The sequence below is a fragment of the Macrobrachium nipponense genome, chromosome 18 (genome assembly GCF_015104395.2).
Source record: "Macrobrachium nipponense isolate FS-2020 chromosome 18, ASM1510439v2, whole genome shotgun sequence".
Lineage (NCBI taxonomy): Eukaryota > Metazoa > Arthropoda > Malacostraca > Decapoda > Palaemonidae > Macrobrachium > Macrobrachium nipponense.
Genome location: NC_087211.1, coordinates 18,645,552 through 18,774,624, shown reverse-complemented (window position 1 = coordinate 18,774,624; position 129,073 = coordinate 18,645,552). Strand labels below are relative to the sequence as shown.

The 129,073-nt window shown below is 43.2% G+C and overlaps 2 protein-coding genes across 3 annotated transcripts in view; one reads left to right on the top strand and one right to left on the bottom strand.

Annotated features, from left to right (window-relative positions):
• LOC135196527 (zinc finger C3HC-type protein 1-like) overlaps positions 1-20,045 on the bottom strand; it is a 200,191-nt gene extending 180,146 nt beyond the window's left edge. Inside the window, 1 exon segment of the mRNA XM_064223375.1 lies at positions 19,673-20,045. Coding sequence (XP_064079445.1) covers positions 19,673-19,821 — 149 coding nt within the window. The 5' untranslated portion in view covers positions 19,822-20,045.
• Positions 20,046-42,603: 22,558 nt separating this feature from the next.
• Positions 42,604-122,698, top strand: LOC135196904 (glucosidase 2 subunit beta-like). 2 transcript variants are annotated; one of them, XM_064223714.1, is made up of 11 exons: positions 42,604-42,805; positions 62,140-62,277; positions 90,445-90,695; positions 96,271-96,573; positions 96,802-96,963; positions 98,747-98,812; positions 102,325-102,369; positions 112,970-113,099; positions 113,652-113,842; positions 114,018-114,161; positions 121,836-122,698. In XM_064223714.1, exons 1-11 carry the CDS (start codon positions 42,709-42,711, stop codon positions 121,989-121,991), a joined length of 1,683 nt encoding a protein of 560 aa, XP_064079784.1. In that variant the 5' UTR covers positions 42,604-42,708; the 3' UTR covers positions 121,992-122,698. The 2 variants fall into 2 exon arrangements, with proteins under 2 accessions (XP_064079784.1, XP_064079785.1); XM_064223715.1 differs by lacking the exon at positions 102,325-102,369 and having other exon boundaries at positions 42,605-42,805.
• The last annotated feature ends 6,375 nt before the right edge of the window (positions 122,699-129,073 follow it).

The window sequence follows — 129,073 nt, the reverse complement described above, 5'->3', positions numbered from 1 at the left end:
AGGTACTTTCTGGAGGACTGATGGATGGGTATTTGAAAATACGCGTCCTTCAAGTCCACTGAAAGCATGAAATCGTTCCCCCTGATCGAGTCGAGCACTGAGCGTGCCGACTCCATCGTGAACCGCGTCGTGCGAACGAAGCGGTTCGCAGGGAGAGTCTATCACCGGACGCCAGCCCCCCGATGCCTTCTCCACTAGGAAGAGGCGGCTGTAAAAGCCCGGTGACTGGTCCTCCACGATTTCTACAGCTCGTTTTTCGCCAGCATGGTCTTGATCTCCTGTTGAAGAGCGTTGTCCTTGCTGATCCCCGGACATAGGTCTGTAGATGGACCGGTTTGGAGATGAGGGGGGGCCGAGACTCGAAGGGTAGCAGATATCCCTCCCGAAGGACGTCTACTATCCAGTTTCTCGGCGCCGTAGCGCTGCCAAGTCGCCCAATGGCTCGCTAGGCACCCCCCACTTCCGGCAGCAGGTGAGGGGGAACGCCGTCCCTAGCGTTTCCCTCCTCGTTTCGACTTCTTTCCAGCACCTCCTCGGGAAAGGAGGCTGGGAGGAGGGCTGGTTTGCGGCCTCCTCTAGCAGAAGTTGAAACAACAGGAGTCTTCACACGGGGTTTGGACGGTGCAACCGTCTTCGCCGCCGGGTGGAAGCGCTAGCCAAGCTCTTTGGTTTGGCCGCAGTTACTCGAGATTGCCAGAAAAACCTTCGAGACTGCCTGGTGGACTAAGCGGTCACTCTCGTCAGTGCGCCGCCGTTCCACCGCAGCGTCCACCATCTCTCCAGGAAAGAGAGCTGGAAGGAACTCCTAAGAGGTCCATTTCGTAGCCCGAGTGCCGCCTCACGCCCGGCCCCCTTGGTCACTCGGGTAAGGAACTGCGTCCCTACGTCGAAGAAACCAAGTTGGCCCACAGGTTAGCAGTCTGATGGGCGAGTAAGAGATTGCTCTTCCTCCAGACTGGCACAGTCTCCTGAAAGAAGCGTCGTCTTCGAGAGCAGAACTCCCAGAGCCGGCCGCTACTTTGGATATTGTGAGGGACACAAATCCAACCAGGAAACTGCCTGGAATGCTGCCATAGCGGTAGATTTCCAGGGCAAGTGCCTCCTGCTGCGAGAACCATAGGTTCTCCGACAGGAGCTGCTGCAGGGACACACCTGGAGTCAGCCTCGCTAACTCCGGGTTAACCTGTTTCGGCAGTATCGGGTCTTCCGAAGGCACGTAAAATCGCCTCTGTCGCTGTAGAGGAGGAGGAAGCAGCTTAGAGGACCGTCCGGATTTTTAGCGAGTCCTCCCAGTCCGGAGACGAGATTCTCCACCTGATCCAGGACCGAGTCCGCAAGCTCCGATCGTGGCAACCCCACATCATTTTGCTCCTCCCTCTTGGGACCCCAAAATGATTCGAGCCGGGACGTGGGCTCTGCCGGGACGTGGGCTCTGCCGTGGTAGCGGCGATCCTTCCGCAAGGTCATTATGCAGACGCATCAGCTTAATGACCTCTGCGAAGTTCCTCTGTATCGTCAGGAGTTACAGCGTCTTGTGGAGTAGGACCGTCCAGTCCCTCCAGCAAGAGCATATCCCTCGATACCTCCTTCCTTCAGAAGGAAGGAACAGCGACAGACCCCTGACGGTCGCCTCCAACTACTTGCGCGTACGTTCTGGTCGGTCCTAAGACCGTGCCTGAGCCGTACGGCGTCATAGCTGGGTCACGAGCGGCGCACCTCTCGTGATCGCTCCTCGGTACCATCGCTCCTGCCCCGGTATAAGCCCGAGGAGGTTGAAGGTACGGGAGAGGCAGACCTGACGCTCCCCCCTCGCTCGCTGGCCGGACCAGCGTGCGTGGAGGGCTGCTGCTGATCGTCAACCCGCGGTGACGGTCGGGCAGCAGGCCTAGCCTTGCCGCTCGCCTGGGGTGGGGCGATTGGCTCGGCTGAGAACGTCGAGACCGATCTCTAGCGTCAGGCGAGCTGCCGCTGGTCACCGTCTCCGCCCGGTCCCATCGGGAGCGGCGGACGGGTGACCTGCTAGGCTCTCTGTCGCGTCGAGACCGGCCAGCGTCCTCTCGGCGCGTCAAAACCGCTGGTACCAGCCGTGGGGACTCCTTCCTCGCCTCAACCCGTGGCCGGTCAGCGACCGTCACGTCAGCCCGAGCAGCCAGTTGATCGCTGCGAGAGCGTCCACTGGCCTGGCGAGAGTCGTGTGCACGACTCTCGCCAGTCTTCTGCTCCGCGCCGCTGTCTTGACGGCGAGCGAGCTCGGGCGTCAAAAACTTTGGCTGGACGGTCCTCTTTGGAAAGAGCGTCCACCTCGGTGCTTCTCGCGAACGAGAAGCGGCCGAGACGGAACCTGGTTTAGCGGCAGAACCGCTAGCACCAGGTTGAGGACGCACCAGCCGAGGCTGGTGCAACCTCTGGTCCCCGTCGACTTCTTCTTTGCAGAAGAAGCGACGGGCCCCGTTCCCGAAGGAACAGGAGGACCAGCAGAAGAGCTCCCCAGCTTCGCCTGAGCGAGCCGGGCCCTTAGAACGATCCCGAAGGAGTCTTCTTAGGGGGGGGAGGAGGCAACCTTCTTCTTCTTCGGCTGTTTAGCTTTAGAAGTCGAAGGGGAAGGAGAGGCAGCAGACGACGAAGAAGACGACGAAGACGACGACGACACTTCCTCTTCCTTCCTCTTCTTCTTCGCCAGGCTCCGCAGAACAGACGTCAGGTCTTCCATCCAGGAGGGAGCCGGGGCAGTTGCCGAAGCAACAGGGCCCGACTGCACCTGTCCGGAAAGACCTGAGACTGTGACAGCACCACCAACAGCAGGAACAACAGGAACAGGTCCGGGAACAGCAGGAACGGCAGGAACATCTGAAAGAGAATGTGCAGGCCCCTGATCTGAAAAGGAATGAGCGGCTGGGACAGCAACAGGTACGGCAGGCACGGCAGGTACCACAGGAGAGCCAGGCGTCCTGTCGGCAGTTACCGTCATCCTCGGCACTGGCGGCAGGTCCAGGGGGGTACTTTTTGGGCAGCGGAAGTCCGGGGTCGGCAATACAAAGAATCCAGGTGGTGGTGGCACCGTCCTCTTTGGCACGGCAGTAATGGGTTTTTGTATAGCAGCCGTGGGTGTCACCGACATTATATGTGGCGTATACACCAGATGCGGTGGCATCTCATATGCTGGTGTCGTTACTGTGGATGTAGTAGTGGTCACCGCACCATGAGTGACCACTGCCGACCCCGCCAACCGCTGAATCAACCCTTGGATGCTGGGCACTCCCTGCAGTCCCAGCGACTCCCACACCTGTTCCAGGTCATCCTTCGCTGATGGCACACCTGCGGAGCAAGAGTCGGGTTAGTTAGAGGGTTCCTCACGCCTGGGGGGAGAAGCACCCCCCCCCAGAGCGGACGGAAGACCCCGAGTACAGCTGTACGTCCGGGTAGCGGGCGCCCTCATCCACACTCGACGGATCGAGAGAGGAGAAGGACTCCGCTACCCCCCCCCGCAGGGGAAGGCGCGAAACGTGGGGGCTGGCCGGGGGGCAGGAAAGAGGACGAAGTGTCCGTTACCAAAGGAGTCACTGGACTTTCCGATGACTTCTTGGGCGGCCTAAGTCTCTTCCTGCCCTCGTACAGCACCCACTGCGCCTCGGACCCAATTCATACATATGACACAGGGCTCGTTGCGGGAGCACTCTCGCCCCCGACAACGAGTACAAACCTCGTGAGGGTCCACATCAACAAATGATCTAAAACCTCCACATCTACGCCCCTCCAGCCCGGGACACACTCTACGGGCGACTGGAGGGCGCGGTGATATCTCCATTTCTTCCTCACTCATTGCAAGATCAATAAAGAAATGTACAAGTACTTACAGTCACTCTGATTTATACAGAAAGAGAGGGCAAATACTCAAACTCAAAGCAAACGACAAAGCTGGCAGAGCGATGACAGAACACGTCCTTCCCACACACGGCCGAAAGCAAAAGTGATTTGTTTACCTCCCAGTCGCGCGGCGCAGCGACGATCGGACAAGCAGTTAACTTAACTTACCGTTCTCCCCTTGTTCGAAGCTTACGACCGTTCCAGCTGCCGCTACCTACTTCCTATTGTTAAAGGACCGAGGGTTTGTATTAACGTGGGGCATCGCTTATTCACGGATCAGTATTCACGGATCCAGTTAATCACGGGTGTTTTTTTCTTGGACGTTTCTCATGTTACATCACTGGTATGAATCGCTGCATCACGGGTTTGTTGTGTTGCGTATGCGATGTTTTTCGGTAGGCTAACCCTCGGCCATGGTCCGATAACTACCAACATTCATTTAAAGACTCATATAATGATATTAACTGACATAAAGGTAATAAAACCATTCTCACCTAATATATTATTGTCCTATCTTCGAAATAAATAGCCTATTCAAGGTTTATGTACGACGTTCATTGTAGGCTAAGCGTAGTTGCAGTGCGATAACCACCAACGTACACAAACATTCACATTATGATATTAATTGACTATAAAGGTAATAAAACCATTCTTACCATATATATTATAGTCATATCTTCATAATAAATAGCCTATTCGAAGAATAATTCCACATCATTGCACTCAACTTATCGTCGGAGTGGCCAGCCACAAAATGTAAGCATATACCTTTAAGTACGAAAATGGTTTATGTATACGGTTGCGTTCAAAGCGACATTTTTTTGTTTTGATAAACTTTTAGAAATTTTAATAGTGTGGTAGTGTAATTACAGTAGTAATAACATTAAGGCTAAAATTAATTCGAACTTCATTATTATTTTTGGCAGTATTCGTATATAACTTCTCTGAACAATGAAGTCATACAACGCTATTTGTCATAGATTATCGTAAGTATTGCTGTTTGTTATTGGCGACGAAGCGTAAACGAAATACATAAAAGCATTTTTTACTTATATATTATCGTCATATCTTCATAATAAAAAGGCTATTCGTGGAGTAATTCCATATCAGTGAAATCAATTTTATCTATGCGAGGCCAGCCAGCTGACAAAATGTACGTACGTATATGAAAATCAAATTATGGTAGCGTTCACAGCAAGATTATCTTTCGAAATTTTTATAGTACTATTCATGCTACGTAGTAATAATGTTTTTGGAATATACGTAACATTAATTTTCAATACAAAATATCATCGTTATTTTGGTAGTGAATAATAGTTTAGAATTATCATACATACACTGCATTGTTATGGGTTTGTGCCAGTGATAAACAACCAAAATAACGTTCTCCTTTAACCTGTTAAGCGTCCTCCCCGGATGAGCTCGCTGCTAACGTACCGTCACGCTTTTTTTTGTAATCAGCGATCATAGCACTGATGAATAGTTTTTTCAAAGTTAATATTGATTTTTATGTTTATTATTCTTACTGTAATTAAGTGTAGGAAATTCTCTCTCTCTCTCTCTCTCTCTCTCTCTCTCTCTCTCTCTCTCTCTCTCTCTCTCTCTCTCTCTCGGAGTCCAGTCACTCGGCAAAGAAAAATTCATCTTCACTCCAGCTATTGGAAGAAAAGTTTGTATCATCACTGGAGGATTCAGAACTAGAGCTCTCATCATCAAATAGGTTATCAATATCAGACTCCTCATCTAGTATTTGAATGATCTCACCTGAAGAAATACGCCTCCTCTTTGGGACATTCATTGTGAACGACGCGAAATCCAATTTGTCTCGATAAACGCCCGAAGCGTATTGAAAGAAAACCAACAGGGACAGGCAGTTTTTTAGCATAAGCGACCACCAGGAAAGAGTTGCCAGGCTGGAAATAAGTTCCCCTTCCCCTGGTGCTGAGAGTGTTACCAAATGATGTTCCTACACTTTCTATACGAGTAAACGTATTATTACGGGGCTGACGGCTTGACAAGCACAGTCAAAGTTTTGAACGTAATATCCCGTTGAAGGCGCTACCGAGTAGATCGCGGTAAACGTATTATTACGTGGGTGACGCTTAACAGGTTAAGTCAACGCGTTTAGGAAAAACATGACATAGAATCGACTTTGCGACTTCGTTCACTTTGATATTTTTAACGATACAATAACTATCATTTGTACTACTAAAACCATCTTCACGTAAGTAATTTTTTCGTAAGATATGTGTTGTTACAAAAGCTAGCTTATACATAAAAGGCTTTTATAATTTAAGTCACCATATACATATGTACCCAAACTCATTGTGGGGAAATTTACTACTGTTTCCTCGGATATTGAAATACTTTGGCATCATTCAAACACTTTAATAATATAATGCATAAATACTAGGCTATACATATTTACATCGTATACAAATGCTACTATACAGTTTATATACATAATTTTATATACAAAGTTAACAGTTATATACACATACTTTTATATACAAAATTAATCATATGAGTAGTGATCAGACGACAGCTGTGCACTGGACTACGTACGTACTATGTACTTGGAAGATAAAACAAACAAAAATTTTGTTGTTGTTAGTCGCCGGGATAGATTAACATTTTTCCAGAGATTAAAGAGCTGAATTTTGTTTTGAAGGTATGTCAACCGCGTTAGTAAATAGATATCATCTTCTAAGGAATTTTTTTCTCTTCTTTTTGAGGAAGAATCTTCAAGCCATTTTGCATTCAAGTAATGAGAAGGAATCATTCTATTCTTCATGAAATCAGTAAAAATACTTACACTAATAATAAAAACTAAAACTACGTACTGTATGCAAAACACATACATCATCGTTAGCTTCGTGTGTGTAAACGTTCATTCTAAGAAATTACAGAGTAGTATAACTAACACCTGATTGGTTGGTTGGTAGCCATGGAGATCTGTTATCCAATGACTGCCCTCTGCTTCTGTTCTATTTATAGACATACGCCATGGATGGCACTAGGTTTGAACGTTAACCATGTTCGTGATTTTCTGACTGCTGACGGCAAAAATAACTCAATAATTTTCTTTATATAATTATTCCCTTCGTGAAAACAATAATATAATATCGCGGTTGACATACCTTCAAAACAAAATTCAGCTTTTTAATCTCTGGAAAATGTAATCTATCCCGGCGACTAACAACAACAAAATTTGTGTTCGTTTTATCTTCCAAGTAGTACGTACGTAGTCCAGTGCAACAGCTGTCGTCTGATCACTATTCATATTATTAACTTTGTATATAAAAGTATGTGTATATAACTGTTAACTTTGTATAGTAAAAGTATGTGTATATAACTGTATGTAGTATTTGTATACGATGTAAATATGTATAGCCTAGTATTTATGCATTATATTATTAAAGTGTTTGAATGATGCTAAAGTATTTCAATATCCGAGGAAACAGTAGTAAAATTTCCCCACAATGAGTTTGGGTGCATATGTATATCTAAGATGACTTAAATTATAAAAGCCTTTTATGTATAAGCTAGCTTTTTGCAACAACACATATCTTACGAAAAATTACTTATGTGAAGATGGTTTTAGTAGTTCAAATGATAGTTATTGTATCGTTAAAAATATCAAAGTGAACGAAGTCGCAAAGTCGATTCTATGTCATGTTTTTTAAGCTTTAATTTAACGTATAGTGGTATGAAAAAACACCAGTGTGTCGTAGCGATGCGTCATCAATATAGTGGTATGAAAATACCACATGGTGTTGTAGCGATACGTAATCACAAAGTACAAATCCTTTTCCCGGACCATCCTCAGAATTTTACGACTCTTCAACTTCAAGATCGATATGGTAAAATATATTATATAGTCATACTTATTGTTAAAATTCACAAGTTGAACTGCAAAACATTATTATATTTTGATTGTTATGTACATATATTTTTTGTGTGTTTTACGGAATGTTTGTTTTGAAAATAATACCTATTAGTGAACATATGGTATTAATTGTCCACTATTTTATATAGGTGATCTTAATTATCTCACATTCATTTAAACAGTATTATATTAATATTTATTTAAATAAACTGTAATTAATAAATAACAATAATGAAAAACATAAAGGGAAAAAATGTTTTTGCTGCAGTAGTGGTGTTTGTTTGACCTCACATTTCCGAAATCTGAAAAATTCCAAAAACCGAAACATCGGAATGTGTGTGTACTGCACATTTTTTAAAACACGCACACAATGTCTACACATTTACTGCAAATTACAGTACGTACGTATTTATTCCTGAGAGAGAGAGAGAGAGAGAGAGAGAGAGAGAGAGAGAGAGAGAGAGAGGAGAGAGAGAGAGAGAGAGAGAATGATTAAGGACTCCAAGGCGTGTTATTTTTACAATTATTTTATTATCTTGGGATTTTTTTTTAATCTTGAGATTTTCTATTCAATTCTCGAGATTAATAAGAAAATTACCGTAAATTGACTAGCATCAGCACACATCTGAATGACTCGGCCATTAGCAGGCTAAACCACCAACCTTATGAACTTGCATGATACATGAGATACATGACAAAACACAAAACCACTGTTTATTTGTGAAAATTAGGGGGTTGCACGCGATAGGGAGATTGCACGTTATTCGAGTATATACGGTATGTGATTTTTTTTAGCCTTTTATGGAACAAAATCTAGCAAGAAATTGACATTCCAGTTGGCAACACTGGCCTACAAACGTTTGTTTGGTGTTGTTATGAAATGTGGTGTGGCGGCGCGTTCTTTAAATTGTACCCATATAAACGAGTTAATTATGTGGCATCCAAAAGCCCTGATTCTTTTACTCTTATGGGAAAGACGCCTAAAGGTCAGATGAAGGTTTTTACGTGGAATATACTAGTATTAACGTGTTGTGACGAAGGGAAGAGATGTTTCGCTGCATACTGTTGGTAGCATTATCGTTATTATATTACTGGATTGCACTGCAAAATCGTCGCCATCTTTTATCAACATAGATTGTTGGTGAGTACCCATATGATTTACATATTTTGATAGTTCTCTTACCACTCATCCTCTCTTCCTTGTCAAAAAAAAAAAGAGGCCCACCATGCGTATGTAGGCTTCTAGCTGTAATCCCTAGGCTAGTAGGCCTACATACCTATGTACAGTAGTACATATACTACATTTATTTTTAAGGCTAATTTTGTACAATAACTTTTAAAACTGTCTTGAATTTAGTTTTAGGTGATAGTTGAAAACATATTTGGTGTTTGAAACTAAAGTAGGCAGTTATAAACATTGGAATAGTGGTCTTGGGTGGGTTAACTATTAAAGTAGGCAGTTTTAAGCAATTTTTGAGGGGGTATCAGGATAACACGGGTATTTACTTATCACGGGGGGGTTCTAGGCCCTATCCCCCGTGGATAAACAAGGCCCCACTGTACGTATCGAACAAATTACAGATATTTCTAACGTAAGATAAAATCAAATGTTTCTAACGTTTTCGTACATCTGGCTGCCGAAAACCATAGAGGAACGAATACGGAAAAGTGCATAGAGGAACGACTACGTTTTTTTTTTTTTTTTTTGCTTTTTTGTTTTTGCTAGCACTTTTCATTAATTTCAGTCTTTATTTAGTATTTTTTGAATTCTTAAATAATCGTATGCCAGAAATAAATGTAACCTTAATGTTTTGCATGCTTTAATGTTTGCATGCTAAGAATGGCAAAATCATCGTTGCCACATTAGAGGAGGCTTCACACATACGCCGTTCCATTATTATAAACTGTTTTCCATGAATTCTAGTTGTCATAGTAATGCAATAATGGAATAAAATTGCTTTAATATTTATGTATATATACTTCCAATACATAGCCTAATTTCACCATTTCAACGTTTTGTTTTATAGTCTTATACCCAGTTTGGAGGGTCAATGTTCGTTACTAAAGAATCTGTAACCTCCTTAAGTCGTTCAGTTGACATAGTAAACCTGAGCCATATTTTTCACTCGCTGAAATGACGATATCCGGGTGAGGGGCAAGTGGGCCTATCCCTTTGCCCTACGTGATGTACCCATGTTCGTTATTACTAACTAATATAATATTATTTACCTGCAATATAAACTGTTGTGCATGAAAATTTTTTTAATATTTTTAAACTAAAATTAGAGCATACATAAACCACACAAATTGTCATAAAAATGAAACATAAATCAAGTGGCTATTATTGTTTAAACATGTCTTCGTGATGAAAATTAGCGCACGCACGGATTCCTTCCCAACCTCTCTCCAAAATATTTACCCAACACAAAACCAGCATTCACAAAGGGTCCCCCAACCATGTAGGGTATATAGGAGGTTAATAATTAACAATAAACAACACAACCTCATTCATCAGCAACACTATACGCTATGAGGAGACATGTCTGCCAAATTTTCAAAACAACTTTACACTTGTGTGACAGACCTTTGAATGGTTTTCGAGACAAACCCTGAGGCTATAATTATTGGATTATAGGGATTTTCATTTCCAGGTATTTTAATGTCCCTTCCTATTTCGTCTCTCGTTTTTTAAATTTTACATACCTATGTCCTGCTTAACTATTTTTCGAGCACTAGTAGATGCACCTACATTCATCATTACGACTGAATTAAAAACTTGAAAGTATTTAATTAATGCTATACAAGTATGAAATATATTTTCTTGTTCATTTTTCGAATTACGATAAAAGAAACAGAGAGAGAGAGAGAGAGAGAGAGAGAGAGAGAGAGAGTTGAGTGGATCAGTGTATAAATATATCGGTCAATGGGCAGGTAACAACCGAGTGAATCGTTAGATATATCCACCAATGTAAACTACTATTATTAGATAGATAGATGGAAAAATCATAGAAAATAAGTTTAAACTGCAACAACTTTCAGAGAGAGAAGGGAAGGTGAAGGAAGGAAGAAGGACAGGGGTGGCGGTGGAGGTGGGGGGAGAGGGTAGGTGGAGCTGTTTACTGGTGTGTTCCTATCCATTTCTGGATAATGGAGTTTTGGTCTATTAGTACAAGGACAAGTGTAGTTATTCTTTACGATTAGTGATTCACGATACCCTTATAAATTACGGCACTGGGGGTAATGCACTAAAGAAAAATCTCGTTCTGTACGAGTGTTCGTTACAGAAATAGGTATTGCCCAAAAACGTGCTTGCACTGTCTCTGAAACCCATAGTAGACATGCTGCTTAGTTGTCAATCAGTTTTTATAACCAAGTATTTTTTACAACCTAGCTATTGAATAAATTTTTTTCTCAGTCAAAACATATGCCCCTCAATGCTAACTTTCCTCTTTTAACGACTTTCTGGTCATTGCAAATTCGGCCCCATAATTTCTTATGGTGCGAAAACAGACAGAGGCCCATGGACCGAAAACGATTGCGTCACACTACGGCGATAATCCAGCATTAAAATGACAATTTGTCTAAAATTGCATTTTTCCTAACTATACAACCTGAGGTCCTTTTTACAATAGGAAGGTACTAGCGGCAGCTGGATAGGTCGTAAGCTTTCGAACAAGGGGTTCGGTAGTTAACTGCTTGTCCGACAGGCGCGCTCGCAAGCGCGACTGGGAGGTAAACAAATCACTTTTGCTTTTGGCCCAAGCAAAAACTGCAGAGTGAGGGGTGGCATGAGGTGGGGCTATGTGTAAAAGGACCTCAGGTTTGTATAGTTAGGAAAAATGCAATTTTAGACAAATTGTCATTTGTTCCGACACGGCATACAAACCTTCGGTCCGCTTTTACAATAGGAAGACTCACTTCTTTGGGTGGGTTGGAAATCCTGAGTCTTTGTGAACAGACTGGTGTTCGCCCAACCTTGGAAGCCTCCCTGGTCGTAAGAGCGAGGGAGGGATCCAAGCCTCTGTCCGATTGATCGGGGTGTGCACCGCAGGATCAATGGTCAGACCTCTGGACCGAGTACTAAGAGAGAGGCAAGCGTATCTCTTCGTACCAGCAATGTAAGAACTTGTTCCTGTACAGGAGCAAAGTTAAAGTCATGGTTTTGACTCTTGTAGGCATCCACTTCCCCCCCCCGTAGAAGGAAGTGGTGGATATTCTGCTCCCATCCCTCGTGAAAGGGATAGGATGGGGCTCTGTCATATAGCTCACCGGCATCTCGTCCTTATCCAGCAGGGTGATGACCGTATCCCTCTACCCACAGGTAGAGGGGAAGAAAAAGATAGAAAGAGAAGCCAGTCACTTTCTCATCACTATCTATTCATACAGTCACACCAGGACTCGATGCTGTTCAGCCTGCTAGGGTCTGGGTTAGCTAGACGACGTGTTGAGCAGCCACCACGGGTCCTAAGGAAACCGATCCAAGGACCTATGGGCAATATCCAAGAGGTATAAGGAAGTTGCCGGTGGTCTGGTTGTACCAGACCCCCGCCTTCCATACCTGCGCCACGGAGAAGTTCTTACGAAACGCCAACGAGGGGCCAATACTTCTGACTTCGTGAGTTTCTCGGACGGGGACGTTACGGGATGTCGTCACTACCATCAGCCTCCTACGCCCTCCTGAAGACCTCACGCAGCCAGGACGAAAGAGTGTTCTTGATACTTCTTTCTTGTTGACCCCTTTGCTAACGGAGAGGCGTCGACACTCAGGCCCGAGGTGTCGAGTTCTCTTCAGATAGCGCCGTAGCGTCCTCCCAGGACAAAGCAGCATCTCATCCACATCATTATCTGCATGACGCTCCCGTACTCTCTTCGCCGATGCCAGGTCCAGCAAGACGAGGGTCATTTGAGTTCCCTGGGTTGGCAAGACCTTTGGAAGCTGCTCCTAAGCAAGGAGATCTCGAACGAGTTCGAGATGTCCAATCCCGTCAGTTTCAGGAGGAGCGACAAGGCGGCTCTGTATCCTTGACTGTGGGAACTTAGAGGAGCTTCCTCGGCGAAGAAAAAACGAGGAAATCCGCTACCTCCTGCTGAAGATTGGCTCTGAGAAGAGATAGGCCCCGTCTACAACACCAACCACCGAAGACGGCCGACTTCCCCTGGTACACAGCTGCAGAGGACTGACGGACGTTTCCAGCCATCTCTGTTGCTGCGCTACGAAAAAAGCTTCTCGTACGCAGAGAACAGGGTGGATAACAGCCAGCCGTTGAAGACGTAGGGACTGGACTGCTCGGTGGTACCGCTCGACGTGTGGCTGGCCGAGAAGGTTGTGCCAATGGGGAACTCTCTCGGTTCTCTTGCGAGAAGAGCCAGCAGGTCCGGATACCAAATGGCCTGTGGCCATTTGGAAGCCATCAGTATCATCCTGAGATTCGGGATGACCAGTGCTCGACTGATCACCTTGCGAATCAGGCTGAACGGGGGAAAGGCATAGGCGAAGAGGTTGTCCCACGGGTGTTGAAGAGCGTCCTTCGCTTGCAGCTGCCCATGGATCCGGCACGGCCGAGAAGAACACCTGGAGCTTCCTGATGTGCCGGATGGCGAACAGATCCTCGACTGGTCGCCCCCACAGGTCGAAGAGCCTTTCCGCCACGTCCTGGTGTAGAGACCATTCGGTCCTTATCACCTGATCCCGACGGCTGAGCGTGTCTGCTACTACATTCCTTCCCTGGAATGTAGCGTGCCGACAGCTCTATTGAGTGTGCCTCGGCCCACTCGTGCACCTGCCGAGTCAACTGATACAACGGGAGAGACACTAGGCCCCCCCACCCCCCCCTGTTTGTTGACGTAAGCCACCACCGTGGTGTTGTCGTACATCAACACCACTGAGTGTCCCATCAAGCGGTCCTGGAACTCTTGGAGAGCAAGGAACGCTGCCTTTAGTTCCAGTACATTGATGTGAAGGTGCTTGTCGTTCTCGTACCACACTCCTGAAGTCCGCAACTCTTCCAGGTGTGCACCCCATCCCTCGGTCGATGCGTCTGAGAGCAGCTGCATGTCCGGGGGGAGAGTGCCCGGAGGCACTCCTCTTAAGGGGTTCCTGTCGTCCAGTCACCTGGCTAGGTCCTGCCTCACCTCCTGTGTCAGTGACCATGGAAGGCTTGGGGGATCCGTCGCCTGTGACCAACTCTCCTTTGGTCTCCCTGAAGAGACCGCAGGTGAAGACGCCCGTTAGGGACTGGCTTCCCGAGTGACGACAGGTGTCCGATCACGACTTGCCATTGCTGAGCTACCTGTTCCTGCCGAGACAGGAACTGGTTGGCTGCCTCCCTGAATCTGCTACCGTGTCGATCAGCATACCCAGGTACTTCATCCTCTGCTTGTGCTCGAGATCGGACTTTTCGAAGTTCAGAACGATCCCCAGATCGCGACAGAACTCGAGCAGTCGTCCCTGTCCTGTAGCAACTGCGAGCGGGAGCTCGCCAGGACTAACCAATCGTCGAGATACCTCATCAGACGTATCCCGTGCGAATGGGCCCAAGCAGACACCAGAGTGAACACTCGCGTGAACACCTGTGGGGCGGTTGAGAGACCGAAGCAACGTGGCCTGAACTGGTACACCGTCCCGTCGAGGATGAAGCGGAGGTACTTTCTGGAGGACTGATGAATGGGTATTTGTAGATCCGCATCCTTCAAGTCCACTGAAAGCATGAAATCGTTCTCCCTGATAGAGTCGAGCACTGAGCGTGCCGTCTCCATCGTGAACCGGGTCTGGCGAACCAACCGGTTCGGGGAAGAGAGATCTATCACTGGGCGCCAGCCTGTTGTAGACTTTTCCACCAGGAAGAGTCGGCTGTAAAGCCCGGTGACTGATCCGTACCGATTTCTACAGTTCTCTTGCTCAGCATGGTCTTGATCTCCTGTCTCAATGCTACGTCCTTCGATGCCCTGGAACGTACGCCTGCTGTTGGACCGGGTCCCAATGGCTGGCCAGGCACTCCCCCACTTCCGGCAGCAGGTGAGGGGGAATGCCGTCCTTCCATTGTGAACGTCGTCTGGTTGGGGCTGATCGAGACCTGACAGGAGAGAGCGATACCGCTACCCGACTCATTCCAGTCCTCGTCGAGGTCGAAACCTCAGAGGACCGAAGGGATATATAAATACGATGTCCGAAGACACTAGAAACGCCTCTGTCGCAGTAGAGGAGGTGAAGGAGCTTGTTCGACCGTCCAGAACCGAGAGAGCCTCCTTGTCCGGAGACGAGAGACTACCTGGCTCAACCCAGTCGGCAAGCTCCGATCGCGGCAGACCCACCGTCGATTTGGATTCCCTCTCGGGCCCCAAAACGACTCGAGCCGAGACGTGGCTCTGCTGGTGGGAGCGGCGATCCTTCCCCGAGGTCATTGTGCTGACGAATCAGCGCCGTAACCTCGGCAAAGTTCCTCTGGATCTCGGAAGTCACAGCATCTTGCAGAGTGGGGACCGTTAAGCCCTTCGAACAAGAGCATATTCCGAGAACCTTCCTCCTAAGAAGGGGGAACAGCGACAGCCCTCTCGGTCTTCCCCATCCACTTGCGCATACGTCCTGGCCGGTCCAAGAACCGTGCCTGGCACGTAGGGCGTCGTGGTGGGATCATGAGGGGCGCACCCCTCACGATCACTCCTCAATACCTCGCTCCTCCCGGTGTAACCCGAGGAGGTTGAAGGTACGGGAGAGGCAGACCTGACGCTCCCTCGTCGCTCGCTGGCAGGACCAGCAGGCTTGGAGGGCTGCAGGCGATCGTCAACCGCGGTGACGATCGAGCTGCAGGCCTGGTCGAACCGTCTCGCTGTGGAGAACGGCTGGACTGAGCACAGCGGCACTGATCTCGAGTGTCAGAAGAGCTGGTGCTGGTTGCCGTACCCGATCGCTCTCTGTGAGAGCGACGGTCAGGCGACCTGCAGGCTCCACTGTCGCAGTGAGACCGGAGGTGCTTGTCCTCACGGCACGTCACGTCGCTGGTTCCAGCCGTGGCTGGCACCGCGAACGGGAGGACCTCTTCCCAGCCTCAGCCCGTGTCGGTCGTGACCGTCACGTCCCCGTGGGTAGCCAGCTGTTCACCGCCGCGAAAGTGAGAGCTGGTCTGGTGAGAGTCGCATGAGCGGCTGTCACCAGTCTTCCGCCCCGTGCCGTGAACCTGACGCTGAGCGGACTCAGAGGTCTGGTTCCTGGCTGCACGGTCGCTGGTAGGCGACCGTACACTCAGTACCTCCCGCGAACGGGAGGCCGAGACGGACCCTGATGCAGTGGCAGAACCACTGACACCAGGCGAGGAAGTACCGGTGTTAGCCGGTACCCTCTGGTCCCCGTAGTCTTCCTCCTTGCGGAAGAAGAGACGGGCCCCCGCTCCCGAAGGAGCAGGAGGACCAGCGGAAGGAACCCTCCCGTCCCACCGAGGTGAGACGGGTCCCGAGAAGCTCCCGAGGAAGCTTCTTAGGAGGGAGGAGGCGACCTTCTTCTTCTCGGCTGTAAAGCCTTAGAAGTCGAAGGGGAAGAGGCGGGGCGGCCGACGACGATGAAGAAGATGAAGACGACGACCACGACACCTTCCTCCTCTTCTTCGTCAGCTTCCTCAGGACAGACGTAAGATCTGCTATCCAGGGCGGAGCCGGGGCTGCTGTAGCCGAAGCCACAGGGCCCGGACGCACCTGTACAGACAGACCAAAGTCTGGGGTAGTACCACCACGAACAGGGACGACATCAGCAGGTATGGGCATCTCAGGAACAGCAGGCACGGCCAGCACATGATCGGTAGGACAGCCAGCGCAGCAACGGCAGGAACAGCCAGCGCAGCAACGGCAGGGACAGCCAGCGCAGTAACTGCATGGACAGTCAGCCCAGAATCGGCAGGAAGGTACGGCAGGCAGCACCGGAAAACACAGAAGTGGAGCAGCAGCCAGCAACATCCTGGTACCGGCGGCAGGTCCAGGGGCGAGTTCTAGGGCAGCGGAAGTGTGGTCGCTGCAGCGCGGCAACCACGAGCGGGCGGCGGCACGCCCCCCTCTCGGTACGGCGAACGGCACTTCACAGCGGCTGTAGGCAAGACTGTTACCACGTGAGGCGAGTACACCAGGTGAGGAGGGACGTCGTCACCTGGTTGCGTGGTCACCACTCCATGGGTGACCGCAGTAGGCCCAGACATAGAACCGCAGCCCCTGGACACCAGCACGCTCTGCAATTGGAAGGACGCCCATACCTCACCAAGGTCCACTCTCGTGGCAGTAGCACCTGCGGAAATAATAGTAGTAGCGATTAATGGGGGGAAATCCCCTCGTGCGGGGGTTTGATCCCTCCCGAACGAGTGGAAGAGAACCCCTAATAAATTGTAAACATCGGGCACCGAGCGCCCTCGCGCTCGACGGATCGGGCGAGGAGAAGAACGCCGATAACCTCCCCCCCCCCCTAAGGGGAAGAGCCATCTGTGGGAACTGAGCGGGGGGGGGGAGGGGGGGGGGGGGGGGGTCTCGTTCCCCACCCCCGCACAGTACCCATGTACCCAACAACAAAATAAGAGCCCTAGAGCAATCGTGCCATCGGCACGAATACAAGGCATAAGGATCAATTCCCTGACTGAGCGGAACTTGAACCAAATAATATTGATGCCAATCAATAATAAGGAACAAAATGAAAATGCATCTTGCAAACGATTCACTTCACAAAGAATAAGGAAGGCTCGGATCGAGCGCATTCGCGCCCTCGGCACCGAGCGCAAGGGTGAAAGGTTTCATTCCTTACCTTTATGGATCAAGGTTTCTGGAAACCTTGATCCATAATGAATTGATGCAATCAAGAAATATATGAAAATGAAAAGACTACTGCGCTTGCGATTTCACTTCATACAAAAAAAAAAAAGGGGAAGGATCAATTCCCGTGAATAGCGGAACATTGATCCCAGTCAACAATGCAATCTCAATAAAAAAATGAAAATGAAAAAGAACTGCACTTGCGATTTCACTTCATTCAAAAATAAAAAGGGGGAAGGATCAATCTCCGGGTAAGCTCGGAAACTGATCCAAAATGAGTATTGCTACAATAAAAAATAATATATGAAAATGAAAAAGAATACTGTACTTGCGATTCCACTTTCATACTGAATAAGTTTCCGTGTCGAGCGCATTCGTTCGGCAACGGGCATACAGGTCAAAAAATATAAATGAAAAGAGCACTTACTTACGATTTTCATCTACACATTTCCAACCCAATAATATACGCTCGGAGCGAGCGCTCCCGCCCTCGGCACCGAGCATACCCAATCCGAGGATCATTCTGGGAAAATGAATTCCCGCAATTACGCCCTTCAGTCCCGGCACTCGGGTAATCGGAGGCGTTGTGAACCAAGATCCTTTAATTCACAATTGAATTCAATGAAATGATTGTACTTACAATTCAGTTTCACTAGATACATAGAAAAAGAAAAACACAATCATGCGAAAGCAAACGACGATGAAGCGGGCAGAGAGCGATGATACACGTCCACACGCCAGCAGGCCGAAAGCAAAAGTGATTTGTTTACCTCCCAGTCGCGCGCGCCGGGCCTGCGGACAAGCAGTTAACTACCGAACCCCTTGTTCGAAAGCTTACGACCTATCCAGCTGCCGCTAGTACCTTCCTATTGTAAAAGGACCGAAGGTTTGTATGCCGTGTCGGAACAAACATCTTCATATATCCAAAAAGTAAATAATAAAGATATATATGCGCATTACGATTATAACAATTACATGTATAGCTGATAACAATCTGCATGAATAACTGGTAAACTGTTCTGCAATGACAGTTGAGTATAGCAATTATTTACAATAGGTACGAAAGTCAAGATGTCGTGACGTCATAATACAGAACTTGAAAGAACGTTCTAATTCAGAAAAATAATTACTTAAATTTGAGTCAGAGTCGAGTTACTTTTTCAATAACGAATATTTTCAAATTAATCATCATAAATATGTAAAATATTGATGTTTTACTACTTATTTAAAAATTAGCCAAGAGCACGCTTCTCGTCATCTTCTACCCAAACAGCTGTTTACGCCTGGCTTGTTGTTGATGAGAAATCGTGTTTCGATTGTTGTGATAAAAGTGCTCCAGCGTCTGTGGGTACAAGTGGTGTGCGGATTTATCACAGGAAATGGTTAGTTTATTGACACAAGCTACTCCGTAAACATCGAGATGGCGTCAATCTTCTAAATACCTCGAGTTGTAAGTAAAAATGTTGAACGCGTTTTGGTGAGATTTGCACTACGTTTGAGACCGTTTTCAGTACCCTCTGTTTAAATCTTAAAATTTGGCCTTAATTTCTAACTTTGGAGAAAATACTTACTTCGAAAGGAGAGTAGAGGTCTTTAGCTCCGTTTCTCACCAACAACAAGTCGCGACTGATGCCCATCTCGGGTGTCAGGACGCGTTATAATGTACTTTTTCGGAGGGTGGCTTGCATTGATGGTAGGTGGCCTGCTTGGCCTGCTGTGATGTTCTACCCTAGTACTTCGAAAGGAGAGTAAAGGTCTCGAGCTGTTCCTCTCACCACCAACAATTCATGACTGATGACCATCTCCGGTGTCAGAACGTGTTGAAGTACTTTTTCGGAGGGGGGGCCACAAACGCGGTAGTCAGTAGGTCGGCCAGTCCAGTCGGTTGTTTACCCTGGTAGAGGTCTCGAGCTCTTGCTCTCACCACCAACAACTCGTGACTGGTGCCCATCTCCAGTGTCAGGACATGTTAAAGTACGTTTTCGGAGGGTGGATCCACACGCTGTGGAAACTGGTTTTTGTGTTCTTCCGCCGATTTCGGTCGGCGATCGAGTGGGGCCGCCAATCTGTACTAAGTGCTCCACTGGATCCGCTACTCCAGTCGGTTGTTCCCCCTACTGTTGTTGTTATGGAACTTACTTTGTCGTTACAGGCGACTCCGTCAGCGTTGCAAAGAGTTCTGAAATCCTTTTGGCCTTCTGCTCTAAAACGTCTGGTTCACGTCTGGTCAGGGGGATTCCGCCACGATTAGAGGCGGAGGCTGATGCTGAGGCCGCAGCGGTCGACATGGCTAGCTAGGCCTGCCGTAAGCTTCAAAAGGTCTGCACTTTAAACCTTAGGCTAGAAATTTCTGGGGCCAATATCATTAAGTGCAGTAGCTACTGTAGCTTGCCAACTGACACGTGATATTAACAACTTGAGATGTGTTTCTCTGATCCTGTAACAAACTACCGTTCGGAGCGGTGGCGGGTGATGTATGTAAACAAAGTTTGTCTTTGGTTACGTAGTCAGTGTTGCCATATCCGAATAGCAAAATTATGCTAGGGTTATGAAAAAATTATGCTAGATTGAGCAATTTTATTCAAGAAAAAAATCTTAACTATGCTAACTTTATGCCAAAGGAAATTATATATATATATATATATATATATATATATATATATATATATATATATATATACATATATAATCCTGTAAAATATTATAGATATAAGTACTTCATTCACTTACTGTGAAACATAGAACTTAAATCTGCTGTATACCTATAAGTGTATATTCAAACAATATACCTCGAAATAAGGAAATATAACTTTAATTAATATTGCAGCTGTATGTTTACAACACAATATAATTGAGGAAACATAATTAATGCTCTTCTAAAATAAACCAACACTTAGAAAATTACTGTAGCCTATTCACTTAAAAATATCCTAATTCAGCGACAATTATATTATTATATTAAAAACAAGTATAATATTTTTTTCGAATATTAAATTTAATGATATATGTGAGATCTATGAAACTTAAATCATTTTCCCTTCTATTCTCCATATCTACATGTGAAAAAATCTCAAACTAAAATCTTTCCTTCGATTCTCTATATTTCTAAATGAAAACAAAATCTCAAGATCAGTAGCTCACGTTACTTCTCTTCAACTTCATATATATCTTTGTTCAAAACTTTGATCATCGCATTTGATAAGGTTATAATTTGAGCATTCCCTTTTGTCCTTGATGGCCTATCCACTTATTATCTCATTTGTGAGTTATCTGTGAGTAAGCCTAATTCTTCTATCTGTATTTTCACAAACGACAAAATTTTTTCACAATCTGCATTTGACACTGGAATTGTCACCAAAGCCTGTCTTGAGGGGGGAAGAAAATTTATAATTTCTACAGTTTAATTTATTTTTCTATTGACTTTCACTCAAATTTCAATGTAACGTTATTTTATAAATTTTGCTAGAATCATGCCAATTGTTTCAGAATTGTGCGGCCATTTCAAGGCCTGCGGTGCATAGGTTTTCTTAAATATCTTTTTAAATATCAACTGTATCTTCTTGAAATTTTGGCCCAACATGTTTTAGACCTTCCGCTGATGTATGGCAATATAACTAAGTATCTAAAATTATTAATAATGGCACTTTACTCATTAACATTTCCAATTTTCTTTGCATTTGACTGGGACTTTCGGACACCCTGTTAACAAAATATGAAAGAAAATGTATCGTACTACGATTATGACATATAGTGTTTTACATTTTTAAATTACTTTATGGGTTATTCTTTTATGTATCCAAACTAGTTTATGCAATAAAGTTTATTTGTGTTTCATTATTTTGGGAGATTATTATGACCTCTTGGTTTATTTAGAATATATATATACTGGAAAATATACCCTCTGAAAATTAGAGGGGCAGTAGTTACAAGCTGTTCAGGTGTGTTTATATCGTCGCCCGGCTTCCACCCACCCATCCTGAACTCAATGCCATCGAGCAGGTATGCGCGCATATGAAGCTATGTGTACGTTCATCGTTACGGCATTTCACCAGGGCAGACCTAAAGGCCAGATTGGAGGAAGCAAGGCTTGCTGTCACTAAACAGGTGTGGGAAGGAGCTGTCCAACGAAGTCAAGCTTTCAAGAACGAATACTGGCTTACTGACAATGTCGGGGATTGCATAGATCCAATCGTTGTCAACGTCGCCAGTGATGGCGAAGACGATCTGTTTTTAGACAGTGATGGGGAGTGAGCTGAAATATCCTTATCTGTGTGTATATATAGTCCTGTAATTAATAAGTTTTTATATATTTATACACCAGTTTTTTACTTAGTATATCTATGCTGTTTTCATGGTGACTGCAAAAATTTACTTCAAAATCTGTAAAATTTCTGTATATATTGTACATACTTTATTGAATATATATAGTGAAATAATGTATATAGAGATCTTACTTTTAAATAAACTATGATCTGTTTTTTTTATTCCATATTTATATCTCCAATGATAACCTAAAGTTGCCAATACCACACCATTCTCATGGAAATAGATAATTAAGAAGGGTACATGATAAATAAAAACATACAAATGGCTTTATGAAAAGTAATCAGTAATAAATGGTAGTTCGAGTACATTTTAAAACGTAAAAAAAAACACATGGTAGTACACTATTCCATTCATAAGTATCAGGCAGAGTAAGAAAGAGAGGAGTGGGCTGGGCTTCTTTCCTAACTCTTTGGCTAAGCCAACGACAGGTGTTCGTATATTTACAACTAATACTGAGGAAATTGAAAATTTTCTAAGAAAAGTGCCTTAATTATTAATTCAGGTTACTTAATTATATTGCCATATATTAGCGGAAGGTGTAAAACATGTTGTGCCAAATTTTCAGGAAGATACAGTTGATATTTAAAAAGATATTTAAGAAAACCTATGCATCACAGGGCTTGAAATGGTCCCGAAATTTGCTCAAATTATGCTAAAAGGACAAAATTATGCTAGATCTGGCATCACTGTAGCAGATTAATCTGAGGCTGAGATTGATTTCTACAGATTTTTTTAATGTCTCGGATTCTCAGATTTTTCCATTAAAATGGGCCAAAGCATACAGATTTTTATGAATATATTTACAATTTCAATAAAAGTCCTAAAAATGTGTAAAATGAACCAAATCCACTTTTTTTTTAAGCAAAAATAATCCACAAACTTCTACAATATTCATTTATTGTGTGTACGATAATTAAAGCAACATTGCCAACAGTATTTTGTTTTATTACAGTATCCATATGTTGTAAACTAGTTACCTGGGGCCCATGCTAAGATCATTTATGAAGTAGAATAAGAGTTATGTAATAACAGTTCCTGCAGCTGACCGGCTGAATACTTGTGCTTGCCAACTTCACCTGCCACATGGATCACTGTCAAACTGTCACTGGCACTGGGCATCAAGGTTTAACTTTCAACAACCATCTGCTGCTCCCGTCTCTGCAGACAATAGTTGCCATGCAATAATAAAAAAAAAATATTTGCTGAATCTTGAGAATAAATGAGAGGCAGAGCTGAACCATGCCAGGGTGAAACTGGTTTGTGTAACTTTGTGAATGTTTGTGGAAGTAACTAGGCTACTGAAGACAAGTTGATGCAATTACAAGCAAGATGGTAGGTTACCTACTGAAATTGTCGTTGAGTGGCTGAGCAGGGTTAAATTTGTAATCTATGCCTGAATAATTGGGGGAGATTAAAAATGGATGAGAGAAATAATTGCTTAGGGGTAAAGATTATTAATTTTGCCTAGCTTCATGTACCACAAGAGTATATACGGCCATTTATTTTTCTTTAACTTCTAACTTCTCGCGTAACCATTTGGTGATGTAAAAGCTTTGCTCAGCAATCTACATTCTCTTCCCTTGGCAACCTTGCCAGCTGTTTCAGTCATTTTCTTTGTACCTTCCCCTGTATATATAATTAATAATCTTACTGCCCTGTATTTTTCAAAGTCATCCATGCCACCCTCACCTTGCACAAATTAAAAAATAGTACCCAACACCACATCCTGGTCATTTCTCACTTGAGCTCCATTTTTTTAAACACTTCTACATTTCTTCATGTCTTTTAAATTATTAATATAATTATATTTTATATTAATGCTCTATACTCCTCTTCTCAGAATAAATTTCACAGGTGCGAGAGGTACGATACAGTTTGTTATGTTTACTGTGTGTACGGGGTACGATTTGACCAATGTAGCTTCTGCTGGACCATTTTCAAATACTGATGCAAGGACGTATTTAGATTCCATTATTAACTATAGGCGACTTTGTCATTTGTATTAGCAAGCTGTCTTCGACAAAAGAAAAGAAATTCAGAGCACCTTACATTCAAGAGAAGAAGGTATTGTAAGTCGTCCTGTTCTCGTAAAATCTTGGCTGTAGGCAGATACGTAGTCTATGTAGCCTATCATACGTAGCCTCTGCCTTTGGATGGGCTAATTTTATTAACCCACTCACACACATCTTTTAAAATTATGTCTTTTATTAACGGTCTTTACTGTGACCGTATTTACATTGAGACTAACCAATTGATCTAGGCCTACTAGGTATAATAGGCTATCTGCTCCATAGTGCACCTCACGTTTACACTATAGGAATGACTAAGGTTCTTCACAGAGTCCCTTCAGCCCCTAACTGCCACCTTTTTCATTCATTTCCTATGTCCATTCATATTCTCTTCCATCTTGCTATCCACTCTCTCCTAACAATTATTTCATAGTGAGACTCAAAGGTCTTCCTTCCAGTTAGTACATCCCAGCCTTTGGGCCTACCTAGTAGTAAATTGTTGATTCCAGTACATTCCAAAATAATATATCAAGAGTTGCATCACAAGATTGGGTTCTGGCAATGGAGCTTAGGTATGCTTATTTACATCTCCACAATTACTAACCCTATGATCCAGCATAAGAGTGAAATCTGTTATATATTTCAAAATTGTAAGAAAATGTCACATGTAGCCAAATTTCAGATAAAACTCTTACGAAACATTTCCAAATCTTTCGTTCACACATCGCTGAAGCATTTAACCAAAACGAAGTCGTCATCAAACCTCAGTTCAAATGTAAAAAAAAAAAAAAAAAAAAAAAAAAACCTGTCATAAGAATAATAATATAGTTCAAAGCAAGTATAAAATTTGAAACAGTCCTATTTGATTGCTTTTACACCCCACCGCAGAAAAAAATGTAAAAATGTATATACAAAAGTAGAATGCGCCAACCGATATCGACGTGTGAGGGGAGCATGTGTGACGCACCATTAGTGTCGGTGTAACAACAAACACCTTGTACCTATAGTATATAGTAGGTCTACAATGAGTAGCGGCAATTAAGCAATTAAATTATCTTGAACACATTTCCCAGATATGTGTTAGAGGAATAGTTGGATTTTCATACATAATTATTTGTCACATTTTCTTAAATACAAAAATGATGGCATACTAGCAAATATTCGCCTATGCAATTCTTTTGTCGAAGCCAAGTTTTGTTCCTAGACCTAGGAGTTAGATTTCTTTACTTTACACATAACATTCACATCTTTCTATTAACAATTTCTGGCCAGAAAGCAAATGGACTATACGGTTTCTTACTGGGGTCCCCGCCCCGCCCCGTTTTGAGGTGTGGGCGTGTTTCAGATGGGATAATCAAACATTTTCCAACGAAAAAAAAAAAAAAAAAAAAAAAAAAAAAAAAAAAAAAAAGAGTTCAGATTCAAGTGAAAAACACTCGCAGAAAACCAATATTTCACCTCTTTTGAGATATATTGATTATTGATGAAAACTATAAAGAACTTCCCTCCGACGTTCAGTTGTAAACACAAAGGAATAGACTTTTCTAACAAATCATTGAGAAATGACTTCACGTGAAGGCCAGAAAAAATGCACGATAAGGCTCTTAACGCACGCACGAACCAACATTATTACGTAATTGTCCTTGGAAAAAAGTATTAAAGGGCACATGACGTTATACTGCACGTGCACAGCGTTACGTCACTCGGTACAAACGGAAAGACGATTCAATAGCTATATGTTATCCTGCTGTTAGACAACTTGAAACAAGACTACTTTCAAATTTAGAAGAAAACACAAAAATTTTTTCCAAGTTTCAAAGTTTGATACTGATCTGTTGTCAACAAGTCCATGTACTGTGGTGTGGTGAAGTCCGATATAGGTAAGGAGACATGGTGTATACCCCCGGACTCTTACAGATGCCACCACCATTATTCATTTTAAAGGAGTCTGGGCTATAATGAAGAGTGATTCGTTTTCTTTGAATGCGAAAACGGACCATTTTGTTCAACAAAGAAATTTTTCTTTTGATTTAATGGGACACTAAAAAGAATTTTTAATTCGCTTCGATTATCCTCGTCGTGCAGGATCGTTCTCTGTAATTCGAACATTAAACATTTTAAGAAAACTGTGATACAAATAATATGCCAGGTTTGATTTTTTTCTAATTATGAAAATTTGGGTAGAATTGTTATTTTTGAATCTCGAATCGAATAACAACGTAAAACAGTTTTGTAGTGTGATTTGGCTGATTTTAACAACACTTTAACGGTGAAAATGCTTAATCAACACAGCAGATAAAACCTATCCTTTTCACTTTCTCATTTATTTCCTTTTATCCTCTTTTGTCTTTCCTTCCTCCTCGTACTTCTTTCCTTTTCCCTTCATTGACCTCTTTAGATTCCTCATCAGTTCCTCCTTCTTGCTCTTCTTATTACTCCATCTTCCCCCCCTCTTCATCATTCTTATACCTCACCTTACATTTCCTCGTTCTCATCCACTGCCTGCTTGTTTTCCTCTCCCCTTTCTTTCTTCCCTCCCACACTTACAAGATACGTAGGCCTAGTATCGCTTTCACTGTTGTTAAATTGCAATGAAGTTGTTTATGCAAGGGAGACATTTTATATCCTGGTCAGATATTCGGTTCTTCTTTAATTACATCCGGGAAAGTGGAGGTAAGCATATGATTGCATCATTGCAGTACTGTCCCTTTGATAGTTTGATATTGATTGTAGTATTGTATGCATAGAAATATCTTAACTCGTTTTATCAGTACATGCAGTGTACCTAGATATATTTTTATGTATAGAAGACTGCGTTTACTTATGTCTCTTAGAATATTGTAGGTAAAATTGATATGATGTACAGACGGCCAACGAAGAATTGGCGTAGTTTCTTAATTCATTGTTCGTTATGGAAACATTCCCATATGCAGGTGCCAGATTATTTGCTTAACAATAAAAAACATTCCTTTCAAAGGTGCTGCTATACTTGAAATAAATTACATTAGAATAGAGCAGATTTATTCAACGTATTAAGGATAATTATTTTGCAAAGTAAGGAAAATATATACCAATGGGTCCACGATTTCTAATTTTAATCTCAACTCTAGCTTCGTGACAGCATACCGAAGCATTTTGAAGTTGACTTTGCTGCCGCTCGAGTCTTGACTCAAAGTATTGTACTGCACTGGGATGTTGTCATTTCGTCTCCTACAGCCGATAAACAATACATCCAGTCGTTAACATTCTTTGAAAACGATGTTTAATTAAACTAATTTTGCCCTTTGATCAATAAAATAATTTGCATGACATAATATTTAGTGGGCCTAAATTGGACTTCTGATTTTCACACATGATTAGCCTAGGTCTATTTTGAGTAGTATACTCTCTCGGATACGATATATATATATATATATATATATATATATATATATATATATATATTTAATCTACTTTATTTAATTATTCCTGTTATTCTTGTTCTATTAGCAATGCTCGCCTTTCTTCGTATCCTTTTCATAATTGCGTAACATAATTAACTCAGACCTAGCTATCAAAAAAAAAAAAAATAAATAAATAAATCAAACGAATATAATTCAGTCTTATTTTTTATCGAATTCCTTGCATATCACCCTGTTTCATTTGGACACGTTGGAAAGCTGTGGGAGTCAAAACTGACGAATACATTAAGAAAGGCTTACTTTCATTAAAGCTTTCTTAGGTTGATCTTTCTGTTGTTATTCATTTTTCTAACTAGAAATTAATTCAAATTAGTTTCACATGTATACCTCGACCTACTACCATAAGCATATTATAAGTAGCTGAAAGGATAAGAAATATGAAAGGTGACGTTCTCGTTTAAGTCTATTTCATGTTTTTATTTTTATTTTTTTTCAAGACTGCTTTAATCAAGGGTTGCTCTTTGACGGCTACAGGGTGTAACACGAGTGTATGCACATATTTTGGGAATGAGATAAAGTTTCTTTAAATAGAAAAATATTTTATAAACATGCATTTTAAGGCGCCCGTTGTCGGTGCGGGGAATTTTAAAATAACCGTTATCATTACTGATGCTTTCAAGCCATGGAGTTCGTAGTGAGAAGTCGGCTCGAGTCCCCCGAGATGTAGAAGAGAGCGGAGGTGGCGTATAGGAGTGATGGAGGGATTAGGCCGATGTTAATAAAGTATCTCCCAATAAAATGTATTCTTTAGCTTTTGAAGAAAAAAAAATGCATGCATCATTGAAACTGTTTCCCTCCCTATCCGTGGTATTCACTGGCCACCGATAAAAAACAAAACAAAAAGAGTAAGCCTAACTGAATCTCTCATCCATCAAAGATACGTTTGCTTATTCATTAGACTTATTCATTAGACACCTATCAAAGATTTCAAGTGGAGATTTAAAAATCTCTTCCTCTCCATCTAAAGTATTCATCAGACACCAGTCATAAGCGTAGAGCTAGTCATGATTCCTGGTTCAGCAATGTCGTGACGATGCACTAGAATTCAAAATTCACAAATGAATGTTGCTCAGCAACGTTTACACTGTATTGTCTTGCTCTCTTGTGGTGCTTTGAGGTGTTCCACCTCTAGGCCCATGTTCTAAATTTTGCCGTTCTTTAAACAATTTGATTCATCTATGCATGATTCTCTCCGGTTTATTAAGCTTTCTTGATATCTCTCCAACAGCAACTTGCACCGAATGCAGTGCAATAATTGTCTCTCGCTCATCGAGGGACGTTTCTTAGACCGATAAATGACACATTGACATTAGATTCCCGTGCACACAACATCAAAAGCAATAGAGTGAGGTCGCCTGGTTCACACTGTTAGGATATCGTTATTTTTTCTTTTTGTTTTTAAATTTGATAGCATTTTGTGAGATTCCAATGTTTTCTGTAAAATTTAACAAATGGAATAGTTCAGCTACCTTCAACTTAATATTGAAATGATAATTTAAGGACTACGTTTATGTGATACTACTAGTGATAAGTGTCTCCTATCTATTTGGTAATGTATATCTATGGTTGTGATATGACGTTTTTTATCACTTCGTTTCGTTCACGTCAATTTTGCTATATGGAAAATAGTTTTACACAATAACATAACATAATGTTCTAAAGATATCAGTGACTGTTTTTAACGTCATTACATACGATTTCTTCCATCTTTGAAAAGAAAAATCGATAAATAAGGCATGAATCGTGCGTCAGGCAGGTGAACGAAAAATTATGAAACTCTGCCACGAGTTTTTTGGCCGACAGTACTTCACACGATATCGGGACAATAATTACACAGTGGACTTGAAATTAGTAAACTGGTTAAAGAAATGGCCTTACAAAATATATTACAATACTCAGGAAAATGAAGAAGATTGACAATATATATATATATATATATATATATATATATAGATATATATATATCTATATATATTATATATAGCAGATGAAATGAGGGGGAATGGTTAATAATATGTTTAAAGTGCCAATGTAATGTTAGTGAAGTCACATATCTCTCCTTGCTTAGAGACAAGCGGTGGTGCAGTACAAGTTCACTTGAAGAAAGGTATTTGTTGACCAAGCAATTTGACTCAGAGATCATTCGCTCGGTCGTGAGGCATGTACGTTCGTTTGTATGCGTGTTGCAGGCCTACTAGCTCGGGGCACTTGTGAAAGACGCTTTATTTGAGGTGAACGATAAGAGGTTAAGTGGTTACTCCGAGTGCTGGGAGAGAACGCCCATCGTAAAGGTAGGCCATATTCTAAAAAAAAAACTTAGAAAAACTGTTACCTTTTGAAAAGAGAGAGAAGTGTGAAAAACTCTCTTTACGTGAATACTTTGAAAAGAGTGATGCGTGGGTTATGTTTTTATGCCTATTATCTTTATTACAGATGGGTCTAATTCCATGGTTAATTAGAGACGGGATTCTCTAACCTGACTAATACGAGACATAGTGACAATTTGGGTTGGGAGTGAAACCTTAGTCAAGAGGGTGGAATGTTATCTTACTGGTTTTTTTTATGGGCATATTTAGCTTTTTATGCCATTATGACTTGTTAATCATTTTGTTCTATTTTATAACCAACTGCTTTGGGAAATAAATAGCATATTTTTGTATTTACGCAGTCTTAATAATCCTAGGGATATGGTTGCAGACAGGGCACCGTTGGCAACAGGTAAGAGTCCCCAGTTTGTGTAATCTAGTGAATAAAGGAAGGGGGCTTACAGTGGTGGCAGCATGTTAAAAAGGCTTTTTATATATTTTATAAGCTGTAGGTACGCTCCGAAGGGACGGGTGACCAGTTAGAAATAGGGGTCTCTTCTTTTTTTGGTAGGAAAAAGGAGTTATTTATCATGTCACAGGCAACTCGGGGTTCTTTTTGTTGATTCAATGTGTTCGACAGAGAGAAGCTGTCCCTCAGACTTCCTCTCCCAAACTAAGTCAGTTTCAATTTCTTGAGGTTACGAAATAAAGGTGTTTCAAAACGTGAAGAGGAAAAGTTTAATTTTCAACATATTAAAGTGTTTCGCAGTTTGCGCATATTTGAGGTGTGTATACGAATTCGGTTCCCGGCCGTATGAAGATGAGAGTGAATTTTCGAGTTTTTTCTTTCTTATTTTCTTCCTTTTATCTTTTGTGTATTTTTTTTACCCTTTTGTTGTTGATCATGTTCCTTGTATTTGTTTGTGGCAAATTTACCTGAGCGGAATTTTTGTTGCGAGTCACGCTAGAGAGAGAGAGAGAGAGAGAGAGAGAGAGAGAGAGAGGGAACTGGGGACGAGGCACGGTTTGCCGAGGCGAGTTGGTTGGCAAGCATCTTGCGTTCTTTATCTTTTCCTATCCCCTCCTTATTATTATTATTTTTTTTATTGTCATTTTCGTGGGGTTGTTATTGTGACTGGGGACGGGGCGCTTACCTTTTGTTATCCATTATTGGGGAAAAACTTGTGTTGATTTTTCTTGATTGGGTTTAGTGTATATAAATACATTGATGTTATTGAGATGGGGGAAGCTTATTGAACAAATTAGCCTTCGGAAACAGGATAAAATGGCGGATACTAAGCCTACGACGCTACTACATCACGTGACAAACATTAATGCTGGCGTCAGCCCATTCAAAGGGATTGTGGATGGCGTACTGTCACAGCCTGTAAATATCTTCATAGAAGGAGTTAATAAATATTTAGCGGGAAAGAATATAGTAGACGATGTAGAGGCATTTAGAGAGGCGAAAGCTTTGCTAGATTTCAATAAGGGAGACCTCAGTCACAGGTCAAGGAGTTTCCAGTTTACAAAATGTCGTACCTGGACAGACTTGCAAGCATTTTTTAAAACAGCATATGGCTCAAAGGAACACGGAGATATGGTGAAAGAACTTCAGGGTCTTTATAAACTACGGAAAGGCACTAATAGCCTTGTAAAACATAGTTCAAAGCTGTTTGACGCAGTAGCAGATTGGGTAGGAAAATTGAAAACATCTAAATGGGTTACAGGGGACAATCTCCCTCTAAATAATGTTCATAAACTGATCTATTTTTCCCTGCTCTTATACGAGGTACCCGATGCAATAGTGGATAGCTTTGATGAAAAGATTGAGCCTACCTCAGACGAGGAATTACTTTATACCCAAATAGATAAACACAGGTCTAAATGTCCCACCGTAGATAGCACAATTTTTAACGGGACAGGCCCGAGGGATAGAGTACAGAGAGACACGGAACTTTCTCCTCATCGTTTGTGCGCAAAAGTTGAGTATAACAAAAGATCGATCGGTCAAAAGCAACAGCAGTTGCGCTGTTTCAACTGCAATAAACCAGGACATCCAAAGAAATTGTGTAGGGTTAAATATTGTGGAATGTGATACGGAGAGATGCGAGGCCTACACCTCAAGGTTCTGGTAATTATAATGTGAGAACTTCCCAGGCCAGTCAAACCAGAGGGCAAAGGGATCGGCGAAATTTTTGGAAGCCCGGTCAACAAAAAGGGTACAGGTGATTGGTAAATGCCATTGTGGTCTCGTGGGGGACACCCCAGAGCCCAAGCCTACAGTCTATGGAACAGTAGGGATTTGGATATCCCGGTGTTTATAGACTCAGGGGCCTCAATAAATCTAATGGACTACAATTTGTATCAATCTATGTTTTCCAATTACTCTTTGCAGCCCTCAACGGAGACGGTGTGTGATGTGCAAGCCCATAGATTAAATTCTCTGGGTTGTGTTCAAATACAGTTTACTCTCAGTGACAGAGTGTTAACAAAAAAAATTTTGGTAATAAAAGGAATTGCGTTGGGCAATAAACTTTTGCTGGGTCATCCTGCTTGTAGAAGACACAAGATTTCGATCCATGTGGGTGCTAATGGGATAACAGTCGGAATGCTGAGTTATTTCATACCATATGAGGACGTGAACAGAATGGGGGACATGGAGGTTATTGAAAGAGGAGAGGTACTCGGTGGTATTAATGGCGGTGATACGAGTGTTTTGGAGAAAGGTAATATTAAAACACATGTTGGTGATATGGGAAATGATTACGGGGGTTCTATCAGAGTTCACAGTGGTAACAATGATAACAATGGCGGTGATGATACTAATATGGAGGTTATTTCTGATACTAACAATGCTTGGGATGATACTGAGGATGGTAATTTGTATGGGGTGGTGGAAAGGGAAGGTACTAACCACAAATATAGAGGTGTTTTATCTGAAGACTATGGTAAAAGTTAAATTGAAGGAAGTGAGAAAACCCACAGATGTGTGTGTTATTGAAAACAGCGAAAAGCTCAGAGGAGTTGTTAGCACGGCATTGGTGAACAGTGTATCCAAGGATGAGTTTATGTGGTTGGAGTTGTTAAACTGTAATGATACAGTTAGGAGATACCAGAAAAACACATACATATTGGATTTCCAAGATTGGAATTGTGATAGTGGTTCAGTGGCTATCGCAGAGAGGAAACCTGAGTTTTCGGAGGCAGAAATGCAATCAAGGAAACGAAAATTCAGAGAACATTTAGCTAATGCGAACACGTTGAAGCGATAAGCGGACTCTTGGCAGAATTTGGCGATACGGTAGCCTTACAAGGTGATAAATTGGGGTTGACTAATGTGTTAGTGCATAAGGTAAATTTGGAGAGTAACACAAAACCTATTTATATTCCTGCATATCGCATACCTTTCAAAATCAGAGAACAGGTAGAGAAAGAGGTTAATAGATGGGAAGAAGAAGGAATCATTAGACCCAACGTGTCTCCTTACAACTTTCCCTTGTTAGTGGTGCCTAAGAAAGACGGTTCGGTCCGTGTATGCGTCGATTTTAGACGTTTAAATGAGAAAACGATCCTTGACCGCTACCCAGTCGCGTGCATACCAGAACTTTTTGTTGAAATTGGGGGACATAGTATTTATAGCTCAATTGATTTAGCGCAGGGTTTCTTACAGGTCCCTCTTAGTGAGAGTAGCAAGGAATATACCGCCTTTTCAGTGCCCAAGGGACACTATGAATTTACGCGAATGCCTATCGGTTTATCGGGCAGTCCGATGACTACCAGGTTGGTGAACACAGTTTTGCACGGGTTATTGGGCAAAAATGTTTTTGTGTATATGGATGACATCCTGATCGCAACGGACACGATCGCGCAACACCTGGAAGTGCTTACAGAAGTACTTAGGAGGCTTAGATTAGCGGGGTTGAAAATCAAGCTAGCCAAGTGCTCGTTCTTGAAAAAGCAGATCACATATCTAGGTCACCTCATATCTAAGGAAGGGGTTAGAGTAAATGACGATAAAGTCAAAGCAATAGCGAATTTTCGCACCCCCAGATCAAAGAAAGAGATTAAGTCATTCCTGGGTATCGCCGGTTTCTTTAGGAGATTTGTAAAAGGGTTCTCTAACATAGCAGCTCCCCTACTGATGTGTTGCGGGAAGACATTCAATTTCAATGGAAGGAACCCCAGGCGGAGAGTTTTCAAAAACTCGAAGACACGCTAATGAATCCCCCGGTTTTGAAGTTTCCAGATTTTAAGGAACCTTTTACATTTGTGACTGATGCAAGACAGGAAGGTATAGGTGCTTGCCTTATGCAAAAGTTCGATGGGAAATTTTATCCTATAGCTTTTTATAGCAGGAAGTTCAGGACAAAGGGCAGCAACGAGAAGTCTATGGCCACCATAGACAAAGAAGCCTTTGCAATAGTGTCGAGCTTAGTTCATTTTAAAATGTTACTGATGGGGAATAAAGTAGAAGTTCTTACAGACCACAAACCATTACTCGATCTTTTAATAAACCCGATTTGTCGCCCAAAAGAGCTCGATGGTTTTTAACTATCAGAGATTTTTATGCAAAGCTCAAATATATAGAGGGCAAATTTAATGTTGTTGCTGATGCTCTCAGCAGGAGTTTTCATGACACGGAAGGTTTCCAAGTCGCGCAGGTCACTAGCGAAACCATACAATGGGATATACCTCTCATAGAGCTAAGGCAAGATGAAGACGAGATTTTAGCAGATGCGAAAGCGTTTCTGAGAGGGGAATTAGTCAGGAAACGTTATAGCTTGCCTTTTTCGGGTTTGGAGTCAGAAGGTAATCTATTGGTTAGGAAAATTAAATATAAGTTGAAAACCAGTGAAAGTAAAGGAGATACGACACAGATCGTAATTCCGAAAGTCCTAATTCCAGTGGTTTTAGATATAGTTCATTGCAGGTTTGGTAGTCCTCACTTGGGAATAGAAAAAACGTATGATGAGGTTCGTGCTAAATACATTTGGAAAAATAAAGGGGAAAGATGTGGAAAATTTCGTAAGGAATTGTGCGGTGTGCAACGCATGTAAGCCTGCTAGGACAACGTCATGCAAATTAGGATCGTATCCTATACCGAGTAGACCTTTTCAGAGAATACATATGGATATCTTAGGGAATTTTTGTGAGTCTAGATATGCGAACAAGTACTTGTTAGTGATAATAGATGAACTTACAAGGATAGTAGAAATTTTCCCACTTAAGCATAAAACGGCCGAAGAAGTAGCCATTGCGTTTTTCAATGGTATCATTTGCAGATATGGTTCACCCAAGGTTCTATTAACTGACAATGGGAGGAAATTTGTGAACAAAACCTTGGAATGTTTAGCTGAAGTCATGGGGATACAGAAAGTAACAATTATTCCATACAGACCTGAGGCTAATGGGTTGTGGGAACGAGCAAACAGGAAAGTGCTCGAAGCGCTCAGGAAAACGGTAGGTGGTAATGATAGAAATTGGGACAGATATGTTAATGTTGTTAGACATAGTATTAACACTATGGTTAGTGATTCAATTAAAATGTCCCCATTTGAAGCTTTGTTTGATTATCCAGCGCGAGGCACATTTGATTTGCTAACTACGCCTCACCATGGGGAGGATACGGTTGAAGCGCTGATATCTACAGCGAGAGAGAGACACGCATGTCTCAGCCGTAATCTCGAATCCACAACCAGAGATATGGTTCAGAAGAGTATTAGTAAATCATCTGATCCCAAGATCAATGTCGGTGATAAGGTATTTTTAAAATTTAACGTGAGAAATTAGTTAAATTACAAACTAGGCCCGAAGTTTGAAGGTCCTTTTAAAGTCATTGAAGAGAAAATTGGAAATAGGTTTGTGGTTTTAATGAACAAACAGGTCTGTCGAGGCTAACACATATCTCGAAATTGAAAAGAATTGGTTGTGGTGATTAATATATGGTCGCGCAATTGCATTTAAAAAATTTTTTTTTTCTTGCTGTCTGTTTTTGTGATTTGGTGACAGAATGGCTTCACATTTTTTTTTTTCCTTTATTTCCTTCTACTGTTTTTTTTTCTTATTACATGTAAATCTGCGGCGTTTTGGCGTAAGATTTCGGGGTTAATATTTTTCGGCAAATTTTTGCTTTAGCTGAGAAACGGGATGGTCTTTTTGGCGTGGGGTCATTAATTAAATAGAGGAATTATTTATATCACCGGAGTGGTGTTATTATTAAGATGATGATTTATATATTATGAGATGGTTCTGCGGAGTGTGCTTACGAAGTTCAGTGCAAAAACATTTTTTTTGAGAGTCACGAGTTTCTAGCGTCGCGAGTCTGAATATGCAGCAATGCAAAGCACCTGACGTGTTCACAGGTGGGTTTTTTTTTTTTTTTTTTTTTTTTTTTTTTTTTGCTAAGGTTGCTGTAAGGAGTCCGGTTGCGGATCTTTCCTTTGGAATTGATTACTCGGGGTTTTGCACTGTTTTCGTAGATGCTGATTATGGCATTTCATGAGAACGTATCATGTAAGGGGATTTTTTTTCTGGTCTTTTCTGTTCGATAGGATTGCTGCGGTAGCAGATTCCGTAAGGGTACACATTCCGTTTTGGGAAAGATGTTGAATTATATTTTTTTTTTCTTAATGTCGTCCGAGAAGATTAAACAACTGACAGTTTTCTTTTTCTTTTCTTTCTCGTTCTGTCAGATGCTGAAATATTGTTTAATCATCGCCCTGGGATTAGTGGCGCTTGCAAAGACGAAAGTACGTCTGGGTCCTGGAGTGCTAATTGAAGAAGACCACTTAGTATGGTTATCATCTGATAAAGTTACGTTGAGCATCGAGTTCGAAAGTCTGGGTTCAGCCAGATTGGAACTCGAAGGATCGCGAAGCAGAGTCGAAGGACTGGTAAACACGTTAAACGAACTTGAAACTAGAAGAAATTTGTCTGCATCACTGGGACGTCTTTTAACGGAAATCAAAATAACTGCAAACAGGGTGCAAGGCAAGATCGGGGAAACACTCGCTTGGGTCCCAGAGACAAAACCAGTTTGGGGGAGGGACCCGTCTAGAAAACAGAAAAGGGCAGTGCAGTTGTTGGCGGCGGGGGGTGTAGCTATTGCAGCCATAGCAGGAGTAGCAATAGCGAGTTTGGTGAAGGTTGGAATATTAGAGGCGGAACTCGCTGAACATGGGAAAGCTCTGAATTCTCTAAGAGGGAGAAATGAGAAATTAGAAAACGGATTTAATGAGTTGAGGAAATCAAGTAACATATTACACGCGACAGTAAAAGGGATTCGGGAAGACCTAGACATCACCATAACATTTTTCACTATACACACTACACTGTTGAATATTGAAAAAGAAACAGAATCTTTGTTGAATGAGATTAAAAGTGAAGTGGAAGCAATTATAGCAGCTTCACAAGGGAAAATTTTAAGGGAAATGTTGCCGTTGGGAACTTTGGAGTCAACCTTAAAAAACGCAGCATATGAATGGGGGTCAAATATTATTTTTACGGGAGAATTACTTTATAGATACTATGGGGTTTTAAAGGTACAGTTTCTGATAAAGGGTTACTTGTTGACATACCAGTTAGTGACAAAAAACCATTTCACAGTTATATACTTAGGCCATTCCCTAGTTCTTTCCAGGGGACAGTAGTGGTTTGGACGGGGGTAGAGGTTATGTATATATTAGGTGAGGAATTCCAGTCCTCGGCAGTTGACTATGAACTGGGATGTGTGTTAGTTTATGATAGATATGTGTGTGAAAGTAGGATATTTACTCTTCGATGTATTGACCTGTCAGGTTGCGAACTAGAATTAGCTCACGAGGACTTACCGACTCATTGTGACTTTAGAGAATTCCCCGATTCATACCAAGTAATATCGACGGAGATGACGACAGCGGTCTTCTGCATCAGATGCAAGATTTCTACCATGTGCAACGGAGACAACAATTCGCTCGTCCTACAGGGATCCCAGCTGTTTGACGGTTCCTGCAGGGTTCTCTGGGATTTCTTCATGGTACTTAGTCGGCGTGTCTACAACTCGTCGATCAAGGTGTTTCATCAACACTTACATGGAAGCCATAAGGCGGTTCGAATCCCGCCTACAGTGGAGACCATTACAGTCCCGCCGCTTGAAGATAGTGGCGAGGATGAGCCTTTCATTTTCGACAACCGTTATACTATACCAATAGTAATGATCATGTTAGGCTCTATACTGATCGCCATTTGTATGCTTGGAGTTCTTAAACTTTTATGCATTCGACGAAGCACAAGGGCTCCGGCAACGGAGGTGGCTCTAAGTCATGTGGTACAGTGATACATTGGGCATTAGTTGCCGATATGGTGTGTGACGGGAGTGCACTATTTTCTTTTTTGAGCCAGCCTCTGGTTTTATATATATTGTAAGACGCTTGTGTGTCTAGTGGCTAGGCGGGAGCTAGCAATTTTGGGTGGCCGAGCTTCTATAGCAGATGAAAAGAGGGGGAATGGTTAATAATGTTTAAAGTGCCAATGTAATGTTAGTGAAGTCACATATCTCTCCTCGCTTAGAGACAAGAGGTGGTGCAGTACAAGTTCACTTGAAGAAAGATATTTGTTGACCAAGCAATTTGACTCAGAGATAATTCGCCCGGTCATGAGGCATGTATGTTCGTTTGTACGCATGTTGCAGGCCTACTAGCTCGGGGCACTTGTGAAAGACGCTTTGTTTGAGGTGAACGATAAGAGGTTAAGTGGTTACTCCGAGTGCCGGGAGAGAACGCCCATCGTAAAGGTAGACCATATTCTAAAAAAAAAAAAAAACTTAGAAAAACTGTTACCTTTTGAAAAGAGAGAGAAGTGTGAAATACTCTCTTTACGTGAATACTTTGAAAAGAGTGATGTGTGGGTTATGTTTTTATGCCTATTATCTTTATTACAGATGGGTCCAATTCCATGGTTAATTAGAAACGGTATTCTCTAACCTGACTAATACGAGACGTAGTGACAATTTGGGTTTGGGAGTGTAACCTTAGTCAGGAGGGTGGAATGTTATCTTACTGGTTTGTCTATGGGCAGATTTAGTTTTTTATGCCATTATGACTTGTTAATCATTTTGTTCTATTTTATAACCAACTGCTTTGGGAAATAAATAGTATATTTTTGTATTTTCGCAGTCTTAATAAGCCTAGTGACATGGTTGCAGACAGGGCACCGTTGGCAACAGGTAAGAGTCCCCAGTTTGTGTAATCTAGTGAATAAGGAAGGGGGCTTACACACACACACACACACACACACACACACACACACACACACACACACACACACACAGGACACACACACACACACACACACACACATATATATATATATATATATATATATAATATATATATATATATATATACGCATGCAATGTATGAAATATTCATTGAAAATACTTTTTCGTTTGTATACTTAGGTGATGTCATATATTTTGTCCTGTTGAAGAAGACGGGAATCATCAACTCACTGCTGTAGTCTTCTTGCACTGATTCCAAAAGATAAGTGTGAAGCCTTATTGTGAAAGTAATTGCGAAGCTCGCTAACTTCACTATTTCTTTGTACCATATTCAATTATTTCGCTGCATTGCTGCATGACAGAAAACGTATAACTGGAATCCGTTCTCGCTACAATCTTGTATGGAATTTCCATCCTTAGTTGTGAATAGAACATTGAAAATCTTAAAAGGGGCAACAGGAAATGACAAAGACGGAGTAAATGTCAAGTTTACTGTTATAAAAAAAAAGGATGAAGGAATTAGAGCATTCTCATTGTAAAAGGTTAACCAAGCAGAATAAACAACGTCAGATACGTTGCTCCATAACTAGATTTTAAAAAACTGAACGTTATCTTACGTCAGCACCGCCGCAAGCGGTGCACTGTAGGTATTTCTAAAGGGTGTTTGCAGTGTCCTTTCGGCCCCTGGCCGAAGCCGCCTTTTAGCCCTTCACAATACCTCTATTCCCACTTCCTTCCTTTGATTTAGCTGTCTTATGTCTCCAACTCTTTCTTTTCAATGCATCAAACACAGAATAACTGACAGTGTTTGGCTAAATTCTTCGATTCATTGATCCATTCACCTACTTAGAAGTCTAAAAATACATACGATGTTATGACAAACAAGTCTCACTTTCTGAAGCTAAATTAAATTATGAAAGTACGAAAATATCAAATAACGGTTGTACAAAACATTGATCGTTGCTGTGGGAAATTCAGCCCTTGCCGGCAATGACATTGGTTCACCACAATTAGGAACTGTCAGAGTCACATCCACAAAACATAGATTAATGAAGGACGTACCTACAAGACTAAGTTGTAAAATAACTAATTAAGAGCTTCAGGTAAAGCAGGATAGCAAGATGTTCACCTTCCTAATGGCAGGGGAAATGTCCAGGTGCCTGGCAGATTGCATAATAACTTTGACTTTTAATGCAATTTAAACTAAAAATAAAGGTTGGCAAATTACTTTTCAAACCGAAACTTGCTTAGCTTTACTGGACAACAGAATAATGGTAAAGTGAACTTTTAATCGATGTTTACAGGAGTGGATATGCACGCACGTGAATTGCAAGGAAGACATTTACATTCTCTTACGGAAGCAGCATCTACGTTTGCAGAGGAAAAAATGTCATTTGCATATGCAAAGTAAAGATGAGAAAGATGTAATATGTATGCCTGGAAGTCAGTACTATGAATGCCAGAATGTGAATTGGGACAGAGTCATGTTTAAGGACTGGAGTTTGATTGATAACGACTGGCAAGGTTTCGTAATATTCAAGCAGTTATAATCTGCCAATTGGATGTTACTCAAACCTGCGTGAAATAGCTCAATGAGTGATGGAACTGTCTTCTTTGAATAAATCTAATAAAGAATCATCTACTTTACATGGTCCGTGTTTCTGTTGTCTCTGATATTGTGGTGCAGTTGTTGCTCACTGGCATGCCTTATTATTCTTATTGGTTCAACAGGCTTAGCGTCTTATTTAGTTCCTTAGTGAGAAAGGGTTGGCTGACTTGATGAAGACAGGTTGGTCCCTTCTGAGAGATCCTTGTATTGAGAAAGCAAGTATCAATGACCTTTGTAATAATAATATCAGAATCCAGTAAGCCCCCGCCCCCCCTCCCCCCCTCTCTCTCTCTCTCTCTCTCAAATCCACAGTATAGTGCATAGCAGGTGGCTACCCACCATATGTCAGGGATTACATGATAAAAAGGAATGTGAGAACATTTGCTTTAGAAATAATGTATGTAACAAAAAGGAGGTCAGGGACCAGGAGGCCATACAGGGAAGACTGCCCTAAACCAGTCCAGGATGCTAGAGTGTGAGAACCTTACATCAGCAAAATGTATGTAGGACATCAACAACCACTTCCTTGGGAACCACTTTGGCTCTCACGAGAAAGAAAAGGCTACGTGTCTTAACCTAGATTAACTATGTTAGTTCATATGCCTGTATCTTTGATTAGGTTTGCTCGCCTATGATTTGTAAACGTATTGTAACTCAGACTTCCTCTACTCCTCTTAGTTCAAACATCTATTCAGAAACCTTCTTTGCATCTATCCCAAGATGTAATCTGGAACAATATATTATATTTTGGTACTTTGTGTTTCCATGACTTACCCTCTACCCCCGAAAGAAGTAAGAAATTAATATAAATTTAAGAGAATATCTTCACAGTTCAACGGAGACTTAACTGAGATGGAGAGAGAGATACCCAACGAAGTTTGCTATGCGAACCAAAATTACAATTCTGTGGCTCGTTTGTAAATACGATGAAGCCACTAACACATATATGTGAGTTTTCTGTTGCTTCCTCAGTATGCTTTCTCTGCTTGTTATGGTGGCATAGAAACAAAAAGTATTGATTTTGCAAATTCTTTCTTATTTTTCATTTTTATTAAGGTGCATGTTTTATGAGTAGTATTTCACCTCGCCAGAGGTTGGAAGCTCGTGCCGGTAGTATTCCTTTTCATGGTCCAAACTTTGTGACAAGTGGCCTTTGACGAAGATAAAATATTGATCATAGAGAAATTGATGGAAATTAGTTTCTTCTAATTTCTAACATTTCTGTTGATGTTTTGGCAACTGGATGCTCAGTGCTATGCTGAGCTAACTGTGGCGTGAGTAGTACCCCGTAAACTTCGCAATCCTAGCCACATATAAGGAAATTCTCGTGTCATACTAATGAACATTAGTTGTCTTTGATATAAAGCTAAAGTATTTAGTGTATTAACATCATAAGATGTAATCATTCATGGAAGAAGGGAAATGAGTATAAATTCCAAAGATTATATATATAATCAATTTATTTCAAGTTCGATTTATGATGTACCCTAAAAAGGGAGTTTATAACCATATAGTGAGAAGTTAGTGTCAGAACACAGATAATTACAATTCTGAAGTAACTATAAGTCCACGAATGATTATGATAACATCAACTGTGTGTGAAAACGTCGCATAATAAAAAAAAACAAAAAAACATGGCCTGTTTGTAACATGAAGGTTATTCTGTTTAAGTTATACAAAAGTGTGTTCAGAACCTGTGTAACAGCCACAATTAAACGACCATAGTCCACCATTGATAAAGAAAACGGAACCCATTAGCTATGTAACTCAAGATTATATGGTAGCTTTCGTGAAGGCTTTTAACACATACCAAGTGGGAAATATAGTCGGCCAATTTTCAAGTAGTGCAAGAACAACCACCATTAAAATACCATAGTTTGTCACTGATAAACAGAAAACGAAACCCGTTTTCATGTAACGCCCGATATAAACGGGCTTTCCTGAAAATGAGTGACACATAGCCTTAGCTTAAAAAGCAAATTATACTCACCGGAATAGTCCAACCAAGTGGCAAATAGTATACCAAGAACAACTGGAGTTAAAATTAGGACAGTCACCAATGACAGAACGAGAGAAAACGGAGCCCGTTTTCTATGCACATGGCCAATGGCGAGAACCCAACGCAACGTAAACACAACACACGGACGGAGAGTCAACCAGCTGATGGGCAACGATTTCTCGCAGAAGGGACCCTTTTGAACCACTATGCGACTCCTTTTGTCCTTCTGCCTGTTTTGCGCGACCCATGGCGGTGTGGTGAAGGCGGCCGAAGTGCTCAGACCGCGGGGCGTCCCCCTTTCCAGTGAGTGAAGAGGCCTTGGGGCCTCATTTAAGGCATCTGAACGAAGTTCCGATCTGCTGCCTGATCAAACCAGCTCTTTACCGGTTTCCTCATTGTTATTCACATTCGCCCCATTTCAGATTAGGGCACTGGTTCGCTTTCGAAGTTTTGGAGTCTTTTTCTGATAGGGTAGGCTGGGCTTATAGTACCCTAGGACTGCGCTGTGAGGCCTACGTAAGCCAGCATGATTCGGACACGGTACCGGTTTCGTCATTGATTGCGTTGCATTGTGTAGCTTTTACTGGGCTGTTGTAGGTGAGAAAGAGTAGTAGGTTATGAACTTAGTCAGGTTATGTTGGTAGGCAAAATGGTAAGAAATTAGGTAGGCTAATGGGTTCCCATTTGGCCCGTTTGTTCATAACCCTACACTATCCAACACGGTTGCAATTTAACCTAACGTTATCCAGCATTTGGTAAAACTGAAGACACAGCCTTACCGTATCCCTATGGTGCAGTACCCAGGCTGGTAATGCTACACTTACGGTCCAAATTCATTGCTCCTTTGTGAGTGTTTTAAGTTTTCTTTCCAGTTTTCATTTTCGTCCTTTGACAGATCTGCAAACAAGTATAGTATTTGCTAAACAAATATAGCAGTTTATCTGCATATAGGAAGAGATTGTAAAAAACCAACGAGAATAGAGCTCTGGACCTCACGTGTGTAGCATTGCTACAACTGTGTTTGTGGAGTTAGGTAGTGCTTAAGAACCAGGACCCTGGCAAGGGTTCCTGCTCTTCAGGCGCCCACGTTTTGTTAAATCTGAAAAAATGAGCAGTTTATCTGTTTACAGAAGGCAGACTTTTATGATTTTCTCAATACTAGTTTTTGTTTATTCATGTTCCCCCATTTTTTTTTACAATCTCTGCTTCTGTAAGTAGATAAACTGCTCACTTTTTCATTGTTTTCCATAATTCAATAAATATTTGATAAATCTGTCCCCTGATCTTGACATTATGTAGGTAATGCAATGAATTCGGACTCCTGAACTAGGATGATCCCAATTTACATTTAAAATGGTCTCCGTTTTTAGTATAGCTATGTACTGGGGATGAATGTTAAAACAACAAAAAGATGGCAAAAATCATAAGGAAAGATTGAAACAAAAGTCTGCATTAGTCTTAAGTCTTATTCTATGTTTAGCAATATCATTCCCATCTTCCTTGAGCAGTTCAAGGAAAGTTTGAAATAAATAAACCAAATTGCCACATGTTCAAAGCAATTTGGTAATCATTGTTTGTGTATTGGGTAGCGTTTGGAAGTTAGATATGAAACGTGCTCATATAAAAGTAGGCTTAGCTCTTATGAAAATTAAGCATTTTTTTTTTTTTACTTTTTATCTTAAATTGTAAAAAAATATATAGTATTGTGAGGTATTATACAAATGTTGTCATATCTCTGAAAATGAAGGCAGGTCAATATGCAGGGTGACTCCTATATATTTAGTTTGTAAATAATAGTATATGAGGGAGACAGTTTGGTTAAATGCAGCAATTAATGGCAATCAGAAAATTGCCTCTCGCAAAATAATGTTTTATTGTAGTGTCTTACCGAACAATTATAGAGCCGTGATTTTCCACGAGCGCAGGATACTAAAATTCAATTTAGCGCGTCGGCGTCGCCAAACACTGGTGGTGATGACGTCATCTCCCTCACTCGCGGGAGCCAGCCAGGTACAACTGCCCAGGTGAATCCAATTCTTTTCCTGCGGCGTCCGGTGAACATCGGTGGTCGGTGCGGTTGGATGACTTTGCTTCGCTTTTTTTCTGGTGAATTGATCTTCGGAATTGGTGAAGTACTCTTTTTTGGCGTTGTTGTTATTTTGCTTTTATTTAAGGCGTTGCCATGTCGGATTCTAGTCCTCGTGGGAGTTAGGTTTTGCATCTCAGGATGTAAAAACTAGATTTATCCAAGTTAGGAATATGATTCTCACACTATATGTGTTAAGTGTAGGGGACAGTTGTTCAGCCAGATCGAACAGTAACGAGTGGTAGTGATTGGACTGATTCTCAATGGAAGTTTTTTAGTCATATCGGAGAAATTAGCTAAAGACAGAATTAGAAAAGCAGCGCTTAGGGAAAGTAGACTTAGCTCTGCTTCGTCTTGCGATGCATCTGTTCCTTCTGTTTCTCCTCAAATTGTTATGTCTCCTTTAACTACACCTCCTATTCCTCCTACTAATCCCACTTCTCCGGCTTCCCGTGTAGTTTCTTCCGACACCATTGCCAGTCTGGAATCGAGGTTAGATCAGAATTTTCGGTACTAGCGAATACGGTTTTGCAACTTGGTAATTCAGTTAAGACGTTTTTGGAGAAAGCGACCTCAGGTAAGAGTGTAGTTGAGGGTGCGTCTGTCTGTCCTGACACGTCTCCTAGACAAAGGTCACTGTCCAGCTCCCCCGCACCGGGGAGAAGACATACCGGAAGTCCAAGGGAGTCGATCGGGATTTGCCCACAGACAGGCGCCTCTCTTGTTGAGCCTGTTGCGCCTCAACAGGGCTCGGTTAAGCGTTGGAAAGGTGTTGCGGTCAGACGCCTTTCGAATGATTCAAGCGATTCGTCTCCGGTCGCGCGGCGCTCTTGGCGATGATTCGCCCGTTTCGCGTCCCTTAAAGAGGCGTTCAGGCGCCGATTCTTCGCCTCCTCCAGTCAAGCGGTATAAGGAGGCCTGAGAGTAGGGTTGCGCCGCGGCCGTTAGCGGCTCGTTGTCGCCTCAATCTGTGCCTTTTTCGGCTCCATCTACTAGTAGAGATTGTGGTTTTAGCGCTGTAGCTAGCAGTTCTAAGTGTTCTTTAGGCGCTTTTCGTCTGTTACGTCCTGATGCTACCTGTTTCGCCTCGAATTTCGGCGGCTCCGAGCGAGGCGCAAGTAGTTTTGCCGCCTCCTGCTGAACATTTAGGCTCTTCCAAGCCTACGTTAACTGTTTTTGATTCGTCTCTGGCGCCTTTGCGCAAGCAGTTAGAGATGTTAACCAACTGGATGAGTGAGTCCAAGGGTGGTTCGAAACCTTCAGATCCGGTTGTAGTTCCGCTCTACTTCTTCGGCGGTATCGGAAGAATGAAGAAGAAGTAGAGGAGGAGGATTCACATCACTCTCGTGTTATTCACGTCTCCTTAGATTTTTCTTCTGGTATCTTATCCAGATTATTTTGAGAAAGCGGCTCCGCGCTCCCCAACTTCGACTTTTTTGATGAGGAGGAAAACTCAGACCCTCTCTCCCCAAAACTTGTTCTATCTAAAGCGTTAGACATTCGTTGAAAGAGACGGAGAAATGGATGTCTATGAAAAGAGACTTAGGGAAGGCTCTTTTTGCTTACCCTCCCTCTAAGTTGCTTCGTAAGAGGTATAGGTTTATGTAACTGGGTGGGAAGCCTCTTCTCTGGGAGTTTTCTGCCTCCTCCCAGGGAGACTTCTCCAGTTTAATCGACTCCTCTAGAAGATCTGCTTTCGCCGCAGCGAAAGTTTTCTTTACAGCGCCTGAGTTGGACCACGTTGTAAAGAATCAATTTAAACTTTGGAAGTCTTTAGCTTCCTTGATTGGACTATTGGCGCTTTAGCGGCCAAGATCGAAGAAACTGTCCTTCTCTTTCCCAGGAGTTAGCGGAGGATTGGATTGGTGTTTCTGTCCTGTGCTGGACAAATCCATTAGGGATGGATGTGATGAGTTAGCTTCGCTCATCGCCTTTGGCACCCTTAAGAAAAGGCAACTTTGGTGCTCCTTTGCTTCTAAAAGGGTTACGTCCCAACCAGAAAGTCTGCTCTCTTGTTTGCTCCTTTTGTGAAAGATAACCTCTTTCCAGACGATGTAGTGTTGTCAATTTCGTCTGCGCTAGATAAGAAATCTACTTCGGATTTACTGGCACAGTCTACTAAGAGACTAAAGCTCCTGTGGAGACTGTTCCTTCGGTTTCTCCTCTGGCCCAAGCGCCTTTTCGAGGGAGAAAACCAAGCGCTTCTTTCGGCCGAAATCGAATTTGCGACCTCATCTAAGGCCTTGGCCAAGGTTAACAAACCTTCCAAATGAAAGCTCGGTTCTTCATGCACCAGTGGGAGCCAGGCTGGCTCTGTTTTGGGAGGAATGGGAAAACAGAGGAGCAGAAGCCTGGGTAGTGCAAGTACTCAAGTTCGGCTATCGTATTCCTCTCGTTTCACCTCCCTCGCTCTCACCTGTGCCAATTCCATTCCAGGCATACTCTCCGGGCTCAGACAAATTTTCTGGCGCTAGCCGCAGAAGTGGAAGCGCTTGTTCTCAAAGAAGCGATAGAACAGATAGAAGGGGATTTTCCTCCAGGCTTTTACAATCGCCTTTTTGTAGTTCCCCAAGTCATCAGGGGGCTGGAGGCCGGTTTTTGGATGTGAGCGCCCTGAACTTGCATGTCCAGAAAACAAAATTTCATATGGAGACCACTCGGTTCGGTTCTGGAGTCCAATCAGACAGGGGGATTGGATGGTCTCTCTGGACATGCAAGACGCTTATTTTCACATTCCGATACATCGCGAATCTCGGAAGTACCTGAGGTTCATGTTCGAAGGCAAGGTGTTTCAGTTTCGGGCGCTTTGCTTCGGACTAGCGACCGCTCCTCAAGTTTTCACCAGGGTTTCTATCCCCGATAGGAAGCTGGCTACACATATTAGGAGTAAGAATAAGAATCTCCCTCTATCTGGACGATTGGCTTCTCCGGTCGGAATCAGAGAGTCGGTGCATGAAGGACCTTGGAACAACTCTGGATCTTGCCAGAAAGTTAGGAATTCTGGTCAACAAACAGAAGTCCCAGTTGGTTCCATTTCAGAGCATCCTTTATTTGGGGATGATTCTGAATGCTCAAGTTTTTCAGGCTTTTCTGTCCCCGAAGAGGGTTCAAGGCTGTCTGGAGACAGTTCAGGAGTCTTGGACAAAAAGGTAAGTTCTGCCAATCAGTGGATGAGGCTCCTGGGCAAATTGACGTCAGTGGAGAAATTTGTGACGTTGGGAAGACTGCACATGAGACCTCTGCAGTTTTTCCTGAGAGCCTCTTGGTGCAGGAAGACACACCGACTCGATTACCTTTCCTGTCACAGATCAAATAAAAGAGGACCTAAGGTGGTGGCTCTCTCGAGCAAGGTTGGAAGAAGGGTTAGATTTACGACCCATCCTCCCGAACCTACAGTTTCTTTTCCGACGCATCGGACACAGGTTGGGGAGCCCTACTGGGAAATCAACGGACTTCAGGAGCTTGGTCGGAGAAGGAGAAGAATTCCACATAAATGTAAAGGAACTGTTAGCAATTTTCTTAGGGCTCAGACAGTTTCGGAGCTTAGTAGAAGGCCGAGTAGTGGCAGTGCATTCCGACAACTCCACGGCTCTCTCGTACGTGCGGAAACAGGGGGGGACTCAGTCTTTCTCTCTGTACGAAGTAGCCAAGGATCTCCTCCTGTGGTCAAACGAAGCGAAGGTTCAGCTAGTCCCGAGATTTGTTCCGGGAAAGATGAACGTCCTGGCTGGACGAGTTAAGTCGTCAACAGCAAGTGTTACCTCTGGAGTGGACTTTGGACAACAAGATTTGTCAGAAACTTTGGCGCCTTGGGGGTTTGGGGACGACCGTCAATAGACCTGTTCGCGACATCGAGGACAACGTCTTCCTCTCTTTTGTTCTCCAGTCCCAGATCCTCTAGCTTGGTCGGTGGACGCAATGCTGTTGGATTGGTCGGGTCTGGAAGCTTATGCATTCCCTCCGTTCGGTCTAATAAGAGAGGTGCTGAACAAGTTCATGTCGCACAGCAATGTAACGCTAACGTTAATCGCTCCCTTTTGGCCCAGGAAAGAGTGGTTCCCGGACCTTCTCCAGTTGTTAGTAGACTTCCCCAGACTTCTTCCTCCAGAGAAGTGGCTTCTCAAACAACCTCACTTCAAGAGGTTCCACCAAAACTTGTCCGCTCTAGCTCTTGACAGGGGTTCAGACTGTCCGGAATCTTGTCAGAGCGAAAGGATTTTCAAGAAGAGCTGCAGAAGCTATCGCTCGTTGTAGGAGAGAGTCTTCTAACAAACTCTATCAAGGGAAGTGGAGAATCTTCAGAGAGTGGTGTAGAAGTGCTAAAGTCTCTACTTCTGCGACCGTCTTTAACAGAAATAGCAGATTTTCTTCTATTTCTTAGGAACCTCAAGAAAAACTGGCTCCTTCGACGATCAGAGATATAGAGCCATGCTCTCTTCGGTTTTTCGACATCGAGGTTTGGATATTTCCTCCAATTCAGATCTGTCGGACCTCATTAGGTCTTTCGAAACCACTAAGCTCCCGCAAGATACAGTGGCTTGGAACTTAGATGTGGTGCTTAAGTTCCTCATGGGGCCACCGTTTGAGCCTTTGAAGTCGGCTTCACTCAGGAACTTGACTAAGAAGGCACTCCTTTCTTATTGCACTAGCTTCTGCTAAGCGTGTCAGCGAATGCACGCTGTAGACAAAAGAGTCGGTTTCTCTCAAGGCAATGCTGTATTTTCGGTATCTTTGACCTTTCTAGCCAAAAATGAGAATCCTTCTAATCCTTGGCCGAGGAGTTTTGTGGTAAGGAACTTATCTGATTTGGTTGGACATGAGGAGGAAGAAAGGCTCTTATGTCCAGTCAGGGCTATTAAGCAGTATCTGTTTGCCACTAAGGGTATCAGAGGACAATCTTCTAAGCTCTGGACCTCGGTTCAAAATCCCTCTCGTCCTCTTTCTAAGAATGCTATATCGTTCTTTATTTAGAGAGCTTATCAGGGAAGCTCACTCGCAGTCCGAGAACGACAATCTTTCCGTTCTGAGAGTTTAAAGCTCACGAGGTTAGAGCAGTGGCAACTTCTTTAGCATTCAGAAAGAACTTTATCTTTAGCTTCGATTCTTCAGAGGACGTTCTGGAGATCGAATTCGGTTTTGCGAGTCATTATCTCAAAGAGATAGAAACGGTTTTCGAGAATTGTAAAAACGTTAGGTCCGGTGGCGGTTTCTGGCATGGTGTTGGGAGAAACGGCACAGGGGTCGTCACCTCTATGCTAACTTTTTCACCTTGAATAGGTTGTCGAGTTCAAGGGAAGCTGGGGGGTACTGAGTACCTGGGATACTCACCAGTCTGTTAGGTCAGATTTTACAATGGTTGGGTATATATGTTTTTAAATCTGGTGTTGGTGACAAATGTTTTGTATGATTGAATTTCTGGTCTTAGCCCAGGGCAAGGGCAATCTTTGTTGTTACTATCCTCCGTCAGTCAGCCTTGACTCGCTTGAACTACGGAATGGATTCCACTCCTGTAGAGGCTAACTTTGGACAAATTCCAATTCCTCTACAATAGTAAGAAGAGCACCGACCAGAGGCAGTAACGTCTGCTGTAGCTCTCTTACAAGGTAAGGTACAACAGACACCTTGAGTGTTTACTGGTATTGCAATAAATGTAACCATTTAAAAATACTAGTGGTCCACTGAATCTCACCTTCCCATAAATGTGTAATCAGCTCTATAATTGTTCGGTAAGACAACTACAATAAAAATGAAATTTCATTATTAAAATGAAGTTTTATTGTATACTTACCGAACAATTATGATTATACCCACCCTCCTCCTCCCCTTAGGTGGACGGACGGGCAGAAAGAATTGGATTCACCTGGGCAGTTGTACCTGGTTCTCCCGCGAGTGGAGGGAGATGACGTCATCACCACCAGTGTTGGCGACGCCGACGCGCTAAATTTGAATTTAGTATCCTGCCGCTCGTGGAAATCACGGCTCTATAATTGTTCGGTAAGTATACAATAAAACTTCATTTGTTCCGACACGGCATACAAACCTTCGGTCCTTTTACAATAGGAAGGTACTAGCGGCAGCTGGATAGGTCGTAAGCTTTCGAACAAGGGGTTCGGTAGTTAACTGCTTGTCCGACAGGCGCGCAGCGCGCGACTGGGAGGTAAACAAACCACTTTTGCTTTCGGCCTGCTGGCGTGTGGACGTGTATCATCGCTCTCTGCCCGCTTCATCGTCGTTTGCGTTTCGCATGATTGTGTTTTTTCTTTTTCTATGTATCTAGTGAAACTGAATTGTAAGTACAATCATTTCATTGAATTCAATTGTGAATTAAAGGATCTTGGTTCACAACGCCCTCCGATTACCCGAGTGCCGGGACTGAAGGCGTAATTGCGGGAATTCATTTCCCAGAATGATCCTCGGATTGGGTATGCTGGTGCCGAGGGCGGCGGGAGCGCTCGCTCCGAGCGTATATTGGGTTGGAAATGTGTAGATGAAAATCGTAAGTAAGTGCTCTTTTCATTTATATTTTTTTTGACCTGTATGCCCGTTGCCGAACGAATGCGCTCGACACGGAAACTTATTCAGTATGAAAGTGGAATCGCAAGTACAGTATTCTTTTTCATTTTCATATATTATTTTTTATTGTAGCAATACTCATTTTGGATCAGTTTCCGAGCTTACCCGGAGATTGATCCTTCCCCCTTTTTATTTTTGAATGAAGTGAAATCGCAAGTGCAGTTCTTTTTGCATTTTCATTTTTTTTTTTTGAGATTGCATTGTTGACTGGGATCAATGTTTCCGCTATTCACGGGAATTGATCCCTTCCCCCCCTTTTTTTTTTTTTCCCCGTTTTTTTATTTTTTTTTGTATGAACAGTGAAATCGCAAGCGCAGTAGTCTTTTCATTTTCATATATTTCTTGATTGCATCAATTCATTATGGATCAAGGTTTCCAGAAACCTTGATCCATAAAGGTAAGGAATGAAACCTTTCACCCTTGCGCTCGGTGCCGAGGGCGCGAATGCGCTCGATCCGAGCCCTTATTCTTTGTGAAGTGAATCGTTTGCAAGATGCATTTTCATTTTGTTCCTTATTATTGATTGCATCAATATTATTTGGTTCAAGTTCCGCTCAGTCAGGGAATTGATCCTTATGCCTTGTATTCGTGCCGATGGCACGATTGCTCTAGGGCTCTTATTTTGTTGTTGGGTACATGGGTACTGTGCGGGGGTGGGGAACGAGACCCCCCCCCGCTCAGTTCCCACAGATGGCATCCCCTTAGGGGGGGGGGGAGGTTATCGGCGTTCTTCTCCTCGCCCGATCCGTCGAGCGCGGGGGAGGGCGCTCGGTGCCCGATGTACAATTGTATTAGGGGTCTTCCACTCGTTCGGGAGGATCAAACCCCCGCACGAGGGGATTTCCCCCCACCATTAATCGCTACTACTATTATTTCCGCAGGTGCTACTGCCACGAGAGTGGACCTTGGTGAGGTATGGGCGTCCTTCCAATTGCAGAGCGTTCTGGTGTCCAGGGGTCTGCGGTTCTATGTCTGGGCCTACTGCGGTCACCCATGGAGTGGTGACCACGCAACCAGGTGACGACGTCCCTCCTCACCTGGTGTACTCGCCTCACGTGGTAACAGTCTTGCCTACAGCCGCTGTGAAGTGCCGTTCGCCGTACCGAGAGGGGGGCGTGCCGCCGCCGCTCGTGGTTGCCGCGCTGCAGCGACCACACTTCCGCTGCCCTAGAACTCGCCCCTGACCTGCCGCCGGTACCGAGGATGTTGCTGGCTGCTGCTCCACTTCCTGTGTTTCCGGTGCTGCCTGCCGTACCTGCCGATTCTGGGCTGACTGTCCATGCAGTTACTGCGCTGGCTGTCCCTGCCGTTGCTGCGCTGGCTGTTCCTGCCGTTGCTGCGCTGGCTGTCCCTACCGATGATGTGCTGGCCGTGCCTGCTGTTCCTGAGATGCCCATACCTGCTGATGTCGTCCCTGTTCGTGGGGGGTTGGTACTACCCCAGACTTTGGTCTGTCTGTACAGGTGCGTCCGGGCCCTGTGGCTTCGGCTACAGCAGCCCCGGCTCCGCCCTGGATAGCAGATCTTACGTCTGTCCTGAGGAAGCTGACGAAGAAGAGGAGGAAGGTGTCGTGGTCGTCGTCTTCATCTTCTTCATCGTCGTCGGCCGCCGCCTCTTCCCCTTCGACTTCTAAGGCTTTACAGCCGAGGAAGAAGAAGGTCGCCTCCTCCCTCTAAGAAGCTTCCTCGGGAGCTTCTCGGGACCCGTCTCACCTCGGTGGGACGGGAGGGTTCCTTCCGCTGGTCCTCCTGCTCCTTCGGAGCGGGGCCCGTCTCTTCTTCCGCAAGGAAGAAGACTAACGGGGACCAGAGGGGTACCGGCTAACACCGGTACTTCCCTCGCCTGGTGTCAGTGGTTCTGCCACTGCATCAGGGTCCGTCTCGGCCTCCCGTTCGCGGGAGGTACCGAGTGTACGGTCGCCTAACCAGCGACCGTGCAGCCAGGAACCAGACCTCTGAGTCCGCTCAGCGTCAGGTTCACGGCACGGGGCGGAAGACTGGTGACAGCCGCTCATGCGACTCTCACCAGACCAGCTCTCACTCTCGCGGTGAACAGCTGGCTACCCGGGGACGTGACGGTCCCGACGACCGACACGGGCTGAGGCTGGGAAGAGGTCCTCCCGCGTTCGCCGGTGCCAGCCACGGCTGGAACCAGCGACGTGACGTGCCGTGAGGACAAGCACCGGTTCTCACTGCGACAGTGGAGCCTGCAGGTCGCCTGACCGTCGCTCTCACAGAGAGCGATCGGGTACGGCAACCAGCACAGCTCTTCTGACACTCGAGATCAGTGCCGCTGTGCTCAGTCCAGCCGTTCTCCACAGCGAGACGGTTCGACCAGGCCTGCAGCTCGATCGTCACGCGGGTTGACGATCGCCTGCAGCCCTCCAAGCCTGCTGGTCCTGCCAGCGAAGCAGCGACGAGGGAGCGTCAGGTCTGCCTCTCCCGTACCTTCAACTCCCCTCGGGTTACACCGGGAGGAGCGAGGTATTGAGGAGTGATCGTGAGGGGTGCGCCCCTCATGATCCCACCACGACGCCCTACGTGCCAGGCACGGTTCTTGGACCGGCCAGGACGTATGCGCAAGTGGATGGGGAAGACCGAGAGGGCTGTCGCTGTTCCCCCTTCTTAGGAGGAAGGTTCTCGGAATATGCTCTTGTTCGAAGGGCTTAACGGTCCCACTCTGCAAGATGCTGTGACTTCCGAGATCCAGAGGAACTTTGCCGAGGTTACGGCGCTGATTCGTCAGCACAATGACCTCGGGGAAGGATCGCCGCTCCCACCAGCAGAGCCACGTCTCGGCTCGAGTCGGTTTGGGGCCCGAGAGGGAATCCAAATCGACGGTGGGTCTGCCGCGATCGGAGCTTGCCGACTGGGTTGAGCCAGGTAGTCTCTCGTCTCCGGACAAGGAGGCTCTCTTCGGTTCGGTTCTGGACGGTCGAACAAGCTCCTTCACCTCCTCTACTGCGACAGAGGCGTTTCTACGTGTCTTCGGACATCGTATTTATATATCCCTTCGGTCCTCCTGAGGTTTCGACCTCGACGAGGACTGGAATGAGTCGGAGCGGTATCGGCTCTCTCCTGTCAGGTCTCGATCAGCCCCAACCAGACGACGTTCACAGTGGAAGGACGGCATTCCCCCTCACCTGCTGCCGGAAGTGGGGGAGTGCCTGGCCAGCCATTGGGACCCGGTCCAACAGCAGGCGTACGTTCCAGGGGCATCGAAGGACGTAGCATTGAGACAGGAGATCAAGACCATGCTGAGCAAGAGAACTGTAGAAATCGGTACGGATCAGTCACCGGGCTTTACAGCCGACTCTTCCTGGTGGAAAAAGTCTACGACAGGCTGTCGCCCAGTGATAGATCTCTCTTCCCCGAACCGGTTGGTTCGCCAGACCGGTTCACGATGGAGACGGCACGCTCAGTGCTCGACTCTATCAGGGAGAACGATTTCATGCTTTCAGTGGACTTGAAGGATGCGTATCTACAAATACCCATTCATCAGTCCTCCAGAAAGTACCTCCGCTTCATCCTCGACGGGACGGTGTACCAGTTCAGGCCACGTTGCTTCTCGGTCTCTCAAACCGCCCCACAGGTGTTCACGGCGAGTGTTCACTCTGGTGTCTGCTTGGGCCCATTCGCACGGGATACGTCTGATGAGGTATCTCGACGATTGGTTAGTCCTGGCGAGCTCCCGCTCGCAGTTGATACAGGACAGGGATCGACTGCTCGAGTTCTGTCGCGATCTGGGGATCGTTCTGAACTTCGAAAAGTCCGATCTCGAGCACAAGCAGAGGATGAAGTACCTGGGTATGCTGATCGACACGGTAGCAGATTCAGGGAGGCAGCCAACCAGTTCCTGTCTCGGCAGGAAACAGGTAGCTCAGCAATGGCAAGTCGTGATCGGACACCTGTCGTCACTCGGGAAGCCAGTCCCTAACGGGCGTCTTCACCTGCGGTCTCTTCAGGGAGACCAAAGGAGAGTTGGTCACAGGCGACGGATCCCCCAAGCCTTCCATGGTCACTGACACAGGAGGTGAGGCAGGACCTAGCCAGGTGACTGGACGACAGGAACCCCTTAAGAGGAGTGCCTCCGGGCACTCTCCCCCCGGACATGCAGCTGCTCTCAGACGCATCGACCGAGGGGATGGGGTGCACACCTGGAAGAGTTGCGGACTTCAGGAGTGTGGTACGAGAACGACAAGCACCTTCACATCAATGTACTGGAACTAAAGGCAGCGTTCCTTGCTCTCCAAGAGTTCCAGGACCGCTTGATGGGACACTCAGTGGTGTTGATGTACGACAACACCACGGTGGTGGCTTACGTCAACAAAAACAGGGGGGCCTAGTGTCTCTCCCGTTGTATCAGTTGACTCGGCAGGTGCACGAGTGGGCGAGGCACACTCAATAGAGCTGTCGGCACGCCTACATTCCAGGGAAGGAATGTAGTAGCAGACACGCTCAGCCGTCGGGATCAGGTGATAAGGACCGAATGGTCTCTACACCAGGACGTGGCGGAAAGGCTCTTCGACCTGTGGGGGCGACCAGTCGAGGATCTGTTCGCCATCCGGCACATCAGGAAGCTCCAGGTGTTCTTCTCGGCCGTGCCGGATCCATGGGCAGCTGCAGAGGACGCTCTTCAACACCCGTGGGACAACCTCTTCGCCTATGCCTTTCCCCCGTTCAGCCTGATTCGCAAGGTGATCAGTCGAGCACTGGTCATCCCGAATCTCAGGATGATCCTGATGGCTTCCAATGGCCACAGGCCATTTGGTATCCGGACCTGCTGGCTCTCTCGCAAGAGAACCACGAGAGATCCCATTGGCACAACCTTCTCGGCCAGCCACACGTCGAGCGGTACCACCGAGCAGTCCAGTCCCTACGTTCTTCATTCAACGGCTGGCTGTTATCCACCTTCTCTGCGTACGAGAAGCTTTTTTCGTAGCGCAGCAACAGAGATGGCTGGAAACGTCCGTCAGTCCTCTGCAGCTGTGTACCAGGGGAAGTCGGCCGTCTTCGGTGGTTGGTGTTGTAGACGGGGCCTATCTCTTCTCAGAGCCAATCTTCAGCAGGTAGCGGATTTCCTCGTTTTTTCTTCGCCGAGGAAGCTCCTCTAAGTTCCCACAGTCAAGGATACAGAGCCGCCTTGTCGCTCCTCCTGAAACTGACGGGATTGGACATCTCGAACTCGTTCGAGATCTCCTTGCTTAGGAGCAGCTTCCAAAGGTCTTGCCAACCCAGGGAACTCAAATGACCCTCGTCTTGCTGGACCTGGCATCGGCGAAGAGAGTACGGGAGCGTCATGCAGATAATGATGTGGATGAGATGCTGCTTTGTCCTGGGAGGACGCTACGGCGCTATCTGAAGAGAACTCGACACCTCGGGCCTGAGTGTCGACGCCTCTCCGTTAGCAAGGGGTCAACAAGAAAGAAGTATCAAGAACACTCTTTCGTCCTGGCTGCGTGAGGTCTTCAGGAGGGCGTAGGAGGCTGATGGGTAGTGGACCGACATCCGTAACGTCCCGTCCGAGAACTCACGAAGTCCTGAAGTATTGGCCCCTCGTTGGCGTTTCGTAAGAACTTCTCCGTGGCGCAGGTATGGAAGGCAGGGGTCTGGTACAACCAGACCACCGGCAACTTCCTTATACCTCTTGGATATTGCCCATAGGTCCTTGGATCGGTTTCCTTAGGACCCGTGGTGGCTGCTCAACACGTCGTCTAGCTAACCCAGACCCTAGCAGGCTGAACAGCATCGAGTCCTGGTGTGACTGTATGAATAGATAGTGATGAGAAAGTGACTGGCTTCTCTTTCTATCTTTTTCTTCCCCTCTACCTGTGGGTAGAGGGATACGGTCATCACCCTGCTGGATAAGGACGAGATGCCGGTGAGCTATATGACAGAGCCCCCATCCCTATCCCTTTCACGAGGGATGGGAGCAGAATATCCACCACTTCCTTCTACAAGGGGGGGAAGTGGATGCCTACAAGAGTCAAAACCATGACTTTAACTTTGCTCCTGTACAGGAACAAGTTCTTACATTGCTGGTACGAAGAGATACGCTTGCCTCTCTCTTAGTACTCGGTCCAGAGGTCTGACCATTGATCCTGCGGTGCACACCCGATCAATCGGACAGAGGCTTGGATCCCTCCCTCGCTCTTACGACCAGGGAGGCTTCCAAGGTTGGGCGAACACCAGTCTGTTCACAAAAGACTCAGATTCCACCCACCAAGAAGTGAGTCTTCCTATTGTAAAAGGACCGAAGGTTTTGTATGCCGTGTCGGAACAAATGACAATTTGTCTAAAATTGCATTTTTCCTAACTATACAAACCTGAGGTCCTTTTACACATAGCCCCACCTCATGCCACCCCTCACTCTGCAGTTTTTGCTTGGGCCAAAAAGCAAAAGTGATTTGTTTACCTCCCAGTCGCGCGCGCGCGCCTGTCGGACAAGCAGTTAACTACCGAACCCCTTGTTCGAAAGCTTACGACCTATCCAGCTGCCGCTAGTACCTTCCTATTGTAAAAGGACCTCAGGTTTGTATAGTTAGGAAAAATGCAAATTTTAGACAAATTGTCATTTTAATAATGAAAATTTCATGTTTTTATTTACCTTTATTGTTTGTTAATGTGTTCAGTTCAATGTCTTTGCTTAAATAAGCCTCGAAATACTTATGTTATGTATGTTTGGCCAGTAGCAGTTCCATTTGTTGACAAACAACCGGTTTTCTTGTGGTATGGATTTTCAACAAACTTTCAGGTGGAACAATACATTCCAGTTCTCAGGGCTTTAGTTTCTTGGCAGATATGGCTGTGGCTAGTTGCTCCAAGCAGTTGCAGGGTGAAAATCCATTTGTTACTGATGTTTCTGCCATAATGATAGTTATGGTACATAGGTTGGGTTAGGTAGGGTACATTAGGTTACTTGGTGGCCTTAATGACTGATCTTTTGTATCCCTGACCCAAACACCCCAATTTTCCATTGTGGCCCCCCTTAATTGCAGTAGGTTTTAGGAGAGGTTATATACGTAGAGGAAGTCGAACAACAACAAGCAGTCTTAGTTTAATATTATGTGTTTTTTCAAAGTTTTATGCATGCTGCTGCAGGATTCTATGGGCTTTTTGCCATTTTTTGGTGCCTAATAATGAAAATCGTGCTGCCAGCTCCTTTACATTTACTTTCTATGTGACAATGTTGATAATTTATGAAATATAGCGGGAAATTTATTTTAAATGATAGTAAAAAGCTCTTTGCTCTAAAGAGGATTAAAGAAATAGAAGTAACATTAATATGCGGACTAGAGTCTGTGTGGTATCCACCACATCAGAGGATTCCAATTCAATAACGGAAATATATGAGAAATTCTTTCACACTGTCTGCTTTGTTAACGTATCTTCTGTATAGCAAGATTTCTACTGTCTCTCACTAGCCATTTGTTAGTTGTGGCTCTTTGTCAGCCATTAAGTCCTAGAATGTTTGAAATTGATAAGAAATCAAAGAAAGGTAATGAGTTTTAGTTGAATGTGGGGATCTACTTAAGATCTAACAACACTTCCATTTACTTTGAACTGCCACTACAAAATGGTTTGATAGGACAACAGTTTATACCGTGGTTTGCCTAGGCTAGGCTGTATGATAATTGTTCCTACATAAAAACGTGTGAGTATTCCTTAGCTTGAATTGAAATTGGTTATCAAAACTTTGTAACAAGGTTGTTAAGGTGGTGAGGGGGGGATACCCCATGCTTAACTGCCAGTGCCATCACCAAACACTTTTTCTTCAGCTGCTATTGAGTGACAGTGTCTTGTTACTCTCGTACTGACTGCTAAGAACGAATTTGCTTTTATGTTGGTGTTTTGTTTACACTTAAAATTGTATCAGTAGGGGAGGTGTAAAAGGCAATAGCAAGTGGTATAATTCTTCCTGCCGTCTGTTTAAGTAGATCCCCCACGACTATGTTATAGGGGTAGATTTGTTGCTGTCTTTGGAAAGTTTCTGTAGAGGAAGTTGGATAGAAGTAGCTTAGTAGTTAGTCTACTGCTTTCCTTATGTGCCAAACACCACCTATTCTGCCACTTACGCTCACTCTGCCTGCTTCTGATGCTTCCACATTAAGGACGAGGGAGACCATCCTGTCATTAGTGCTTTCAGTTGGAGATGCTTCTTCAGCAAAGCCTGAGCCAAGAAATCCAAACTCCACCCTTCCACTTCATCTTCTACCTTATCAAGCTCATCCTCCTTGTCCTCCTCTTTTCCTTCATCCTTCTCCACACAGGGAAAATGGGAGGTTCAAGAGGTTCTGCAGGTTACCAGCACAGGTCTCACTGAGTTTCTGTCAGTGGGTGACTTTTAGCTTATGTAGACCTGGACAGGAAGGTACTTCCAGGTGCCATTTCATCAGAACTCTTGGAATTACCTTTGCTTTGTCTGCAATAGGATTGTTTACCAGTTTAAAGTCCTTTGCTTCAGACTGGTGTTAGCCCCTTGGGTGTTCATCTTGGTTTCAGCTTGAACCCATTGCTGCATTATTGGACAATTGGTTGGTTCTGGTGTCATTTGAGACAAAGTTGCCGGAAGTTGAGGATCATAGCAAACTGGTATACATTAGATTTCATTTCCAAGCAGCCAGCAGATTACCTGTCCATGCTCATAGATTTGGGAGAAGCAAAAATCTTTCAGTCAGACTCATGTGTGAGGAAGCTTTGGGATGTAGTAGTGAAGTTCCTGCCCTGACAGGAACAATCAGCTTACCTTATTCCTTGGCCACCTGATGTCTTTTGAAAAACCTTTCCTCACGGGCATCTTTACTTATGCTGGACTCATTGGCGACACAGCAGCTCTGGATGGTCTTAGGCCAATCTTGTCTGTTTTTTTCCCCAGTCTAGAGAAATCTGAGATGGCCTTGCTTGGTGGCTGGATGATATGAACCACTTGGTAGGAGCTTCTGTAAGTTCTCCCCCTCCAAAAATGCATCTGTTCTTAGACACATCAAAGGTAATTTGGAGTGCACACCTATGCAGCTTGTTTGTCTTTGATGTGTAGGCAAAGGATTTACTCCATCTGTATATCAGTGCTCCAGAAATGCAAACAGTATGGCTAATAGGCTTGCTAACATTTCAAAAACAAAAGGAAGAGTGTTTGGTGTCAGCAGCTGAGTATGGAGGTTTTGCCCTGACTTATGCCCATAACCACCAGTTAATTACCCAGTTACCAAGTTTCATTGATTAAATTTAACTCATACAGAGGAATACTAGAAAAAAGGCTCTGGTTTGTATGCAGTATTTAGGAAAAACACAAATTACACAGTATAATTTAAAAATTTGTAAAACAGTAATTGTAGTGATCAGTACAGAAATTGAATGTAATTTAGTAGGAATATGCTTAAACTTGAAAGATATCATGTTGTATATATAGAAAATTTCCTTAAATATGCCATCCAGTTGTAACGGGTTACAATCAGAGATGCCAGGTGGGCGTATAGGGGCCAAATTTGAAAATTCTGGATGTAAAATAATGAGCCTGGGCTTGTTTTTTATTTACAGACAGTCCATGGGTTACAATGGGGGTTCCGTTCTTGAGACACGTTGTAACCCGAAAATCGTCATAAATCGGAACATCATAAAAAATCCTAAGAAAACCTTACTTTTAATGCTTTGGGTACATTCAAAACTATGTAAACTGCATTCTTAATACATTTTTCATTAAAAAAAGTCAAATATTGATTATTTTGCATTTTTGGTGTCATATTTCTTCTGCCAGATGAGTGTTGTAGGCTTCATAACCCTGGACCATGCGTCGTAACCTTGGAAATAATTTCTGATGGATATAATTTTAAAGTGCCTTAACCTCGAAACGTCGTAACCGGGGGACTGCCTGTATTTATTTATTTATTTATGCCGCTCAGATCAAATCTGGGCGAGAAACATAAAACCAGATTTTAAAGAATAATTATTTTTTTCCTTTTTTTCAAAATGTGGAGTAAACAACCTAAATGATTCAAGAAAGCAGAAACCATTAACCCTTTGCTGGATTAAAGGATTATTTCTTTGACCTCATACATGGCTCAGGAATCCAGTTAAAGTAATTTAACTCCCTAGTACTATGTACTCATCTTGGAATAGGGATTCCCGATTTTCAGAGACCTAATCTAGGTAGGTACTCAAGATATCTCTTATTTTTTTTCTCAATCTCGACTCCTCATCATCTTCACATCATTATGATAGTAGAAATATAAATCATGGTTAAAAGTACAATTAAAATGAGTTTTACAACGTTCTAATCAATGACTGATATAGCTTGTTAATAGAGGTAGTAATACTATTAGGGTGATATGCTAGTGAAAGAGGCAGAAGACATAAAAAAAAATAGATTCTGAAACTTGATAGAGAATAATAAGGATGATGATAATCTTACTAATAATAATGATAGTAATAGTAATACCATTGGTGACATGTGCTAGTGAAAGAAGCAGAAGAGTGATAAAACTGAATAAAAATTTAATATATGCCAAGTGTGGTTGGTCATTATAATCCTCATTCTTGCCTGTAGTATTCACTTAACTGGATTTGGCAGTATAAAAGCTAAAGATGTCCATTATTTTTATAATTAAAAAATGTAACATAAATAAAAGACCTGGGCGTAAAATGGTTTAATCTGGGTGTAAAAATAAAAATATTTTGGGCACAGAGCGCTGAAGAAATCTGGCAGTCCTGGTTATAATGTGCACAAGGTGTCAGCTGCCAAATTACATGCTTCATACATCAGTCCTCAGCTGCCTGTTTAGTTTGTGCACCAGATATCAGAGACCTGGGGCCATGCATCAACCAACGAGCAGTTTTACTGAATTTTCTTAAATGCCATTGTCAACTTCTGAAATATCAATGGTTTATAGCAAAACTTATATGGATATGAAATACTGCTCATCCAAATCTTGTTTAAAAATTTTTTTTTATACTTTATTTTAATGCTAAATTTTACATTTCAGAGGCATCATTCTATGATCCAACTAGAGACTTCCATTGTCTAGATGGGTCTGGCACGATACCGTTCGCTTATGTGAATGATGACTATTGCGATTGTCAGGATGGTAGTGATGAGCCTGGGACCTCAGCGTGCCCTAATGGTGAGTTGAGGTTTAACATTTTACAGTTTGTACTAATTAGCTCTAGTGCGAATGTTTGAAAGACTGTTTGCGTCTAGAAATGGGTTTATGTAGTAGCATATAAAGTTGCATGGAAGTTTTCCTTCAGGTATGAAAATTACCGTATATACTCGAGTAACGTGCGATCTCGCATATCATGCGACCCCAAAATTTACACCAATAAACAGTGGTTTTGTCATGTATCTCATGTATCATGCGAGTTCCTTTTCCGAGGTCAGTTCATAAGGTTGGTGGTTTAGCGTGCTAATGGCTGAGTCGTTCAGATGTGTGCTGCTGTTAGTGAAGTTACGGTAATTTTCTTACTAATCTCGAGAATTTAATAGAAGATCTCAAGATTAAAAAAGAATACCAAGATAATAAAATAATTGTAAAAATAACACGCCTAGGAGTCCTAAATCATTCTCTCTCTCTCTCTCTCTCTCTCTCTCTCTCTCTCCTCTCTCTCTCTCTCTCTCTCTCTCTCTCTCTCAGAAATAAATACTGTAATTTGAATCTTTCACGAACGGGTATCAGTAAATGTGTAGACATTGTGTGCGTTTAAAAAAATGTGCAGTACACACATTCCGATGTTTCGGTTTTTGGAATTTTTCAATCTCGGAAATGTGAGGTCAGATGCATAATCAAACAAACATCACTACTGCAGCAAAAACATTTTTTTCCTTTATGTTTTTCATTATTGTTATTTATCAATTACAGTTTATTTAAATAAATTAATATAATACTGTTACATGAATGTCAGATAATTAAGATCACCTATAATAAAATAGTGGGACAATTAATATCATATGTTCACTAATAGCTATTATTTTCAAAACAAACATTCCGTAAAACGTAAAAAATATACGTACATAACAATCAAAATCTAATAATGTTTTGCAGTTCAACTTGTGAATGTCAACAATAAGTATGGCTATATAATATATTTCACCATATCGATCTTGCAGTTGAAGAGTCGTAAAATTTTGAGGATGTCCGGGAAAAGGATTTTGTACTTTGTGATTACGTATCGCTACAACACCATGTGGTATTTTCATACCACTATATTGATGATGCATCGCTACGACACACTGGTATTTTTCATACCCGTATACATTAAAGTTAAAATTATCATATTATATTATTGTTTTCACGAAGAAATAATTATATAAAGAAAATTATCAAGTAATTTTTGCCGTCAGCAGTCAGAAAATCACGAACATGGTAACGTTCAATACTTAGTAGTCCATGCCACGGCATATGGTTCCCCCTGATAAATAGAACAGAATCAGAGGGCAGTCATTGGATAACAGATCTCCATGGCTACCAACCAGCCAATCAGGTGTTAGTTATACTACTCTGTGAATTTCTTAGAATGAACGTTTACACGTAACACACGGGAAGCTAACGATGATGGGTGTGCTTTGCATACAGTACGTAGTCTTTGTTTTTATTAGTGTATTCTCTCTCTCTCTCTTTCTCTCTTTGGTTAATCTTGGGAATTTCCATGGTCAACTCTTGGGATTAGTAAGAAAAATGCGATTATTTGAGTAGCAGTAGCAGCAGCTGCAGCTCACACCCAAATGAATCGGGTAAGCCTAGCACGCCAAACAATAGTATTTACAAAATGAGCGGAGCTCTCTGGCTGGGCTGTTTTGGGTCCACCACATGTTTGATCGCATATCTGCCAAATTTATAACAACAACAGAGATAAAACCATTTCTCCCATTACAGATATCAAATATTATCTTTTCCGTTGCGCAGAATTCTAAATAAATTATGTAGGTTCACGATTGATAAAGTTTTTTTATGCAATAACAAGAAACGGAGTCAGATTTTCTATCAACAGGGCATCTCATTTTGGTGCTGTTGCGAATATTTCACCAGTGTGCACGTGCGTTTAAATCCATACTGACTGTACAGTCTGGAGGCAGTTCTCCCTTCTACACATATCTTGATTTCTTAATATCGTAGGTATAGAATAAATTGGTGAGCAAGGAAATATGAAATAAAGCATAACAGAGTAAGTTTGACGAGTGAGAAAATAAACAATCGTATACAGACAGACTCTCTCTCTCTCTCTCTCTCTCTCTCTCTCTCTCTCTCTCTCTCTCTCTCTCTCTCTGAGAAAATAATAGATAGGAAACAATGACTGAATATTGCTTGAATGCGATATGGCAAAGTTTTGGCCTGACTGAAGTGTGGAGTGACTTTGACACCGACTTACAAGTTATTCCTGGTCATCTCACAGCCATGGATAGACAGAAACTTCACAGCCGAGAAAGGCCAATCGTATACAAAATAAATCGGTATGGAAAATGCGAAATGCGGGCCTATGTTGTCCCATAAAAAAAGTTCTCGCTCGGACAGCTATAAGATTTAGGAGAGAGAGAGAGAGAGGAGAGAGGAGAGAGAGAGGAGAGAGAGAGAGAGAGAGAGAGAGAGAGAGAGAGAGAGAGAGCCGGGCTGAATAGGAAGGACATTAAAGTACCTGGGAATGAAAACCCCTTATAATCTTATAATTATAGCCTCAGGGTTTGTCTCAAGGACATTCAAAGGTCTGTCACACACGGGCAGTTGTTGTTTTTGTAAAATTAGCATAAGGGCAGATCTTTAAAAGCCACGCCAGAGAGCTCGCCACGGTGACAAGACTATACCTTCCATATGAATTGACGATGTCCTATACGAAGATGCAGGAGATGAAGATGAAATGATTAAAGATCTGGAAGATGACGAATATGATGACTGCCTTGATGGCAAAGAATTCAGAGCAGTATTTGATGATACGGACACGGAGAGCGACTTTGGAGGATTTTAGTTTATTAATTTGTTCCGACACGGCATACAAACCTTCGGTCCTTTTACAATAGGAAGGTACTAGCGGCAGCTGGATAGGTCGTAAGCTTTCGAACAAGGGGTTCGGTAGTTAACTGCTTGTCCGACAGGCGCGCGCGCGCGACTGGGAGGTAAACAAATCACTTTTGCTTTCGGCCTCACAGCGAGTAGACGTGTGTGTTCGACGCTCTCTGCCCGCTTCTCGTCGTTTGCTTTCCTTAAGTATTGGTTGTGTTTGTGTATGAAAGAATCATTGTAAGTACAATCATTCCCCTTTTTTCATTGATTTGTGATATTTTGGTCAATTATGGAATCTCCTCGCCTCGCTACCCCACGGAGACTATGCCCCGGGTATCGAAGGGCGTAAATGCGGGAAGTTCCGCTCATTCCCGGAAATTGACCCACATGTTTTGTGCGCTCGGTGTCGGGGGCGCGAATGCACCCGAGCAGAGCCATGTGAAGTTTGCAATAATTGGTCGGAGGCGCAGTGGACTTTGTATGAGGGCAGGAAGAAGCGAAGGCCTGCAAAGGAGTCGTCGGAAAGCTCTCCCGCGACTCCTTTGGTTACGGACACTTCGTCGTCTTTCCTGCCGCCCGCTCAGCTTCCACGTTTGGCGCCTTCCCCTTCGGGGGGGGTTTCTAGGTCCTTCTCCTCACCTGACTTGTCGAGTGTGGAGGAGGGCGCTAGATACCCTGACGTCGAGTTGTACTCTGGGTCCTCTATCCGTTCGTCTTCGGGCGAGCGGGTAGAGGAGCCTGCTAATCACCCGACTTTGACTTCCTCAGGTGCGGTTGCCGCGAAGGACGACCTCGGACAGGTGTGGGCATCGTTGGGACTGCAGGGCGTGCCGAGTGTCCAGGGGCTGCTCTACCATCTCGCTGGCTCCGTGGCGGTCACTCATGCGACGGTTACGACCACCACCACGACCCTCACAACACCTGGCTACGCTTCACCTCCTCACCTGGTGTACACCCCGCACGCGGTCTCTGTAACACCTACTACATCGGTGCAGGGGCCAGTTGCCGTATCACGGGGGAGTGTGATGCCGCCACCTGGGTTTGCCGTGCTGCCGCGACCGGACTTCGTGTGCCCGAAGAGCTCGCCCCTGGACCTCCCACCGGTACCAAGGATGTCTGTGCCGCTGGTCCGTCCAACTGGACAGCCTGCACAGCCTGCCGTACCTGCCGTACCTGCCCAGCCGCCGTTCTCGGACGTGACGTTGATGACTACTGCTGCTGTTCCTGTACCTGCCCCTGCCGTCTCTACTGCTGTTCCTGTGATGCCTGCACCTGCTGACGTTGTTCCTGTTCCTGGCCCCGCTGCTCCCGATGCTGACTGTTCGGACAGGTGCGTCCGGGCCCTGTTGCTTCGGCAACAGCAGCCCCGGCTCCGCTCTGGATGACAGATCTGACGTCGGTCCTGAGGAGGTTGACGAAAGAAGAAGAAGAAGAAGAGGAGGAGGTGTCGTCGTCGTCTTCATCGTCTTCTTCGTCGTCGTCGTCGTCTGCCGCCTCTTCCCCCGTTCTTCTTCTAAGGCTCCCCCGCCGAAGAAGAAGAAGGTCGCCCTAAGAAGTCTCCTTCGGGAACTTCTAAGGGCCCGTCTCGCTCTGGTGAGACGGGGGGTTCTTCCGCTGGTCACCCTGCTCCTTGGGCGGGGGCCAGGACCCGTCTCTTCTTCCGCGAGGAAGAAGACTACGGGGACCAGAGGAGTGCCGGCTAACACCGGCACTTCCTCACCTGCTGGTAGTGGTTCGGCCACGGCAGCAGGATCCGTCTCGGCCTCTCGTTCGCGAGAGGTACCGAGTGTACGGTCGCCTAACAGCGACCGTGCAGCCAGGAACCAGACCTCTGAGTCCGCTCAGCGTCAGGTTCACGGCACGGAGCGGAAGACTGGTGACAGCCGCTCACGCGACTCTCACCAGACCAGCTCTCGCTCTCGTGGCGAGCAGCTGGCTACCCGGGCGGACGTGACGGTCCATGACCGGCCACGGGCTGAGGCTGGGAAGAGGTCCCCCCGTTCGCCGGCACCAGCCACGGCTGGTACCAGCGAACTGACGCGCCGTGAGGACACGCACCGGTCTCACCGTGACAGTAGAGCTCGCCGGTCGCCTGACCGTCACTCGAACAGAGAGCGATCGGGTACGGCGACCAGCACCAGCCCTTCTGACACACGAGACCGGGGCCGCTGTTCTCGGTCCAGCCGTTCTCCACAGCGAGACGGCTCGACTAGGTCTGCAGCTCGATCGCCACCGCGGGTTGACGATCGCCTGCAGTCTTCCAAGCCCGCTGGTTCTGCCAGCGAGCGAGGAGGGAGCGTCAGGTCTGCCTCTCCCATACCTTCAACCTCCTCGGGTTACACCGGGAGGGGCGAGGTATTGAGGAGTGATCGTGAGGGGTGCGCCCCTCAGGATCCCACCACGTCGTCGTACGTACCAGGCACGGTTCTCGGACCAGCCAGGTCATACGCACAAGTGGTTGGAGGAGACCGAGAGGGGTCCGTCGCTGTTCCTCCCCTTGAGGGAGGAGGGTCTCGGGAGATGCTCCTGTTTGAGGGACTGGATGGTCCGACTCCGCAGGACGCAGTCACTCCTGAGATCCAGAGGAACTTTGCCGAGGTTATTGCGCTGATTCGTCAGCACAACGACCTCGCGGAAGGATCGCCGCTCCCACCTTCCGAGCCCACGTCCCGGCTCGAGTCGTTCTGGGGCCCGAAGAGGGAACCCAGACCGACGGTGGGTTTGCCGCGTTCTGAGCTTGCGGACTCAGTGCTGGACCAGGTTGAATCGCTTGTCTCCGGACAAGACGGTTCGCTCAAGTCTGGCAGGTCGAGCAAGCTGCTTCCACCTCCTCTGCTGCGACAGCGGCGTTTTTTACGTGCCATCTGAAGACCCGATTGCCGCCCAAAACAGGTGTGAACCCGGAGTTAGCCAGGCTGATCTCCGGGTGTGTCCTCTGCAGCAGCTCCTGTCCGAGAACCTATGGTTCTCGCAACAAGAGGCACTCGACCTGGAATCTACCGCCATGGCAGCTTTCCAGGCCGTCTCCTGGCTAGATCTGTGGTCCCTCACAGTATCTAAGGTCGCAGCCAACTCCGGGGGAATTTCTCCCGAAGATGACTCGGCCTTTAGGAGACTTTGCCAGTCTGGAGGAAGAGCCATCTCCTTCCTTGCCCACCAGACGGTTGAACCTGTGGGCCAACCTGGTTCTCCGACGAAGGACGCTGTCCTTACTCGGGTTTCCAGGGGGCGGCCGGGCCGTGAAGCGGCGTTGGGACTTCGCAACGGACCTTTACGGAGTTCACGTCTCTCTTCCCAGGAGAGATGGTGGACGCTGCGGTGGACAGACGGCGCACTGACGACAGTGACCGTCTGGTTCACCAGGCAGTCTCGAAGGCTTCTGGGCAGCCTCGGACTGCGGCCAAGTCTAAGAGCTCGGCTAGCGCTTCCTCGGTGGCTAAGACGGTACTGCGTCGAAGCCCCGGGGAAAGACTCTGTCTTCTTCGAAGAAAGGGGGGAAACGCTAGGGACGGCGTTCCCCCTCACCTGCTGCCGGAAGTGGGGGGGTGCCTGGCCAGCCATTGGGCAACTTGGCAGCGCTACGGCGCCGAGACCTGGATTGTAGATGTCCTTCGGGAGGGATATCTATTACCCTTCGAATCTCGGCCACCCCTCACCTCCAACCCGGTCCAACAGCAGTCGTACGTTCCAGGGTCATCGAAGGACGTAGCATTGAGACAGGAGATCAAGACCATGCTGAGCAAGAGAGCTGTAGAAATCGTCACGGATCAGTCACCGGGCTTTTACAGTCGACTCTTCCTGGTGGAAAAGTCTACGGGAGGCTGGCGCCCGGTGATAGATCTCTCTCCCCTGAACCGGTTTGTTCGCCAGACCCGGTTCACGATGGAGACGGCAACGCTCAGTGCTCGACTCCATAGGGAGGGAGAACGATTTCATGCTTTCAGTGGACTTGAAGGATGCGTATTTCCAAATACCCATTCATCAGTCCTCCAGAAAAGTACCTCCCCCGAATCATCCTCGACGGGACGGTGACCAGTTCAGGGCCACTTTGCTTCGGTCTCTCAACCGCCCCACAGGTGTTCACGCGAGTGTTCACTCTGGTGTCTGCTTGGGCCCATTCGCACGGGATACGTCTGATGAGGTATCTCGACGATTGGTTAGTCCTGGCGAGCTCCCGCTCGCAGTTGCTACAGGACAGGGATCGACTGCTCGAGTTCTGTCGCGATCTGGGGATCGTTGTGAACTTCGAAAAGTCCGATCTCGAGCCCAAGCAGAGGATGAAGTACTTGGGTATGCTGATCGACACGGTAGCAGGGCGAGTCTTCCCCGCAGACTCGCGGATCAGCAGATTCAGGGAGGCAGCCAACCAGTTCCTGTCTCGGCAGGAACAGGTAGCTCAGCGATGGCAAGTCGTGATCGGACACCTGTCGTCACTCGAGAAGTTAGTCCCTCACGGGCGTCTTCACCTGCGGTCTCTTCAGTGGAGACTAAAGGAGAGTTGGTCACAGGCGACGGATCCCCCAAGCTTTCCAGTGTCACTGACACCCCCGGAGGTGAGGCAGGACCTAGCCTGGTGGCTGGACGACAGGAAACTCTTAAGAGGAGTGCCTCTGCGCACTCCCCCCCCCCCCCCCGGACCAATGCAGCTGTTCTCAGACGCATGGCGACCGAGGGATGGGGCGCACACCTGGAGGAGTTGCTGACTTCAGGTAGTGTGGGACGAGAATGACAAGCACCTTCACATCAATGTACTGGAACTCAAGGCAGCGTTCCTCGCTCTCCAAGAGTTCCAGGACAGCTTGATGGGACACTCAGTGGTGTTGAATGTGCGACAACACACTGGTGGTGGCCTACGTCAACAAACAGGGGGGCCTAGTGTCTCTCCCTTTGTACCAGTTGACTCGGCAGGTGCACGAGTGGGCCGAGGCACACTCAATAGAGCTGTCGGCACGCTACATTCCAGGGAAGAGGAATGTAGTAGCAGACACGCTCAGCCGTCGGGATCAGGTGATAGGGACCGAATGGTCTCTACACCAGGACGTGGCGGAAAGGCTCTTCGACCTGTGGGGGCGACCAGTCGTGGATCTGTTCGCCACCCGGCACAACAGGAAGCTCCAGGTGTTCTTCTCGGCCGTGCCGGACCCATGGGCAGCTGCAGAGGACGCTCTTCAACACCCGTGGGACAACCTCTTCGTCTATGCCTTTTCCCCCGTTCAGCCTGATTCGCAAGGTGATCAGTCGAGCACTGGTCACCCCCCCGAATCTCAGGATGATCCTGGTGGCTCCCAAATGGCCACAGGCCATTTGGTATCCGGACCTGCTGGCTCTTCTCGCAGGGGAACCGAGAGAGATTCCCCCTTGGCACAACCTTCTCGCCCAGCCACACGTCGAGCGGTACCACCGAGCAGTCCAGTCCCTACGTCTTCACGGCTGGCTGTTATCCACCATCTCTTGCGAACGAGAGGCTTTTCTCGTAGCGCAGCAACAGAGATGGCTGGAAACGTCCGTCAGTCCTCTGCAGCTGTGTACCAGGGAAGTGGGCCGTCTTCTGTGGTTGGTGTCGTAGACGGGGTCTATCTCCTCTCAGAGCCACTCTTCAGCAGGTAGCGGATTTCCTCGTTTTTCTTCGCCGAGAGAAGCTCCTCTCAGTCCCCACAGTCAAAGGATACAGAGCCGCCTTGGCGCTCGTCCTGAAACTGAGGGGATTGGACATCTCGAACTCGTTCGAGATCTCCTTGCTCATGAGGAGCTTCGAAAGGTCTTGCCCACCCAGGGAACTCAGGCCCCCTGCGTGGGATGTGACTCTCGTCCTTAGGAGTTTGACTCGAAGACCCTTCGAGCCACTCCGAGAGTCGTCAGACAGGGATCTGACCCTCAAGACCCTCTTCTTGCTGGCCCTGGCATCGGCGAAGAGAGTAGGGGAACTTCATGGTCTTTCCTATGATGTACGACATTCCAGGGGATGGGATCTGTTGACGCTCGATTTCGTCCCGACTAATTCGTTGCGAAGACTCCAGAAAAAACCGTCGATCCCTGACGACAGGTTCGAGTCATTCACGATTCCCTCCCTAATGGACTTCACCGATAATGATGCGGATGAGATGCTGCTTTGTCCTGCGAGGGCGCTACGGCGCGATCTGAAGAAAACTCGACACCTCAGCCTGAGTGTCGACGCCTCTTCGTTAGCACCGGGGTAACCAAGAAAGAAGTATCCAAGAACACATCTTTCATTCTGGCTGCGTGAGGTCATCAGGAGGGCGTATGAGGCTGATGGTAGTGACGACATCCGTACGTCCCGTCCGAGAGCTCACGAAGTCAGAAGTATTGGCCCCTCGTTGGCGTTTCGTAAGAACTTCTCCGTGGCGCAGGTCCTGAAGGCAGGGGTCTGGTCTAACCAGACTACCTTTACGTCCTTCTACCTTCGGGATATTGCCCACAGGTCCTTGGATACCTTTTCCTTGGGACCCGTGGTGGCTGCTCAACAAGTTGTGTAGCAAACCCAGACCCTCGCAGGCTGAAACAGCATCGAGTCCTGGTGTGACTGTGTGGATGGATGTGTGAATGAGTGAGTGACTGGCTCCCTCTTCCCGTCTTTTCCTCCTCCTCTACCTGTGGGCAGAGGGCCACGGTCGTCACTACGCTGGATGAGGACGAGATGCAGGTGAGCTATATGACAGAGCCCCATCCTATCCCTTTCACTAGGGATAGGAGCAGAATATCCACCACTTCCTCCTACAAGGGGGGGGAAGTGGATGCCTACAAGAGTCAAACCCATGACTTTATATTTGCTCCTGTACAGGAACAAGTTCTTACATTGCTGGTACGAAGAGATACGCTTGCCTCTCTCTTAGTACTCGGTCCAGAGGTCTGACCATTGATCCTGCGGTGCACACCCCGATCAATCGGACAGAGGCTTGGATCCCTCCCTCGCTCTTACGACCAGGGAGGCTTCCAAGGTTGGGCGAACACCAGTCTGTTCACAAAAGACTCAGATTCCACCCACCAAGAAGTGAGTCTTCCTATTGTAAAAGGACCGAAGGTTTGTATGCCGTGTCGGAACAAATGACAATTTGTCCAAAATTGCATTTTTCCTAACTATACAAACCTGAGGTCCTTTTACACATAGCCCCACCTCATGCCACCCCTCACTCTGCAGTTTTTGCTTGGGCCAAAAGCAAAAGTGATTTGTTTACCTCCCAGTCGCGCGCGCGCGCCTGTCGGACAAGCAGTTAACTACCGAACCCCTTGTTCGAAAGCTTACGACCTATCCAGCTGCCGCTAGTACCTTCCTATTGTAAAAGGACCTCAGGTTTGTATAGTTAGGAAAAATGCAATTTTGGACAAATTGTCATTTTATGCATTTTTTTTTACTTTAATAAATTTTCACTTACCTGCGTATCCTAAAATGAAAATAATAGTTCAAGTAACAAATGTTTCTTTTACTGAGTAAAACAAAAAGTAAAAAATCCTTCGGTGTTGTGCCTTAATCAACTGATTTGGAAATTATAGATGGTTAGTCTAGAACAGTTAAACATGTTGTATAAACCAAAATAATGCAAATGGCGCACGATCGCTCTTTTGTATTTTAAAATACAATAGTAATATGAGAATGCATACAATATCACTGGATATAGTGAAGTACAAGTAAAGCATAATTTGTTCATGAAACTTACCTGTCAGATATATATATAGCTGTATTTTCTGAAGTCCGACAGAATTTTAAAAACTTCCGACACACGCATTGGTCGGCCAGGTGGTTAGTACCCATTCCCGCCGCTGGGAGGCGGGTATCAGGAACCATTCCCATTTTCTATTCATAATTTTTCTGTCGCCGGTGCTGAAAACACCTGTTTTCAGTACCTCCGTCTTAGGATTTTGGAAACTTCATTGCCGCTAAGTATCCTAATTATCTTTTGATTTATTTACTTGGATTTGTGGCTAGGCATACGCTATCTTAAATTGATTTGAATTTGATTCATTTTTGCTTAAAATATCTGAATCTAGTTAGGCTAGTTTCAGACGGGGTTGTCTGCAAAGATAGGGTGTGGCTACCGAAAGCTTCGGTAGATCCGCACTTGGTATGTACGAGGGGTATGGGTCTTCCTTCTTTGTTGAGATTTGTCATGTAAGGAGTGTGAGACTTTGTCTATTCCGTAAGGAAGACGTATGATTCGTATGTACGCAATTAATCAGTAAACATGTCTAATTCCGTAAGGAAGACGTATGATTCGTATGTACGCAATTAATCAGTAACAAAAGTCAGGGTAGTGAACCTGCTAACCTTCCTGTAGACTTTATTTTGCCTAACCCTGTAGTATGGCCTACGGGCTATGAATATGTCTACGAGAGGTGCTCGCTCTTCTTCATTGCTGTGAAGTGCTACTTCTGTAATTGTTACTCCTAACCCTGCAGTATTGCCTTCGGGCCCTAAGCAGTGTCTGTAGAGGAATTGCCCTTTCTCTTATACTCTTTCGATTCGTAACTTAGAATCGAAAGTGCTTGCTTTAGAGAGTAAAAGTGAAGTGCAGAAGTGCAGTGATACCCTTGTGTAGTGGAGGGTGCGTCAGATCGGCCTCGTTTCGCCTCTAGGCCGGGACCTCTGCTTGACTCCAGGACCCGGGGAGGGAGCATGTCGAAAGCCTAAGGAGGGTTACAAGGAACCCACCGATCTGGCGTGCCTTCGGCAGTTTCTGATGAAAATCCCCAGACTGCCAAAGTGCGTGCGCGTGCACGAATCCTGAAAGTTTGCTTCTCGTCCTCCGAAGCGTCCTCTCCGTGCAGGGGTTGGAGCTTTCGGAAGGACTCGCGCCCTCTAAATAGAAGCTTTATAGAAGAGGACGCTTCACGTCCTCTCTCTCTCTCGTTATGCGTTTCAGTGAGAAGTAAGAAGGCGAACGTCGCCTGAACTCGTGTCCGTCTTTCCACCGAGAAATACGTAAAAGAAAGTCATAGTAGCAGGAAGCTTTTGAGAGCGGACGCCTGGGACGCTCGGATGGACTCACGGCGCGCGGGTGGCACGCCAAGCGCGCTCCGTGCGCGCCAGTGGAGCGCCGAGCGTGCTCCAGTGGAACGCCGAGCGCGCTCCAGTGGACGCCGAGCGTGCACCAGCGCACGCCAGGTGTGTCGCCTGGCTGAACGTTTCTGTTGAACTCTTCAAGCTCTTGTTTCAGATTTGGGCCTAAAGAATTTTTACCTCTACCTTCGGTGATACCTTCTACCTCACCTGCAAAGAATGTGAAGTAGGCAGTGCTTCGGAGGAAGCTTAAAGTGAACAGACAACTTCTTCTTCGAAACCCAGCAAGACATCGGGTTTCCTGAATTCAAGAGGTCTCTGTCAATTAATATTGCTTTTCGCATAGGTGGATGGAGTTAGGGAAGATCTCGTTTGCTCTACCGCAACCTTTGCCATTCTGCCAATAAATTTAAGTTGCCACTACCGCAGTCAAGACTTTGCGATAAGGCAGTTACGGGTTATGTAAGGCTCGATGTCCTGCACGTCAGGACTCTCGGCAACGTTCAGTAGGATTCTTGCAAAGGCACTCATCAAAAAGGACGCTCTTCAGGAAAGCGCAAGACAGGACTTCCTTTGCCATACTGCAATAATTTTAAGCTTTAGCAGGCATTAGTTGTGATACGGGAGAGGAAGCTGGTTGGAGAGTTTCTTCCTCTTCCCAGGATAATTTTCCAAGCTTTTTAGCCCATCTGAAAGGGTTTTTCAGATGATTAGATTTTGTTAGTTTCTAGTCGGGACTACGCTGCCGAATTGAACATCGTCGTCCTACTTGCCGTAAGCCCAGTCTCTTAACAGGATTCTTGCCCCTTCCTCGTTTGAGACGGGAATCGGAAAAATTAAATGCTCGACTCCCTGGATTACGTTTTGTCAATTCAGTGACTTTCCCCCATTGACAATATACTTTCGTTTGTCAAGTAAGTGGGTATCCCCTCTTTGACAAAATATCTCTTTGTCCCGTAAATGGGTTAGTTCTCATGACAAACATCTCATTAACTTGATATTGCGTAAGCGAATAAGCTCTTATTGACAAGATTCGGAAGAGCTCTCATTCGTCATTCGCAGACTCGTACAAGAAATAGACTTGTAGACTACGTCAATGAACGCTTATGTCCAATAACATAAGAAGCTTGAGCTGACTGCTTCGACTGCTTCAATTCTCTTAAGTTTTGTTCATGAAACTTGCCTGTCAGATATGTATGTAGCTGTATTTCCGAATTCAGCTATATATATGTCTGCCAGGTAAGTAGGAACAAACTTTATTGTGATATAATTTCATTTTTGCCTTGCGTTATTTTACTTCTGGTTGGTTCAAGTTATATACGCTTGCTGTAGTTACCTCTTCGGATGGCAACCGAGAGGTCTGTTGTCTATTTTAAGGACATTTAATCGTTACTCCCTGCAGCCTAACAGGAGTTTCCGATTTATCTTTTACCGTTGTATGGTAGTGTTCTGACGACACAAACGCATCTATATATTTAGCGTTTTCTGTTTCGCTTAAATATACCAGCTTGAGAGTCTTTCTGCTCAAAAAATAACGGACCTATTTCTTCGTAGTATAGGGTAGCTGGCAACCCAGACATAAAGTTAAGAGACGACGTTCGTAAGCTGCTTGCTGCTGCTGTCACGCTGTCTGTCCTCCAGTCCAACCGAGCCAGTATTCAGTAACAGATCGTGCGCTGTCATGCGCGGTAGGTTACGTCTCTCTCTCCTGCGGGATTGACTGACTAACCGTATCTCTGTGCTGACGGTTACGTCTCTCCTGCGGGATTGACTGACTAACTGTATCTCTGTCCTACAATCACGGACTTTAGCCTAAGATTGAGGGGATTTCTTACGTGAATGAATAAACGTTGCATTCGTTTTGCCTTACTATGTTCAACAGAGTTATCTCTTAATCCTTTCGGTGCTCGTTACCGCACGGTATGGAACTACGAGTCTACCGCAATATTGCACTTTTATTTGCTCTCCTGCTTAGGCAAAGCGCAGCCTTATTTAGGGAAGTAAGCATACTCGGGGAGGGAATGGATGAGCTTGCTGGGGACCATTTCCTTCCTGAAGAAGTTTGTTTCCCCGAATAGACTGCAATTCAGACCACAGTTTTTTTCCTACCGGGAAACAAATATTATTCAAGATCTAGCAATGATTCTGAACATCTCTCAGTGCGTCTATCCAACCTGAGGTGATAGAAAGAAGGTGACGGGACATCTGGATAGGGTTTCAGATGTCCTGGATCTTAATCTGAAAGAAGTAAAAGCGATTCGGTAGTCCCTCCAGTCCTCGAAACGAGTTTTTGGGAACCAGTGGTCCAGATCAACTCTGATATTCCACAGCTCTCTCATATCTTAAGAAGTATCTTCTCTCGGTCCTTGTTCGAGTTTACGAGAAAGAGCCTATTATAACAACAGGCGTAAAATGTAACGATCCTCTACAGGTTCGTTACAGGATTGCAAAAGTCCGTACGAATCGCCTCGATCGACGGCAGCAACTATTCACTTCCGAGTGGAATCTTTCTTTAGAAGTAAGTTGAGAGTTGTGTAGACTTTAGGGACGCCCTTTCATTCTTCTCTTCGATATGTTGAGGACGAAGAGGCGGCTTCTTCTCTGCTCCCTTATTCTCGATCCGGGATCGGTACCATTAAACGCCATCCTATGATATTGAACGGGGATGGATGTTTAGTCTCTTTTTTCCCCTTTTTCAATCGCTTAGGAAATGTAATAAGAGGATTTATGACGTCACAGGGAGCGACAATGACGCTGATCGCCCCATGTTGGCCTTCAGAATCCTGGATTCACAGAGGTCACATACTTCCTAGTTCACTTTCCAAGGACCTTTTCCGAGAGAGTCGGTCTACTCTAACTCGAAAGGTACCTATAACCTCTCCGCTCTGAGTCTGACTACGTTCAGACTATCGAGAGGTTGACAGGAATAAGATTACCGTCTTCCTTTTCCGTCTGAAGAATGGGATAAGCTGGCAGTCACAACTATTAAAGAATATGCAAATATGTTGTTGACGGCCTTTGGGCTCAGAGATTTGCGTCTGTCAAACAACAAAGCCCTTCACGATCTTTTGAGTTCCTGTGGAATCTCGAAACTCGCTCACCATCTACTTTTCGTCTCACCTGTTTTCTCGGAGTCAGACACTCGTGCGAGATCAGGCGACATATAGTAGCCCTGAGTTTCTTGTTGACGAAGTCGGTTGCGTTTATACACCCCCGATGATCGTGTAACATGAGACCAGGTTGGACTGTCAGGCATTCTTCCTTCGGGACTGAATCGCCTTTTTGCTCTTGCTCCTTTCTCCTGGCACCAGAAGCTCGAGTCAGGAGTTGATTCGCTGACGACGTTGGGTTGCGTTGATACACCCCCAAGGTTTGCTTAGATTGAATCGCCCAGGCAGTCCAGACACTCATCCTTCAGCGAAGAATAAGTGCCCTTATGGTCTTCAGGGTACAGCCTTGCTGTCCTTGATTCGTCTGACTGGTCAACTGGTCGTTCACCTGACTTTAGTACAGACGGACTGACTGTGCATGTCCAGATCGAAGCTTTCAATATGGAACTTAGACGTAGTCTGAAGTTCTTGATGTTAAAGCATTCGAACCTCTCCTACCTGTTAACTTTTTGCATGTGATCAGGAAGGCCTTCTTCTAACCACCCTAGATACGACAAAGAGGGTTAGTGAAATTTTAAGCCATCGTCACAAGTTTTGGCTTTAGAGAAGACAAGGCGGTGTGCTCTCTAAGCCTTCCGTTGTGGCCTAAGAATGGAAACCCGTTTTGTCCTTGGGCCAGGAGCTTGGAAGCAAGGATGGCACAAGTTAGTGGGCAGGAGCCAGAGAGAGTCCTGTGCCCTGTCGGGTCTCTCAAGTTTTATCTACATAAAACCCAAGAAAGTCGAAGTCACTCGGGCAATCTGCAGTTTTCCGAAAAAGACCAGACTTGCCCATATCGAAGAACACCCTGGCTTTAGTGTTAAGGAGTTCTTTCAAAAATGCTCCTTCATTGTGTTTGCACAAAGATTTGAAATCTTTTTATCTAAATGCTACGAGGTGAGGGCGCGGCCTCGGAAGCATTTCAACAGAGCATGGAACTCAGTAACATCCTGAGTACCATGTTTTAGCGAAGCAACTCTGTGTTCACTTCACACTCCCTGCGAGATGTGAAGATGGCATATGAGATCTGCTGCTCGCTAGGGCCATACGTGTCTGCAGACACAATCTTGGGGGCAAGAAGTACCACTCATCCTATCCTGTAGAAAATGGTTAGGAAGAGCTCTTAATTTAGTTGATGTAGCGCCGACAACGGCGACTTCTTAACTCTTAAGCCTTAGTTAAAACACCTTAACTTTGGCTAGGTTGGTCAGGTGGTGATATATATATATATATATATATATATATATATATATATATATATATATATATATATATATATATATATAATATATATATATATATTTATTTTACTTCTTAGCCCTCATGGTATGGTCAATATGGTCTAGTCACGTCGTGGTCTCGCCCCTGTTGACAGATCATCTGGAGTGCACCAGCTATATAAGTCTCTACCTCGCTGGCAACTCTAGTAGCACAAGCAGACTTACGTGGCAGTAACCACGAAGCCAGCTATGCTAACAGGTGGAACCAAGATGTAAATCATCTGCATGCATTTGTTTCCTAAAATCCTTCTATTCTGTCCCTTCCCACCTCCAAAGGTGGGATTCAGCTATATATATATCTGACAGGTAAGTTTCATGAACAAAATGATATTGTTATGATACAATAAAGTTTGTTCATACTTACCTGGCAGATATATATAATCAAGTACCCACCCACCTCCCCTCAGGGGACAGTGGAAATAAAAATTATGAATAGAAAATGGGAATGGTTCCTGATACCCGCCTCCCAGCGGCGGGAATGGGTACTAACCACCTGGCCGACCAATGCGTGTGTCGGAAGTTTTTAAAATTCTGTCGGACTTCAGAAAATACAGCTATATATATATCTGCCAGGTAAGTATGAACAAACTTTATTGTATCATAACAATATCATCTTTTTAAAAGATCTACTGTTTTCCTCCGGTAGTAACTATCACGATCTGCCGATTTGGGAAAGCATAGACGGTACGCTAATTTTATACCGCGTGTATGATGTGATCCCTTTAAAATTAGCTTCAAAATTAGGTTTCAAAAGTCGCATAATATGCGAGTATATACGGTAGGTTTATAAATCACTTGCTCCCTTAGCTTAGTAATAAACTGAAAATTGACAGTAGCATGCTTATAATCATGAGATTATTTTCCTGTTGATCTTTCTCATTACTTTCTGTACTGTTCATGTAACTTGACAGGTTTGTCATTTTGATGTGTTTACTATGTCCATGTTGCCAGGCCCAGTGGTCCGGATCAAATTGTGGGCTTAAGCTTGAAGCTTAACTAACATCAGTTTTGTTCATGAAACTTACCTGTCAGATATATATATAGCTGTATTCTCTGAAGTCCGACAGAATTTCTAAAAACTTATGACACACGTAGTGGGAGTAGGGTGGTTAGTACCCATTCCCGCCGCTGGGAGGCGGGTATCAGGAACCATTCCCATTTTCTATCAGATTTCTTCTGTCGCCGGTGTTGTAAACATCTGTTTACAGCACCTCCGCCTCAGGATTTTGGAAAACTTTCTTTGCTTGAGTATCCTCTTGACTTTTTGGTTATTTGTTATTGGATCGATAGCTTGGCATACGTGACTTTGGATTGTTTTTGATTTTGGCTTGGTTTTTTCCTTAAATATGTCAGGTTCTAGTTCGGCTAGTGCCAGAGTGTGTATGAAAGACGAATGCAAGGTGAGGTTACCAAAAGCTTTGGTTGATCCTCATACAGTGTGTAAAGGTTGTAGGGGGCAAGTGTGTAGGTATGATTTTTGCTGCACGGAGGTCTTCCTCCAGGAGTAAATCGGGTAGTAGACAGGGTAATAATGTAACCCCTTCTAACCCTTCTTTAGATTTTGTGACTCCTAACCCCATAGTGTTGCCTTCGGGCCCTCAAGTGGTGTCTGCGGAGGGTAATGCCCTTTCGCTTATTTTAGATTCTTTGAAAACTCTGGAATCTAAGGTTCTAGCCCTTGAAAACAGGGAAAGTGCTAAGTGTAGTGATAGTGCCCCTAGGGAAGTGGAGGGGGCGTCAGATCGGCCCTATAGCGCCTCTAGGCTGGGACCTCTGCCGGACTCCCAGGACTCAGGGAGAGGGCATGTCGAAGGCCGAAGGAGGGTTACGGGGATCCCCCACCGATCTGACGTCCCTTCAGCAGTACCTGTTGACGCTTCCCAGGCTGCTAAGGAGCGTGCTCGAGCACGTGTCCTAAAGGATTGTTTCTCGTCTTCCGACGCGTCCTCCCCGCGCAACGGGGGGGTGGGAATCTCGTTCGGATTCGCGACCTTTGAAGAGGAACTTTTCAAGATCAGGACGCTTCACGTCATGCTTTGTCGGATTGGCATTCTTCTCCGGAAAGCGTGTCCTTTCCGCCCCAGAAGAAGGCTAGGTCGTCTTCCGATGATGACGTCTTTGAGCGCCCCAGTCGCTCTAGAGCAAAGGCTGTTCCTGGGAGAAGGAAGAAGGCGTCCCCTCGCCCCTCACCTTCTCGCAGGCATGGCTCTTCTCCTCGTATAGATCCTTCGCAGACGGAGATAATCCTTGCTATGCAGCGACAACTGGATGCTTTACTTAAGCAGAAGGAAACGGTTTCTGGCTGTAAGAAGGACGATAGACTTCCGATAAAGAGATCAAGACAGTCTTCTCCGCCTGCTCGTCTTTCGTCCCCGTTTCATGGTATTTCGTCGTCTAGACTTCGTTCTCCCCAGCGTTTGTCTAGAGGTGGAAGTAAACGTCAGGAGAGAGAGAGGTTTCTTCATTCTGCCCTCTCTTCTCGACGTGAGGACGCTCGGCGTTCCGACATCGACGTTTCTGATGAAGATGCTTTAGTTTCTGACGGACGGAATTTGGTACGCACCGCTCCGCTTCGTCATGCTTGTGTTGACGTTCATCGGGACGCTCGTCAAGTGTCAATTCCTGTCTCTTCGCGGGACGATCGTAGAGACGCTTCGAGGGACGCTAGGAGGGACGCTCCGCTCATCGCTTCTTTGGACGCTTCGTTGGACGCTCAGTTGGACGCTCAGTTGGACGCTGATTTGGATGCTTCGTTGGACGCTCGGAGGGACGCTAGGTTAGACGCTCCGATGGACGCTAATAGACATCGTCGTAAGAGCGTCTTGGACGCGAGTACGGAAGTTCGCTCTCGATCGGACGTTGTTCCCGAGTCTTTAGATGACGCTACACGTCTTCCTTCTACTTCGCGTTCTACTCAAGTTGTGATTGCTGTTCCTGTATCGGCTAACGAATTCCTGTTAAGGATACGTTACCCTCTTCTTCTCGTCATCGGTCTGATAGGAGACTTGGAGTGAAAGGTCTTCTACCTCTTTCTTCGGTAGTTTAACTCGGGTAAGGAAGAAGGGGAATTGAGCTGTTCTTCGGAGGAGGTTGATGAAGAACAACCCTCGACGTCGTCTTCTTCAGACTATCAAGTTTTGGGCCTCGGCTGCTCCGTGATTCTTTTGGAGATACCTTCCTTCCTGCTGCTCCTCCTTCTCCTCCATCGCAGTTTTCGTCGTCGAAAGCTAAGAAGACACCCAGGGTTTGTTAAGATGAAAACGTCTTTGTCTACCAAGAGGGCTTTCCGGAAAGTTAACACTTGGATGGAGACTAGGAAAGCTAAAGGAAGCACCACTTTCGCCCTGCCTCCGTCTAGGCTAAGCGGTAAGGCAGGGATGTGGTATGAAACCGGTGAGGAGTTAGGTTTGAAGGTTCCGACGTCAGCACAGGGAGATTTCGCCAGCGTTGTAGATGCTTCAAGAAGAGCTCTGTTAGCCTCAGCGAAGGTGTCGTGGACTACGTCAGAGATGGATCATCTGTTGAAGGGGCTGTTTAGATCCTTAGAAGTATTTAACTTCTTAGACTGGTGTCTCGGAGTACTAGACAACCAGTCGCGTAAGCCAGATTCGATTAGCTTGGGGGAGCTGTCCAGTGTTTTGTCATGCATGGACAAGGCCGTCAGGGATGGCTCAGAGGAATTAGCATCTCATTTTTCAGCAGGCATGTTGAAGAAGAGATCGCTGTATTGTAATTTTTGCGGCTAAGTCTGTCTCTCCCGCACAGAAGACAGAACTTTTGTATGCGCCGTTCTCGAGTCATCTCTTCCCCCAGGCTTTGGTGAAGGATCTGGCAGTAAGTCTGCAGGAGAAAGCTACTCAAGACCTTTTGACGCAGTCGTCGAGACGTCCTGCTGTCCCTTCCACGTCTTCAGGAGTTCAGTCTTTTAAGAAGCAGAAGCCCTTTCGTGGAGGATCTTCAGCTAGATCTGTTTCCCGAGGAAGAGGTCTTCCTAGAGGTAGAGCCCCGGCTAAGTCCAGGGGCAAGAAGTGAGAATGCGTGCCTTCAGTCACCGGTAGGAGCCAGGCTTCAGTTGTTTGGAGGAGCCTGGAGAGAAAGAGAGGCAGACACCTGGTCTCTCAACATCATAGAGAAGGGGTACAAGATTCCGTTCGTAAAGCCTCCCCCTCTGACTTCCACTCCCAGGGACTTGTCCCCGTCGTATCCTCAAGAAAAGCAAAGGATTCTTTTCGATCTGCTCGAGCAGATGCTCGATAAACGAGCAGTGGAACAGGTCTTAGACCTGGCTACGCCAGGATTTTACAACAGATTGTTTCTTGTTCCGAAACACTCGGGAGGGTGGCGGCCAGTCTTGGACGTAAGTCGTCTGAACCTCTATATAGAAAAGCAAAAGTTCAAGATGGAGACACCTCAGTCAGTTCTGGGGCCTTAAGACCGGGGGATTGGATGGTATCACTCGATCTTCAGGACGCATACTTTCACGTCCCGATACACCCCCAGTCTATGAAGTACCTTCGGTTCGTCCTGAAAGGAAAGGTGTTTTTTCAGTTTCAGGGCTCTTTGTTTTCGGGCTGAGTACGGCCCCATTTGTGTTCACCATCTTAATGAAGAATGTGGCGAGGTGGCTCCATCTTTCCAACATCAGGATCTCGCTCTACCTGGACGACTGGCTCATACGAGCTTCTTCGCAGACCCGGTGCCTGGAGGACCTGAAAACGACTCTGTCTTTAGCTGCGTCCCTGGGACTTCTGGTGAACTTCGAAAAGTCACATCTGACCTCAACACAGTCCATCGTGTATCTGGGGATTCAGATGGATTCAGTGGCTTTTCGGGCTTTTCCGTCCAGGAACGTCAGCAACAAGGCATAGAGAAAGTGTCAGCCTTCTAGGGAAGGATTCCATGCTCGGTGAGGGAATGGATGAGTCTGCTGGGGACCATTTCCTCGCTGGAGAAGTTTGTTTCCCTGGGGAGGCTACATCTCCGACCTCTTCAGTTCTTCCTGTCGGACAATTGGACAGAGAAGGACAACTTCGATATGATCCTAACCATCTCAGAAGAGGTGAAGAGCCATCTAAGATGGTGGCTTGATCCGTTAAAGCTCTCAGAGGGCATATCCCTCAAGCTTCGGAACCCCGACCTAGTGTTGTTCTCCGACGCGTCATCCTCGGGGTGGGGAGCAACACTAGGGGGGGAGGAAGTGTCAGGCACCTGGAGAGGGGAACAGGTAGCCTGGCACATCAACTTCAAGGAGCTGGCAGCGGTTCAATTAGCGCTCCAGTTCTTTCAGGACAAAGTCTCCCATCGAGTAGTTCAAGTCAACTCGGACAATACCACAGCCCTGGCATACTTGAAGAAACAAGGAGGAACTCACTCTCGCTCCCTGTTCGCTCTAGCGAAGGAAATTCTGATTTGGGCGAAGGCAAGAGAGATCACGATCTTGACAAGGTTCATTGCCGGAGTCGAGAACGTCCGGGCGGATCTCCTCAGTCGACAAGGTCAGTTGCTGCCGACAGAGTGGACTCTCAATCAGGACGTATGCCAGGAGCTGTGGAGTCTTTGGGGACGCCCCTTGGTGGACGTTTTTGCAACCGCAAGGACGACGAGACTTCCTCTTTACTGCTCCCCAGTTCTCGATCCGGGGGCAGTAGCAGTGGACGCCCTGTTATGGGATTGGACGGGCCTAGACCTCTACGCATTTCCCCCCTTCAAGATTCTGGGGGAAGTGATGAGAAAGTCCACAGCTTCGGAGGGGACGAGGTTGACGTTAATCGCCCCCTTTTGGCCTGCAGCGATCTGGTTCACAGAGGTGATGTCCTACCTGGTGGATTTTCCGAGATCTCTTCCGTTAAGGAGAGATCTACTCAAACAGCCCCACTTCGAGAGGTACCACAAAAACCTCTCCGCCCTGAGTCTGACTGCGTTCAGACTATCCAGAAGTTGGCCAGAGCGAGAGGTTTTTCGAAACCTGTGGCTAAAGCTATCGCCACCGCGAGAAGACCTTCGTCAATCGCGGTTTACCAGTCGAAGTGGGCAGCTTTTAGGAGCTGGTGTAGGAAGAAAGGAGTTTCCTCTACCACGACCTCTGTGAGCCAGATCGCCGACTTCCTTCTTTATCTCAGACGAGATTTGAAGCTCGCAGTGTCAACCATTAAAGGCTACAGAAGTGTCTTGTCTGTAGTTTTTCGACATAGAGGTCTTGACCTTGCTAATAATAAAGACCTACATGATCTACTGAAATCTTTTGAGACCACCAAGGTACCGATGGCTAAGTTGCCTTCGTGGAATCTGGACGTGGTTCTCAAGTTTTTAATGTCAAGCCGCTTCGAACCTATTTACTCTGCCTCTTTGCGAGATTTGACGAAGAAGACTGTATTCCTAACTGCTCTGGCGACGGCGAAGAGGGTTAGCGAGATACAGGCGATTAGTAAACACGTCGGCTTCAAAGGGCATAATGCAATCTGCTCTTTGAGTATGTCATTCCTGGCTAAGAATGAGAACCCTTCCAACCCTTGGCCTAGGACGTTCGAAATAAAAGGTATGGCAGAAATCATTGGTCAAGAGCCAGAAAGAGTCCTGTGTCCTGTTAGGGCTCTTAAAGAATATCTTCGTAGGACAAAGGAGTGTAGAGGTTCTGCGGAGAACTTATGGTGTTCGGTTAAGAGGCCTAATATGCCCATGTCTAAGAATGCACTGGCATTCTTTTTGAGGAACACCATTAAGGAGGCGCACGCTTATTGTCAAGATAGTGACTTTAAGCTTTTAAAAGTTAACGCTCATGAAGTAAGGGCTATTTCGACTTCTATAGCCTTTCAGAAAAATACGGCTCTCAAAGATATTTTAAGTGCCACTTTTTGGAGAAGTAACTCGGTGTTCGCCTCGCACTATTTACGGGAGGTCAGAACGACATATGAGAACTGTTACTCTCTTGGACCATACGTCGCCGCAGACACTATCTTGGGGGCAGGAGGTAGCACTCATCCTTTCCCATAGAAAAGGGTAGGTGAGTTTTTAATGTTCGTAATGTTTATGGTTGTAGGGTCGGCCGCCGATGCGGTCTTCCCTTCTTTTAGCCTTTGGTATATGGGAGTATTTGATTAGGCTAACTTAGGTGGTGGTTTTTCCTCGTTGTCCTCTTGAGTATGGTCATGGTCTAGTCACATTGTGGTCTCGTCCCCGTTGGCAGATCATCTAGAGCGCACCAACTAAACAGGTCTCTACCTTGTTGGTAACTCTAGTGAAGCAGATGCAGGCTTGGGTGACAGTAATCACGAAGTCAGCTATGCTAACAGGTAAGGAACCAAGATGTCAATCATCTACATATATATGTTTCCTAAATCCTTTTCTGTCTCTCCCACCGCCAAAGGTGGGATTCAGCTATACAGGGGGTCCTCGAGTTACGACGTTGATCCGTTCTTACGATGCGTCGTAACACGATTTTCAGCGTAAGTCGGAACATTGAAAAATACCACATGATTTAATGTAAATACCTATCAATAACAACGAGAGAACAATTCCTTACCTTTATTAGTTTGATTGGCTTGCACACTGGAGAGGAAGCTGCGGTGCTGGAGAGACTGGGGGAGGTTAGTGAAGAGAAAAAGAACCTCCAGAGTTGCTTGAGATGCTGAGAGGCAGATGTATTCTTGAGGTGAGGCAGAAACATACTAGTACTGGAGATGCTGAGGCAGTGATTCTTGAGGTTGAGGCAGAACATACTACTGGAGATGTTGGGCAGGTGAGTCTTTAGGTGAGGCAGAACCTACAGAAGGTGCTGGAGATACTGGGGCAGGTGAGTCTGGGTTAGCAGAACATTCAGAAGGTGCTGGAGATTGTGGGGCAGGCGAGTCTGGATTAGCAGAGGCAGCTGAGGTAGAGGGTACAGGATCTCCTGCAGGCCTCTCTACCTTCTTAAAATACTGCTCCAGGTTAGTCTGAACAGAGAGCGACCTCTTTTCATCCAAGATCTCCTTGTAACACTGCATCAAATCCATGACGCCTCTGGAAACCCTAGTGAACCTGTCCAAGTTGGGATCCTGAGCCTCAAAAGTTGACAACGCTTGCTGCAACTCTGCAAAACCTCTTATCAAGTCCTGCCTTGTGAAAGCCTTAGGCTCTGGGGTGGGTGCTTCTTCTTCTTCCTCTATCATCTGCTTCTCCAGTTGTATCAGGTCCTCAGCAGATAACTCCTCGCCATGAGACTCCAGCAGCTCTGTAACATCATCAACCTCCATCTCCAAATTGATTTCCTTACTCAGGGCAACAACGTTCTTGACAACTAGCTGAACTGTGTCCTCAAACCCATGGAAATCATTCACAAATTGAGGACAAATTTTCTTCCAGACACCATTCATGTTTGTTTGCTTAACCTCTTCCCAGGAATTAGCAATGTTCTTTACAGCATCAAGGATGTTGTAGGATTTCCAAAAGTCCTTCAGAGTCAAGTCCTTCTTGGTTTCAGTTGCCTGTAAAGCCATAGCAATTGTCCTTCGTAGGTAGTAGGCCTTGAACGAAGCAATCACTCCTTGGTCCATAGGCTGTAAAAGGGCCGTGGTATTAGGTGGAAGGTAAACCACCTTGACATTAGGGTTGAAGTCTCCCAGCTGGGCAGGGTGTCCAGGGGCATTGTCCAGCACTAGCAACACCTTAAAGGGGATACCCTTGGAGGCGCAATACCGCTCCACACTTGGAACAAAATGGTTTACGAACCAGTCCTCAAACACTGCAAGTGTCACCCATGCCTTCTTGTTGGACTTCCAAATTACTGGTAGTTGACCCTTCCAAATGCCCTTGAGTGCCCTTGGATTTTCAGCCTGATACACCAACAAGGGCTTCAGTTTGAAGTCGCCAGCAGCATTACCCCCAAGAAGTAAAGTTAGCCTCTCCTTGCTGGCTTTATGACCGGGTGCTGACTTCTCCTCCTTGGCGATGTAAGTGCGGTTAGGCATACGTTTCCAAAACAAACCTGTCTCGTCTACGTTAAACACTTGCTGAGCAGAATAACCCCCCTCCTTAATTATCTCAGACAACGCTTTAGGAAATTCACATCGCTGCTTTCTCATCCCCACTAGCAGCTTCACCTTGCAATTTAAGGTTATGGTAATTGGCCCGAGCCTTAAATCGCATAAACCAACCCCTACTAGCCACAAACTCTTCACTTTCACTTCCCTCCCCCTTTTCTTTTTTCAACGCTTCAAACAATCTTTTCGCCTTCTCCTGAATCACCATAAGGCTGACTGGGATACGCCATTGATTTTGGTCTTCCAACCAAAGCACCAATAACCTTTCCATTTCAATTATTAGACCACTACGCTGCTTAGTTATCACTGTTGCTTTCATAGGAGCAGATCCTTTCACATGTTCAACGATGCGCTCTTTATCTTTGATAATGGTAGCAACGGTCGAACGGCTAAGGCCAAGCGAGCGGCCAATGTTTGTTGGTGTTTCTCCCTTCTCAGATCGCTTTATAATGTCCACTTTAATTTCCATGGTGATGGCCTTTCTTTTCTTCGATGCACTACCATCAGAAGAGTCCGCCTTGCGCTTGGGAGCCATAACAAAGAGCAAAAAGTTACAAAAACGATACAACACGAGGGAGAGAGAGGCAGTGTAAACAACCAAAATGGCGTATGGGCGAGGAATGAGCGTAGCGAAGCGACGCCGTCCTCTCCCCCACAAAGCGTATTCTTCCGCCGTGCGCCCGGAACTAGTTCGCGTTTGTTTACGTTGCTTACGACGCTAAACCGCGTAAGACGGAACGACGCAAAATATTATTTTTTATATTTTTATGGGGGCGCGTTCGTAACCACGAAACATCGTAAGTCGAGACCAGCGTAACCCGAGGACTTACTGTATATATATCTGACAGGTAAGTTTCATGAACAAAATGATATTGTTAAGATACAATAAAGTTTGTTCATACTTACCTGGCAAATATATATATTTTAAGTACCCACCCACCTCCCCTCAGGAGACAGTGGAGATAGAAATCTGATAGAAAATGGGAATGGTTCCTGATACCCGCCTCCCAGCGGCGGGAATGGGTACTAACCACCCTACTCCCACTACGTGTGTCGTAAGTTTTTAGAAATTCTGTCGGACTTCAGAGAATACAGCTATATATATATCTGCCAGGTAAGTATGAACAAACTTTATTGTATCTTAACAATATCATTTTTGTATAGTATGTTTGTGAGGCGTGTTTTTCATACACTACACTTTGACAGGATTCCATTTCCCTTAGTATTTCATCTGCCCCGTGTAATTTATTTTGATAAGCTTTCGTGAAGAGTATCCTTTAACAGACAAGGAGCATGGCACTTCTGAGTAGAGATGCAGTTTGCGAGTGAGTTGAGAGACTAAACCTTCCACCTATTCGGTGAATCTCCTGCATAAAAGGGGATAGTTTTTTATTCATATTGTCTCTTCAGTGTAAAAGGTGGTAGTTTGTATTCCCATAAACAAATCATAAATGTTTAAAAGGAATTGTATTTTTCCTTGTTGCACAAATCAGAGTTTATTAACGTAATCCCACCTCACTGTCCCTTGAACCCCTTAGTGCTGCACGATAAAGTGCCATTAAATACCTTTTTGCCAATATTCAACAACCAATTCCAGCTTGGCCTGAGAAATAGTCTCACATAAAAATGTCTGGTTTGTATTCTTATTAAAAATAGAAATTTAACAATGGTGATGGTTCTTATTGTCATTCTGTAGTTTAACCCTTACTGAACAGGTAAATATATCAATATGCAGCTCCTCAGGCTGGGTAAACTTTAAGGTCGGCCAGTTTACAAAAAAAACACATCAATGGAAAGAGGAAAAAATGTACTACACGGTGAAAGAAAAAAAAATAATACAAAAATTTTCTCTACCTTCCACGAAAAGTTGGAAATGACTATTTACAACCCCTTGTGGAGCCTCTTTTACAAGACAATAGTAAATTTTACCAACTTATATATGTATGCTTTTCAAATGAATAATTTTATTTTATTTTGTAAAATTATAATTACTACTCAGACCATATCTAAACAGATAAGAAATAAAATCAGTAACAAATTCTTAGCATATTTGTTGAAAAATATTTACGTAAATTTACCGAGAACGAAGATTCAGTAACTTTTTTTACTTTTACATGTTTTTTCTAATATTTCTTTACACTTTTCTTTGTAGAATTACAGTTACAACTGACATATTATCGTAAAAGACAAGAACAAAAATCAACAGCAACCCCTTGGTATATTTACAAGCAAATTTACAAAGCGATGTCATGTGAGACAGAGACGTAATACATTCCCCCTTGAAGTTACAAGCAGAACTGAAGTCCTGAGACGCCCAATTCGTGGTTTTAGCCAGTGTAAAAGTCGTCATTAGTGAATTTATGGGCTATAGAAGTATTGGCATCTCTTTCCCGGCCTATTCTTTCCAAATCGATGGCGCTTAGTATTGTTTATCCACAGGATCAATCCTTCCACCACACCAAACCTGTTATTACTACTCCCGAGGATCGATCTGTCCATTAAGGGTTAATTTGATCATCAGTTCAATATTTTTTTTTTTTTTTTTTACTAGTCTCCATTTTTTTTTTTTTTTTTTTTTTTTTTTTTTTTTTTTACTACGAAAGTCTCCAACAATGATACTCAATGATACAGGATGGAATTTGGAATGAGAATACAGGGAAGTTAGACCATTATTCAAGTAAGGCTGCAATAAAACAAAGACCATTGCAGATGCTCCTTCATATTTAAACTGGAAAAATGATGCTGAACTACCTACCTGCATTAGGGTCTGCTAGGCAAACTATTGAATACTCATTTCAACCAGCACCAATTATTATTAGGTATGGTTTGTTTTATTTCAGGGTTCTTCAGTTGCCCAAATCCTGGTCACATTCCATTGAACATCCCATCTTCGCGGGTCAACGATGGCATTTGCGACTGTTGTGATGCCTCTGATGAATATGCATCGGCTGCCAATTGCGTTGACACTTGCAGGGAACTTGGTCGAGCAGCTAGGGAGGAGGCTGCAAAGCAGCGGCAAGAAAAAATGAAGGGATATGAATTACGGAAGTCAATGATAGAGGAGGGTCGCAAGAGAAAAAAAGAGGCTGAGGTTTGTGGTGATTTTATTTTATTTATGATAGGATAGATTAAAATTCCTTTCATTATTTTCACTGTTGACAAGAATGGTTTTCCTTCTCACAACCAGGTTTGCATTTGTGACGTGAAGGTGTTTTATACTTTTGATACTTATATTTATCTTGTATGACAGATTTGCTGCAATTTAGTATTTTGTCTCCCTGTTTGGTACAGCATGATTCAAGATATTATTTTTGTTCTTTAGCCTTCAATTTGGGTTGATATGTGACATGGGCAACAGGGTGAAGGTTTTTCAGCTACATATACCATTTTTTTTTTTAACTTTTTTCAAGATTATAAATTTTAGACATTAATTTCTGTATTTTTCTTTATACAGAAATAAATAAATCCTTTACATTTTTATTTTAACTTTAAAACTTTCTTCTGCCTCGTCTTCTATGCCTTTGTATTCCTGTTTAGTATGGAAATATAATACCACATTTTTTTATGCGAGTATTCTTCTGTGTAAGCTTGAATCGATTGTTGAAACTAGGTAATAAGGTAGTTAACTGGCGTAGGTGGGTGGTCAAGGGAACCTCCTCTCAATTGCCATTATCGAGTACTATTTCTTGAGCCACAGTTGAGATATGACATCTTTCTGTATTTTGATTGACCATCAAATTGTAGCTGCTTTCATTTCTTTTTGTTGTATGTATAGCTTGTATTTTTTGTTGAAAATGGATTTGAACAATGAAAGAGGTTTCTCTGAAAGGGATTACTCAACCTTCGATACTGCTGAATGTTTTTGTCTCCTTCCCACCAAACTCCAAGAATTTGTTAGCAGTGATCTGGATGACATGATTTTTTTGGCTGTGTGAGCCCTGTGGCACTGTTTAATGAGAACCTGACCTCTTAGGGCAGTATCATGGTGTCTTTGTAGTACCATTAGGCACAAGAAGTTGGTGTCTAGAACATCCTTTCTTTCTGGGTTTATAAATGATCAAGTGGACATGAATTTCATCTTTTGAGGAGGATGTTTGTCCAGTCTAGGCAAGAGCTCACAAAGCGAGAGGCATTGGCCTGTCCACAGCCATTCTGAGAACTTTCTGGTTCACAAGTAATTGGGGTGGGTTTCTAGCTTCAGAAGACTACATTTCCTTCCTTATAAGTCCTTGAACACTTCTCCATAGGACCTGTGGTGGCTGCCCAATAGGTTGTGTGTTCTACAAGCCCCTCTCTTCCTAAAAAGCATCTTGCCTTAGGTACTCGGATAGCATAAGGCTGGAGATTGAATGGCGGAGTGACTGGTTCTTCTTTCCCCTCCTCTCTTCCTTCCTCCACAAAACAGCAGTCACTGGACAGGTCACAGTGCAGTTAGACTTTGGAATTAGGCATCCTGTTATAGAGTTTTAGCTCATAGGTGAAGTGCCCTCTATTCTCTCTCAAAACAAGTGTATCTGGGTTCTGGTAAGCTGTTATTGAACTCATCAGTATATGATTGAGTTATACTAGCTGCTTTCTGACTGGTGCTACCCTGTCTTTAGGACAGTACTTGGTTCTCCAAAGTTTTCAGAAAGTGAAGAGTTTAGATGCCTTAAACCTCTTAGTAATAATAATCTCACTCTGGCTCAGGACCCTATCAATCTTTCATCCTGGTAATAAAACAAATGATTTGAAAAATCTGGGATGGTTTAGGTAATTTTATGCTGTTATAAAATGAGAAGTGGCTTGAATACTTTAACCACACCTTTTATGGTCTTTGTTTCCATAGAGAACTAAACTGTCTCATTAGTATAAGTATTCCACATCTTATTTTCTGTTCTTGTTTGAAAAAGTATATTTTTGTAAATGGGAAATGTAGGGTGTACTGTTTTGGAAAATGTATTTTGTATTTCAATTTCAAAGAATGCTGTAGTGATAATTCCTTATATGGTTTTATAATTAAGTTCCTCTGTCTTATTTTGAAATTTCATTGTATATTTTCCTGAAAAGATCCGGAAAATTTTCAAAGCAACTCTAAAAAAGCCTAAGCATCCTAAAATGAAGAGCAGTGAAACCAGGAAAGATCACTTTGATGCCCTTAAAAAGAAAAGGCAAGCCATTTTATTAAAAGCAAGAAGAGCAAGAAATGGAATTACAAGGGATATTGCAAAGCATTCAAGATTATACCATAGAAACCCATATTACAGAGATAGATCTCATGTATGTACCACCTGGCAATTTTTTTTGAGGTAATTTTGTTTGATGTAGATTGTCAATTTTGTATGTGTGTATTGTGAATCTTTTGTAAACTATACTTCAAACTGTACAATATTATAGTGTTTCAAATTATTTAAGGTCACTATTAGATGCACATCCATGAACCATAACACTTCCAATTTTTATTGACAGCTCTGCAGAATTTTATCATCAAGTAGTGTGGCATAGAAATCAGAAATTTCTGTTCAGTTTGGTTGTTATGTTAGGAAAAAGAAAATTATTTAGTGATATTAACTCAAAAGCGTTTTGGAGTTATTATTGCTATATTTCATAGTTTCAGAAGTTTGTCAGCTACATGGGAAGAGACAAAAGTAAATGACTGAGAAATAAAAGCCAGAAGACTGGAGACTGGGTGTAGAGCCTTTAGTTTTTCCTTGTTTGTAGTGTGTGATACACAGCACAGACCATACAGAAACATGTGCCTTGCTACAAGGTCCGCAGATGTGTTGATGGATGTATTCTTTATTGTTTTATGTATTGGGTGGATTTTATCATAGGAAAATTACTGTCTTGTGATTTCACAGACATATCCTGTTCTACTTAGTAAGCAAAATGTTGATTTTTACTATTATTATATTAATATTATCAGCTGGTATTTAAAGTAATAGCTGTAGAGCAGGATAATCCCATCAAGTTGTCTCTTGTACCCTCAAAGCACTGTAGTTGGAAAGGTCTTTTTGAGTATCAGGAGCCATATCTTGGATGGCTGATAATTTTAGCTTTCCATTTGCCAAATTGTCCCATGTTTATATTCAAAAACTATCATTAGCATTATTTATTATTTTACTTTTATTTAGTCTTGGAATTTGTGTAAACGTTGAGCCAAATTTTCAAATAAGCTAACTTAATATTTCAAGTTTTTTAGTAACATAATTATGAGATTTGTCTTTAAAGAGTAACAGTCATGCTTAGCATAATTACAGACTTATCTTGCTAAATGTGTCCCATTATTTAGAGGATGCTGTAGGATAGGTACTATTGACAGTTCTATTTGAAATTGTATATTCATCATTCACAATTAGAATCCTGAAGAATCCTGATTTGAACAAAATAACAAAGACTTAATTTGTTACTGTTATTACCATTTAATAATCAGATGATTTATCACTGTACGTATACTCAAGTAGTTGAATACATCTTGTACTAAGCTATACTCAGATTTTGAGGTTTTTACAGTATCATTGAAGAATTTAGCTTTACTTTATATGAATTTAGAATTTTACCTCAGATTTAATGAATTACATTACTCTTTCTCAAAACTGCTTCATTAATGTCAAATGTTTCATTTAGTAATATATTTGATTTTATTATTATTTTTTTTTTTAGCTTGAAGCAATAGTTTCATTCAATATGATTGCTGGGATTTATTCTAAATTAGTTTCACCAGACCACTGAGTCCCATCTGATTCTTTTAGTGTTGATCCGAAAGATATTAAATATGGGTGAAAAGCCAGAGGAATTAGGACAGCTTATAGATCGAAGGAAACCCAAGGTTATTGATAAATGGAAAGGCAGAAAGAAATAAAGAGGAGCTTGTCACTTCTACATGACCTTAGAATTTCTGGTCCAGATGTCCATCCCAAGCCTCTTATTCATGTCAACATTTACTGCTATTGTGAGCAAGGACATGTTTTGCTTTACTACGTTTATTTAATCTATGATAACAACATGAAAAGGGGCTGGGCCTGAAGGAATGCTAATAAGAAAACCCCCCCTCCCCCCTTCTCTCTCTCTCTCCATATGTTGGGGTCATTAATATCTAAAATCCTTCAGCCTTCCTGTATCACAGGATTTTGTTATGTACATAACAGCAAATATAAGTACAGCTTGCCAGGACTGTAGGCAGTTTATGTAGGCAGTTGATGCCAGAAAGTGGTTTGACTTAGTTTTTCCAGACCTCTGAGTCTCAAGTAGACTCTTCTCGGGCTTAGAAAGTGGTTTGTGTCTGTGGATAATGGATGATGGTGTGGGATATGGATAGTGTTTTTTATTTGCTTCACTGGTGTAGTTTTGATTACTTTGATGCTTGGCTTTGTAGTTAAATTTCCTTCCATTTATTTTGCAGGCTGCAAGTGATTCTAGCACAGACTCGTGTGTGTCTCCCATCTTTCAAATTTCTAGTGATGGTAGTTTCACTTTGAGTGAATTTTTGTTTTTTTGTGCCATTAACTGTTTTATACAGTTTTATTGTTTGACAGTATATTAACAATTAGACCAAACAGTAATTATTTGTGTGATGGCCTCTAAGCTCATTTCATATTAAGATTGTTTTGCCATGTACCAGACAGTAGACCAGTCTGCATCAAATTAACAGTCATGCGGTTGCATATGGCATTTTTTACTGGTTTTGAACCTTTGGCTTTGCATGCAGGGAGGTTTCTAATTAATGTAATCGCACCATTATCGTTATCAACAGTGCCTCCAACACCGTTCAGAGCAAAGGGCCTCCAAGAAATTTTGCAATTCATGTCTTTCAAATGCTTTCACTTCCACAAATCTCCATTCATAACCAGTTTGCCATCTGAATAGGATAGGATGAAAGATTAGTTTAACCAGACCTATGAAAGTCGTCATCCAAGTATGTCGTGTTCCAGCTCTTCTGGTGCCAAAAGGCTCTCAGTGTGTCAAAACATACTCCCTTGCTGAAATTCAAACTAATTAGGGATGAGTTGATGTTAACATACTGACCTGTGATGTTTGTCTTCCTTTTATTACTGTGGAACTTAATAAGCAGAATTTTGATAAATATTAAGATGGAATTTACTGATTAATAGTTTGTGTAAAACTTAATTCATTCTTACATGCACAATTTCTACCTGGTTCATTTCCATTTCATTTGAGATCTTTGCTTTTGTATAACATTTTCTGACAATACAGTACTAGTGGTTTTTAAATATTTTAAAGATGTCAGTAATATTTCTAGTTAGTAACTAATATCCAGAAGTTTTTGTCTTGCAAGTAGCTAAGCAATGAAATTCAGCAATTTTTTTTCAGTATTCTATGTATTTAGATGATAGGTAGTGATGATTCATTAAGTAAGTTTTTATATATTATTGAAGGAGAGATATGCAGACTAATGTGGTAAGTTTGTTAAGAAGCTAATGATTACATAAATTACATATGTTTGGTAACAGCATCATAACACACAGCATTCTAATTACAGTACTGTATTTTGAAAGAATTTCATAAAGTACAGAATGACATTTGGATGAAGGCCCTTCTGAATAATGAGTCTTTATTGGTAGCATACTTTAGAACTGTTTAGAAAAGCTCTTGTGGAAAGCTTTTCATGGTTTGGCCTACTGTTTGATATAACAAGACTATTAAATAAACTATATTTCTGTTTACAGGTGAAGATAGAGGAGCTAAAGAAAAAGAGAGAAGAAGCAGAAAAGGTGAGATCAGAGAAAGAAGAAATTAAGAAAATTGCAGAGGAACCAGAAAAGGAAGCTCTTGAGCATTACAATGCCATAGAGGCTGAAAGAAAAGCCCAGAGAGAAGCTGAGCAAAAGGCAAAAGATGAAGCCGAAGCTCGAGAGGCCTTTGCCCACCTGGACAACGATGGTGATGGTGTGCTCACAGTAACGGAACTGCAGTCTCGTCAGACTTTTGACACCAATAGGGATGGAGAAGTTTCAGAGGAAGAGGCTAAGGTTACTGTTTATTAAGATTTCTATCTGTGCATGAATGCTGATGAAGCAGAAAGAAATAAGGAATGCTACATTAATCAAGTACATACAGCATAAATACTAACACAAGAGCAGTCAAGTTCATTATGATACTGCATAGGTTTGGAGGTATTGCTACAAATGAGACATTCTACAAGGACTGGTTTTTATATATTCAAACTTACATTTACTTAATTTAAAATATCTTTGCAGTTCTATTTGAAACAAGAAGAGAGTATGGACCTAGATACATTTATTTCCACGGGGTGGCAGATGATGCGACCTGTTTACAAATATGATCGCAGGATGTTCATTCCCCCAACCCAAGCCATACCATCGGAAGGTCTGGAGCCTCCACCTATGCAATTAGAAGAGGTACATATAGCAATATAGTTCGTCAATGTTCCTTATAGCCAGATAAAAAGTATTTGTCATATTACTGTCATCACTAATGTTAAAAGTGTTTTACCATGGTTGTGCAATGCATGTTTGTGGAAAGGATTCTGAATTACATTTGTTCCTATAGAAATATAAACCATTGCCATTTATTTATGAAGGTCCTGTAGCACAAGCTTGAAATGGTCATTCAACTTGGTAACAGAGTAGTTAATTGGTGGTTATGTGGGTTGAAGGGGGAATACCTCTCAATTACCCTCTGTCTCCAAGCACTTTTTCTTCGGCAGTCATCTGGGATAGACATCTAGCTTCTCTGTCCATTAAATTTTTGACAAGTATTTGTTTGTGAATGATTATTGATTGTTTTTGGAGTTTGTTTTTTCACATTAAGTAGGAGATAAAACAAGACCAAATTGAAGGGGCATGAGCAGTTATGTTAGTGCCTCATGTCCCATAATTATTGTTCCTTTTCCAGGAATAAATTGACACCCATCTTTTGGCTTGCAAGGAGTGGTCTGGTTGGTCTTCCATTCATTGGGAGAACTATAGTAGGACAAGGAAGGACTGGAAGCATTCATCATCCTCCCAGGAAGGGGGTTTGATATTCCAACCCATACTGCAACTGCCAAATCCTGCCCATTCCTTTCTCCCACTCCTGCTGTTCCTCTAATTTTTGCCTTTTGTTGGCATTTCCTCGTCCTGTGGGAAGGACTTACTCATTGTAAGAAGGGTACCTACCACTTCCTCTCCTTGGTTAATGACTGGTGCTTCCCCTGCTGGAACCCTGCTCACCATCTGTTACTTCTGCCAATATGTGACATTCGTGGTATATTGTCATCACCTTTTTTATACTGCCAAAAATGTGGCCTTTAGCATTCTTGGAAGTCCTTATGCAGCATTCCAGGAACATCTAGCAGTGGCTGAGATTTTTCTTGCTGTTGCTTTGGTGTTTGCTAAGGATTTGGATCTTCCTATGGTGGTTGTTCTCCCCATAGCAGATCCATGTGCCTCTCAGGTTGCGGTGTTAATGTTATCTAACTCTCCCAGCCTCGATCTGTCTTCCAGCATTGGAGACGAGCAAGGTGTGAGCCAGAAGAGGGAAGGCATATTCACTTTGTTCTTTCTCTTTGTTGTCATTCTCATTTTCCTTGTCTTTTAAGGTATTTGGTGTTTCTCCAGGTACTCATAGCACTGGCAGAATGGTGTTCTCCAGGTACTCATAGCACTGGCAGAATGGTGTTCTCCAGGTACTCATAGCACTGGCAGAACATCACACTCCCAGAAGAGGCAAAGGAAAGGAAAGGTATGGCTAACTTTGTCACAGGAGAAGACCCAGCTCACACAGTTTGGGAATTAATGGGACTGGATATTGCCTCTTCTCTAGAACATCAGCAAGGTAAGTTTGAGTGCTGCTTTTGGGAGATTATCACAGAGAGGCTTCCATGGAAAGGGAAAAAATGCCTGGAGATGAGAGGTGAGTGAGGGTGGCATTCCCCCACCTGCAGTAACCATCAGTTCAGGACTTTGTGACTAAGTTCAACAACTATTTCCAGCTCATGCTGAAAGATCTACATACACAGAAAACTCTGGTTCATGTACTTATGAAAAAAAAAAGTTTTACAACTTATTTTATATGAATTTTTGCACTGAAACTTTGTACTTGATATATGAATTTTTGCACTGAAACTTTGTACTTGATGCTTTTATTGTACACTACTCCTGTTAAGTACGTTTAAAATTTCTTTTATTTATTTCACCATAGGATACTGAGGTACCTGGAGATGAAGATACTGAATTAGAACACTTAGACCCTGAGTTGGACCCTGAGGTATGTTTTAGTATTTTTTATGGTCATGTCTTAATCTGGTTTTTCCTCATAGGATTCCTTGTTCCAATACCAGTAAGATTTATTATTTGTGACAAGTGTTTTTCTTTTTCAAGACCAGTATACCTTTTTCCATACAGATTTTATTTAATTAGGACCGAATTGATGTTTGGGTTTTGTTGGCCCCTTGAAAAGGCACTGAGAGGGGAAATGAAGATTTAGGAGTTGGTTGATGGGAGATAGGTAACATACAAATTCAACCAGTACCAACCACATTGGAAAGAATCCAATTTAGAACCCATTAATTACCTTGTCAGTATACATTTTTTTACTAAAATGATTTCAATGTTACTTTAAAAGGAACAAAACCATGATTATGTTGGCTTTTGTACAAAATCACTGTGAAAGTGACATTTCTTTTGTAAGGTTATTGTTTACTGGAAGACATTATTCTAGGGCTTATCTTGCTTCAAATTGAAATATCTGTATTTCATCATCTAAATAAATAAATGTTTTATATCAGTGGTAATCATATCTCAGATCAGAATACACATGCTTTTGCCTCTACCACTGCCTGTTTCAGGATTATCTGAATGTTAACTGCATGTTTGAATTATGGCTTTGTGTTTGAGTCTTGGTTTCTTTTTATTAACCTATTTTTTCAACCTTACTGTGGTATTTCTTTTTCAATGGGGACTAGCAGTACAAGTGCAGTTTGAAAATACTTTTTTAATATTTGTATGAGAAAATATTTTATGCATTCCATATGCATCTTTATTATTTATGAGCTTTACAGCAGCCATTTTGTTTGAATGGAGATCAGTGGTATTTTGCTCTGTTTAATGCAACCTTGCAGAAGTGTTTCTAGTTCATAATCTTTCCTCTAGTGAGGAAAGGGCCCATGTTAGGAATATACTGTATATGGGAAAAACATTTTCCTGTCGGCTTGCTTTCAATTAACCTGGCACATTGGGGTAGAGGGTGTTATGGCTTCCATGCTAGACTGGAAATTATGTAGGCAAAGTTGTTGGTTCAGTCATGTAGCTGGGAGGATTTTCAACTTTCATTTTGTCAGTCTCAATCACTGGTTTTGTGAGCAGAACTGTGTGTCCTTCCCTTTGGACCTGCTGATTATTTTCTAAATACCAAAGCATTTTCATTAAAATTATTAATCTGGAATTGTTGCCTGAAACCTCTTTATACGTTTTTCCAGTATTCTTGGCTGATAATATGATTTTGGAAAGGACTCAAGATGGTGTAAAGATGGTTTTATTCACAGCTCCCATTCGGTTTCAAACTTTGGCAGGGACTGAATTTTTTTCCTGTATTTCCATGAGAGCAGGATGTCATATTTTTATGTAAAGTTATTGAAATATTGTATATTGGTATTAACTTCATTGTGGGCTTTTTTTTTTATTTGTGAAACTGAAACAGACAATTCTCCTTTACAAGCAGATTACAATAATGGTATTGTGTTTTCATATTTTTTTTTTATTTACTTGGGCCAAATCTTTCATAAATTTGAAATTATTGTTCCTGTAAAGTTAATTAAAATAGTGTTAATAGTCATAACTTATATCAGATTATTCCCTTATGGTGAGCAATTATTTTTAAATTGCATATCTATATATTGTACAATAATACTTGGTAAATTAAAGTTTCATAATCATTATTATTGACAACTTTGAACCTTTTAAGGTGACCAGCGTCTGTTACTGTAGGGTAGTGAAATTTCTCTTTAGAGACAGTATATACTTACTTTGAAGCCTAATGTTGGTTGTTGTTTACCATCAAATTTTCCCTTTTCGGAATATAGTCATGAAATGAGCTTCCTCAGTTCTTTGCCAAAATTCCCATTTGCTGTAGGTCTCCATCCATGCTCTCTACCTGTGATTTCCTGGTCGTTAATACTGTTTTTCTTGCTACTTTTCTGACTGTTCCCATACCTTTCTCGTCTTATGGCCTAGCTGTCTCAGTTTTTGAGATTTTTGCCTCAGAACACCACATCCCTGAGCAACTCCATTGTTGTAATATGATCATCCTAGTTCACTCTAGCCATAAAGCAGCATTTTACAGCCATACCTATTCAGAATATCCTCTTTCTTCTTAGTGAGTACAGACCTTTATTTATTTAGTTTAATAACCCTGCTATTATTTACCAGTCCAGCAATCTTTTCTGCTTCACTGTGGCTGTTGCTACTTTTATTTATTTTCTTCCCACATCTTTTGATACATCCAATACCATCTATTACATCAGATCCCTCCCCCTCAAACACACACACACACACACACACTTTTGTGTCATTATGTTTGCGCATCTTATAAACTTTTCTACTACCTTTTCTTAAGATTCTGCTGATACCGTCTGGTCCTCTGCATATTACTGCCAATAGGGACCTTCCTTTCTGCATGTTATGTAACAACTTACAGTACTATAATAAGCAGTATAGGATTCGTTGCTAGTCTTTGACGGACATCGTTTACCGCATATTCCCTTTATATATCTGCTACCATCTTTACTCACGATCTTGTATTATGCCATAGGAACATTACTATGGTATATTGAACTAAACTTAATATTAATATAAACAAATTCTTTGGTTCCAGCCCAGTGAGAGCTAAATATATTACTCAGTGGTCTGATTAAACTTTTTTTTTTTTTTTTTGTATAAATATAAATTACTGATTTTCTTCCGTCGCTTATTCCAATACTATTTTCATAGCATACTTCAACAGTCTTACTCCTTGTTACTTTTACTTTCACTCTCCTCTATTAACACAGCCTTATTCTGGTTGGTTCTGCAGCAGCGTTCAGCAATTTTCATGTTATGATGGGGCTAGAATTTTCCCACTTTGTTTCCTTCTAAAAGGGTCATAACCTTCTCAAATTGTTAAAATTCTCTGTTTGCCAGTCTGTCTTGTCAACCTCCTCCAGTTCGTATTAACTCATTTTTCACTTTTTACTATTTTTGACGTAATTTTGCCACTAATTCAGTAACTTCTATTATTGTTCCAAAGAAGCTCTGAATTATTCTGAGGGAATGACCAGTTAAGATTAATGTCTTTTTGTCTTTATTTGCAAAGCTGTTTTTACAAGATCATATCTCCATTTAATGAGGTGAGGCTGAATGTTGTTATTGTAGGCAGTATGGACAGTTGTTTACAGATTGATTGATACTTTTCACCTTATCAGTAAATATGTAGCTTCAAAAATCACTGCACTTTATTTAGTACAGTTAAAGAGTACAGTTATTGTACTCATGAAAATGCTTAAGGGAAGGAAGGAAGTCCATTTAATTATTGTTTATTATAGACACTTATCCTCATTAAGTAAATATTGCGGCATATTCCCATTATGGTAGAAGGTAGGTATCATTTGATACCGTTTAGGACCATGCTTGCTTACATATAAAGCTTATAACTTACAGTACTTACGTAGTTTGTTAAAGATATCTTTTAGTTTTAACAAAAAGATGCTAATGGTATCGTTTTCTCTCACTGATTTATCAAACTAGATTTCTCGCTACATAAACTCCAGAGCAAATTGGGATCTTATGTCGGTGAGGGGCGCTTTGGCTTTGTGCATGAAATTTGATGACAGTAATCGGTGTACAGAGATTCCATGTTTTCTCAATTAGAGCACCTTTTTCATCGTAGCAGTGAGATTGCATGGCTTTAGCTGCTTCAAGCAAAGTATAGTTTATGGAGTATACATTTTGTCAGTTTGGTTTTTTTAGTTAATCCTGAAGCTCACCAGATATATGTTGCTGTTTGCCATTTTTATGTGCAGTAAATACTTAGCACATATTTTTAAAGAATTAAGTGTTTATATGTATAGCTGTGTTTGTCTTGAATTATTGCTTCTTGGTCAGCATTCAAAGTAATCTTGTTACCATGATATGAATCTGACTTTCTTGGCCTTACTGCTACCTTGAGATCCAGTTATGGTGAACAGTCAGTGCTGAATAACTTCAAGAGATTTCATGTCGGCTGTAAGAAAATTGATAAGATCTTTGCAGGGCAGTGCTTCCTTGTCTTGGCTATTGATAGATTTGTCTTAACCTCAGTTTTTATTTAAAAGTAAGCATTGGCTTTGCTGTATTGGATTCCAATATCTTTAGTTTTCCTGATTTCATTCTCCTGACCACTTCAGTTTGGATTATGGTTTGTTAGTCCGTTTATGTTAAGTTGCCTAATTTGGATGAAATAGTGTGCATGTGGTATACTGTTTGTTTTCTTTTAATGTGTTGGCTTGGGTTTATGTGTCTTACCAGAAGCTAAGGGCATTTCGTGCAAGCTACACTAAAGATTTTTTTTTCTCTTGTATATCAGTTATGTACACTTAATCCCTCATTTAAGTGTATTGACGTGGTTCACTACCTTTGTCCATGCCTTTTTCAGATTTTGTTATGCAATGTCTAGTACATCTGGTATAACTTGTGGGTAAGGGTGCAAGGTCTGTAGACTTAACATTTACAGTAGAGCCTCGGGCCTCGACGCTAATTCGTTCCAAAAGGACCGTCGAAATTCGATTATTTCGAGATCTGAATCAAGTTTTCCCATAAGAAATAACTGAAAATGGATTAATCCGTTCTTGACCACCAGTTATTACCCTACCCTTGCCTTTTTATACAATACATTACATGTTAAATACAGCTAAGTAAGTTCAGTGTTAAATAAATATATTAAACTTATATGTATACTTTTAAATGTATAATATACTGTATAAAAGAAAACTGGTCTACGTCCATCTGATTGTTGACCGAGCGCCATAGGCTACCTAGGTAACTATGCAAGTAGACTGTAGTGTAGTGGGTAAGCACAAAATGTGTTGCAAGCATGGCTTATTATTACAGTGAATTAATAAACTATTAAAATTAAACCAAATTTATATTTGCTATCAAGAATTTACAAAAAGTTGCCTACATTAAGTCGGCAGGATGTGGCATGAAAGGATGTACCATAGCGCAGCCCTGGTGGCTTATAGCGGGACTATGGTAGTAAACAAACCATATCGCCGATATAAACCTATAAACGTTCACGTTCAATATTACAGTCGACTGTAATACTGTATACAAAATCACTTAAAAACTATCTTTTAGTTAAATGTTATGATATAACGGTTTTACTAACGGTTTTGTTTCCATAAAATATCCTTATAAAACAGGAGCGTCTTCTACGACGGCAAATTTTTGTCTAATATCAGGGCTGGTTTTAAGGTTATTGGACTAAGAAAAATAATTATGGTTCATGATAAATATATACACGTATAAGTAAAAGAATCTTCTTAATTTCTATAATTACTATACCATTACGTACGTACCAGCATCTCTTGAGTTTAATATCAGGCTAACCTCATTATGAGGACGCTTACAAACTAAACATACAGATTGTTGCGTTCATTACCGCACACATGTTACATATGTAAACTGGTGTCATTACCAAATCTCGTACGTAAACATTGACTTATTTTTATTGTAGACATAAAAGAATAGTCATAATTTCTGTAACTACTACATATACCATTCTCTGATTTAAACTAAGGCTAACCTCTTCTTCACCAGCAAGCATAACAAAGCTTAAAGATTGCGTTCGCTACCGAACCACACACATGTTACGTGGTTTCACTACCAAATCACACATAAACATTGACATATTTTTACAGTAGACATGAAAGAATAGTCATAATTTCTGTAACTACTACGTATACCATAGCGGCTTCTCTGAATTTTAAACTAAGGCTACCCTCTTCTTACCAGCAAGCTTAATAAAGCTTAAAGATTGCATTGCTACCGAACTGCATACGTTACATATGTAACAGTGGTTTCACTACCAAATCTCACACGTAAACATTGACTTATTTTTAAACATAAAAGAATCTCTTAATTTCTATAACTACTACGTATACCATAGCGGCTTCTCTGAGTTAAGCTAAGGCTAACCTCTTCTTTACCGACAAGCTTAAAAAGCTTAGATTGCGTTGCTACCGAACCTCACGTTACGCATGTAACAGTGTTTTCACTACCAAATCTCACACGTAAACATTGACGTATTACAGTAGGCATAAAAGAATCGTCTTAATTACTACGCATATACTATATATATGTACCATAGTGGCTTCTCTGATTTAAGCTATGGCTAACATCTTATTTACCGGCAAGCTTAACAAAGCTCAAAGATTGCATTCGCTACCAAACCGCACATGTAACCTACGTACGTAACATTGCCTTCACTCCAAACCTAACACTTAAATACGCATTGCATTTGCTACTGAAATGCACGCCTCATGTGTGAGCACTGTCTTATAGAGGAGAGGATAGGCGAAACTTAGGGTTTATTTTGGAGTCGGGAATGGAGGAAACATTTTGAAGAAGGAAAACGTAGATGCCATGCAAACACTTTTCCTCTTTGCCTTGTGTGAAGTGGCTATCTTGGAACCCATCGTGAATAAAGAGGTAACTGTGTATACAGTAAATACCGCCAAAAAAGCAAACGAAATGCGCACAAGGTGTGCGAGACACGTGTTTGACTGTTTGTTAACAGTAGCTGCAGACTTTAAACTATGATGAGAGTGACGTCACCAGTGTTACCAACAAGTTTTGCTAAATTATGCCAGTCGGTCCAAGTCAGATGTACGCTAAGTAGCAAGAAATTTAAAACATTTGTATAATAGGTGAAATGTTACAAATGACCAATTGCAGTAGTATAACTATTTATTTGATGATCTTTACATGTTAGCAAACTCGAAATAAAGCACCATTTTTCTTTAACAGATCACATATGCAATTACTAGTATACGATTTGAAAAATGTGTGAAGATCACTTCGGAAGTTATTCAACATTTTGATATCTCTACTAATAAATTAAAACTAATAAAGGAAAACGAATAAGTCTCTACTCACGAAGAAAAACACAAATTTTAATTATTACTGCATCATTATCATGCCACTGAGACACTTATTTCCTTTAACAGGTCACATACACAATTAATACATACTTGAAAAATGTGTGAAAATTACTTCAAATGTAAAATTTTGATATCAACCAAATAATTAAAACTAAAAAAGGAAAACAAACAAACCAGTCTCTACTCAAGAAGAAAAACATACATGCTTATTACTGATCATTATCATGCCACTGAACCACCATTTTCTTTAACAGATCACATACACAATTAATAAATACTTGAAAATTCTTTTAAAATCAGTTTAGACAATTAAAATTTGATAACTTAAAAAAAATAAAACTTAAAAAAGGAAAAATATCATCTTTACTCATGAAGAAAAAACATTATACACACTTTACTGATTGTTTGTCATGCCACTGTGGGTATTTATATTCACAGAATTTAACATTCCTAGTTGGGTTCAAACTTAGCAATCAACTCATTTGTTAGTGCTGCTTTTGAGGCAATTTCACAATGAAGATACATATATTAACTATGGCTGTGTATGAAATTGAGGAATTTTCTGCACTTTATTTAAAATTTTTGAGAAAATACATTCTAAAATTGTACTGGAACCCTAAGTATGATAGAATTTATGCTAAGCTCCAGTTCTTGGGTCAAATTAAGGTAAAAAACATGAAATTATGCTATATTTGGTAACACTGGATGACGCCAACTAGCGGCGGCTGGCGGAAACAGTTTCATTTACAAACATCATATGATCTGGGGGTTGGAATCTGTTTTTTTTGTATGAACACCAATACAAAGTTTATTGGAAATTTAGTGGCGAAATCCAGTTATGTCGAGTTCTAATACGGTTGTGAGCCCGGGCTCTACTGTAATTTGATTCATTGGTGCAAAAAATGTGTGTTCTTGGGTGATGGTCCTGCCTTTTCCTCTTCCATGTGGCGAGTCAGTTCATTGCTGAACTAGGCTGATCATGATGAAGCCTCACATACTGGAGTACATACTATTCTATTAAAGCATTAGATATAACTATTTAAGAAAGTTAATTAACAGTAACCCTCCATAATCCGGTCTCATATGTACAAGTACTATCCAACTTACAACCTGCTTCACATACAACCACTCGTACTTACAACTGAACTTCTGGTAGCAGGGCTGGGTGGACTGTTGCCTACTGAGTTACTCAGCAATGCGCCATCTCAGGAGAACTTGCATCTCTCAGGCAGCATCAGCATCATCATACAGTATTAACTGTACTGTAGACTGAATTGCAAACCGATTTACGTTCAGTCAGCTTCCGACATGCATGCAAGAACCTAACCCCGTTGTAACTTTATGCCAACCTGTGCATAATATACATTGGATAAATTATTAAAATATATCAGTAGAAGCATATTATGATGAAAAATTGAAATAATGATTGTAAATTACATTACAGAACTATGTAGATACTTAACTTTACAAAGCAAAGGTTTAATATGTGCTACCCAGTATGTCGGCCACTTTCTGAGGTTTGACATACATCCACTTTGACTTAAAACTGATTGGTTGAAACCAAGCTCGGTTGTAAGTGGGATAGTACTTGTACAAAATTGAAGTTATAATTGGAAATAAGCATATTATTTTATTTATCCCCTGTATGATCTTGTCTGTTTTGACACTGTTGAAGCTGAGAATTTTGCTTCTGTGGTCTGTTTAAAATACCTGATGGCATGAGTCTGCAAACAAACATTTTAAAGTTGATGCAGGTACAGCTTGCCTGTAAAATAAAAATGTGAATAATTAAAAGGGTAGCTTCTTTGAATATTTTCCTAACCTAATCTTTCCTGTATGCAACAGTCATGCAATCTACCCACCTGTTCACCTTCCTCGGTCCCACCAGATCTGTCTCTCCTATTCTGCCCGCCCTGTTTTGTTTACATTTCCACCCCACTTCGCTGCAATCTTGTCTTCTACGATGTCACATCCTATGACATCACAACTTAAATACATGAAGACATTTTCTGAAATCAAACAAATACATGACATTTTCTAAATCAAACATGTTTCCCATACATTGAACATACCCACATTTCACCAATACAGATAATAAAAATAATATACGGAACACTGACTAAACTGATATATAATCAGCTTCATCCTGAAAGATTGGTTTTGTTTTATCCCAGATTTTTCTGATTAACATGTTTTTCAGTGTTCAATTCTCATTTCTTCATGTATGGAAGGTTTTATTGCTCATCAGGGTGTGTTATGTATTGGTAAACCATGAGTTGACTATGACTAGTGAATATAAAATGCTTACTGTAGTAATTTTTTTCAAACTTAAATTATTTCTTTGGCAACTTAAGTGGTGCTGTACTGCTGTTACTGGTAGAAGTTTACTTTGAAATTTGAAGTTATACATCACATTAAAATTGCTTGAAAGATTGTGAATAATCAGGTACACTTGTTTTTTTATGCACCTTGATAGGCTCTTATAATGCAGCAAGATATAATTAAACTGAAAAACTCAAGTTGATATAAATGGTGAGGAGGGAATTGTATAAAGTTAGCTTTTAAAAGTTTCAGTCTGATTAGGGAAAATCTTTGAGGTCATTAGGAATGGGATTGCTGTTTTCAAGGTGGTTGGTAGATAGCTAGCTTGCCTTTATATACTGAAAATGGGGTGTTATTCTAGTGGCAAGTTGCTTTAATCAGAAGAACTGAAAACCAGCTTAATGACTCTTCAGTATCTTATGAATTTTTGTACGATATTTCAGTTGTGGTTCAAGAGTGCCCATGAAGTTGGCAAAGTATGTTTAAGATTAAGAAAATTCATGTTGAGACAGAAAATCTATTTTAAAAGGAGCTAGCAAGTGTTTATGATGTTTTCAATTTCAATTTAAAATAGGTTAACATTCAGAATTGAAAGTAGATGAACTGAAGGAAGATAAGAGAGAAAAATAGAGCTAACTAGGTTTGCTGAAAAATTGGTTAACAGTTCTTTTGTTAAAGAAACCTTTTGGGGGATGAGGAAATATATATATATTGCATGTTAAAAGGCATGACACTTCTGTTTACTTCAAGTGTGAGATTTCTATTATTTTTAAGTAATTACAGGAGAAGAGAAGTGCTGTGAAGTGTAATTTTGTCATTTTATGTGACTTGATTAATGTAGTGCAGCTGGTTTCCTTGAATGTGCGTAGTAATCGTACTGCATGGAAACATGTGTAACACAAGTTTACAAGGTTTTTTTTTTATGCACTATGTACTAATACCTAATTGTGTGCTAAATATTGATATCATGAACAGTAAATCAATGACTTCATGATCTTAAAACATTTTACCATATTTTGTTGTCTTCAGTATTGCAAAGATACCATAGAATTTTGTCAAGTACAGGCAGTCCCTGGTTAATTAAATTTATTTGCGCCATAACACACCAAGTTCTGGTTATCGGTGCCAATAGGCGACGTCGATAATAGAGTTATGGCACCATAGCATACCTAACAGGGGTACCAATAACATGAGATCGGCACCATTAACTGCTTATTGGCACCATAAGCCGCCGGTGGTCATAAATCATCGAGTTTCGGTTAATAGTGGTTTCGCTTATTGGTACCAATACTGACATCAGAACCCCCGTCAATAACTGGAGACTGCCTGTACATATATTTGCTTTGTTGGCAAAGTGCATGCATTGTTCCTTGGCTACTGCTAATCGTTTACAATCATTTTTATATGATTTACTTTGAAGCTTCTTTTCTATGTGATATATATTTCAGTGATGTATATTTATCTTTTGGAAGCTTTTAGGTTGTATAGTTAATACAGTAACACTTCAACTTAATTGGCATTGGCAAGATTCCATAATTATCAGCTGCATTATAATTTTTTCTTTGCGTGGCTACCATTGCAGAAGGCATACATTTTGAAATATCTCTTAAATTAAATTAACCTAACCGTTTTACCTTTGGCCACAGTAATTCCCTGGTAAAGAAAAGTGATTGCAGCAGGAAGGAAAAGTGTTGAATTTACGCTGGTACATAGACTGCAAGTCTGAGAACTGATGTTTGCACATCCACGGTAATCATGTATAAAGTAGACAAATATGTAATTTTAAACCACAAACACTTCATTTGTTGGTTGATGTGTATGATTTGGGTCATTTGTTGGTTGATGTGTATGATTTGGGTCATTTGTTGGTTGATGTGTATGATTTGGGTGGCACTAATACTAAGACACAGTCAACGTATCTTCATTTTTATTAGGAATGCCATGAAATGCTAGATGAAATAGCACTGGTCTATAGACTGGTAAATGTCACTACCTACAATAAAAATTATTTGAAAATTTAACTTAATTTTCCCAAACTATTTTTATATATTTTGTCATTTGTCAGTTTTCTTTGTTGTTTTAGGCCTAGCTGCAACTTCTTTCATTCCTTTTTACTTTACTCTACCTCTATTTATATTCTCTTTTTTCCATCTTGCTATCCACCTACTCCTAACAACTGCAAGGTTTTCCTTCTGTTACACCTTTCAAATGTCTTTGTATCCCTTTCAGCTCTGAATGACCTCAGGTACCAGTGCTTGGCCTTTGGTCTAAATTCTATATTCCATTCCATTTGTTGTTTCAGAGATATCCTGGTGTTGCCTTACATCATCTTGATACGTTTTGTTGAACTAGAATAGGAAAGATAGCATCTTAGCATTTATTTCCTTTAGGGATTTTAAAGCTTTGTAGTACAAAAATGGTGATGTTTCTTGAAAAGTTTCTGGTGTTCTCAGTTTTCAAGATCTGTTTCTCCGTCATTGGTTGATATCACTCAGTTAATATCATAAGGGGTTTACTACTTTCCGCATAAACCTCTCCTGGGGTTTATGAAACATTTTGCTATGATACAATTTTCTTAAAGCTATGAAGATGCTGCATTCTTATTTATCACGCGCACACACACCCTTCAGTAGAAGGAGGGATTGAAGTTAATGCCACTTTCTTAAAGCTGCTTCTGCTCTTAACGCTTCCTGTCTTCCTGATATTCATAAATACTGTACCGACCCACATCTGTGCATTGGACTTCAAACTATAATCTGTCATGTAAGAATCGAACTATAGTTATTAGTACTTAGTGTATAGTTTTGTATAGTTTATTATTTTTAAAGTTATTATTGTAATGCACAGTACATATATATTGTACATTGATTCTAGTTGAGCAGCCTAAAATTCAGTGACTCATGAGCATATTTTCTTCTAAGAAAGCCTCTAGATATGAAAAAGCACCTGTTAATGGAAAGATGAAACCTGTTAGCTTTGCCAGTGTCCAGGTATATAAAAATATTGAATTCAGGTTGGCAAAAGTGGTTTTAAAAATCTTTTAGACATTTAAATATTATTTTTACAATTTATTACCTAAGCACAGATTCTTTTTCAGGTGTTCATTTTTTTTTCTTTTTTTTCCAGATAGTTTCAGCGTGTTATCAGAATTTTTTTTAGGAAATATTAATGTAATTAATTGCTAAGAAATTCACCATCTCGTGAAGAACAATCTGTGTCATAAAAATCCACAATTGTATAGTAAACTGTATTACTGTGTGCAATAAACAAAGACTTTCAAACACCTGAACGATGTTCCTCATCAGTGTTAATGTTAAAACGTAAAGTAAGGAGTTTTCTTATGAAGAGCATTTAAAAAAGAGGACCCAGGGCCAGAAGATAACAGCCCATCATGGAAGTGCTGGTTTGGGTGTCAAATTATTCTAAGTTCAACGGGCTGTTGCGCCAACCTCCTTGATCTTTGAACTTGTGATGTTGCACCTGCCTGCACTGCTTGGGTGCCACAGTCGGAAACATCTACAGGGAAAAGTGGGAGGGAGGAGGAAGCAGAGCATCAGGGTTCACACGGTCAACTTCAGTTTTAAAATTAAAATGCTTTATGTAGTGTTTTACAAATTAAAACCTTTTTACCAACAGGTTCATTACCAAACACTACATACAACATTTTCATTTCAAAACTGATGTTGACCATGTGTACCCTGATGCTCTGCTTCCTCTTCCCCTCTCCTCTCCAGATAGCCGATGTCCCTGTGGATATTTCTGACTATGGCACCTCTGCATTGCAGGCAGGTGCAACATAGGAAGTTTGAAGATCAAGGAGGTTGGCACAACTGTCTGTTGAATTTGGAATAACATAACAACCAAACCAGCACTTTCATGATGGGCTGTTACCTTTTTGCCCCGCCCCCTTTTTTTTTAATGCTCTTCATAAGAAAACTATCCCCTCACTTTACATTTTAACATTAACACTGATGAGAAACACTGTTCAGGTTGAATGGTGTTCAAAAGTCTTGGTTTATTTTATATAATGATATAGTTTACTATATAATTGTAGATTTTTATGACACACAATGTAATAAATAATAAAGTATGTTTATTCTTAATGTAAAATATTTGGTGTATTCATTTGGAGACTAGTAAATATCAGTAATTTTTCAAGAGTATGTATTTTTGGTAACAAAATATAAATAGACAGAGTAATTGGAAATGATGAATGATGAGAGGTACAAAGCTGTACAAGAACTATATCCTTAAGAACTGTATATCTCGACTCATTTAATGCCATCTGTAATAATAAAAAATGTGGGTGGTATCTCTTTGTAGTGGGAGACTGTGCCTCACCTACCATTGAAGTATTGTAGACCAAGCCTATAGGTGAAAATCTGTGTTTGACCCATCAGTGTTGGGGCTATAGTTACGCATGGTTATTTCCAAATAGCAACCCTTCTACTTATCTGCTACATTATTTTTTATATTTTGCTATAGGTTACCTTTTTAGGCATGCTGCATTTTTCTAATAAATCTTTGGAATTGAATGATGAATGCAAAGTTTAATTTATATGGAATTGCTGTTAGTTGTGGGAAACATGGAATGTTTAGGTTTATTTCATAATGTGTGTTTTTTGTTAATGTCAGATTTTGTTAGATAGTTTCTATGCCAGTCCTCTGAAGCATTTGTGAAGTTGAGAGGCTACTGAATATGAATATCTTTAATGAGTTCACTTCGAAGTTTTGAGCATGCCGCACTTAGGAAGTAAATTAGAATTTTCTCTTATTATTTGCAGATGGCTGGAGTGTTTTACTTGCAACACAATTGGATATGTTGAGTGGCACTGCCATTCTTTCTAATGCCTGGTTAAAAACAAATTAATTAGGAATGCTAAAAAATATTTTTGTCTTATTCCATGTTCATCATATTATGTGAATTTTAGGATGAAGATGATGAGGAGGAGGAAGAAGAAGGGGCAGAAGAGGACTTTGATCTAAATGAGGATGCTGAGGATACTCAGAATGAGGAAGAAGAACCAAAATATGATGAGGAAACCCAAAAATTGGTGGATGGTAAGTAGTTTTATCTAAATTTAACTGTCATTAAACAAACTGTATGGAAGCAACATGTCATTGAGCAAATATGTTTGCTTTGAAAGGTTAAACATTTCTTGTAGCAATGTTACCTGTAGTGTTTTAGTGCAAGAGCCATTTAATAACATTTCTGAATCCATGTCTGTCATTAGTAGTTTTACTTCGTGTCATATAAACTGTTGCATCAAGAGTTACTGGAATCTCAAACATCTGTTTGAGGCCTCCATTGAGATAAACCCAAGTTTGGTGTTTTGTTGGTACTTTGGCTCCATAAAGTTCTGTTGTCAAGCTGAATTATTTAATCTGTAAAGAATTTTCTTTTACTGTATGTTTAATTATTGGAAAAGAATTGCATATCAAGTTGTTATTTTGTGTAAAGTAATATTCAAGTTTAGGTAATTTTTGTGGAATTTCGACCAGTTTTGCCAATTGAGGTAGGTTAAGCTGTTTTGTATTTTTCTTTCATTACTTTTATTATACAAGCTTGAAAGACTTGTTTGACAATACAGTGTCTGTCATCCCTACCTCCAGTTGCCAATGCTGCTCGCGCAGAATATGATGAGGCTGATAGAGAGGTTCGAGATCTTGTTCGTGAGCTTCGCTCTTTGGAGGAAACCCAAGAAAAAGAATATGGACCAGAGGAAGAATTTCGAGTCCTTGAGGGGAATTGTTATGAATATACGGATAGGGAATACATTTACCGACTCTGCCCCTTTGACAAGGTTGGTTTTAAAAAATTCTGGGATACTTTATTTGAATCAACTATACTGTTTTATGCTAATTTTCAGAGACTTAGGAACTTGAAAGTTATTGTGTGTTGTGGGTAAATATATTTATTGTTTTGTATTATAATAATAGATGTTTCCACTTAATGTCTGAAATTGTCCTCATTAACAGGCAATTCAAAAACCTAAAGCTGGGCATGGAGAAACACGGCTTGGCCAGTGGGGTGAATGGAGTGGTCCAGAAACTGACAGGTACAGCAGAATGATGTACAATAATGGTCAGGCATGCTGGAATGGTCCAACAAGGTCTGCAGATGTAAGTAGAAATCTCCCCTCTTTGAAGTGGGAAACCACTAGTTGTTCCGGTACATACGTATACAAACCCTCGGTCCTTTAACAATAGGAATGTAACTTAGCGGCAGCTGAAATGGTCGTAAGCTTCGAACAAGGGAGTTCGGTAGTTAACTGCTTGTCCGGCAGTTGGTGGTCAGCTCGACTGCGAGGAGAGGATTCACTTTGCTTTCGGCCGCGCTGGTGGATGGACGTGTTGCTCGCCTCTGCCCACTTCTTGTCGTATGCTTTGTTTTCTTCACTGTGTGAAGGCTTTTCTCTTTCCCTCTTACTGTGTGTGTATGTGCAAGGCTAAACGTAAGTACGTGTGCGTTTTGTATATCAATACAGTGATTATTGTGATTGTGAAATGGGATCCGGAGAGACCCCCTCGCCCCCCATCAGCCGCAGATTGTGCCCTGGTGTGGAGGGCCGTAAGTGTGGGGCCTTTCGGTCCTCTGTTGAGGTTGATCCTCATGAACTGTGTGCTCAGTATAGAGGGCGAGAATGCTCTCGCATCGAGCCATGCGATTTGTGTATTGTATGGTCGGAGGAGCAGTGGGAGTGCTATGGGGGGAGGAAGAAGCCGCGTAAGCTGGCCAAGGAGTCATCGGAGGATTCTCCGGTTGCTTCCTTGGTCACGGACACGTCTTCTTCTTTCTTCCCTCCATCTCAGCTCCCTCGTATGGCTCCTTCCCCTTCGGGGGAGGTATCTCGCTCCTTCTCACTCGATCAGTCAAGCATGGAGGGGGGGGTGAGGTACCCCGACATCCAGTTGTATTCGGGGTCTTCTGTTTGCTCGGGGTGGGAAATGCCCCCCCCCCCCCCCTACTAACTTGACTCTGTTTCCTTCTTCAGGTATGCTTGCTTCGGGGGATGATCTCGGGCGGGTCTGGTACTTGCTGGGGCTTCAAGGGACACAGACGGTTCAGGGGCTGCTGAGTCATCTGGCGAGGAGGGCCAGGCCGGTAACGCACGGCCCGACCACCACGAGGGTGTCCACGCCTGGCTACGCTGCTCTGCCTCACCTGGTGTATACACAGCATGTAGCCATGGTAACCCCAACAGCTGCTGTGCAGGCGCCGCTGACGGAGTTCAGCGAGTTCAAGACACGCTGTGACGCTGCCACCTGGTTTTGCCGCTCTTGCTTCAGCCCCTGACTTCCGGTGTCCCAAGAGCTCTCCCCTGGACCTGCCTCCAGTACCAAGGATGCCGCTGGTTCCTGTCCTGCCTCCTGTTCCTGACTCTGCTGCCGCTCCAGTTCCAGTACCAGTTCCTACGGCTGTTGTTCCTGTTTGTGGTGTTGCTCCCCCCACCCCAGGTCCTTCTGGACAGGTGCAGTTGGGCCCTGTTGCTGCGGCAACTGCCCCGGCTCCGTCCCCCTTCGACTTTTAAGGCCCCACAGCCGAAGAAGAAGAAGGTTGCCTCCTCCCCCCCCAAGAGGTCTCGCTCTGAGACTTCTAAGGGTCCAGAGTGGTTGGGATTTCCGCCGGTCTTCCTGTTCCTTCGGGAACGGGGCCCATCTTTCCTTCCGCAAGGAAGAAGATGGGGACCGGAGGAGTGCCGGCTAACACCGGTACTTCCTCGCCTGACGCCAGGTACCGTCTCGGCCTCTCGTTCACGAGAGGTACCGAGTGTATGGTCACCCATGGGTGACCGTGCAGCCAAGACCCAGGCAACCGAGTCCGCTCGGCGCCAGGATCCAGGCACAGGGCAGAAGACTGGCGGGAATCACCCAGGTGACTCCCACCAGGCCAGTGATCGCTCTCGTGGCGAGCCGCTGGTACCCAGGGTTGACACGACGGTCCCAGACCGTCCGCGGGCTGAGGCAAGGAAGTGGTCCCCTCGGTCGCCTGAATCAGCCTCGGCTGGTCCAAGCAGTGTGACACGCCATGAGGACAGGCCTCGCTCGCTCCCACCACGACAGCGGACTCTGCTGGTCCCCTGACCGCCGCTCCCACCGGGACCGGGAGGAGAGGGGGACTAGCAGCAGCTCTTCTGATGCTCGGGACCATCACTGCTGTTCTTGGTCCAGCCGCTCGACTAGGCCTACAGCTCGATCCTCACCGCAGGTTGGCGATCGAGGGGGGAGCATCAGGTCTTCCTCTCTTATCCCTTCAACTTCCTTGGGCTACACCGGGAAGAGTGAGGCAATCAGGAGTGATCGTGATGGGGCGCGCTCCTCACGATCCCGCCACAACGCCTTACGAACCTGGCACGGTCCTAGGACCGACCAGATCGTATGCACAAGTGGCAGGAGGTTCTCGGGAGGCGTTCTCGCTGGACGGACTTGACAGTCCGTCTCCGCAGGATACAATCACACCCGAGATCCAGAGGTCGTTTTCGGAGGTTATTGCACTGATTCGTCAGCACAACGACCTCGGGGAAGGATTGCTGCTCCCACCTTCTGAGCCCACATCAGTGTACTGAGCCAGGTGGACGCTCTTGTCTCCGGACAGGAGGGTTTGCTTCGGTCCGGTAGGTCATCCTAGCTCCTTCCCCCACCTCTACCGCGACAGAGGCGTTTTTACGTGCCTTCAGAAGACCCTCTGCCGCCCAAACAGGTTAACCCGGAGCTAGCTAGGCTAACTCCAGGGGTGTCTCTGCAGCAGCTCCTGTCGGAGAACCTCTGGTTCTCGCAGTAGGAGGCACTTGCCTTGGAGTCTACCGCAATGGCAGCATTCCAAGCAGTCTCATGGATCGACCTGTTGTCCCTCACAGTGTCGAAAGCTGCAGCCATCTCGGGAAACATCACTCTTGAAGGGGACCCGGCTTTTGTGAGACTGTGCCAGTCTGGAGTTAGGACTACGTATTTCTTACCTGGCCCACCAGACTGCTAACCTGTGTGCCAACCTGGTTCTCAGGCATAGGGACGCTGTCCTCACCCGAGTAACCAGGGCGGCTGGGCGAGAGGCAGCCTTGGGTCTTCGCAACGGACCGGTGCGGAGTTCCTCCTCTCTCTTCCCCAGAGAGATGGTGGACGCTGTGGTGGAACGACGGCGCACTGATGACAGTGACCGTTTAGTCCACCAGGCAGTCTCGAAGGTGGCTGGGCAACCTCGAATGACTGCGCCTAAGCCCAAGAGTTTAGCTGGCACTTCCTCTGCAGCTAAGACGATCGCTTCGTCGAAGCCCAGAGGAAAGACTCTGCCTTCGACTTCGATGGTAAGGAGTGACTGTAACCAGCCCTCCTCCCAGTCCTTCTCTCGAGGAGGATCTGGGAAGAAGTCAGAGAGAGGCGGGAAACGCTAGGGACGGCGTTCCCCCTCACCTGCTGCCGGAAGCTGGGGGGTGCCTGGTGAGCCATTGGGCAACGTGGCAGCGCTACGGAGCGGAGACCTAGATAGTGAACATTCTTCGGGAGGGATATTTACTACCCTTTGAGTCTCGGCCACCCCTCACCTCCAACCCGGTCCATCATCAGACGTACGTTCCTAGTTCGACCAAGGACATGGCGCTTCGGCAGGAAGTAGAAGCCATGCTGAGCAAACATGCTGTGGAGATCGTATGGGATCAGTCGCTGAGCTTCTACAGTCGACTTTTCCTGGTGGAGAAGTCCTCGGGGGGGCTGGCGCCCAGTGATAGATCTCTCTCCCTTGAACCGATTCGTTCGCCAGACTCGGTTCACAATGGAAACGGCACGACCAGTGCTTGATTCCATCAGGGAGAACGACTTCATGCTTTCTGTGGATCTGAAGGACGCGTATTTCCAGATATCCATCCATCAATCCTCCAGGAAGTACCTCCGCTTCATCCTCAACAGGACGGTGTACCAATTCAGGGCACTTTGTTTCGGTCTCTCAACCGCCCCACAGGTGTTCACGCTGGTGTCGGCTTGGGCCCACTCGGTAGGGATACATTTTCTGGGGTATCTCGACGATTGGTTAGTCCTGGCAAGCTCCTGCTCGCAGTTGCTACAGGAAAGGGATCGACTCCTCGAATTCTGCTGCGATCTGGGGATCGTAGTGAATTACGAGAAGTCAGATCTCGAGCCCAAGCAGAGGATAATGTACCTAGGCATGGTGATCGACACGGTAGCAGGGCGAGTCTTCCCCGCAGATTCGCGGATCAGCAGGTTCAGGGAGGCAGCAGGACAGTTCCTGTCCCGACATTAGCAGCCAGCTCAGCAGTGGCAGGTCGTGATCGGTCACCTGTTGTCTCTCGAGAAGTTAGTTCCTCATGGACGTCTTCACCTGCGGTCTCTTCAATAAAGACTAAAGGAGGAGGTGAGGCAGGACCTAGCCTGGTGGCTGGACGACGGGAACCTCATAAGAGGAGTGCTTCTTCGCACACACACACACACACACACACACACACACACACACACACACACACACACACACACACACACACCCCCCCCCCCCCCCCCGGAGATGTTGCTGTTTTCAGACACATCGGCCGAGGGATGGGGCGCGCACCTGGAGGAGTTGCTGGCTGCGGGTGTGTGGGATCATCTCGACAAGCACCTTCACATCAACGTCCTGGAGCTCAAGGCAGCAGTACTCCCACCTGTCTTTCAGATAATGCCCTGACTTCAAAAAGCTACGAGATGATATTCTTGGAGAGATCTCTTTTCCTGCCAGCCAATACTTATGAAGATCTCTCTTTTCTGCCAGCCAGAACTTATGAACAGTCTTCTAGAGGCTGGTTTGTGAGTAGGTGGGCTTCAGATATTGTCTCAAGGCCTGACAGTACATAGAACCATCATGTTCTTATCTCTCCCCTACACGGTCTCTCAGTTAGGGAATGGAAACACTCGAACTTAAGGTCTGGGACTGTGGGATTCAGGGTCTTGACTATTAAGTCATATCCATATTCTGAGATGGAGGACCACCTTTCTGTGTGTAAGACTGTATGACAGGGAATACAGGGCATGTAGGTCTCCCACCCTTATTGCGATGCTAGGGCAAAGAGGAAAATGGTTTTCAACTTTAGATCCACATCAGTCACCTTCTTGAGGGGTTTAAATGAGGGGAGGGGACCATTAAGTCTTTTGGATTGTACCTCTTCTCGGTGCATGATGATGGTGGACAGTACACAAGGATTTGCAGATCTATCCTCCTGGACCTGAAAATGTGGGCTAGGGCTGCCTTACACCGGGGACAGAAAGGCTCTTCTCCTCCTGGATGTATACGGTAAGGAAGTCTGTTACATCTCTTACATAGGTCTTGAGCGGATTGCTCCTCCTTTGACAGCACCAGTTGCAAAAGACCATCCATTATTCTTAGTAGACTTCCGCAGATGAGGGTCCAAGCTTGGCAGCAATTGCTTTAGCCTACCATTCTGAAAAGCCTCTCCGATGCCAAAGTTGCTGGATAGCCTCCAGCCATGAAGCTGGAGAGATCCTATCACTTGATGCTACCTCCTATTGTGTTCCTAAACTAGAAGGTCAGAGACTTCAGGGATCTGCCCTGAGATTTCTATTAGGAGGTGGAGTAGATAATATTATACGTACCATTCCGCCTGTGGCGTCAGGGCCGCCACTCAGTCCCTGGTATATGAATACCCTGGTCATGACCCTCCTCAACTAGTCAACCACTTTTGGGTAAAGGGACTACTTGGTGCATACCACCTGACTCACCCTGTTCATTTGGTTGGCAACAACATTCTTCTTTCCCATGATCTACCTGCTGGATTTGTCTAGACTGCGGGCCTCTGCCCATTCATGCCCCTTTACTGCCAGGTGTTTCAGCACCAGGGGGATGGCTTCACCTCACTTGTTCATGGAAGCAACCACTAGGTTGTACTGTTCATGACGACTGTCAACATCTCCAACTTCTGCAGGAAGTGTTGGAGTGCCATCCAGACAGCCCTTACCTGTAGAAGGTTGATGTGGTTCTCCTTCTCCATGGTTCCCTCATGTCCATGAAATGCACTCTCCTTCCAAGTGCATGCCCAGCCCCCTTCAGAATGCGTTTGAGAATGCAGCTTCTCAGGTGGGGGACGGCTGAGTGGCATTCTTGGCAGGCGTTCTTGTAAATCTCTATTACCTCAGGTCTTCCAGCACTCTGTCCATCACCTGTACTAAGGAGAGAAGCCATTAGCCCATTGCTCTTTTCTTCAGGATGTTTTCTGCTGCCACTGTAGGGACCTGATGCAGGTCTCCCCCCTGGAAACTAATTAGGGAGACTAGGTGCCTATCATGATCTGCCACTGCTTTGCTGTCTGTTGGACTGACAACAAGAAAGGCTTAGAGACTTTCAATCTGGCCCCCTGCAGAGGACACATCTGTCTATTGCCACTGTGGTCTGCAGAATGGTGCTTGACAGGTTGCTGGCTGGAACTGGGGAGGATCCTTGCGCTGCTTGTTGCTGGAGCCAGAGTGAGGTCTACACAACCTGCAACAAGATCGAGGTTGGGTAACTCTATTGCCTGACTGACCAGTGGAGGAGTATCTTCAATGTTGTAGGAAAAAGGCGATAGTACCAGTCGTGGAAACGGAAAACTGACCCAACATTTGTGGAGGGCCATTATTTTCCAAATGTTGGAAGATGATTGGGACTTGTGAAGATCACCTGCCAATGCTTGCTGAAGAAGGGATGCCATATTTCACTGAGATGTCTGTGACCTTTTCATGAGATCATCCACTGTAGGACCTTCCTCTGCCATCAGCATAGAGGAGGCACTGCCATAAGAGAAGTTACTCTTGGTGGAAGCCTTATAAGAATTGGGAAGTCCAGGAAAGCTGGGGTGGGGGACTTGACTTTTTCCCCTTTCTTCTGGTGCTGTTTCTTGTAAAGAGACCACTGGGGAGAAAGCCAACCAATGCCCTCTGCACATTTGGCTTCTCTTCTACACTTGTCCTATATACAAAACACACACGATGTTAATCTACTGTATCAGGGACATGAACTTGCCACAGGCTTGATGTTGCCCTTACAACAATGATAATCTGGTTTCGTATCCTCCATCATAGCCACAAACAAACACTGAAAACGCAATGGTTCATGTTTAGCACGAGGACACACAAAGGAAACCTGCTTAAGGTTCCTTTTCCCCTAAACAAAAATAATAATAATAAATACTGCACTATTGTAACAACACAGACTTACAGGAGAAAACAGCATTGGAAGAGCAAGTGTCTGCTGCAAAAAATAGACAAGGGCGCTAACACGACTCATGCACACACAAATCTTAACTACGCGAGACCAAAAGTCAACCAACAACTGACTAGCTGGCATATGGCTGTGAGCAAAATAGACAAGCTACCCACATCTCAGGTCAAATGTTGCACAAGGAATTTGGTGCCTCATAAAACTATAAATAAGTAACTTATTAACCTTTGGAACTTTGATATTACTTCAGAACATTTTCAGTCGGTAATATTTTTTCTTGGTATTATAACTGAAATACAGTACTATTTGAGTAGAAAATGTTAATTTATTGTTGAACATTAATTAGTAAGAGTTGACACTGTCATAGTTTTTATAACAGGCAACCTTTAGTATGTGACAAAAGTAAATTTATTATTAATAAACAATACTGTATTACTTTAGCTACTGATGTATGAAGATTATTATGAGCCCCTATGAGTTATGTAATTTTTTAGGGATTTTGAACCTTTAGCATAACTGGCTTTATATACGTGAGTGGGTAAACTCTCATGGCTGTTCAGCAGTACTTCAGTGCCTCCAATTTTTTTCTTTTCTTTTCATTTCAGGTACGTCTTACCTGTGGCACTGAAACTAAGTTGATGAGTGTTACAGAACCTAATAGGTGTGAATACCTGTTTATAATGACTACCCCAGCTGTCTGCTCGAAACCAGAGGATGCGAGTGGAGACGAAGGATTTGAGCATAGTCATATTGAATTGTAGGGATGATTAATCAAATAAAAAAAAATAACTTGTAGATGTTTAATAATAGGCTAATGTTATTTAATAGTAGTATTTTTATTGTTTTTTCTTTTTTAATATACTGGCCTCTGCTGCCATGCTACTGTGCTGAACATAGGGAACATTTTTTTTCTTTTATTGACCTTAAACCAGTTTTTAATTTATTTTTCTACAGATATATCTCCTGATCTATAAACATTCTATTTTGAGGTGTATTACTAGGTAAAGGATTTCCCATCCTCATGGTTGACGTGATTGTTTATACAAAGGCTCAAACAGTTCAAAGCTCTTTGGTAGTCAAGTCAGTGCTGTATGTGTTTGTGTGTGTGTGTATCCACCAGATAAACTAATTTATCCAAGGTATGTTGACATATATTTATAAATAAGAAGACATAATAGTGTATAGTTTGTTACATCGCTTGAAAGTTGTTGGCACAATTTATTGTATGAATGTTAGTGAATCAGAACCTATATCATATTGGTATAATCTTCTGATGACGCCTAGATAATCTTTTTAAGATAGCATCTATTTCACCTATTCTTTTTCAATCTGGGTGAGAACTTTTGATAAAGGATGAAACATTCATACCCAAATTTTTTTGACACATGGCACCTGTGATTATCATTACATTCCTGGAAAATCATCCTTAGGGATTTAAGAAGTGGTTAATAAACTTTTGTATGAAGAATTAGCTCTTTTGTTTTCCCACCTCATCCACTTGCTTCGTGAAAGTGTAGTGTATATCGTAGTTTCTCAATCTGTCAAACGAGTTTCTTTGTAGCAGCAGGGAAGTTAAATAACAGCTATCCAAAATTAATGTATTCCTTAACATTAAGATAGTTCTCTTCCATTTACAGAAAGGCAAATGAAGGCAGGGGCACAAACATGCCATAGTTATACCCGTAGTGGGCTTACAGAGATTCTAGGTTACTGCAGAAACCAGGGTGGGGGTAGGGGTTCTTCCTACTTGCTGGTAGCTAAATGATTCATGTGGGTAGGGGTTCTTCCTATTTGCTGGGAGCAAAATGATTCACATGGAAGAGTCTGGCAGACTGACAAAGGCGCTGATTGGCTGGCACCAGTGTAGAGGGAGTTAGGGACTACTTATTGGCTGGGAGTGGAATGATTCTGGTAGTCTGGCCAAGATCTGAAGGCACTGATCAGCCGGAAGTACGTTCCAGGAGTTCTGATCATTGGATGTGCTGCCTGAGGTAACAGGTATTTGAAGGGTTATCCTAGGAGCTTGCCTTGCTGCTCTAACAATGGTAGGGAAAAATGATTCCATTGGAGGATGGCGAGGCCCTTTTTATAATGGAGGACACGGTGGGGATCCTTCATGAAGTGCTGATAAACTACTACTTTGTGTTGGTGGACAGTGATTCTCTTGGAGAGAAGAACACTGGCACCCATATAAAAACCACAGGAGCGGACAGAAAAGTCAACCTTACAATCTACTAGTATAAGGATTAGAAGACTGCCCAGTACCTCATGAGGAAAAGCCCTGTTGCTAATAATGATCCCATGAAGAGGAGAGTGGTTTACCAAATATTGTGCCCTAAGAATGGAGATGCTGCTATTCCTACAGTGGTATGACTTATGATTTGTCTGTACAAGAGGATTGCCATCCATCCACAATAATGGGTGATTTACCAGCACTACATGAGGAAACACAGCTGTGCCTCCATGGAGGAAAACTTCGGAAGGGGCCTCTGGTGTCATTTTCTAAAACTAGGCTATAGTCATTATGTAATAAGGGCAATCTCTGGGATTCTGGAGGAAATCTCCAATGCCTAGATGGCAACATCAACCATCGCTGCTTATGATTATAATGAGGCCCTTGCCATTCTCCAATTGAAACTTTTCCTGAACATTACCCAAGAGACCATTCTCCCTACACCATCATCTGAGAAGAGAAAGGCATGCCCCTGGGATAAACCTTCAGCTGCTTGTTACTCCATGCAGTATGCCCTATGATCACAACTCCAGGGACCTGGCACCAGTCAAACAGCACCCTCGTTGCTTGGCCAGACTCCCTGATGAATCGTTCTGCTTTCAGCCGATATGAAGAGTCCTCATCCCCACCCTGGTTTTGACAGTCAACATAAAATCTCTGTAAGATCGCTTGCGGTATAAATGTCGTAATTGTACCCCTACCTTTCTGTAAATGGTAGAGAGAACTACTGAAATCTTAAGGAATTAATGGACTTTGAACAGCTGTTCTATAATTGACCTACTGCTACAGAGAAACTAATTCAAAGGAATTATTTTTCTTTTCTGTAAGTAGATGGTATAATAAATTTCCAAAGGACATGTAAAGTTACTCTACTTTTGTTATTTATTCTACTCTATGTTTTGAAGTGCATGCAGGAAGTCATTGGCAGAGAGACTGAATGAAATTAAAAGGTGGGGAAGTGTTAATAGCATGAAGGATGGAGTGAAGTCTTGGGGGGTAGAGTTTACATTGGACTGTTGCTGCTTCAAGGGGTCGTTGTTGCAAATGCCACAGGCATTTAAACCTTCTTGGCTGTATTGCTTAAGGAGGTTGGGAAGGTTTGTGCTGGTGTATCCCTTACTGATATTAATGATGTAATGGTTCATTCTAGTGTATGGATCTCTCTCTCTCTCTCTCTCTCTCTCTCTCTCTCTCTCTCTCTCTCTCTCTCTCTATGGGGTTTAGCGCCAGCTGATTTCGGACGTTCCCTCTGGTGATCATCAGGAGAAATTTGGTTTCCTTAACAGTGTTTATGCTGGGCTTTTTTCCCATGATATGTAAGGCTTTGAGAAAGCAATGCCAGTTTGGTGCTATGTACATAATTTTTACAGCCCAAGTTAACTCTCCCCTATCCGATATCCTCTGGTGTTTGTGGTTATAAAGATTAAATATGGCATCTTCCTGTAGATGACAGGAGAGATTTTTTGACACGGGGTAGTTACCATCCCAATACAGGAATGATGACACAGACACTTATAAGCAATGACTTCTAAAACAAAATAGATGAGCAACAAACAAAAACAAGAGGCACAGCAATAAAAGCAGAAGTAGTGCAATTAAAAGATTATTTCTGGAGCCATGCATTATCATGACAGAGAGAAGAGGGAGAGAGAGATTACATAAGGCTAACCCACCAGCTGAGCAGACTCCTATTCCCGGTACAATGGCATGACAAGAAATACAGGAAATTGGTCAACGCTAAACAGCAAAGTAAGAAGAAAGGAAAATAATCAATTGATGCCAAGCACCAGTGGGGGAGAAATAGAAAGATTTAGAAACACCAAGCCCCAACGGGACACCACTACATCAGTAATACCAGTAAGGAATAGACCAGCAGAAATCCCTGTGGACTTCACAACAAAGATCTCGGCAGCAGCAGAACACTATACTACTTTGATTTGACCCGTCCAATCCAGTAATCCATCCTTCCAGTTATAAGTACATCTCTGTCGGTGATTGCCTTTGTGCATGTTGAAACAAAAATAAGTTTCCAAGTCCTTTGGAAATTTATTTTACCATCTACCTGAAGACGAGAAAAGAACAGAGAAGGTTCTAGAAGCTAAATGCCACTGAAAGCTGTTTTCAACAACACTGCCCTAAAAGAGCGACTCTTTCCATATAATTATTATTTTAATGAGACCACTGTTACATTCTACGCTTTTTTAGGCTTACTCACTTACTTGTTCTAGGATAAAGAGTAATAATTAGAGAAAAGAATTTCAATTATGAATAAAATACAAGGCCCAGCAATATTTTTTTTTCTCTCTCTATTACCGTGATGCGATTCGACTGGGTGGTTTTTTATCACGATATACTAATGACACGGTACTCCAACTCTAGCGACGAATTTGGGACTCATTGATGCTTGTGATTTTGTGACGTCATTCAAACCGGTCGAAGCGACAATTTACTGATGTAAACATAGGGATAACTTCTTTTTTACACTTTGAAATGCGATTTAATAAATATCCCTCCATAGATTTAAGCGGTGAATGCGATTTTGGATATATGAAATAATGTAGGTCATGTGAATATTGACACTGGAGAAATCGAATAAGTGAAATGTTGCACAAATAACATCTTTTTGTCTGAAACTTTTAGAGACTGACGTCACAGGATTTTTCGACGGTTTCTTGAAACTTCCCTGTCTTGTCGTTGTGTGCATTTGGTAAGTCGTTATCAATTGTTTTAAAGTTTATTTGCTTTTGTGTAGTCTGTAGCTATGGCATCTCTTCACACTGTCTTAGGCTTGATCTCTCGATAAACACATTGACAGATTATGGCCGACAGGTATCTTATCCTCAGATGAGAGGGCATCCTTCCAGAGGTTGCTGGTGTCCAAAGATAGGGCCCTTACCTTCCTGAAATACTAGGTTATCAACTTGCAGGGCAACCAGGTACTTCTCGAACTACATTTCTCATGCAAGTAGCCTCTTGCTCAGGAACTGTTAAGTGTAGGGCTCATCTTTACTTTTCCTCCAAGTAAAGTAAAGGCAACAGTTGAGCTTAGGAGAGATAATTCCCAAGACCATTTTCAAACCTGTGTAAGGGCAAAGGCATCTGTAGCTAAACTCTTGGGATTGGCGCAACCTTCCATGTCAGGGACGACAAAGAAACCTGCTTTTCAGAAGCTCAAGCAAAAAGCCCAGGTTTCTTCCTCTTCAAAGAAAAGGGGCATTTTTCCGGTCCTTTCGTCCCCCTTCCTCAGGTCCATCCAGATCCAGGAAGAGGGGAAAAGATAAGAAGAGTGAGGCCACTCAGAATGGTGATCCCCTTCCTCCCCAGCCCCGAGGAGGGAGGGGGTTGACTATCACACCATTGGGCAGTGGCAGCAACAGGGAGCAAAACGTGGGTTGTATCAGGTATTCGGGATGGGTAATGGATTCCGTTCAAAGCATAAGGCCACTGTGTCCAGCCAACTCACATTGTGGGCTTTCAGAGTTGTGAAATGTGTTGTCATTTTCATTTTAGACTCGCTCTGTCACTTTTTTGTTGTATTCACCTTTATATTTAGAAAATTGTTCCATACTATGTCTAGTGTAGAACTGAAGATGGCCGTGGGTTAATGGCTGATTTAGCTGTTGGCTTTGGAATACGTAAATAAGCTGAAGACAACAGGAAGCACTGCAAATTGTGGAGGTATTACCAGAGAATTATAGGAGCCTAAAGTGTTATTCATTCGCATTATTTTATGAAAATGATAAATTATCCTTTGCCCTGCACGGGTTAGTGCCAACAGTGCACTTCACCAGGTACACTAGGCATTACTGAAGGGAGTTGCAGCTTCCTTTCAAGCTTTTCCTTATTAGTGCAACAGTAAGGGTTTCTTCCAGTTCCACCTTTCGATTCTTGATCTTCATCTCATTTATATTATTGATCTCTCTATCTTGCTGTCCAACCACTCCAACTCCATGTTTATATATATATATATATATAATATATCTATATATATATATATATATATATATATAATATTATATATATATATATATATATATAAATGTGTATGTATGTATATATATCTATATATATATATATCTATCATATATCTATATCTCTCCTATATATATCTATATATATATCTCTATATATCTCTCTATATATATCTCTATCTATATATCTCTATCTATATACTCTATCTATATATCTCTATCTATATATCTCTATCTATATATAGGGTGATGTGTTCACGACCCGGACAAGTCTCGACCCGGACAGTCTTGATTAACCAATGAAGGATCGAGTCTAGGATGACGTCAGAGCTATGACGTATGAGGGAAGGCGGTCCTAACTAGACGCCATTTGCAAACCTACCCGCCAACGCTTCGCTTTGTAAACAAGGTAAGAATTTCGATTTTAAGAGGTCGCGATCTTAATTTTCGGCATCAGGATATATGTCCATGACCACGAATAAGGCGTGATCAACTTGTAATAAGTTTTGTTATGTAATATAGCCTATTGGCATAAAATCAGTGATAATATGGAATGCCTAAACAAGAATGGACTCGCTTCGGGTACCCGCGAAAAAAATTTATGCCGTGTTCTCGACTCGGACAGTTTTTGAAAATTCATGCAAATTAAGTGTACTGGAAAAACCAATTAAAAAGTGAATGATTGCATAGTTCTTACAACTATAATGTACCATATGTGAGATAAAGCCATGGAAAAAGCTGGAAATGGGTGTTTGCCACGGCTAAATATCGAGTGATTTTTCGAAGTGTTTTATTGATGGAAGTGAATTATTTTTAGCATTAATATGTGCCCCCCATTAGTGTTTACTTCTCCAAATTGAAATATTTAAACCATAAGGCCAATTGTTTATATTTTTTTACGAATTTTTTAAAAAAAATTTAATGTGCGTTGGTCCCGCAACTCGGACAGTGTGCACGTGTTGTCCGAGTCGAGAACACGGAGGTATAAGAAGGATTTTATTTTTTTTTTTTAATGACTCTGTCAATCACTCTCATTTTAACCTAAAACCAATAATTTAATACTTTATATATTAACTCTTATAAAATTATTGATGGTTTAAAATAATTAAATATGGGTGATTGCCAAGTCAAAGATAGAGTCATTTTGAGCTATTTTTTTTTTTTGCAAACTAATTTTTTTTAGAATTAATATGTGCCCCCCAATAGTGTTTAGTCTTCCAAATTGAAATATTTAACCTAGGCCAATTTTTTAATTTTTAAGAAATTTTTTTAAAATGCAGGTCCGTGTTCTCGACTCGGACAGGTTTGTCCGGGTCGAGAACACGGAGGTATAAGAAGGATTTTATTTTTTTTTTTTTAATGACTCTGTCAATCACTCTCATTTTAACCTAAAACCAATATTAATACTATATATTAACTCTTATAAAATTATTGATGGTTTAAAATATTAAATATGGGTGATTGCCAAAGTCAAAAGATAGAGTCAGTTTTGAGCTATTTTTTTTTTTTGCAAACTAATTTTTTTTAGAATTAATATGTGCCCCCCAATAGTGTTTAGTCTTCCAAATTGAAATATTTAACCTAGGCCAATTTTTTAATTTTTAAGAAATTTTTTTAAAATGCAGGTCCGTGTTCTCGA

Coding starts and splice junctions, on each gene's coding strand:
- LOC135196904 (XM_064223714.1), top strand. CDS start 42,709: ATGCGACTCCTTTTGTCCTTCTGCCTGTTTTGCGCGACCCATGGCGGT. Junction 90,696..96,270: donor AGAGAAAAAAAGAGGCTGAG/GTTTGTGGTGAT, acceptor TTCTGTTTACAG/GTGAAGATAGAGGAGCTAAA. Junction 98,813..102,324: donor ACCCTGAGTTGGACCCTGAG/GTATGTTTTAGT, acceptor TTATCAAACTAG/ATTTCTCGCTACATAAACTC.